Genomic DNA, 144,179 nt, shown 5'->3' on the forward strand with positions numbered 1-144,179 from the left:
TGTGTGCCCATGTTAATAAAAGCTGGAGTGCTTCTTCTGGAGCTTTGCACCTTAGTGCCAGATCTAAGCTTGTGATTCTGTGATGCAATAAAGTGTGTAATTAATTTCTGATACAGGTACCAACTCCCTTGGATCCATCCCGCTCTGACACTCCAATAATATCATCACTAAACATCAACCCTTAAAGGAATATTCCAGGCTCAGTTCAAGTTAAGGAAAATCAACAGCATTTGTTGAACTAATTGTAAATTAATTTAGACTCCCTTCTTTTTTAAAAAAAAAAAAAAAAGAGAGAGAAGCGAATATCGAATATCACTTACAATGAAAGTGAATGGGGCCATTTTTTTAAGGATTTAAAAGCAGAAATGTGACACCTAAATTATAAAAGCACTTACATTAATTATTTTCTTAAAAATGGTGTACTATCTAAGCTGTTAAATCATAATTTGTATAATAATTTAGGGTTTATGGAGTTGCATTGTCATGACAACGAAGGAACTTCACACAGGACAGGTTTGTAAGTGATTTTTTTTTTATGTAAAAAAATCATGCATATCGTGATCTTGTGGCTATTCTACTGAAACAGAGTTTTTTACATTTACAAATTAGCCTCAACACTGCATTTTAAATCTAAAAGGGACCATTTGAAAAAAGTTTTTATGGTAATCAACATTATATTAAAAATGTTGTTGATTGTGCTTACACTGAACCCAAATAATTGTTTTAATAAATGATCTCTAGAGGGATGCTAAAGGTGATTGAACATCATGTCATTGTGTGCTGGAAGGAAGAAAGGGGAATGACATAAAAACCAATTCAATATTTTGGGAATTTTGAGTGGGATTCAAAATACATAATGTACCAGAGTAACATTTAAGCAGAGAAGTTAGATTTAAAGGGGGTGACATAAAAGATCTTTGTACCATAAAAACATACGTTTCATGGCTTAAAATGTCGTCCTCATTATAAACAAAACATTTATTTAATCAAGCTTAAAGGGGTTGTTGATTATGATTTCACTTTTTTAACTTTAGTAGTGTTTAATGTTGCTGTTTGAGAGTGGAGAGTTGGCATTGAAACTTTTGTTGAAAGATGAAGCAGTCAGCTCTATTGACAGCAGCTGCATCACAAACCGTAAGTAAATGATTTCATAATGCTTTGTCTTTAAATTACAGTTTTAAGGAAAATGTTTTCAAAAGACTTACTCATGTACAATAGTGATACTGTTTACTATGCAGTGATAACACAGTCTCATCCCAAGAAGTCATATAACTGACGTCTTGGGACATCTTTTGACCATACGTCAACATCCGTCTATTTAGGGTACCCTTAAACGTCGGTTATATGACGATCCCGGGCCGTCATACAACTGACGCTTTACCTTTAATGTCACATGTTAGCCAATCATAACAGAGGCCATTTACTAACAAGCCTTAAAGGGATGGTTCACCCAAAAATTTAAATCCTGCCGTCATTTACTCACCCTCAAGTTGTTCTAAATCTGTACGCAGTTCTTTCTTCTGCTGAGCACAAAATAAGATATTTTGAAGAACGTTGGTTGCCAAACAGTTGATGGGCCCTATTGACTTCCATGTGGGAAACAAAAAATACTTTGGAAGTCAATGGGGCTCATCAACTGCTTACCTATATTCTTATCTACATTTGTGTTCAGCAGAAGAAATTTATAAAGGTTTGAAATAACTTTTGGGTGAACTATCCCTTTAAAGCAGTCGCCCCTTGAAAATTAAATCTTTTCAGACAGAGGGTCCGAATAAGGGTTGAAAATAATAGTTTTTAAGTGAACCTCAAGGAACATACTGTAGTAGCCATACATTTTTTTTAAATCCATGTCATGTTAATGATCCCTTAGTCCAACTCTAAACGTCCTGATGCAGATCTCTAGCACAGCACTGATCAGATTCTCAGTTTTTGCATACAATTTTCTGCATTTCTCACACACTAAAATATGTAACCAAATACTCATGTTATGTGTGACTCGAGTTTGTCAGTTCCATGAAAATCTACTTAGCTTTCTGTGGAGTTCCATTGGGTCTTTTTATTTGATCATTTCCAGTAATTAGATAATTTGTCTATCTATTAATTAATGAATTAATAAATGTATTTAAATTATACATTAATTGGAGGCCTTAACAGGAGACACATTCAAATTTTCGTTTGTACAATGCTGTGCTATAAATTTGCTTGATTTAAGTAGGAAAAGTTAGTTATTTTTTTTCCCTGTTATTTAAAATATGATTGATGTTGTGAATTTGTATGTCTTCCACGATGCAGAACAAATTACCGCTAAGGGGTAGGCTATAAATAGCCTAATAAAAGGTTTGTAAATATGTAAGCTATTACTGAAACTTTCAAATGCCAAAGGCCACAGAACAATGGAGTTGTAAATCTTTGCAACTGCATGACATATTGTTGGGATAGGCCTACACCTTCTTGACTTGCCCCTTCAAGCTCAAACAGATAAAATGTATATAAAAAGGCACAAATGTGCTTTTCCACACTCTTTCTTCTAGGCTATTTGAAACATGTCAAGCACAGGCTACTTTTTGCCTATAGTAGCCTATTATTGTTGGGTATAGGCTACAAACATTTTCAGGACAAAAACAATGAACATTTAAACTAAAGTAGTTTGAGCTATATTCATATACATTTACGTTTCCATTGTATTTTATGTTTACCATTTTGAATACAAAATGAAATTCATGGGGTGCGAGAGGATGGAATACAATTATTTAGTTTACTGGCGGGAGGGTAGGACAACCTGTCAATCACATGAGAAAGCCCCACCCTACTTCTTCAAGAAGCAATTTCCCCGTTTCATATATAAATCACAATAGGGAAGAAAAGACTATCGCATCTTATGTTTCTTGACTTTTAAAATAATAGCGTTAAGTTATACAAAATCGATTAGGCTGCACTCCAGTTTTCACCATATATTCATGGAGGAGGAGTAGGCTTAACACCAGTTAGCCTCACTACCCATTTCTCTTACATTCTGAGAAAAAAAGACTTGAGAGTAAACTCTAGCCAATAGTATTGTACACCAACACGACCAGCAACTTTGCCAAATCTACAGTGACTGTTGTGCTCAGAGTTCGGCTGCTCTCACCTGACTCCTCCCCCCCCAACCCTCTCCCCCCCGAGTTCGATGCGCTCGTCTCTCGGCTCTGCTCAGGCTTGTCAGTGCGGGCGAGAGCACTGCTAAACATGGCGTCGGACGGGATGATTTTAACCAACCACGACCACCAAATCCGAGTTGGAATATTGACAGGTAAATACGAAATGACACTAGCTCCTTTTACACCTCGTCGCTCGTGCTGGTCTGTTCGTTCACGCTGTTGCCCGCTGTTGATAGTCGTGCTGGTGGTGATTTCTATCAGCGAGTTCTGCCCATCTCGCTCGCGTTCCTTGACTCATTTGTAAAAAGCTGTGCGTTTATTTATCTAAATATTCTCGTATTCATTTCTACACACATGCGATAATGTATCCGACTCTGTGAGATCTGCCTTTGGTCTGTCATGCAGCACAGCTCAGTGTCAAGACAACAGTTTGTGTGATGAATAATTCATAGCTTGTACGCAAGACATCCAAATAACATAAAGCAGATAGCTGGAAAACCCTCCTATATCTGTGAATGAACATTCCGATCGATGCCATATGTCTGTTTATGATCGTATTAACGTGTGTTGCTGCTGAATAGTGCTGTTATGTAGATACGAGTTGGTATTTGGAGTTGGTCACGCAGTGTGTTTTTTTCCCCTCCTCATGGATTTCTGCACAGCAGCATCTCAGCTTCTGGTTTGCTGCTTCGAGTCTTTATTTGTACATGCACGGTGATATCTAAATATATAAATATAAATCTAAAATACAGCGTCTCGTGCAATAGATAGATCCACTTCGAAATGCACCTGAAACACGACTTTCAGGGTTAACGATAATGGCTTTTACTATGCGCGCGATCGAGTAGTACCCTATTCTCGTGTATGCAATGCATGTGAATCGTTTGCTTTGATCGCCACCCCAATTTTGGCTAAAATTAGGGGAACGAAGCAGCCGCCTTCCCTGTTAAATATCGCTGCCGTTGCTTCCCCTCGGGAGCAGGAAGGAATAAGTGATGAGTGATGAATACCGATGTCCGATTCGTGAACATGTTTTTTTTTTTTGAGTCAGAGATCTTTATAATGAACTTGTTCACAATCACAATTAGTTCGCGAGTCGGATATACGAGTCGAATTGATCGATTGATTTAGTGACTCTGACTCATTAACTCATTGATTCGAGAACAGTTTTTCCTACTCGTAAATAATGTGCAGTGTTCTGTAAATAAATGAAAACTTTATTAGCCTATATAAACGTTTTATTCAACATGCATGATTATGCAATCCCATTAGCGACATTTCAGCGAAATTTTGCATGTGTGATATTGCCAATATATAATGTAACAATCACTTTTAAACCAAGCAGCTCTCTATTAGTCCACACTGCAAACTTGTGTGACCAACTTGAACACATTGTGAATTCTGTGTGAGGAAATCTTTGGCCCTCATCATGTGAAATTCCTGTTTGCACTGATTCCAATAAAATAATTGGATATAGTCCTGAAAATTCGGCGAACAACAATAAATGTGACAGCATCAATTTAGTGTTATTAAAATCACCCTTATTAATAATACTAACTTATGGCAACAATTTTATCAAACTATGTGGCTGCATGGTTTTATTGGAACATTTTCGAGCATTTAATACCACACAATGATGTCACGGATCACATATCACATGATGTAAAATAATCACTGAATCATTTTTAAACTGGTTCTTTGTAACAGACGGCTTAAAGCAACCGAATCATGGAAATGAATTGGACTTGGATCACAAGTGATGAAATGCACACACACTGACTGAATGCAAATGTCAATGACTTTGCAGTGTGTCACATGTTCATGACAGTCTTTTCGGCGTGCTTCCGCAAGCCTATTCCGTGAGCACGAGTCTCTGAGCTTGTTGCGAGGGGGAATGGCATAAAAGAGTGTGGGAATCCCCCTCCCCCCTCCACACATGCACCCCTGGTATAAGCATGACTGCTGGCTGAGGGTGCTGTCCACTGTTTTTTTGGTGCTGAAATGCTGTCAGCCTCATATTTGTGCTTTTCGCAATGTTTTTCTCAGCTATATGGAGCTGAAACAGAAATATATTTGAAAAGGTGAGAGGGATTTTCCTCAGGACATTATAAGCAGCACCCCCCTTTTCCACTTTCTCTTATACTAACATCAGCTGATCTAGTCCATCATTAGTCGCAGTCACGGCAAACCCTTCTAGGAGATTGGTTAGCATGCCTGCACTGTGTTGGGGCATTTCGTGGAAGCGCACGCTTATTGATGAGGAGCTCTGTGTGTGTGTGTGTAAAGGAGGTAGGGAGGGAGCAAGAGCGAGTATAGATGCCTTAGAGTGAGACGAAAATGGGACCAAATACAAAGAACGAAACGTGCATACTTAATAGTGAGCGAGTGACACATCGCCATTTCTAGACAGTTGTGCATTGACAGGGCAAAAACCTTTTGACCCCTTGTTTTAGATGTTGTCAATTGGTATAATAGAAACATAACTGGGGCTTTCAAATTAATAGATCTCCAAACTAATGCATAAAATGGCATTAATACATTTTTTTAATTAGAAACCAGAGATTTTGTGCAATTCAAAGTTGGGGTGGCAGTCGAGACATGCTCTGCAGATATCCGAGTGGTTTCCAGAACGTTATCATTGTTCCGAAAGCTGTCTCGTATTATGAATGTTTTACATATAACATTCATAGCCTGCAACATTTTAGGGGAGAAAGGGAAATAATGAATGCATATAAAGGACAAATGCAGAATTCTCATGAGTCTCAAGGTTTTGGTTGAATGCTGAGCTCAAAGGCTTGGATTTTCGGAAGGGTGTTGCTTTTGGTTTTTATAGAATGGTAAAGTATTTGTGTGTCCTACAAACCACCTCCTGAAAGGGATTGTGATTTTGGACCAATTTTGACGTGTTGTAAATGCCATATATTTACTGCATTCATCACGTTTGCTCAACCAAGCGTTTTTCATTCTGATTGCTTGAGCTGTAGTTGTGCATGCTATGGAGGGTTAGATACATCTATCGGTAAGTCGTTGGTTGCTTTTTGATATCGGATACATGAAATAACTCATAGAGAAAAAGCCCAAGCTTTTAGATCATTTCCTCTCCAGCTCTCATCTTTCAATTCAAAGGTGCCAGCATCAGAGTTACATTCACGGCTGTGGATGCTGTCAGGACTTGTCTCTGAGGTGTTCAGAGTGATCCTCCCGTGTGGGCAGGGCTCCTCCTTCTGAACAGCTGTCGTACTTCAGCGAATAAACTGAAGTCAGGTACATGCCTGTCATTGATGGGCTTTATTTCCTCAAACACAGGAAATTATTGAGTTCTGGATTTTTTTTTTAGCATCCAAATGGGTTTTACTATGTATGAATCCCTGTGCAAGACATGCGGGGGAAAAATTATATTGTGGCCACAAATTTTAGAATTCTTAAAATGCCTATAATAATATCCAATTTGTTACAACAATGTAACCACAAGGTGGTACTCTCTAAACCAAAACACCAGCTTAGTCGTTAAAGAAGTAGTTCACTTTTGAAAAAACTTTTGCTGACGAAACGTTTCCAGACGATGAATAAGGGTCTTATCAAGCGAAACGATCGCTTATTTAATAAATAAATAACAAAGTTTTATTTTTATAAGCTCAAATGCTCGCCTTGCTCGGTTCTGTGAGACACGCTTGTGACTCTCCTGTTCGAACTCATTCATCAAAATGAACAAATCTTTTTCCGAGTCATTTGGTTCATTCAACGAATGAAACGAACGAATTGACTCGGAAAAAGATTTGTTCATTTTGATGAACGAGTTCGAACAGGAGAGTCACCAACGTGCATCGCAGTCCAGAGCAAGGTGACCATTTGAGCTTATACAGTAAAACTAAAACTTTGTTATTGTTTTCTTTAAATGAGCGATCGTTTCGCTTGATAAGACCCTTATTCATTGTCTGGAATCGTTTAAAGCCGTTTGGTTCCCACTGAAGTCCATTATATGGAGAAAAATACTGGAATGTTTTCGTCAAAATCAAAAACCTTAATTTCTTTTCGACTGAAGAAAGAAAGACATGGACATCTTGGATGACATGGGGGTGAGTAAATTATCAGCAAATGTTTTTTTGAAAAGTGAACTACTAAATATATGGTCAAGTATGCCGGCCTGACACATGACGGGAAGAAGGAAGAAATAAGATATTATGGCCAAAAATGTAGAATCTGTTACCTTGACTTAATTCATTATCTGACTTTAATTAAGCTAAATCGTAGCCACGATTTGAGTAAAACGAAGGAACGAATTAGTACAATGTGGCCACAATTTACTAAAATGAGAGAATGGATTAATAAGATTTCCCCCCTTGTGTTGTGTGTGGGGCTGCGTAACTTTGGTTTACTTGGCAAGATATTTTACCATTAAACTGAAGTTTCGATTTAGAGAGCGTCACCTTGGCATTATATTAATACAACACATTGGGTATTATAGCGTGCCACAAAAATTAATCCTAAAACCCAGAAATTAGTTAGCATAACTTTTTTGTTTTGAAATAAGATCTGTGGTAAACACAAGCTTAAGATATTGTTCACGTTTTATTGTATGACAATAAAATACATCAGGATTTACCCCCTCGTGATATATTTAAGCTTTTAGATGGCGGTCGACAACAAGTGGCGAAATGGGACTTCAGAGGCCATTGAGGACATTAAACGTCATCATGCCAAACAGATCAACTCATCTCCTCACTAGTCGACTTTTACAGCCTTTGTACTGTTGGAAAACATTCTAACTCATACTTTCTAACTTGTAGATTTTAAATATAGACAAAAATTTGTCAAAAGTGAGGGTGTTGAAGTCGCGACTCGCGATCGTGGAATAGTTCTTTATAGCCTAAATTTGGATTTTGACTTCTGGCGATTGCATTAAGAATTCAAAATTACTGAAAATTGTATTCATTTGTGAAGATCAAGAAGTATCTTAAACTTTTGTTGGCCGCACAGAGCTTATTTTCTGTAGTTGACCAAAAGTCATTGGAAAAAATCCGATTGGCTTTTTGTTAAGGGAACCAGGGTGATGCTAACTTCCGGGTTGGCATACAAAAATGTTTTCCCTGCACTGCAGCTCTCTGTTATAGCCATCATTTAAGTACCGTAATCGTTGTATTGAATTTTTTATTATCAAATTGTTGCATTTTTTACATCCCTAGTCACCAGTAAACTGCTCTCGTCTTGAGATCCACCTTCAGATGTAGTTCCTCAAGGCCATTGTGGTGTCAGAGCATGTTAGCACCCTTGTGAAGGATATCTTTGTGCTAACACTCAAACAGCTCTCCAAAAGTTTACACTTCAAGTCCCTTTAACACCTCCACCAACCCTTCAGTGGTGAGGGAGCAGACACTTGAATGGCAATTGGGAACTCTTGTGCCAGACTTAAATGCAATAGAGGATCTTGTATTTGAAAGACATGGGCCTCTGCCAAGAGCTAATCTCAGTTCTACGTCAACAGTTGCCATTAATAAGCCTTAATGAAAGATAGTTCGGATGTCAGTCCCCAGGTATCGTTTCGAAGCCATCAGTATTGAATTACAGGTGTTAAAAATTCAGACAAGATCAGCCCCGGAGAACACAGATAACAAAGCATTCTGGTCAGTGTTCTCAGAACGGCACGTATGCTAGATATCAAATCAAAGCTAAAGGCAAATGTGCGGCTTTTATGTAGTGGTTTATGCGAATACTCCTTTCCATGGTGACATGGATGACATTTTAGTGGATTTATGCTGCTCGTTTTCTGACTGTAGTTACCCTTTGGGGATGTAGAGGACAAATGGCTTCAGAATGATATATACATTTATGGTATTCTAGGTTTGTCGTCACTAGAGAAGCATATGAATGCGTATTTTTAAAAGATCACTGCCGTTTTTTCAAAGTTAACTAGGATGTTGAAAGACTTTGGACCTACAGTGACTTAATACTATATCATTCCTGAGGTATTTTGCCATAAAAAGCACTAAGCACACATGCTCACGGACAAAGTTTTATGTGTATCTGGTAACAAAGCTGGATAACACTTTGGGTAACATAAGACTAACATGCAATATAATAATATGCAAATATTACATTGTTTGAGATGTCTTTGTTATGACACCTTGACATAAACCAATACATCATAACCTGTCAGTGTCTTTGTCATGACAACTTGACATTATTGGTTCAGATTACACAATGTTACGATAGTCACTGTGTCAGATTACGCGATTTTGACTCCCAAAATCTTGTCGTGTCATGGACAATGTCACATGTCAGACTACACGTTGCTTCCTGACCAGTCATCGTGATGTCATCGAGAAGGCGATACTAGTAGCGAGTGACTTTCGGAAACAAACGTAATCAATGGATGAAGCGTTGAGTGTTGTATTGGCTGTCCTGTGTTTAGAAAAAAGTTAAAAAGATTGCTCGAAGAGGACAGTATGTGCTGTCAATCCTCCAAAGAGAACTTGAGGTAAAATATTGTTTTCTTATATATTTTTACTTTTAGTTTTAACGTTAGCACCATCGTCTCTCTTTCGTTTCACCATTTTTGAAAGTTGTGCACGTAAAAGCTTCTGTGCTCCTATTGGTCAACCTCATACATGTGGCGGAACCGTCGTGGACGACCGTTAAAAAAATGAAACATTCTAGTCTTTTGTCGTGATGATGACGTAGGTTGTCGCCCACTATGACACACTATACGAGATGCTACGATCGAATCTTGCGTCCCGACGCCCGTTGTCATTTACGAATCCCCACGACACCCTACGTCAAACGGATTGTGCCAAAATCGGGCTAAAATCGTGTAATCTGAACCAGGTAAGACAACACAACCTGTCATAAACATGACATAGCAGATTAATATATCAAACGTAAGAAACCACCTAACTTTATTGGTTAACATTACATTAAACTGTCAGGTGGTTGGTTTTGACATTGGCTGTTATGAAGCCATTATAACTTTTTAATGATAAATTCAATTAGTACCACTGTAGTTGAGGATGAAATATTCATGACACAGTTATAATGGCCTCATGATGACAGCCAATGTCAAAACCAACCATATGACAGTTTAACTTAATTTTATGTCAAGTTGTCATGCCAAAGACACTGACAGGTTATGATGTATTGGTTTATGTCAAGATGTCATAACAAAGACATCTTCAACAATGTCATATTTGCATTCAGAATGTCATTATTGAGCGAAAGACATTTAATGACAGTTGTCGTAAACGTGCATAAACCCTACTTCATATTCAAGACATGTCATGTCATGGTTTTGAAGGTGTCATGCCAGTCTTATGCACACCCCTTATGGCGCAACCAGACAGACCCATCGAAAGCAGTTCTCTTTCTGGTAACTGCATTTTGCTGAAGGTATCTTCAGTTTAGCGGATTATTAATCTATTCCATCGAGGGATTTCTGTCCAGATGTGGGCGAGATGAAATTGCATGCTCATGATAAATCCACTGCAGTTGTTATCTGCATATGTTTATAGCTCAGATCTCTCAGCATGGGCACAAGAATTTCTTTTTGAAGCGGATTATCTTTGAAGCATCTCTCTGCCGTTTAGAGAGCCATAGCTTGTACTGAGATATACTTAATGTAAGTCTCGGCTATAGTGTAACCCCCATGGCAATGATGTATTCTTTGAAACGCCTAAGGGGTCCACTTAGTCCAACTAAAACAGACAGAATTGAAATGGAAGGTTCTCTATGCAAGTAGATTTACAGTTTAACGTTAGGACGCTCATTATTGAGATAAATTACACTTTATTGCTTTTATTTTACATTAAGACACTCTTTCATTCAAAGTTATTTTGCTTATTATTTTATATATATGCTTGCTTGGGTATTACAATATGATTACAATTTATTCATTATTGTTTTACATTAAGACATTCTGACATGCAAACATATTTTATTTCCGCTCTTTAAATTTTATTTGTTTTTATTTCTCGTGATTATGCGTACAAGCAAATTTTTGAAAAACAAAAAGCATTATTTAGCATACAAGCATGTCCTTTTTATTTTGCATAAAACATGCTGACATGTCAAATTATTTGGCTCTTATTTTACATAATTTTGCATTTATGTGTGTCAAGTAAGAGCTGAAATAAAGAATAATCTTGCAAGCAAGCATTTCTTTATTAATAATAATTTCAATAATTGTGCATCAACATAGGAAGGCTGATTTATACTATTGTGATTTATACTTTAGCCTCTACGCTACAGACTACGCATTGGTTTTCATTTATACTTCTGCATCGTTGTCTGCGTTGACGCACAATTACAAAATTGTGCAAAACCAGGGGAGCGGTTCTAGCAAACCAATCACTGCGCTTGTGTTTGCAAATAATTGACGCGTTGTTATATTTTTGGAGAGGTGCACGTCAGGGTACGCGAGCTACACACAGCCTGCAGCGTGAGTTCGATGCAGAAGTATAAATTGGGCTTTAAACATAATTATTCTAACATGAAAGTAGTTTATTTTGGCTCATATTTTGATGCTTGCATGCCAAATTATTCTTTATTTAGCTGTTTAATGAGTCAAAATAAGTGTGTGTGAGCATACAAAAAGCAATTATTCTTTTATTTCTTTTTTTTTCTTTTTTTTGCACCTAATTACAGACAAAATGAATAGTGTATAATTTCCAAAATGGCTTTAACGGCTTTAATGGCTGAAGCCTTTTTTTTCTCAAGAAGGTCACCTGTTTGAGATCACCTGCTATTGGTTGACCAATAGTGACTGACAGCTCTCCTGTCCTCTCGCAGTGTGTTCCAGCATGGTTGGCTAACTTGGCTCAGAGGCCTGCCTCTATACCACACCACAAGCTTCATTCATAAATGCGTAATGGCTCATGAACGTGTTGGCTCTGTGTCTGTGTCCTGCTGGGGATTTGGAGCAGTGGGAAATATGATCCAGCAGGACATTTATACCATGCCGTCTAGCCTATGCTTCACTTCCCACTTACACTCAGATTGTGTGAACTCATTGCAGATGGTATATTGTGTGTTTTACACACACAGTGTATATGACCCTTATAGAGCCAGACTGGCCTGTTTGCTGACGTCATAGGCACCCAAGTTGAATTAAGTTTAAGTAAAACCTGATATCTTTTAATTCTCTTTTTTATATTGTTATTTAAAAGATGTCCTTTAGCTGAAGTGCTAATATACCTTGATTTATATCCATGTTCCACAAAGTTTTGTTGTGGCATTTTTTTCAGAGTAAAGATAAACTTATTTGTGTGTGTCTGTGTTTAAATTAAATATAATTCCTTGGGAAGAATGTTGTAATTTTTAAAATTAATTTCTTTACTATTTTTTACTGTATTATTGAATTATATGGGCTTTTCTATTTTAATACTGAAAGTCTGAAATATACACACAATATATGTTTTTTTTTTTTTTTTTGTTGGATAATGCTGAGCCCTGATGGTAATTCATTATTCATATATTTTTTTTTAAGTATTTGCTATAGTGAAATATTGACTGGTCCAATTACACGTTTAAGAAAACACTGTAAAGTTGTTTCAATATGAGCGCATCTGCTAAAAATAGTTTGTCTTCTATAAACATCTATGTAAATGAGAAACGGATTTTGCTTATTCGTAAGATATTTATATGCTCAAATGCTCCAGAGATCCATTTCAGTATGACAATATATCAGCCTAAGTGCCTAACAAGATATAATTCACTTCCGATTATGACTTTTATTTCAGCAAACTCGTGCCTCTTTCAGCTGTTAATGATCAAGAAATGACCTTTGCCCTCCTCTGTCCCATGATGCCCTGAGTGCTGGCCTTGAAATGCTGGATTTTTCACGCTGGCCTCCTGACTGCTGATTAAATGGATCTCTGAAGGAGTTCATGGCTGGTCATATATTTATCATGCTCCACCATTAGAGTTCAGAGACCAGCCCAGATCATGATACACACACACACACACAAAGCAGTGTTCCGCACCAATTAAAAATCAATGATTTAAATGCCACATATAAGAATGTGTATAAAACGAATGCATGCGCGAGGCTATTCTAGCGCAGTGGCTGAAATAGAGCACTGTTTGATAGTTAGCACAGCAGAGGCTGAAAATAAGCATGATAATCCTCATGCAGTTTTAATCGGCCTTTAATCATTACTCTCATTACACCCCTCCACTGTCAACGGCACTCCAAACACACTTCTGTCCAATGCTAGACACATGCAACTCTGAATACATAAGAGAAAGCCTGTGTGTTTGTGGAATGCATTGAGAACATGGCTTTGTGATTGTGTGAGCAAAAGTGGTTTAATTGTGTAGTTTTTATTGTTCTTTAATAATGCTGTGATTTTTTAAAAAATTTTATTTTAAGTTTTTTGTGATATTTTCATGGTTGTGAGCATAGTACTAGTGATGTAAACGTGTACACGTGTTTGTATTCAGGGAGCTATTCTCACCGCACCAGCCCCATGGAGCAAGGCCTGACACGGTTCGTATTGTTTTCGGTTTAATCGCCATAAAAAGCGCATCAAAATTTTTAGCTCCAGCTCTCTAAGCTGTTTATTATGCCTTTCTATTTGCATATCTTATATCACAAGCTATCCGTTTATCAGCTTGTTTAGAACCTGTGGCCGGTTGTATAAACTGCTTAAGGCTTTCACAAACTAAACGATTTTTAAAATCTTATCAAATTTTCAAAATGTGAGAGACGGCAAGCATGTCAATAATAAATCTTAAGATTTAACAGTTTTGTTCCTGTAGCATGTGGAGTGCCACTGCCAAGACGGCACACCACACGCTAACAGATTCACAAACAACAAGATTCCCAACTGTGAACACGGGAAATCTCTAGGGCTGTAAAACGATTAATTGCGATTAATCGCATCCAAAATAAAAGCTTGTATTTACATAATATATGTGAGTGCACTGTGTATAATTATTTTGTATATATAAATACACACACATGCATGTATATTTAAGAAAAAAATATGATTTATATATAAAATATTTATGTTTGTATATAATATAAATCTGTATATACATGAAAATACATGAAAACAAAAGCATGTGTGTGTATTTATATATATATATATACAAAATAATTATACACAGTGCACCCACATATATTATGTAAACACAAGCTTTAATTTTGGATGCGATTAATCGCGATTCATATGTGTGTGCAGTGTGTATAATTAATTTGTATATATAAATACACACACATGAATGTATATATTTAAGAAATATTTGCATGTGTATACTTTATATAAATTTATACATAATTAATATTAATTTTTTCTTAAATATCTACATGCATGTATGGTATTTATATATACAAATTAATGATGCACACCACACACACATATATTATGTAAACACAAACTTTTAATTTGGATGTGATTAATCGCGATTAATCGTTGCCCATCCCTACTCTTAACACACATCACACTACAAGAAAATCTGATAAGATAATCAAAGATCATCAAGATACTTAGGATTTTGAATCGGGTCCAAAATTGTCTGTTATCTCGTAGTGTGTTGGGTCAGGGTGTCTTAAGATCTAATTTGTTTTCTTCAAGACATTCAAGGTCATAACTTTTTTTTATCAGTCAGTTGCATTAGAAAGGTATGGTCTAATTTGAATCCGAAAAAGTACGACTGATTAACCCTAACTTATTTCTTAGACACAATCTTAAGATAGCGGCCATGTTATGCAACTGGCTCCCCTGCCTGGGCTGGGTTATTATAATATTTTTTATTTTTTTTAAAGTTAATATTAAACTCATTTTAAAATAAATTAATACAAATTACGTGTTATTATTATTTATAGGCTGTATTTAAAAAGTGAATTTAAATAATATTGAACTAAAAAAAAGTAAATAATAATAAATGATAAAAAAAAAATATTTATTTACATTTAAATCTAAATTATATTTTTATTTATTTATTTTTGAACGCTTAGTGACAAATTGATTGGTCCAGCAGGAAAAAAAAAAAAAAAAAATCGTCATTGTTGATGCCTGAACAGCTTGGTTATATTCCGGGAACACTTCTCACAGTGAGGTAGAAACTGTATCAGTAACAGTACAAGAGGCCCATATGGTGGAAACAGACTGTGTGAGAGAGAGAATCTGCCAAAGTGTCTCAGTAATGATCTCTTCTCTTAAACATGCCTTCCCATCTGAGTGTGCCTGTGTTCTGTTGGCTCGTGTCTGGATGAATAATTTAACTCGGGCCTTATCTGGACACAGTGTGACTGCGGCGTCTTAGATAATAGAATACAGACATTAATCACAGACCCCCTTCAACTACAGCTAAAGGAACCCCCGGAATGCACCGCTGATCAAATGGACACGCTGCTCTTTACGTTTTTTTTTGTTGGAGTGTTGGAGTGTGTGTTTCAGAGCATGTGTGTGATGTGTGTCATTACTTCAGAGTTCTGTGAGTGAAGTGCCTGTCCTGAGAAAGGCAAGGTGGTACTGTACGTTTCTTTCTGCATTCTTTGATGAGTAGAAAGCTCAGATCTTTCCGAAAACCATTCAGTGTGAATAAAGTGTAGCTAGGTCGTCACACACCTACTTGCGTCTGAAACTGCAAACATTTTGCTACCACCATTATTATTAATTACTGGGGTGTGAATCCCAAGGATTCCGCAATACCGTCATAATCTTCATATTTCTCGGGTCATATTGCAGTACAGTTGCAGCCTCTTTAATATGCAGAAAAACGGAAAGTATTACAGAACATCAAGACTTATTAAACTGCAATAAGGCTTTCATATGGCTTCTCTTAAAAATTGCATTTTTCATATCAGGCTTTTGTTTCTCTTTAATGCTGTTAAAGGTGAAATGAATCCAGGCTCTCGGTGCATATGCAGAATGAGACGTCTTTAGTTTGCGCAACCGTACTACAATAACTTTCGACTGCTCTCAAGTAACCGAAAGCACTGCAATTTGTTTTGATTTAACTACAAATGCTAATTAAAGCATGTTTGATGCTTGGCTTGCTTCAGAGTGGCAATTCTGTATTGTAATGAAAAATTACTGTACGACGATAATGGTAATATATTTTATTGATTTAATTTTTTCTCTTATAATGAAACAAGTCTGACTGGTCTAAAGTGTCAGTTTCTGTATATTGGTTAAAGTGGACCTACTTTTGAAAAAAAAAAACCTAAAACTTGGTAGTATAATATAATGATCTTAGCACTGATGCGTTTTAGTGTGTGGGATTGAGCGGAGATGAGTCCGCAAGTCAACTCTATCTACTTAATTCATGGGATCTCTCCGTCTCTCCGCTTTACTTTATTTTCTGTCTTTCTTGTGATTGTGGACGGGCAGCTTTGGATCATTAGTCATGCTTGAGATCTTCCTGTTCATCATGGGTGATCTCAACTACCTGGACATATCGACGCTATCACACTTTCATTGTTTCACAAAACACACCAATCCACAAAGTGAATGAAAAGAGCACTTTTAAGTCAGCGCGGTGTGCGAGTCATTCTGCAGTTGATTAAGCTTCCGATTCGGATGCAGAGCTGGATTGTGGGATTACAGTTCTCACATTTTGGAGCAGACGGTCTTCATCCGCAGTGTAAGTCTAGTGAAGGACAGTCCTGCTGTCACAGTCCCCAAAAATGATTTTTACAAATTGGTCTGCAACATGATGCCTACAGGAAGTTCTTGTTGTATTGGGCTTGTGTTTGATATGGGCCCCTAAACATTTAATAAGGCACTTTTTGAAGGGACAGCCAGTTTTTGTTAATACAATAAAGTTAGTAAGTTGGCATGAGCCACTACTGAAATTTTAAAATATACAAAATAACACAGTGAAATTAAAGTGGTATTTTGGTGTTTAGGAAACTACAGTAACCAATAGTAAATACATTACACTAACATGAACTGTTAATGAAACATGGAAACTGCTCCTGATGAATTGAATAAATCTAGCCCACATACTTGCATGCATAAGTCTTTCCAGCTTACACATGACATACCATTTACGTAATTTTTTGGTACTTTTTGGTAAATCCATGTCAACATAACATAACTATGAAGTTGCATGCTCGTAATTTCTTTTGCATTTTATTCCAGAATTAATTGATACTATACGGTACACAACAACACATTTGCACATTAACCGTTATGAGAACAATAAAATGTTTGACAGGACAGTTCACTTTTCTGAGGTGAGAGACTTTTTATGTCATAACAAGTTACAAAAAATTATATATATATCTCATATATATCATAGTAAAAGTAATTTAGCAAATCAAGTTATTTCTAAGACGTCTGAAGAGACATGAATGCTTTATATGATAAATTTAATTTAGGCTTTTAGTCAACAAAAAGCACATCAAAACGCTCCTAATATGCATTGCTTTTACAATATCTTTATGAACTTGGTGTCAAATTTTTGTTTGCATGGACTTTCCAATCTCTCCGGACAGAAATTTTATTTTGAAGATGAACAGAAGTATTATGACTTTGAAACGACATGTTGGGTGAGTAAATAACTGATTTTTGGGTGAACCATCCCTTTAATTGAGAAAAGATCGGAGTATGATGTTTTTTTATGAGTGGAAATGAGAAGCTTTGCACCCCGTCACTCTGAGGGTGATTCAAGCCTGGTGCCTTTATGTTTTTGGGATTTTGCCACTTTTATTTTTAGAAGTAGTCGAGAGTGCATAGAAAGCCATGCCATATCCTGAATTAGCACGTCTGGCTAGGCCACGTCTCCAACGCTGTTTTAAAGTTTCCAACTTTCTCTGTTTGAAAGGCCCTTGTTTCCTTTTAAAAAAAGACGTTGTGTTGCAAGATATTAAAGAACTCATGTTTTTCATTCTTTTTTTTTCTGAGTAGCCACTAACTTTTAGTTTTTCAGAGTCTTAAACCATGATTTGCTACTTGCTATAAGGTACAGTAGATGGTAATAGGAGGAGGGACATGTTCATTCTAGAGACCATGTGATTGGAAATGAAGTTTGACATGGCTTTGAGTTAGAGGTGAGAGTTCACCTAAAATATTCTGTCAATTACTCCCCTCATGTGGTTCCGAACCTGTGACTTTCTTTTTTTTGTGGAACACAAAATATGTTTTTTCTTTTTTTGTTGAGAAATGTTATTTGTCCATATAACAGAATGCAGTGGTCACTCAAGCTGTTTGGTAACCAGAGAACAATTTTGTTCCAGAAAAGAAAAACTGTTAATTTTAAAGGTCTATATATATATATATATATATATATATATATATGGGTCATGAACTGGCTTTTTAATTTTTTTTATATTGTTCGCTTTGGTTTTTACATTAAAAAACATCAAAATGAATTAGTAATAGGCTATTTTCTACCCTAGTTTTGAGCCCAGCTCAAAAACACTCTGTTTTTATGGGCGTCTCGCACTGAACACTTGGAAGTAAATGCCCACTGCTGTAAGTGAATAACAGTTTTGCATATTATAATGAGTTTCACTCTCGATCCGGTTTGTCATCACGAGGTAGGCGTCTATGTTGTTCTTTAGCTATGCGTGTAATGCGCAAATTGGTGGGCAGGGCTAAACCAGCAGTGTTGAAGTAGGCGTTGATCTTCTTCTGTGGGGGTGATGTTTTATCCTCTTTGACTTCATAGTTCCCCACTTTGAAAAACGAGTCGTTTGCTGAGCCTGATGTCAATAAAAGCTTTTACTGGACCAACAAGGTCGTTTTCAATTCTAAAACTTACAGGATATTCTTATAATATGATGACCTCGTAGATGTCAAAAGCTCAAGGAAAATTTGATTTCTCAGCTCATCACCCCTTTAAAAGTGTGGTGTTACCTGTGTTAACTTTTTTATGAGTAGCTACATTAGCATTTAGCTTTAAAGCACACATGGCCCATAAAATGTTTTTTGATTTCATTGGGTCATTTATGTTAAGTTTTAATCTTTCTTTGTGCACTTTAATGCAAGTTTCGGTGGTATTGGAGCAAAAAGCAGTCACTTTGAGTAGCCTTTTTTTCTACAAACCAAAAAAGTGAGACCGAAATGCTCTTACAATGGAGTTATATAGGTCAGTTGGTGTATTTATCCCATAGACTTCATTTGCAAGTCTATAACTTTCTGTGCGTTTTATTCTTTGTTTTCACAAAAATTAGGGAAGGGTTGAAATATATATTCTGGGTTTTTTTTTTTCATAATTGATAACAGATGCTGCCCATAGACCTTAACTCATATTAAAGCTATAATATTCCTTTTAGAGGAACTCCAAAATATTGTTTTCATATGTTACAGTGACAGCTCTGCTCTTAATGAAAGTCTTGCAGGAGAGTAAACCGTTTAGTTTCTATGTGTATGTGTGTGCTTGTATGTGCAGAAATGAGGCAAAAGTGCTAATGAAAGCACAGGGGTCATCAGCAGTGGGCTTTAAGATAATTACCAGCGTTCACAAGGGGAATAGCCGTGTGTGTGTGTGTGTGTGTGTGTGTTTTGGATGTAAGGGTTTGCGTCATACCCCTGTAAATCTAAATCTCTCATTCTTTGATGTCTTTTCTCTATCTTTCTTTCTTGCTCTCTCAGGATGTATGCTTCATCTTGTTCATCATTTATCTACTCTGATGCCTTTTCTTCTCATCCACCGTCTCTCGCTCTCCTCCCTAATCCAACTCTTCCTCAGTCGCTCCTTCTACACCTCCCCTATTCTCTTCTTCCGTCTTCAGACCCCTTTATCATTCCCCATTGTTCTTCCTGACTGACCATCTGTCTCTATCCATCTCTGTTTGTCATTCAGTCTCTTGGTTTTTAGTTTTCCCCCCTTGTGTAGCCTGCAATATGAATATGTGTGTCTTTTGATTTTTAAGAAATGTAGGCGAGTGTAAGAACTGAAGATGACAGGAGTGGCTGGATGGAGGGATATAAAGAGACAAGTGCTGAGATTCATCTCTATGTGTGCAGTTGCTTCCTGAATGAGTCTCTCCTCCATATTTATTAGCTTGGAAATGAAATATTAATAATGGTGGACAATCCCATCTCACAGATATAAAAAATGCTATTTTGGAAAAAAAATTGGAATTTTTTTCACTGTAATTAAAATGGAAAAACTAATTCACGGTAAAGACTATTTCATCTCGTTATATGGGCATTTTTCAGAATTTTTATTGTTGTGATTTCCAAGTCTGGAAAAGTCCATCTTGGGTATTTCAATACACTTTTTTTCTTTTAGTAATGCTTGTCTCTAAAATATTTTATCAGCTAAATATTGCCTCTCCGAAATGGTTTTAGAAAATTAAAAAATAAAAATGTGTTAATTTTAGGGCTGTGAAATGATTAATCGCGATTAATCGCATCCGTGTTTACATAATATATGTGTGTGTAGTGTGTATAATTATTTTGTATATATAAATACACACATATGCATGTATATATTTAAGAAAAAATGTGTTATTGTTAATATATAAAATATTTATATTTATGTATAATATTAATTTTGCATTTGTATATATACATGCAAACATTTCTTAAATAGCCTACATGCATGTGTGTGTATTTATATATACAAAATAATTATACACGCTACACACACATATACTATGTAAACACAAACTTTTATTTTGGATGCGATTAATCGTTTCACAGCCCTAGTTAATTTATAAAATGTGTCGTTTTTAAACCTTTCTGTAAGCATTCTATCAGACAAATAATGCATTTACCAAATTGCATTGCTAAGCTGATTAGTTTTAATATACATTGATGAATAATTATGCCTTCAGAAACGGAAGTTTTAGTTTATTTTAACGTTAAACCTCTCAAGGTCATGAAAAATAAAAGGTGCTGCTTATGAAGACAATCTGATGGTTATTCTGTGTATATACCATTTTAAAATCATGGTAATCCCCTACTGACAGTCATATAACAAGATGAATCTTTTTTAATAACAGTTATCTTTAACAAGGAAAAGTTGGTCAACAATGATGAAAGAAAACAACATGAAATGATTTTTGTTTGTTGGTATTTAAACAACTTAATGTTGCCAGCTATTTATAATTAGTCTTTTTTCCATTTTTTCATCTTTATAATATCCCTTTTCGTGGATTCACCCATATCATAATTCACATAATCATTTAAGTTGCGAGTGTGGTCTTGCTGTGAATATTTTTTTGACTTTGATCGTCACTGTGAACTTGAACATTTTTAAAAGACGGACTGAAAGCACTCGCTGCTTCACAGTGTGATTTCTTTTCTTTTTGTGTGTGCTCTCTTTGTTATTGTGTGATCTTGCCGTTGTTTGCATGCGTGTGTGTGTTCAGTGTTGGGAGATGGGCTACATTTTGCTGACTAAGTAAGTTAGCAGTGGAGCTGCTGTGTATGATGTTTTATTAATCTGCTCTGGAAAGAGAGAGACGACGAGGGCAACTTTCTAACTCAAGTTTTTTTTTCTTCTTCACTCAGACTTAGATCAGGGTGGTGTTCCTATAAAGTCTGACTTCGCAGAATGTCATGATTGAATGTTTAAAGCGCTTTCTGTTTGTGCAGAAGTCCAGTGAGGTCAGATGATCTTCTGGTTGAAGTGCTTGATGTTTAAGTAATTTTTTTTAAATCAGTGCGGCTTATCATTTTGTTAAAGCACTTATACACTTTTTTCCACACCAATATTTGTTATTTGAGCTGTCAATTTTTTTTTTTTTTTTTTTTTGCAGCGTGGGACGTACAATAAGGCACTTAAGGCCAATTTATACTTCTGCGTAGGGTGCGCGCAGTAGGTACGGCGTAGCATATTACGCACAGACGCGTCCCATTGCGCGTACCCTTCGCCGTCGCCTGACGCGCACCTCCTCAAAAATGTAACTACACGTCGCGACGACGCGGACCGCAAGATCGGTGATTGGTCGGCTTGGTAGCATCGCATTTCCTCCTACGCATTTCCGCACGTACCTTCTCACGCATTTCAATGATTTCCACACGTACCATCTCCTCCGACGTCTTCTCTCATTTCTGCCTTTCAGTTTTAGTAATTTCACTAAAGTGAACTGTTTTTCCACCTCAATAAGCTCCAACTCCAACATGATCCACTCTCTTTCAATCGCTATTGCTTGTAGTAACCTAGCCGCGAGGAATCTAAACACAGTGGAACATTAAAACTCTCCGCCGCCAACTAGCGTTTCGGAGCAGTACTGCAGAGCAACAAGACCTGAACGCAGAAGTATAAATGCTCATAACGGCATCGCCTACGTGCGTAGCCAACGCCGCACATTACGGCGTACCCTCGACGCAGAAGTATAAATTAGCCTTTACAGTGGAAACACAGAGGTCAAGGCAGTAAACATTACAATACAAAAGTGTTTTACTACTGTTCTTCAAGCCTTGTATTTTCATTATAATGAAGTATATTTATAATGCAATGCTAATCAACATAAACTTTATCACTCTATAGAATACTATACGATAATATGTTGTCTGTCTTATTCTATGATAAGAAGCCACATCAGCTTACAAAAAGAAGTTTTTTCAAACACTCAAGTGACATTATGAAGTGAGTTTGGAGTAAAAACATGTTATTGTCTTTTGTTGAACAACAGGTTTATAAATGCCTTGCATTACAAGTTTAGGAAGATGTTTGACACCTGTTGCTCTTTCAAATGCACGTTATAAGAAACTCAAGCTCGCAGTGCTTTCAGAGTTTGAGCAGCATTTGATCACAGAGCCGGTCTTCACTAACAGGCAACAATATATTTATTTAATAAAAAAAATCACATCCTTTGCAATTTCATTATTGCAGTAAACCAAATTGCGATTTCGGTTTTATTTCGATTAAACGTGCAGCCCTTGCCACATAAAATGACAGCTTTAAAAACAAGCAGAAACACCTGCCAATAGGGTGCAACCAACAGTTAATAGAACAAAGAAATATTCAATAACTTAGTGGTTACCCTAATATGGCCACAGCCACCTGTTTTTCAACAAATCAGTTATCTTCCTGGTTAAATATATATATATATATATATATATATATATATATTTTACACTTACCTAAAGGATTATTAGGAACACCATACCAATACTGTGTTTGACCACCCATTGATTCAACAAGGTGCTGAAAGCATTCTTTAGAAATGTTGGCCCATATTGATAGGATAGCATCTTGCAGTTGATGGAGATTTGTGGGATGCTCATCCAGGGCACGAAGCTCCCGTTCCACCACATCCCAAAGATGCTCTATTGGGTTGATCTATATGATACATTGTGTGTGTATAAAGGTGCTTTGAAATGCAGCTCACAGATTTGAGTTACATTGTGCTTTTCCTTCGTCTCTCCTGAACACACACACCCACAACTTGTCCTGTCCGTCCAGCATGTTTTTAACTGTGCCTGGAGATCTGCGTGTTCCTGTCACTGATCTAATGTAGTTCACCTGAAACCAACACAGACTCTCTATTCTTGAAAGAAGGACTTTTCTTTTCTGCTCTTTTCCAATCTTTTGTCCATATCTTCCATGTTTCCAGAGCAGTTTTGCATAGTCATGAAGGTGGAGGCAGGGGGCAGTAGAGATCATTCATTCATAGTCATTGATTACATCTAGAGCGAGGAGTGAGTAATGTATAACATTGCTCTTGGGGAGTTGGTCTAGGAGGCTTCTCTGATTGGTTAGCAGGATGTTACACATTCTTCAGTCTGATTGGACTGAATGTCATGTTGCTAGTGGTGCTTGAGAAAGCTACTATTGCTCATATTTGAAAAGAGTACTCACTAAACACTAGATATTGAACTCTGGTGTATACCTGGTTCTGGAACATTTTATGCTAAGAACATGAATGATCTTGTATTGTGTGAGGATTTTTTTTTTTTTTTTTGGGAGAGTTGAGCCTCCAAGTTGGCATTGTTAGTGTCATGGCTACAGGAACACTATTAGATTAGAATATCATAAAGACATGACATTTGTATATATTCTTTTTTTTTTTTTTTTTTTTTTTTTTACTTTTTCAAAGATGGCATGAAATGAAAGTTCACCTGATATTTTTTTTTGATATTTTATTTTTTAAATGTTTAATCAGAATATCATTACTTGATTTTCCCAATCATTTAGTTCTTTTAAGCCCCGTCTACCCATTTTACCAATGGATTTCATGCTCGTATTTTGTCAATCTGCCTCCATTTATTTAACAGTTAATGTCTATAACTAGCCTAAGTACGTGTCCTACATGCACACTATATATGTCACAATGCTGAAGAAAAGATCTGTTGCTATTTCCATTTCATCGTGACTTTAAAGGCCAGTTCACATCAATGATTAAAACTGTAACTATAAAGTTTTAATAATCTCTCTAATTCTATGAGAATAGTGAAGTCCACACCACAGATATAAGGAGAAGGCACTGAGAAGCAAAATCAACTGAATCACTTTTTTTCTTCCAGTTGATGGAAAAAAAAACAAAACAAAAAAAAACAGCCAATTATAATCCACCTGAATTCATAAAGCTTGAGCATAAAGCATTTAAAGTTGTTTACAATAGTAATTTCTTCACTATTTTGTTAAGTATATATCTGACTGCGACCATTTTTTGAGAATGTGCGAGTTAAAATTTTATGTGGTCGCCTATGTGCGATTGGACGCTCGCGCAACAGAACAGCGTTGTATCAGCTGCTGCAGTCCGTAACTTATGCTTAAAATGAACGAGTAGGCTACATCATGAATCCATTTTCCAAACTGTGTTTTTGACTATTTTATCCTGGGGTCGACTCCGATATGGAGTTTCCCAGTTCCTGCATGACATTAATGGAGAGAAGTAGCTCCGGCAACAGTGTTCTTCCGCAAGACAAATGCCGTTTTTTTTAATTGACGAAAGTAGACGCCACACGCTTTGCACACTGATGGTGGAACAGTGATTTATTACAACTATACAATTTGATAAAGAAAAATCTGTATTAGTTTATTATAATATCCTAATCTTTTAAAATGTAATGCATACTGTACATTTGAATGTTCAATGATTTTTAAAAGATAGAAAGATGATTCTGATAGAAAGATGATAATGGATAGATGGATAGATGGATGGATGGATAGATAGATAGAATGGTGTGAATGGGGCCTTTACTCAGAACATCTAGCAACCATCCAGGAGACCTTAGCAACTGCGTAGGAACGCCCCGGAAACTACCTACAGCAACTTTGCACCACTCCTATATGCCTCAGAAAATGTAAGAATATTTTAGTTTTGTAAGAGTTTTTAAATGGAAGTTTCAACCTTATTTGCTACTTCGTATCATAATAAACCTTGAAAAGCTACAAGTGGGATGAAACAAGCCAGGAAGTAAATGAACCAACTGGATTAGCTGATCATCCAATCGTAGACAGACTTGTACTCTAAGCTTTAGTATCGGACATTTCTATATGTAGTCTTTTATAGCAGGAGGGTTTTTCAAAGGGAATACTGCTCCACCGAGGTTTGCTGCTCAAAGCTGGGCTTATCTGCTCCCAGGTGTTGGACCTGCACTGTTTGAGGTCCACAGGTCTTCTCTGTATGTAGGCAGGGGTTAACGAGACAGGGTTTTACACCAGCTCAGCTCATGCAAGTCTAACTCCTACGCACAGCCACAGGCAACAGACACACACACACACACACACACACACAGTCTCACGCTGAGAGGGAAAACTCTCACCTCACCAAAGTGTCCATGCAGACAGACTTTTCCGTCTGCAGAGCTGTGAGTCACAGACATGAGGTAGAAAGAAAGAGCAAGTGTGTCTGTGTGTGTGCGCCTTCCTACAAACAGAGCTTGAAAGATGCCGTTTCTGTGTGACTTTTGAGTTGGTGGTGTTCAATAATTTCTTTATATTTACATTATTTGATATAATACTTTATTTTCTTTTTCACTATTAACTACAAAGGAATTCAATGTAACATTAAAGGGGTGGTATAATGCCCCTTTCTGCAAGATTTAAAATAAGTCTTTGATGTCCCCAGAGTGTGTATGTGCAGTTTTAGCTCAAAACACCCCACAGATAATTTTTTATAGCATGTTAAAATGGTCCTCTTTCGAGGGTGAGGAAAAACGTGTCATTTTGTGTGTGTCCCTTTACATGCAAATGAGCTGCTGCCCCCGGCACAGAGGGCGGAGTTTCAACTGCTCATGTGTTAGCAAATCCTTTAACCACTTCTCTAGAAGGACTCAGGGTTTATGTAAATTTCTGGGTTAGTGATATCACTAACCCGATAGGAAGCTTGTGTAGTTCCTTTCAGAACTAAAGTTTTAACTAAAGTAAAAAAAGTGAAATTATCATCAACCATTTTTGTACATGTATTATGGTTTTAGCATGTTTTGTTTAATCACTGCGTACTGTGGAATACAACACATTTCTGTGGTATTAACAATTGTTACATCACTGTACCATAGGATCTGGAATTTCTCTGAAGTACATTTAGAGTACTATGTAAATACCATGGTATGTATATATAGTACATATTGAGTTCATATCTAAAAATTTCATAGTAATACTTTGCTAAATAATTATTTTAAGTAACTTGGAGTACCATGTAAATACCATTGTACTCTATTTGAATAGTGTATAGAACGATGATTTAAGTAGCCTATTATTGCATTACCATATGTTACTCATTATGAAATGATGGTATTGTTTGGTACCTTTGGAAATTCATGTAAATACCATGGTACAACCATCAGTCACTACAGTATTTTTGTAAGGTGTCATTATATAATCATATATAATTTAATGATATATTTTTAATATTTACATAATATATTTTCAGAGATTATTTTTACAGTACAAATAAAAAAAATTGCAGACGCCATTTTAAACCAAGAAGCCTTTGTCAATCGGTTGCAAAGTGACAGTTGATGTAATTATTGAATCAGTGACTGGTTCTCCTATTATGGCCACTTACTTGCTTTTCAGCAAATCAGTTACAGCTTCTTGGCGAATGTTAAGTCAACTAATTATCATTCCTATAATCCTATTCTTCTCCTATATAGAACAGTCATATGTTGTCATATAGTATTTTTTTTATAATTCCTTGGAATACCATGTGATTGTTTAAATCTGTGTAATATATATTATGGTATTACCATTGGTTACTGCTAGATTTTTAAAACATATTTTAAAGGAACAATGACTTTAACAATGAATTGATATGCTTAACAATGCTTTACTTGAGAAGTGTAGCTCTTTAGCAGTTCTGAGAAAATACAACTCTCGTCTTCTCTCATGCTGGGCAGAGCTCTAGTGACATTAACATTCTGATGCCTTAACATCTCTGATAAATGTTCCAACTGCTGCATGTCTCTCTCTCTCTCTCTCACACTCTCACACACACACGCTCACACAAGCAAACGGTCACTTGTATACGATGCATCGGCAGAACAATCCTCCTTCACCCTCATTCATGCTCACACAGACATTGAATTTCCGTGCCTGTGACAAGAAGTTTTTTGCCGCCTTTCTGAGGAGAGCTCACTTCTCCTGCCTCCTGCAGGGAACACCAGCCTATTTATAGATCAAGGGTTAGCAGGGTGGAGAGAGAGAGAGAGCGAACAGAGAGAGCAAGAGATGAGGAGAAAAGAGAGAAGGCTGAGAAAATGCTGCAATTATGAAGCAAGTGTTGCACCGAGCCCTTGTGTGTGATGGAGAATGTGACGGTGAATGGCAGCACTTTATCATTTATTTACACAACACGGGTCATTCTCTTCCCTCGTCACAGATTTTTACATGTTTTGAGCTAGACCCTTTTATATCACAATGCTGTTTAAATTACTATTATTTGCAACCTTCCTAATTCGGTAATGTGCATATTTCTAGGTAAAGCATGATATTCAATGGATTACTTTTTAGAATTGGACTTGATCATAAATAGTCGTTTCTATACGGCTGGTGGTTGAAAAATAAGAACTTGGTGACCCTAAAAAGTCATTTTAGAGGTAGAGCAAGTTTATTAAAGATAAAGATATTTTTCTTTGGCATAACGTGCACAGTAGTTTTAATGGGGTTTCAATGTTGACTTGAACACAGTGCAATCTGTAGTCCTCTAGTCTGGACTTGATCTTGACCATATTTCCATGGTCTTGGTCTTGTCATGGACCCTTGAGCCTTTGGAGCATTCGGTCTTGACTTGTTTTGTCGTCTCTCTGTGCCGACTCCACTGTGGAATTGTGTGACCAGAGCACACTCTGTGTGCAATGCGGAGGTTTGCGTGACTCTGACGTGAAACTTAGGCTCAATGGAAAGCGTATTTACACTGTCTGAATTATTCAGACTCATACTCTACTCTTTCCTGGTCTTGGTCTTGACTCGGACTCAACCTACTCAGGAATCGGCCTGGTCTCTGACTCTAATGAGCTGGTCTTGACTAAAACACTTATGTAGTCTTTACTTTTGTATTGGTTTTTCTTTCCTGAAGTACAATAATAACATTGGTCAAGATATCTTTCACCACAAACAGTGATCGTTTAGTTTTTCATTATCTTTTTCAACACTTTCTCGCTCAAGTTCTCACTTTTGTTCATCAAGGTTTGTCACGTTACTGAATTCTAAATTGGCATTGATATGTAAGCATGGTTGGTCAAATGCAAATAAGCTTACAGTTTAGGTGTCAATACCATGACAATTTCTGAATGTCAGATTTTTTGCAGAAGTGTTTCAGTAAGTGGTTCATGTTGAGAATATGTGTACATAGTTCAGAAAGAACAGGGACGAGCAAGACAAATCCTGTTTTCTATAATACATACCCTTTGTTGTAATTGTAACTACTAGGAGCTTTTTGCGGGTGCTTGAGGATGTGTGCTGAGCTGATGTTATCAGCGGTGCTGATTCTGCTCACCATCATACAGGTTGTAAAATCACAAAGGAAGTTGACAACGCAGAGGAGGACAGTAATGCTAATACTGTCTGGTGTGTAACAGCGTGGCCTCCATTACATAGAATACATGAAGGACTGAGAGTATGATTCTCCATGTTTGTAGTTGCGTGCTTTTTTTGAGTAATGTGTTTTGACATAATTCATATTCTCTCAAACCTCAGGACTAATGTGACGTTTAAGGAATCAGACATTTGTGGTCTGCAAAAGGGCATTATATTATTCCCATGCAATAATGTGCTTTCCCCTCCCCTCTTTTCTCTTCCCTTTTCCTATGTCTCATGTCCTTCCTCCATCTCTCTCCTGTCTACAGTGAGTGACAGCTGCTTCAGAAACCTTGCTGAGGACCGCAGTGGAATCAACCTCAAAGATCTTGTCCATGACCCATCCTTGTAAGTGATTCACACACAAACACATTGGCTTTGTACAATACTACTGCCCATGCATCAAGTCTCGTTCATCGTAGGAAATTTCTGAACATGTTTCCCATTCCTTGTCTTTCTGTGCTGAATGGATGGATGTCCTTCTTAAAGATAAAGGCCTTGTCCCAAATTCTGCACTTGATGTATTTGCGGTCTTATGGACATGTGATTGCTGTCACTTGAGCATGTTTGTGATGTCCACGAGACAATACTGTAACCCTCGTCACAGCCTTCATGTGCCCTTGAATGCTGCCTTATGCTGAGCCCACACTGATGTGGACTACTACCCAATGGTCCAGACCAATGTGTGGAATTGGAGGAAAACTGCAAGTATTTGTGATGTCCACGATACCATAGAAGAATTGTTCTTCAATAGAATTTCTTTTTTGATAATAAAATGTATTTAAATGGCCGACATAGTTTAAAAGAATTAGGGTCTTGAGACCTGAGGCTACTAATACCGCACTTGTCGAAGTTTTGGACCCGAACCTGCTTGGTTCGGACCTCGGATTTTCGAATTCAAGTGAACCTGTGAAGACCTCTACTTTACAGTCCCTTTGTGCCCTTGGATGTGGCCTTATGTCGAGCCCACACTGATAGTGACTACTTTAGACTTACAGTAGAAGACTGCGAGTGTTTACAGTAGGTCAGCATTTGTTGCAAGGCCCAAGAATCCATCCCTGACAAAGGAGGACAGCAGCTGCAATTTCTTATTTAGCCTGTCTGCGTTACCTTTCATGCATTGTTGCAAACTTCATTGATTCTGTAAATTGACCGAAAACCAAAGCTTCTATACATGCAAAGCTTCTAGACAATTTCTAGGAATTGAGGTGCACAGACTTTTATCAGTTTTCCGAGATGGTTCTCACTGCGGAACATGAAATCCACGGGGAGGAGTCGGATCCAGATCCAACTCCTCGCACCTTACATATACCTAAACCTACCCAACTCCGCCCCCTGATCCCTAAACCCAACCCTAATCCTACCCATCTCCACCCCTTGGATCTTGATCCGACTCCTCCCCGTGGATCTCATGTGCTGCATTGAGGTGCTACTGAGTTTTCCAGGAAGCAAGATTTTCTTGACAAGGTATCAAGCTTATATAATAAATGCTTCTGAGTAACAGCTTATTGCTGGGTTTGCCTATGTTAGTTTTATGGCATCAGATCTTTGAAAGATATTTAAGATTTTTGTTTGAGACTAGCAAGTAAGTAAGATTCTAGAGCATCCTTAACCGGTTTGTAAAAAAGCAACTCTATTTGACCCTTGTCTGAATGAAACCGAACGCAGTGGTCTCTAAATAAGCAATAACTTGTCCTTTCTAAATGGCCAAGGAAGGACGTTTTTGGATACAATATGCTTCAATGTGGACCAGACTTTGTCGGTGGTCAAAAATCTGGGTCCATAAGATTAACTTTTTATAAATAGGACTTCTTTTATTTCATGTAATTTGTGTAGACCGTAAGCAGTTAGTGAAAGTGTCTGTTACAGTGTCGATAACATCAAAGGTGTATCTACTTTTGACTGTGCATATGAGATGCTAAAGTAGCACATTTACTTTCTTTAGTCATGCGTCAAAGGTCATGAAAAAATGACCACATGCAGGATTGAAGTTCTGGAGACTGTATTCGTGAGTGCTTAGAGTATGTCTGCATGCACTCTTGCAAATAGGTGTAGTGAGGACTCTTCACTTAATTCGACCTCTCGAATGTCAGCTACTTCTTGTATACTTCAACGTAGACCTCTCGAGCTTTGAGAAACCTTCTCGTTCTTTAACAGACTTTCAACAAGTAGAGGAGATCATTGTCCTTCCACCTCTGTAGACATGCTGCCTCCTCTAGGCATAATTCAAAGGTTGGAAGGCCGCAAGGCAACCTGTCTAAAAAGATGCATCTGTTGATTTCTGGAGTGCCTTTGAAAGAGTTTCCTTGGGAAGTACTTTATTTTAGAAAACACTAACTGTTATGTCATTAAAAGAAGTGTACAATGGCCCATTTTAATAATTGAATATATCTCTGGGTATTGGCACTGTTATGGGTAAAGAGGATTGAGCAGTAGGGTCATCATAGATGGATCAGAAATTAAAGGAACTCCAATTGAACTCCAAGACTACATTGTACCAGAACCTGCAATGCCTGTCCACCTATGTTTCTACTTTAGCATCAAAAACCAAAGCTTTGTAGCGAGCCAATCTTTGTACCCCGACAAGGTCAGTGGAGCGACAGAGACAGCGGGATGTAAGGTCTCTGAAAGGTGTCAGAGAGGAAGAGAAGCATGGGGTGCCGCCAGAAGGTAGAGATACTTCAGTTCAGAGAGTATTGATGGATAATGAATGTGTGTGTTGTCTGTTGACTGGTGAGCTCCATCTCCAGTGCTCTGTCAGCTCAGGTGAATTGATTCATTGAAAGAGCTGTCAGTTTTACTAACGAGCTGTGGTAAAAATAGAGCTGAATTAATCATAGCGGGGGACACGCGTGGCTCATCGTCCTCTGGGTAGAGATGATTCTGACGTCTTCACCTACAGAGAGGTGAACATGCAGACGTTTGAGAGAGGGACTGCTGAGCGCTCACCTGAGAAACAGAAATAGACGTGTCTTCACCTGGGAGCAGAAAAGTGTCATCAAGGTTATAGTTCCTTCTGAAAGCGACTTTTATTTGCAACGGGCCTGCAAACACTTATTTATTAACTCGCCATAGTGTTTTTTGTTAAAGTAATGACAGTAGAGAGGAGACTGGAAATTGGGAGGGATGGGACCATATTTGAACCTGCAAAAGCACCTATGTATTATAGTGTCTGCCTGTTCTTTATTTTCGGTGGGTGCAAGTAGGACATCAAATTCACTACTTGACGTACGGTTTCCAAATGAGGTAAACTGCGCAAACTAGTCTAGAATATATTTGCTTAACACAAGTTGCAGAATTCTTAGTGCTCCATTGTAAAGGCTACTTCACTGGGTCTCATGAACATGACATCTGCCTGAGTCCTGTCGGATTGCTTTCCATCAGCTGTGGAGGTGAAGATGACAACTCCCATGATTCCACGCTCATTCAAGCTATGTCTTTATTGTTTTAAATAAGCAACCACATATAGGGCTGTCGCGATAACTGCAATATTGCAGTACCGCGCTTCTGACAAGTAAACCGCAGAGGATTGCACGTAACCGCAGCAACCGCGATATTCACGTTTTTTTATAAGGCTTGTTTTGAACTTCATGCATTTGTATTGAATGTTAAACAAGTTCATAATGATAACAACAAGACTGTTTATCTTGGTGATGTGTAGCCTACAGAGGCTTCACACAGTGAATGAGAGAGATCTGCAGAGCGCTTGCGATTACCTGCGTCTGTCTTTGAAGTCGTGAAAAGGTTGCCGTGTCAAAGGAAAGCGAAATATTTGTCGTATCATCATTTTAAGCTTCACATCACGGGTATTTTCCACAAATGCGCGTCAGCAGCAGCGCTGGTCAGCATCCCACAGCGCGAGGAAGCCGCAGAAAATAATATCACAGAGTCACGCAGTGAATCAATGCCTCTAATAAGTGAAGCATCAGCTTCCACGTTACCCATGCGACGCATTGCTGATCAGCTGAGCCTTGAAAAGTGGAACTCAAAGTTAAAAATAATTAACATCTTGTTTCATTACATCTCTTTTAACGAATCAGCTTCTTTGAACGTGTTCGTTGAATGAACGGTTCAAAGTCCGTTGTCATAACAATATGCGCGCTGAGTGAAAGCCTTTCAATCATGTTTTCAGTGTGCATAATAGACGCTGTTTAGTTTCGGTTATTGGTTAAATAACCTCGTTTTTGTCCACATTGTAAACTTTATTTATATAGCAACAAATACTTATAAATTAAATAAATAAATAAATAAATGGCGGTAATACCGCATATCGCGCTATTGAGCCACTCAACATTACCGCAAGGGAAATTCCATAACCGCGACAGCCCTAACCACATACTGTGCCTTTAATTCCAGATGATAATTGAATAACGTGGTGTTTTATGCACTGAAATACTGTCTAAAAGAGGTTCAACTGCTTAGTAAATTCATCCCTATATATTCCAAATCCTTGTCTCCTTAGTTGAGCATGGGTGGCTATTCGTGGCATCCATGCACTGCACCACAGAGATTTTAAAGTTGAAAATAGTGTGTGATGGCTTTATTCAGGGTTCATTCAGGTTGAAACCTCAACTAAATCAGCACACAAAGACACGTGTTAATACACTTGGTTGGGTTTGACAGGCTATACTGCCCAACCCGCGTTCACATTCATTAATAAAGGCACAATCAAAGAGTTTCGTCCAGATTCAGAAGACGCTTCAGTTAAATTCGGCATTCTTCGCCTTCCTTTGTTCGCGTATGTGCATGTGTGTACTCACTTACACAAACAAAATACCCAGGTTGAAATCCCAAACTCATCTCCGTCTTAAAGCACCTCTTTCCAAACCCCCAATCTTCACACACCAGCGGTTTCCCTGGCAACCGGATTAAAGAGCTCTGCATCTTTGTGTTCAGCATATTCTTCTTTTAGTCTCTGCTCTCTCTGTCTCTCTTTCCTCTCCCTCTTTCTTTTTCTCCATTTCTTCCTCTTTTAGGGGCATTACACCATAGTAGTTAGATGGACTGATAGAGGTACTTCAAGAGAAAATGTAGATGCAAAACAACAACGTTAGAGAGCCCCAAATATACAAATAAGCTCCAGAAAACCAGTCCTGAGCCAAACTGAAAAGGGAGATTTTGGCAAAATCTTTTCAGTTTGTCCTGGTTTTAGCCTCTTTAGTTGGACACAAAGTTGGATCCAGACATGTCAAGACGTGGTGCTCAAGCAGACGTTACAAGTTTGAGTCCGACTTGCATCATCTCCCGATCCCATTGACCCTGTTTCCTTGATAGCGTCCTGTTTATTATTTAAAGAACTTTAAACTGTTTAATTGGTCATTGTATCCGGCAACTGATTTCCACTTTAGCTGTGATAGTTTGCGTCTTGTATCACCTTTCTTCTCGCCTAATAACATAATTTAAACTTAAATGGACATGAAATATTAATTTGTTTTTGTTTTGCATATAATCATGCACTAAGCTGGATAATGTACAAGTTTGTCGAAATCAAAAATGGTAAGTGTGCTGTTATCTGTCTCTGTATTGCAAGCCGCAGTACTATGAGCAGCCACTAGTGTGTGCTGCACTTCAGTATTTGAACATGGTTTGCTCAAAAGTTTTGAGTGCAAATTTACATTTATATAGGAGGCTTGTACTTGAAACCTAGCTATTGTGGTAATCCACCTGTTTTGTGGCCTAAAACAGCGCTGTCAAAATGTGATCCTTCGTGAGACGTTACCCCTGTGAATGCAGAAGTGAATAAAACAGCAAGAGCCCTGTGAAAGAAAGAAATTTCTTCTTTAACTGTCATTCCGGTTGTGGGTGGAGTGTGTGGGGATGTATTTTGACAGCTTTCTGGTACCTCTGGCATTGTGTTGCTCTTTCTTTTTCCTGCACTCTGTCACATTGTGTTTTTTCCCCTCACTCGCTCCCCGTTTCTCCCCTGCTGTTGGGACTGAACACACACTAACGGTTGTTGTCGTTTGTGTGTTTCACCCACAGGCTCGGAGGCATAATCTCTGCATACAAAATAGTCCCTGATGAGATTGACGAGATCAAGGTAATGCTTCCTCTCACCCCTTCATTGAGGCCATGAGGCAAACATGCACATCCATACACACCTTTGCACACTATTGCCCCCTAGAGGCCAGTATTAGTGCTGCACTCTTATCCATAACATCTGAGCTCAGATATGGAAAAATGTATTTGGACACTCAAGCCACATTTTAAAGTATAAATATTGCATTACTAAACAAGTATTAAATCCACTTTAAGCAAAACATTTCATCAAGGAATTTTTGTGAAGTTTTAAATGATAAAACAATGTGGTGGACTTCACATGTGGCTACTGTGATAGACATCACCATGGAGGACTAGTTGGTTAAAAGTCTATTGCTCCGATGATGCAATGGGTTAAATGTTCAAATACAGAGTCACTGTATGTGATATTTTTTTGCTGGCAACAGCAGAATAAAAATGGATGTTTTATTTATCAGGCCAGACTATATGCCCAAAATAATAGTTTGGGGGATACAAATATATCTTTCTGCACTATATAGAATTATTGCTGAATGTTTTGTGTTGATATTCTGTGTGTGCGTGTGTGCGTGCTTTAAAGGAGACACTGGTGGACTGGTGCGATGAGAAGGAGCTCAACTTGATTCTGACCACCGGTGGAACGGGTTTTGCACCCCGTGATGTCACGCCTGAGGTACATGGGAGCCCACCTGTTTGTGTTTGTGTCCATGTGAGTGTGTGTTTTTGTCCCCACCCCCATGCGTCCTTGTTTTCTGAGTCTGAATGAGAATGAGAGAAATTGTGACTTCTGTATATTTGAGCATTGTGTATTTTTGTGCACAATTTATTTTCACATTCACATGCATGCTGTTTGGTTGATGCATTCTTATGAAAAACAGTTCTTGTGATAGGCTTATTTTTAATGACTTTTTAACAGCTTTACTAGTCTTTTTAGAAGTGGCATAAATGCGATCTTATCATTTCATATATAATTGACAATTATAATCACTGCCATTCAACATTTTGGGGTCTGTAAGTTTAAAAAAAGAAAGAAGAGATTAATACTTTTATTCAGCAAGGGCACATTAATTTAATCAAAAGTTGCAGTAAAGAGATGATACAAAAGATATATTTGTGATAAATGCTGTTTTTAATGTTCTATTCATCCAATAATCCATAAAGTTTCAATATTTCCACAAAATATTAAGCAGCACAACTTTTTTTCAACATTGATGATAAGAAATGTTTTTTGAGCACCAAATCAGCATTTGAGAATGCTTTCTGAAGGATCATGTAAAGACTGTAGTAATAGCTGTAAATACAGATTTTTTTCAGAATAATACAGTTTTGATAAAACAAATCAGTCTTTGTGAGCTTAAGTGACTTTATTCAAAAAAATCTTACCAACACCAATTATATATACATAAGAGTAATTTGTTTGGCAGATGAAACACTGTGGTTGCAGTATTTTTGATTTACTAAAGTGAAGTGACTCATAAAAGTTAGTTGATCCATAAGAAGAAAATATGCGTGTGTAGTGTACAGTACCTGCAGATCTCCACACAAAAGTGCTGTAATTGATGTGTACGAGTGAAACAGTGCATATCCATATGGGAGTCTGTCTGGTGGGGATTGTGCCTGGTGGAACGATGCTGTGTATATTTTTTTTTTTTATGTACCCTGCACTCCTTATCCTTTTTACTAATGTGAGTGTTTGAAGTGTCATTCAATTCCAAGGGCACAGTGCGTCACGTCGGAGAGAAATTATCTCCTTCCTTTAGCCTGAGATCCCTTTCGTTTTCTTGCTGTGCACTTTTCTTCTGACTTTGCTTGTGTTCTTGAATGTGTTTGTTTGAGTAGACTGGGGTGTGTGTGTGTTCCACCGGGATGGGACAGTGGAGATGGAGGGATATGTGTTCCTTGGGTGGCTGAGAAGGGTTCAGTGATTTCAGATGGAAGAGTAGAGACATCAAAGGCCCACTGGAATTGTGTTCGTAGTGAAGATTCTCAACAACGGGGCTGCGCTGTGAAGAACAATTGGCTCTAAATGATGAATTTGCTTAGCCTTTTAGCATGTATGAGCTCAAACTAGAAAAATGTACATGTACTGATCAAAATTGGTGGCACTTATAGTACACAGACAAAACATTACAGTCACGACATGATGATGTTTGACCCGAAGGCCACTATCCAACACAATATTTGTGTATATAACATAAGGGTGTCCGAAATCGACCAAAATTAATTCACAATCTCGAACTTCGAATTAAAAAAAATGAAATCGTCGAAGCCATAATGCCCCCATGTCAGGTCCGTTCGGCGGGCCAAGTGGAAAAAACACGCGTTGTTAACCTCGTCTAACTTAGCTACAGCCATTCAAAAGATATGTTTATTTTACTTTATTTTCTTTTAAACCACTAGATGGCACAAAAATTCAGCGTAACACTTTTCTTAAAGGAATAGTTCAGCTAAAAATGAAAATTATTTTGGTTACTTAGTTACTTACCCTCATGTCGTTCCAAACCCGTACCACTTTCGTTTATCTTCAGAACACAAAAGAAGATCTTGATGAAATCTGAGAGCTTTCTGTCAGAAAACAGGTTGAATTTAGGATTTTATTCAAGAAACCAAGTAATTATTCTGGAACGAATAAAAACAGCAATTTGGTTCTGTAGAAAGACTCGACTCCAAAATACTGGTGCCTTTGACATCGGATTATGAACTTGTTGTTGCTTATATGTGTGTGTTCTGTCGTCCGCAGGCCACCAGAGAGGTGATCGAGCGTGAAGCTCCAGGGATGGCTCTAGCAATGCTCATGGGCTCCCTAAATGTCACGCCACTCGGCATGCTGTCCAGGTGAATGCACATGCACAGACATGTCCTCTCATCTCTCACTCCTCCTCTCTGCCTTTCCCTCTCAAACACACAAGTGTAAAGGATGTGTTTTGAATACTAATTGGATTAAATACTAATCATCTCCTTCCTGTAGACCCGTATGTGGAATAAGAGGCAAAACCCTCATCATTAATTTACCTGGGAGCAAGAAGGGCTCACAGGTAAGCTATTTGTGTGTGTGTGTGTATCTGTCTCTTGGTACATAAGTATTCTGATCACTTCCTTGTCTTCAGTTATTCTGAAATATCTATATAATATATAAGCGCTTGCTTATATTGTTTATAAAAAGGAGTATATCTATATCATATATATATATATGATACATTACATATAAATTAAATAAAAAATCATATATAGAATGAGTATACGCCCCTCCCCTTCCTTACACCTCTCACATATAGGTTCACCCTCGCTTACCATGTTAACATTGTGGCCAATCCTATTAGAGCTACTTCCCGTGCAGCTCTGCTGATAGGGCCGTGGTATTAATCTCCATTACCCATCAGCCCCGGCCACGGAGAACTCTGCTGTCATTGCTGCTTTGAAGTCTAGAAGCCGAGCCGATAAGGGGATTAAACTTTGAAGAACCCCTTTATGCTCAGTCCAGCTCAGCGACTACACACCCCCTCTCCCTTCCTAAATAAAAGCACCCTCCATCCCACGTCCAAGACCCATAAAAGCAGCCTCCTCACATCCCCAGCTCCTCCTCTGTGACAGCGACTCTGCTTCTGGACTGAGTTTGCCCTTCTTGCATTTTAAAATGGAGACAGACCCAGGCCACAACGCTAAAGGTTTAGAGAGAGAGACACCGGTTCACAGAGAAACTCTGCAACGCCTTTAGATCGCTAATGTTCTCAGCAAGAGCTTTGATGCCGGAAAATTGTTACCGTTTAAGTAAACTGAGTGAATTTGAAACGGGGAAGGGCCACGGACCTCAGCACATCTGAGAAAATGGGAATGCGTGTTCCCAGTGTGCACTAGAATGGGAAACACAAACAACCTTCAAAGGGCCATGAAGTGCTAAAATAAACATAATTGGTGTTTCTTCAACCTTGGGCACTTTTTCAAAGTCCTGAATGTTTACACTACATCTCATATAATTTGTTTTGTTTTATTATGTGCTGAATACAGTACATAAATTAATAATATAGCCGACTCCTTGCTATTTAAGATAGCTAGTGTTTTACCTATCCTAAATACACACAATTAAGGTATACATTCATAGATTTTTAACCAGCTTTGCATTGTTACAGTCAGTAGTAATATATGTAAATGAACAGACCTGGACAGAGAAACTTTTGAGAGCTCCAGGGTTTTCATAAAAACTGATTATACTTCAGCATTTTTGTATCCCCGCCCACAGATGGAGTGGTAGGTTTACCACTGAAAACTGTATCTTACTATGTCTTTATGAATTATGGTCAAAATGGAACGCTATGGGAACGGCTTTCTTACCTGCTTCGGGAACTGACAGAACGGCAATTTTCTTTTCTTTATTTTCTCTAGTCGGATAACACCAATTTTAAAACAAATCTGCCTTTTTTACTGTGTAGGCACAGTAAAAAGTTTTATTGTGAAGTACCCCTTTACTGTTGCCTCTTTATTTGTAGTTTTTCAAAATTATATTGCTTGATTGGAAATTATACAATATACTTAGATTTTTTGTTTTCTCTCACACTTAAAAAAACTGTATAGAGTCAACAGTCAGCTGTCAAACAATAGTCGTATCCTTTTAATTCTCTCCGCATTTCATCAATTGATTTTTAAAGATAGCTTATAATTCTTTTAAAGACAGACCTATAGTGCTTTCCCTTATGAAAACCATTAAAGGAGTAGTTCACTTTAAAAAAAAGTGACTTTCTTAAAAAAAGAAAGTCATTCTTTCTTCAGTCGAAAATAAATTAAGGTTTTTGATGAAAACATTCCAGGATTTTTCTCCATATAATGCACTTCAATGGGACCCAAACGGTTCAAGGTCCAAAAGACACTTTCAGTGCAAACTACAAACTGTTCAAAGGGCTTTAAATGATTCCAGACGATGAATAAGGGTCTTATCAAGCGAAACGATCGCTCATTTAAAAAAAAAAAATAACAAAGTTTGTTTTATAAGCTCAAATGGTCGCCTTGCTCTGTTCTGATGCACGTTCGTGACTGTCCTATTCGAACTCGTTCATCAAAATGAACGAATCTTTTCCAAAGTCAACTCGTTCATTTCGTTCGTTGAAAGTTTCGAAAAAAGTTTTGTTCATTTTGATAAACGAGTTTGAACAGGAGAGTCACGAACGCGCATCAGAGAACAGAGCAAGGCGACCATTTGAGCTTATAAAACTTCAACTTTGTTGTTGAAGTTTGTTCTTTATCGTTTTTCTTGGTAAGACCCTTATTCATCGTCTGAAATCGCTTAAAGCACTTTGAACAGTTTGCAGTTTGCACTGAAACTGTCTTTTGGACCTTGAACCGTCTGGTTCCCTTTGAAGTGCATTACATGTATATGGAGAAAAATCCTGGAATGTTTTCATCAAAAAGCTTAATTTCTTTTCGACTGAAGAGAAAATTACATGGATATCTTGGATGACATGGGGGTGAGTAAATTATCAGCAAAAGTTTTTAAGTGAACTACTCCTTTAAGTACACAGTGTACCTTTTGTATTTTGTTAGGGTTTTAAATCCTGTTTTGCTTGATTTTGGTTGATGACTGGTAAGTGACTGGCAAAATGTCTTATAATGCCTTGTTAGGGTCTTGAGGAAACTGGACGTGAAATGTGTCCATCTGCTTTTACAGTGTGAGTGGCTTCACATCACACATCCATATTGGCATGTTCCTGTCTGGTCAGCGTGTCTGAGTTGCCCATCACTCTTTCTTTGAGCTCAGGTGCCATTATTCCTACAGAGCAGCGCACTCTGATCTAGAGTGCCAGCACACACACACACATGTGCCTCACCTTGCACCAGGAAGACAAAAATAGACCATTCCTACATGCTCCAAGAGGACATGAAGTAGCCTATGGACTTCTAATGTCTCCACACATTAATCTTCGTTTTAACTCTGAGTCACCAAAACGGAGAGATGCAACCACATCAGACCTGCGGGGGGAAACACTCCGCATCAACCCTCCCTGGACCGGTCTCCATCCCCGCTGCCGTCCTTTCCTTCATTATTATTAATGTCTCTTGTCAGAAGCACTTAAGAAATGTGGTTTAAGAGCAATCGAGTTTGCCCACCTGTGTTAGGTTCACATGCTGTGTCCTTATCGGACTTCATCCCCTCAAAATGGAGGATGTCCAACTGTATTAGAAATTCCATTAAGTTAGTGTCAATAGGTTGGGCCTGTATGTCATCCTATTAGGGGATTCGGATAGATAGTGGCCCATTACGTTGGAGGAGAACAAGAGGGATTTATGCCGTAAAGACCTCGCATTACTGCTAAACAGTACACTTGACGCTTAGGAGCTGGAGAAAGTTGAACTGAACAGATACAACAGATTCATTTGTTTTTATAATTCCACTGTTCAAATCTTAAAGGAGTAGCTCAGGATCAATATTATTTGAGCTCTTTTAACGTTAAATATTGTATAAGAATAATAAAATGGATATATAAGTAAAATAATACTAATTATCAATCATTAATCTACTGCAGTCAGGCATTTATTTTAGCTTGTGTGTTCGTTAATAACATGTATAATGCTATACCATAGCTGGATCTCTTGTAATATTTTTTTTTATATAAATAATGTTATTTTTCAGCAAACCATAATAATAATAATAATGCCAGCATGTTTTATTTTTAAATTTTATTGTTAAAATCATAATTTCTTATTATTCACCCGAATGTCAGACAATAAGATTTTCCATCACACAATATAATAAGAGAATAAAATAATTTATTTTAACCTTTTTAACCTTGATTCTACTTAAGTTTAATATTCTCTATTTATGTTAATTAATTATTATGTATTGTTTACATCATCATGTATTTTGTTTAATTAAATTAAATTAAATTACACACTCAAATACTGGGCAAGTTATATTACTTATTAAATTTCATTTAGTGTTTAAAGATATTTGTATATTTTTTAGAAGTTCTTTTCAGTATTAAATGAATTAATTATAAGTACATTTATAATTCATATTTCTGTTGCTTGTCCACTATCTTGTCACATTATTGCCTCCTTTTTCTAGACTGTCCCACGGCATCACTGTAGATTTGAGCTGCTCATGAGCTCATTGATATGAAAGGAACATGTTTTGGGGTTATAAGATCTTCTTGCCGTTTCCTTCTTTCACATGTTTCTCCCTTTTCACAGGAGTGCTTCCAATTCATCCTGCCTGCTCTGCCCCACGCCATAGACCTGCTACGGGACGCCATAGTGAAGGTGAAGGAGGTACACGACGCTCTAGAGGACCTGCCGTCCCCTCCGCCGCCCCTCTCCCCTCCACCCACCACCAGCCCACACAAGCAGACAGAAGACAAGGGTGTGCAGTGTGAGGAAGAGGACGAGGAGAAGAAGGACAGTGGCATTGCGTCCACAGAGGACAGCGGCTCCTCTCACATCACAGCAGCTGCTATTGCTGCGAAGGTGAGCACCATTAATGGTTATTTAGTCTCAAGTCTTTTAATATCTAAGACTGGCTTATTTCACTGATGGGTTTTTTTTTTTTTCTCTTCTTTAAATTATTAAAAATGACCAAAAGAAATCATTCAAGATAAACTTGCATTAAATAGGCTAATAAAGTGATTTCATATTGTATTCAAAGGTAAATTGTGTAATGGCTGAGCCATTAGTGGATTGGCAGCAACTGCTTTCAAACAGGTTTTCCTAACAATGGAATAGGAGAAGGAAAACTGAAATTTTGACATTGAAAAAAAAATGATGCTCTGCCCCTTCTTTCATCATATCTTGCCCTTGATGTTCCATTAATTCTTGTTTTGTGTTTTGTTTGTACATGTGTCAAGTCTTTTGTCATGTTTAAATGTCTCATATTCATCATCAGAACATGAAGTCTCATCCCAGCCATGCCGTTTTCATGGCGAAAGGTGGGCAGCCCTTGAGTGGCTTCAACCCGCCCACCTCCATTCCCTCCCATTTCACCTGCTCCTGCAGCGACACGGTAAGACACCCACGTTTCCATCCATATTCACCTCTCCTGATGTTACATTGGCCCTTTTGAACATCCAGTTTCACAACCAATCATAGAAATGAAATGTCATGATTTGTCACTACTATTGGTCAATGAAAAAACAGGAAAAACATTCCATAGTCTTTCCATATTTGTCACTGAGGTCTTTTTTTACTTCTACTTAAATACCACAGTCTTGAATTAATATAAAGTACCCATATTATGCTATTTTAAAGGCTCATGAATTTTATTTGGAGGTCTCCATTGCAGCATCACCTATTTTCTCACCATGTCTAAAGCAGTTCAATTAACAGTTCGTCTCTCTAAACCCCTCCTTTCCAAGAGCCCACTCTGCTCTGATTGGCCTAAGTATTGCAGAAACCAAACGTCCATTACCATATCTGAATTTCACCTCTGAAGGCTTCCTCAGCACTTGAATACACAGTGGTATGAATAGTAACAATGGTGTCAGTTTCTACATCATGAACCAAACTCTTCCAGGCCTCAGCTACAACTATAGTGTTGAAGGATGAGGTCAAAGTATGGGTCTTTTTTTTTTTTTTTTTTTTACAAATCTAGATAGGTTTGAGCGGGAAGTAAGTCTGGAATCTCTGGCAACATGGTTTCAGGCAGTTCTGAATTGATTCTTTCTTTTGGTAGAGAGTAACTTTAATTATCGTACACTTTAAACTTTGAAACTTTGCAGACATTTTACATAATCAAACATCTATATTGGATCTATAACACTACATGGAAGGAAATGGCATAATAGGGGCACTTTAACTTTTATGTAGATTGTGTAATATAAACATGTAATATAAACTCTTTTAATATGATTTAATAATAAAAAAAATCAGCAAACCAGGCATTTAACATTAATTTCGTTCATAATTTAAATGTTATTTTTTATAATGTATTTTTTTTAATTAATTTTCATTCATCTGAATTATTTTGCATCACAATAAAACATGAGAGAATTTAGTTTAGAAACTTAACCTTTTTAATGTTAATTCAGTTCAAGTTTTATATGATTTATGTAAATTATTAATACTGTTATTTATTTGTTTATTTATTTAGACATAAAGCTATATGTATAGAGACCAGAATATCATAGACTTGGCACTTCGAGGTCTCGCTTTTTGAATTTGCCAGTAAGTAACACCCTGGCAGCCACCCACAACACCTTAGTTTTGCTCTGGCAAGCACGTCTCACTGTCTTTCTGTAGTGCCTTGTATCATGTTTATTATCTAGTAAGCAATATTTGTCTTGTTGTTCAGCTTTGCCTGGTCTCTCGTAAAGCTTTTTCCCTGATAGCAGAGGATTGAGTGTATATCCTGTATTAGCTGTCTTTATATAGTAATTATAAATGGGGTCATGCAGGTTGGCATTATTGTGTTCTCCACAGGGAGCGCTCGTAGCACGAGTCTCCCGGGAAGGCAGAGGTTGAGTCGAATGCTATTATTAGCGCAGGGTTAGCTTCTGCGCTGGGTAATTAAAGCGCTCGTGGAGCTGCTCTTTCCTGCGAGGCCTTGATTTAGCCCCAGTGTTAATTAGTGCTCCGTTAAGCCCCAGCGTTCCTGTGGAAGATCCCTGCGCTCTTCGCCCTTCTGCCCATCAGACTCCTGCTTAATCCCACCACGGTTCTCCCAGACAGCATAGCTGCAGTTTGTTACTGCACGTAGTCTCGCCTGCTGGATCAAAGGCAGAGAGTCTCAGTCTGACTACAGTAACAAATATCACTCTGATAGATCATAGCGTTTCAAATATTTGTCTTCGTCGTGGATGTTCATTGATGCTTTCTGCAGACATTTAGTGGGCCATATTATGTGCTTCTGTAGCATTTGAAAATCCATGTTAATCAAGGTTTAATGTTGTGTTACATTATTTACCACCCCTCTCTGATGCTATTGTGCCTTTGAGAGTTCTATATGCAAATAAGCAGTGTTATGATTGACTAATGCTTTGCAACGTGCCAGCCAACACATATGGAGGTCATGTTAACGACTAAAAATTAGATTGTTGTAAAAGATCAGGGGTTTAATTTCTTTAAATAAATAAAAAAAGATGTATATGTGTGTCATTGAAAATTATATACAATATAGAATTTGTTTAATATATATTTTTATATAAATAATAAATATATATATATACTCACAATTATTTAGGTTTTTTATTTACCCTTTTTACTTAAATTTGATTTAGATTTAATGACTTAATTTCAGCTAAAATCCCTTAGATACCTTAAAAATTCTCAACCTTTTTACATCATTATACACTACCATTAAAAAGCTTTGAATAATTATATATATTTCTTTTACGTTTTTGAAAGTCTCTTATGCTCAACAAGGCTGCATTTATTTGATAAAAAAATTCAGTAAAAACAGAAATATTGTGGAAAAATTATAACAATTTTAATGAACCAATTTCTATTTTAATATGTTTTAAAATGCAATTTGTACCTATAATGGCAAAGCTGATTTTTTTCAGCAGCCATTACAGTGGTCTTCAGTCTCACATGATTGTGATATAATGATTTGGTGCTCAAGAAGCATTTCTCATTATTATCAATATTAAAAACAGTTGTGTCACTTAACATTTTTTGTGAAAACCTTGTTTTTGAATGATTCTTTGATAAATTGAAAGTTCAAAAGAAAAGCATTCGAAATAAAAATCTTTTGTAACATTATAAATTGCTTTACTGTCACTTTTGAGGAATTTAATGTGATGACTTCAATGGTAGTGTAAACAATACTAAGTGAAAATGCTTAATTCTGACAATTGTTTACTGAATTTGACTGTCACGGTCTTCAATTTCCAGATCCCAGAGTCCATCATTTCACGAGGCGTGCAGGTGTTGCCGCGGGACACCGCTTCTCTCAGCACCACGCCCTCAGAGTCTCCCTGTGCTCAGCAGTCCCGCCTCTCCACTGCCTCCTGCCCCACCCCTAAAGTAAGACTCCGCCCCTTCTCCTTTATTCACACCATTCCTTCTCCCCTCAGCTTTCTGTTTCGTCATGCACTCAGTATCCTCCATGGCTGGATCCTCATCTGCTGCCACCTCATTGGCTGCTTGACACACTGCTTTGCATTTCTGACAGCAGTGACTTTGCTCATTGGGCCGTGTGAGAGGAGAAGCAGGGCTTCTTCACTGGCTGAATTTTAAGTTTGGCCAATGGGCTATATGCACGCATAAGTTCCGCATTTGACGCAAGGATGCTCGTCAGTTTCCGGTTGGGGAGATTAAAGTACAGGAAAACTGAGGAAAACGGGATTATGGCAGAGTTTTCAAAATTTACTGTCCTCCCGTCTTTGAAATGAAACTCTCCTACGTTTAGATGTATTTTTATATGTCTTATGTTTATTTGATATCATTTAAAAAAGAAGCATAAACACAACGAGGGGTGTCTGTTTAGTCTATTTTTGTGTCTAACGTTTCTTTAGTATAACCATAGAGTATAAAATTCAATATAAATTCTCGGTATTGCATTGGACTCTACGATCGGCGGAAGTTATTAAGCATCCTTAGAACATTAACCGGATATACCGCCGTGCATAGAGCCCATTAAATTTTCCTCCTGTAGCAGTTGACAGTTTGTTGTTTTTGATCCATGGTATGATTAGATGAATTTCTTCAAGGGGCTATTAATTCATAACATTTGTTATTATTTTCTTTAAGATATTCAGGAGCTGTTTTTTTTTTTTTTGCAGCATTAACAGTTATTTGAACGCCCTGTTTACACCTGGTATTAAGATGCGTTTAAGATTGTCGATCGGATCACAAGTGGACGATGCTTGTCTATGGTGTAACAGAGTCTAAAACATTTTAAACCTGTCTACTTTCGACCACTTCCAGAGATAGTGGAAACACATTCAACCGGATTGCTTTAGTTTTCTAAACGCTCATGTTGTCAAATGCATTCAAACAGCCACAAAGGACCACCTGCTCTCCACCTACTGACCTAATGCGAAAACATGACGGGAATCACACTATCCAAACTGGATTTAAGCTTTGTTGGATGAAGACCCAAATTTGGTTGAAGAAAAATGTACCAATCACAATGTTCTCTCCCTGAATTCGGTGTGGTCTTGCTGCTATCAGAGCAGAAACGAAAGCTCCCTGTATGTTTTTCCGTTGTCTCCATACGCGTTCATTTCTAAATTGCGCGAGCTTATTTTGGCCATTAGATCAAAAGATCTGAAAAAGTACACAAATTTACCCACCCAAACACCCTCCCGTTGAAGAAATCAGGACAGAAGTGATTGAAAGTGGACAAAAGAATCAGAATTTGGTCACTTTATACAATATTATAATACTCTCACTCTCAGATCTCAACTTTTGAATGGAAAGTGCTATTGGTGTAGACAATCGAGTTTTTTTCTGAATGTAGTCATTTCTTTGTGTTTATAACAAGTTACATTTTGTTGTGGAGTGTGTGACAATAAGTTACTTTGATTTCAGCTCTTTCTCAATTGTTTTTTCTCAATTGTGTCATAGTATTAGTGTGTGTTTCCTATTTTGTCCCTGACGATGTGGACATCATGGGTCAGGACCACTGTGTGTGTGTCCATTTAGCTCATTAGACTGTGGGTCACAGTCATATGTGTGGGGAAATCTGTCAACATAATAAGAATAAGTAATTAGTGGTGCTGCTGCACTAGTTTCTCTGTCTCCCTCTAGTGAACACAGTGTGTATTACAACTGTGTTTTCTTTTAATAGATAAAAGTATTTGTCTAACAGACTGGAAATATGGTCCTAACTGCAGAATATGAAATCCAGGGGGAGGAGTTGGATCCAGATCCAACTCCTCCCACCTTACACATACCTAAACCTAAACATCTCCGGCCCCTGATCCCTAACACCACCCTTAATCCTACCCATCTCCGCCCTCTGATCCCTAATCCTACCCTTCTCCACCCCTTAGATCTGGATCCAACTCCGCCCCCTGGATCTCATTTACTGCAATGAGGTGCTACTGAGTTGGTCTGCAAAGTGCTTGAAGTATATAATGGAAATGTTTTGGCCTCTTTACATCATATTTTCTTTTAGGATGTATGTGAAAGCCTGTGGTAAGCAGAATTCCAATGAAGTGCTCTAAGCTTCAGTGTTGACCTCAGGCTGGGTATTAATTCTGCTGACTGTTGTTTTTTATGACAAGTGTCTGGCAGTTTGGCTTTAGTTGCTGAACAAGGGTGTCAGGTGGCACTTAACAGTTAGAGGCTACACACAGTAAAGAATGTGCAGAGAAGTGTGTGTGTGTGTGTGTATACACTCTGTTACATGCGCTTTTAGCAGTGTACCTACCAGCTTGAGCATTTGGGGAATTCCCAGACCTGAAAAAATTTATATATTTATATTGCGTGTGTGTATGAGAGAGAGAGAGAGAGAGAGAGAGAGAGAGAGAGAGAGAGAGAGAGAGAGAGAGAGAGAGAGAGAGAGAGAGAGAGAAATAGAGACTGTGGTGGGGCTCACATTCATAGAGGGGCCAAATTAAATTTGTAATCTTATACAAATCTGTTTTCTAAATGCATGGCATTGATCTTATTTTGAGTATTTCATTTAAGTTTGACCTCATAATTCTTAATCAAAATGTCATAACTCAGCCGTTTAGAAAAATCGGAACATGTACAGTGTGGACCCTAGCATTTGTGTAAAAAGTGAATATACTTTGGACCATTACCTAGATTTAAGATACAACATACTTATTATTTTATCAAGTAAATGAATACAAGTTGACAGACTTATGTTTTATGAAAATAGGAAAACAAAAATACATTTAACATGTAATAACCCCATGAACAGACCTTTACAATGATTAAAAGCCTCATTATCATAAATATCATCCTAACACTTTTAGGATAATGAGGCTAATCATTGTAAATCACTTTGGAATATTTACATTTTTAGGCAAAAATGAAAAGATCACAATCTCGATTCAAACACCCACATGATCTTATTCTTAATTGACAACTATTTTCCTGTGTCTATTAAATCTGCATTACGCTGCCGCTGACCCAGAGTTGTTGTGTAGGTATAAAACAGCTTCACAAACAGTCCTTTCAACCACACAGGGTCATTCACCTTTCATAACTTGACGCTTTATATAAAGATTGTATATCACCTCTAAGTGGTGAAATGTGACTGTTAAAAACTCTATTTGTCATTGAATCATTCATTCGAGAAATTTATTCAAAGGTGTAGATTCATCCAGTAATAAAATAAGTGACATTTTTGAGTGAGTCATTGAATCATTCATTCAAACAGATTTGTTTTTGAATAATTAATTTAAATTACTTAAATATTTTTTAAATGGACCACAACATTTTGTCAGAACCTCTAGTAAATTACATGTTGTTTTGTTAAGTTGTCTATTCAGAATCGTGGGAGAATCTTGATCTCTATTTAAAAAAGAGATTTTTTTATAACACAATTTATCCAGAATCATGCAACTCTACTGTTTTATACTGTACTTTTTATATACTGGATTGTTTGACTTCCCCAAACCAAGCTCTTTTTTGTTTGACTCCTTCCTTATATAGTGAACTGTGTGACATTCACTGTGTAGTGAACAAATCAGCAGTTTTTCACACAATATATTCATGAATGCATGAAATTATAGCTTATGTTCTGGTCAGCAGAATGGTGTGGTAGACATCAGCAGAGGCTAAATTCCAGTTTTCCAGTCGTCTCTTTCCAAGCTGACAGCTTGTTGTATGAGAGAGACCTTTAGAACCATGCTGAAGCTAAAATCATTACAACGAGGATTCACTGAAACTTAACATTCTGAACAAACAATTGACCTATGGCTAAGCCACGCCCTCAAACACAATGAGCCAATCACATTGCGCAGCTAACCCAATACACTCAGACATTCTCTGCTTCCACATCCATTGAAATGCATTGCAGTTAGTCAGTTTTCACTCAAATCGTTTTTCTTGTCATTTTAAGTTTAAAATGGTCAAACAGTGTGCATGGGATACATGCAACTCCGACACTAGGTTCCCGAGAGGCTGGGCGAGGGTGTGTATTTTTTTTTTACCCTATTCCAAGCCACATCTCAACCAAGATAAGTGTCTGCTCTGGATAAAGTTATGTGATTTAAGTGATGCGGTAGACCACAACGCCAACTAAACGTGGATAAATTAAACAAGGATGTCTACATCTGTTCTAAGTTAAGTCAACAAGTTATCTTTAAAATATCTAACGTAAGAAAACGTTAACGTTAGCTTCTAGCTGCGTTGTACATCACGTCACTTAGCTTCATTAACGTATCTGTAAATAACCGAGATAACAAATGTTAACAATGTTATGCTGAATGATTCATGTAAATACTGTAGCACCAAACGGTGATGGCAACAATATGCGGTTTATCACGTTTACAATTTGACCTGTACGTTTTTGCCGGGAGCTTTTCATTGACCTTCTCAACAATAAAATTATGAATATAACCCTCCAATGCATAGTTAAGGCCCTTTATGTGACTTTGAGATGATATATAATCCTTCTGTCTCCAAAAATCACCAATTACCTCCTGTGAAATGTCTCCTATTGTGACAGCTGCCATAGCGCAGTCCCCGGATGTTGACTGTTTGTGCGAGTGAGTGGAGGGGGCGTGGCTTAGCCATAGGTCAATTCCCATTTCATCAAAATAACAATCAGGCCTAGGAGATCGGATGTGAAGCCAAATTGTGTTTGTGTACAGTGTGAAAGCAACGTGTGATTAAAAACCTTTTCCGAGCATACATCATCCAGTACGGCCCGAGGCAACACACACACATGCTCACTGCATTGCCTCAGCACATCGTCCAGCTGTTACATAAGACCCTGTTTGGCTGTGAGCTCTCCATTCGCACTAAGCACAGAGGTAATAATGCATAATATGTTTTTACACTCTCTCTCCCTCTCTTAACCCACTCACATGCTTCGTCTGAGCCGATCTGATTTCAGAAAACACTCTCCGTAACCGCGCACACAGCCAACAACCACGTTATGCCGTACATCCCTCAAATCTGTGGTTGCACTTCCTCCAAATTTAGATCCCAGTGTTTTTTTTTTACTCATCCTCCGCTTTTGCATGCTGTCTCACTCCACCTCTTTCTCTCCTCCTACACTCTCTCTTGCTTCATGCGTGTAGTGTGTGTGTGTGTGTGTCAGTGTGTGCACGGGAGACTTGCGGCATTCTTCTGTTTACCAGGATAAAGCATGGTAAGCGCCGTCTTTCTCCTCTCTGATGCGTCACTCTGTTTTGTTATACACGTGTCTGTTTTGGTGTGCGTGTGGGGTGTAAGCGAGTAGGGCTTCAGATAGACGCCGAGGGGGATCGTGGGACAGGGGGATTTCAGGGTGCAGCATGATCTACAGCGTAAGGAGCATCCACTTGGTTTTGTAACAGCTGCAGTGGTCTGTTGTGGACGTACAGGATACATTACTGTGGCTTTCTGAATGCCACATTTTGGAAGTGTAGTTGATGTAGTGTCAGTGCTTCCCAAATTTACAAAAGTACAACAGTTCCAGGTGCTGGTGCTGATATTGTGTTGTTTCCTTTATGACTTGTGCATATTTGTTTCTTTCTGTCACTAACTATGCGTGTTTGCCTGTTGTGCAAGTGTATGTATGCTTGTTTTTTTGTGTGTGCATGTCCACTCATATTCATAGTGTGTGTTTGTTTGTGGAAGGGGGAATATGTTTTTTTTTTTTTTACACACTTTGGATTTTTCGTGTTTATCAAGTTTATGATAGACATTGATAGACATCAAGTTTATATCAGACATTTCATAAATATGTTCCAACACAATGTTATTGTAAATAATATGTAATAATATAATATAATATCAGTATAATATAATGTAATGTATTGTGATGTAATGTAATATTAAGCAAAAACAGGCTGTCTCTCTGACAGAATATTTAGGCTACCTTTTACATGACAATGGTGTACTAAAGAAAAACTAAGAACGTTTTTCCTTTGCGTTTTTCGCATACAGACAAAATGATTCACAGAAATCTGCGAAAACAACTAAAAACGGTGTATGCCAGCCTTGCCAGGCCAGTAGTTGGTGATTGTATTTGTATGCATATTTATATAGTTGTATGTATTTGTATTTGTATTTTTATAGTACTTGGCAATCTTTGTAAAGAAACGCTTAGTGAACACGTAATACACTTGCGCTTGATGTCACGGTTTTCAAAAATCTAGTTTCGGTATTTTACGAGGAGTAATTTTCTACAGTTTTAACATTTTATAAATTAGGTACTATAAAAAATAGCTTATAATATAAAATAATGCAAAACATATTAGCTTTATAATAGTTGGTCTGACAAGTGAACAGAAAAATATTATATTACTACAAAAACTATCATATAACATAATAGAATAAAAATATTAAATATTTAAGATATGACATGTAAACAAATGCTAAAAGATGGCATCTCATATCATGAATTTTAGCACAGCTGGAACTGACCAATCAGAATCCAGGACTGGAGCTTTAAGATTTATAACGGATGCTGCGGATGCAATGTTTCCGTTCCAATAGAGTCATTAAAAAAATTCCAACAACATCGTGCATCAAATTCTGAAAAATATTCAAGTATTTAACATCAAAATTTGGCATTAGAAATGTCAGATTTAAAAAAAGAATGTATGACTAAATTAAATTACAATACTTTAATTGTGCAATATTTGTTTTTGTTTCTTTCATATTCTTTCATTATTCAGTATTTCACAAATATTATTGAATAAATTACCATATTATATGTTATAAAACAAATATACATTATTATAGTATATTATATGCTCAGATGTAGTTTGCAACAATTATTGTAGATTGACCCACTCAATGTGTCATATATATATTTATATATGAACAACAACACTTTATGACATTATACACATGATGGTATCACCTCTGAATCACTGGTGATTCCCATCATGTGTGTGATGTATAATAAGTCAAGATAACAGCAATATGAGATATAGAAGATAAATTCAGACTGAAGCTCACCCTGTGCTTCACTGGATGGTCAGAAGGACAGCGTCTGTGTTCACTGAGGCGAGTGTGTGGTGTGTTCACTGGTGTGTACTTGCAGGATAGGGTTGACTAAGGATACTACCTGGAGGGGCTTTCAGCAAGAGACATAAAAAAGAGACTGTAATTAAGGGTGGGCAATTTTCCCAGAGACTAGCAATAGTGAGCTAGCTTTGAAAGCTTAAGATCCCACCCTCCCTTCAGAGCGTCTCCAAAGCCACGCCTCCTTCAAAACATGAAGCAGCAGGGAGCAAACAAAAGCATCATGAGAGACGGTGTTAAACTAGCGCATATCTCAAAGCACATGAAATTACAATAATAATGATTGTAAAAAAAAAAACTGAAAGAGCATTGACCTGACTGCTGCAGATTCATTTCACCGTTGATTGTGTTGTCATTGAAAGGCATAAATTCGAACCGCTCGGATTAACGATACAAACCACTCCGAGTATAACGTTTACCCTAAACCTGACCATTTCTAAACTTTAAAAAAGCCTCTTGTGTTGTGCTCTAACACATTATGTTCCCCTTCCTCTCCGATCCTACCCTATCTCATGACCAATTCGTACGAATTCGTACGAGTGATTCAAAAGTGGCTAATTCGCACTAATTCATACGACCCCGCTCGTACGAATTTGTACGATTCGTCTAAACCCACGTGACGGTTATATTTAGGGGCGGGGTCAGGGGTAGGTCATTCGTACGAATTCATACGAATTGGCTAATTCGTAAAATATGTACGATTTAGCAAAATCGTACTAATTCGTACGAGTGAGGTCGTACGAATTGTTACGAATTAGCCACCTCGTAAAATTCGTACAAATTCCCATGAGATCGGGTTGTCCGATCCCATCCCTTTGCTTTCTGCTCTGTTTTAAATGAATAAAGACCAAAATGACATTATTGTCGCTACTGTGACTGCACTTTTTCTGGCTGTTAGGTGTTTTAGGTTAAGTGTAGTAGGAGTTGGGTTATACTCTGGCTATATTGGCCTATGTAGCTGTTCAAATTGAAAATCATACCTCAACAAGTCATGATAACAAAATAATATAATTTTCATGAAGACAAAATTCCCATGCCCATTTGCTTAAGTGGAGGTTTGACATGAAAGTTTTTTTTTAGCGAAAGCATTACATTACTGGCTGCATCGCTGGGCATGTTTGCTGTCAGTATAGTGATTGCATTAGTTCTCTTGAAATGGGTTGACTTTTTAAAGGGAGCAAGACTGGAACAACCTCGCCCGTTAGCACGTGGGACAGGTGTTCTGCAATGCCCGTTTCAGATTTAAAATGTATTATCATAGCTCTCAAAAGTGCTGGAGAAACCAATATTCTGTGCTTTTGTGTTACTTATATCATATTAGGTGTAAACAGGGCAGACCTTTATTATGAATAATCAAAGAGAAGAAATTTCTCACAGAAATTGTTAAATATAGGATACTGGGATAACCAAAATAAGAAGCCACATAAACACTAATAACGCGTTTAGGTTGCGTGTGTTAGTTTGAGAGACAGCGTATCTGGCTTAACCTCTCTGGAAGTGTAATAAATGGACATTGACAGGCCAATGACCCTTTGCTCCCGAGCCCACCCCACCCCCACCTCCTCTCCCTCTCGTCCATTGATGAATGGAGAGGAGATTGAAGGTCAGCTGAAGGGGAGAACAGGCCCTTACGCTTGCCGTGGCGATTACACATCCCTGTCATTGAATGTGACAAGAGTTGTGGAAGAGATACATATTGTATCTGGCAGTGCCTCTGCATTTAATTTTTTTAGTAGTGTGTGTGTGTGTGTGCCTATTGGGTTAAAGGGATAGTTCACTTTGAAATTAATTTTTGATGTGTTTTAGCTTACCTCAAGGGCATCCAAAATGTAGGTGTCTTTGTTTCCACAGTATTTTCAATTTTGAAATTTTTCAGTCAAACCGTTGTTGTCTATCAGTCATACACTGGAGGCTAAGGGGGTCCACCAAAAAGGATGCACAGAGAAGTCAAAATTAAACATGATTTAATGACTCATAAATGTAAGTACACATTGATGGCCTAAGACACGAAATGAGCGTTTTTTGTGAGAAAAAGAACAGTATTTATATCGTTTTTACCTCGTGTAATCACAGTGTCGTCCAAGTGATTTGAATCAGTTGTGCAATGTCCAACTGAACCGAATTGAATCAGTTCAATGTTATGCCGGAAGTGATCGCTTGCGTGTGACGTCACTCAATATTTACACGGAGATTTCGGAAGTTTTACCTTTTACTAAACATATTTAGATATACCGAAATCGTCTTCCATTGTGGTTTCCCGTATATCGAAATATGTTTAGTGAAAGGTAAAACTTCCGAAATCTCTGTATAAACAAAGAGTGACGTAGGCGCGCAAGCGATCACTTCCGGCGCATGCACAGAACGAAGCGCCCGTGCCGTCAGATCATTTTGTCATGGCTATGATTACAAGAGGTAAAAACGATATAAATACTGTTCGTTTTCTCACACAAACCGCTCGTTTCGTGTCTTAGGCCATCAGTGTGTACTTACATTTACGAGTCATTAAATCATGTTTAATTTTGACTTCTCTGTGCATGCTTTTTTTTGGTGGACCCCTTAGCCTCCAGTGTATGACTGATAGACAAAGACATGACTGTGGAAACAAAGACACCTACATCTTGGATGCCCTTGAGGTAAGCTAAAACATATCAAAAATTAATTTCAAAGTGAACTATCCCTTTAATGGCTGGTACAAGTTTTCAAGGACACGTATTGGTTCTTAAAGTTCTGTTGTTTGGACACATACATATCTTCTGACACACAGCTACATTGACAGTCTGTTAAAGCGACCCTATTCTGTACCAAAAACAGTGAGATTAAACGGCCTGTTTTTGTTACTGTACCTGCTACTGTAAGAGTTCTGTATTTAATTGACTTGTGTTATGAATGGCTAATTGCATGTGAGAAATACTAGCCTAATTCGCATTTCCGTTCATCAGAGTGGGCTGGGTTGCTGAATATAAATGTAATTGTAAATGTAAATGTAGACATTTACCTAAATGTAAATGTGGACATTTACCTAAATGTAGGTAAATGTAAATGTTGGCGGTCATGTTATGTTGTGATGTTATATCCATGACAATTTCAGAATTACCTTTTTTTAAAAGTGGTTTAGTTTTCTTAAATGGAGAGATGAAGCTTTGTGTTGTGAGTTTTAGAGTATGTTTAAACTATTTTATTTTAAAAGAGCAAGGAGTTGTCCGTCGTTCAAAATATAATTATAAGGGGTTGTTCATCCAAAAAATGAAAATTCTGCCATCATCATTCACTCTCATATCTTTCAACCCACATGACTTTCTTTTTCTGATGCGACACGACAGCAGAGAGAAATACTGGCCATTTGCCATAATAGTAAACGATAGTTAGTAAATTGGCATTCTCTTTTTGTGTTTTAAAAGAAGAAAGTCATTGAGGTTTGAAATGATATGCATTTGAGTAATTGATGACAGAATTTACTTTTTTGTTTGTTTGTTGTTGTTTTTTTTGTCAGCGAGCTATCATTGTAACTAGTTTGTTGCATGTTTCATTTTGTGTTTGAAGATAATTTCTCTCTGGGGGTCTTGGCAAACGTGTGCAGTTGTGTCCAGTCAAACTGGCAGTTGTGTCTTGAATGTGTCCTCTCCCTTTAGAGCACTTGCCTGTAAGCCACTGTAATGATGGGAATGCTGTTTATATGTGTTCCCCCTGCTTGTGGCTGCAGTGTTAACCCTCCTCTTCCCTGTTCCCTCTCTCCCTACACCAGGCCCGGCTCACCTCCTGCTCATCCACTTATAGTGTCACAGAGGTACAGCATGTTTTACACTGCACCGCCTCTCAGAGACTCGGCCAATCATTGCTCACACACCTCACACGTGCACAACTCATTCCTGTGAAGCAAGCCTGTCTTATCGGTTCATTTGTTTACCCCCAAAATGCCTCATAGTTTGTTGGGTGTGTTTGTGTGTGTGCTTCAATTCATCAGTTTCTCAGGAATTGTGAACTTTTCTGTCTTTAAATAAGGATAAAGTGATCAGTAATTAGACAAATGTATAGATAATATGTGGGAAATTTTATGATTGATTAAAAAAACAAACATTTAAAGCTGCTGTAAGGAATTTTGTTATGAAATACCACCAGTCATCAAATTATTATTGCATTATTTGAGTGTTTTTCGTTATTCTCAATGGTGATTCTCATTACTTTAATAGGCAGTTATTTATTTATTTAATATTTTAAAGACGACAAGTGTTGTCATGATACAGCAATACTGTTAATTGTACAACAAATAAAGATAATATAATACATAATTGTTTTTTCACATTACAGTAATTTATCTTCTTTTGATATGATATGATTAAGACATGTTCTTGAAAGATTTGATGAGATTCACCCCTTGGAAGGCGGGTTTTTGTCAAGAGTGTATAAAAGGATGGGAATGGAGTTGATTGTAGTCTTGAGTTTTCTTCCGGGAAAGAACATATCACAATATTTCTCATTTAAATAATTCCCGCCCAAGACGCATTTAAAATAAAGGGGCGAGGCCTGGTTGAGTTAGTAGTGTGTTGAAACCGAGCGGCGTCCTTCCTGTTTCTCTCTTGAAACCAACAAGGAACTGACTTAAACTGCAATTCATCGACTGACCCCTAGAGACAGGCTGCAAAAGAGAGTCAATCCCATAGCAATGGTGGTGGAAGTTAGCATGATTTTCGAATTGCTTACAGCAGCTTTAAAAACTACCAAATGCACGCTTGTCCTTCCAGACTGAAGACTTTTATCTCTCATAATATTGTACTTTTCTGCAACACTTCCAGCTTCACAAAGTTGGAGGAGTTCTAGAAATGAGCTTTAATACAATCATGAGTGCCCATTATCCACGGAAGCCTCCTTTGTTCTTAGAGATCAGACGAAAAATCGACGTAACACACAGAGACACGCTGCAGCTGCTTTGCTCCTCTTTGGTTGCGCAGTTGTAGGATTGTTTTGCTGTTATGACTTTTCGCTTGATTCCCCCTCATATTTTACATCAGTGTTAGATGATCCTTAGAGTGTGTGTTTGTGACTGTATACTGTGAAGTGTGTGTGTGTGTGTGTGTGTGTGTTTGTTGACGGGCAAGGCTGTATCAGGTGAGTTACTGTCCTGTGGCTTCCTCCAGGCCTCACGGAGAGAGTTCAGGGCTCACCTGGATGAGGTCATCACGCTCAAGTCAAGGTACTCTACCTTGGACCAGGTAAACAGATATCCCTTTCTCCCCTAATCTTCACATAAGTCAGCACTCAGTCAATCACACATACAAACATGCACCAGAGTCTTCCCTCAGAGTGTTGCACGTGGCCCACAGCCTTCTGATGTATTGCATCAAGGCACTTTTTGTTATAGCTTTGACTTCTTGTCTTAAGCAATCTCTCTTTCTCTCTAGCTTTGTTCCAAAACCTAGTCAACTACCTTGCTTTACCGATTACAAAGATGGCTATCTTAGCGCTCCTCACATGAAGAGCACAGGATAATCGATTCACTATTTTTTTTGCTATTTAATTAAATATATTTATAATTAACATCTTTCTTGACTTGTATGCAATTTTTGATTGTTTGTTGCAATGCATTTTTGGTATTTCTGCATACTCGCTTCTAACAATTTGGCTACAATTTTAAATTCCCAATTTAATGCAGTTAAATATAGCTAATGGTTTCATTTCTTAAAGAGGACCTGTAATGCGTTTTTACAATTTTTTTAGAGTTTAATGTTGCAGTTTGAGCATGAAAAAAAGGTCTGAAGTTACAAAGCACAACTTAAAAAGGGAGTTATTCTTGATTTTAGTAAGCGCTGTTTCTGAACTCCCTGAAACGCTTTGATTGTAGTCTTGAGTTTTTTTTTCCGGGAAAGAACATTCCTAATTTAAATTATTCCCGCCCAAGACGCATGCAAAATAAAGGGGTGAGGCCTGTTTGAATTAACTAAGCGGCAACATTCCTGTCTCTCTCCTGAAACCAACACGGAACTGACTTAAACTGCAATTCATCGACTGACCGCTAGGGACAGGCTGCAGAAGAGAGTCAATCCCAAAAACGTTTTTACAGTCTGGTGCAAAAAGTGTTTTTTTGTCTACAGCTAATTTTTTCCTTCATGACAACTTTGAGGAGGGTGAATTTTTGTGTAACTCATCCATTTAAATAATATTAAGTCTTAAAGTTCTGCATAATTAAGGGCGTGGCCACTTGAGTGACAGGTGGATTGCCGCTGCTGTAATTTATAGACGTTTGTCTGCTGTCTGTTAGCCCTGCCGTCTATCACCTCAGCTATTGTTTGCCCATTTTCGTTGACTTGGTTGGTAGTGACAAGTTACCAAGATGGCGAAGGCCAGCTCCATCCACTTCGGGCTTTATAAATGTTCTTCAGAAACCTACGGGTGAGGACGGTCCATATTTTTTTTACAGTCTATGGTTGAAACTCAGTTATGTTGAGGGGCGTGAAATTTCCAAAAAATGCTTGAAGTTGTTGATCAATCACAACACACTGGTCCAGCCCACCAATCCGAACACATTGCGTTTTTCGTAAGGAAGGGCTTCATAGAGACAGGAACTAAACAGAGTGTTACTGACAGACTGGGAAGAGAGGTACTGCAACAACGTAAATATATCTGAAAAATAATGTGTTTAATATTCAAGCATGAAAACCTGTTCTAGTAGACCCCCAAAACAAATGAAAGATTTTAGAAAAAGGCAATATAGGTTCTCTTTTAAAAAAAAAAAAAACACTGATACCAAAAAAAATATATATAAAACAAAACAATACAATATACTATAAAATAAAATAAGATGCGGAATTTATGTAAATTCAAAGTTCGAGATTAATCAGATGGACTATTGTTTTTAATCAATTAATTGCCCTATATAATTATTCTGCCTACCTTTTTGGATTAACTTTCATGTCAGGAGTGTGACAATGATGCCTTAAAATACTGTCTAGTTAGGCAGCTCACTAAGTTTTGGAATACAGCATCTCTCTCTCTCTCTCTCACTTTCTTCATCCCTCTTTCCGAGCTAATAAAATGGCTCACCAGCATTACAGCTGTTAGTTTCCATACTGTCTTATCAATCATTTCTGATTGGTTAATCACAGAGCGGAGTTCCTCTTATTGGGCCTGACACTCTCTTGTTAATAATTCATTCCCCATTGCTATTTCCCAATTACTCCATCTTCATTTCACTGGTCAGGGATTAACTCTCATCTTCCCCGTATGCTGACACATCTTTCCCCACCCTATGTGTGTGTGTGAGGACGTGTCTGTTTGTGAGAGTGTGTTTTCAGTCCACTAAGTTCTTTGGTCCCGCTCTGATTTAAAGAGACCTGACATCGCTGCATTGCTTTCATTGCCTCCATCCATTCCTTCAACCGTCCTGTGATCATTGGTTACCCCTCATCTTCACTATGAGCTCATGCTGTCTGTTTTTTTTTTTGATGAAAGGATGTTAGATGTACAAATAGGAGGAGGGGAAGAATAAAAAGGTACCACAGATGTACAGTCTTCCTTGCCTGTACAGGATTTGGTTAAAGATTGCTGGTTAATGGGATGCGACCAGTCTTGGATCTGCAATGTTGTGTTTGGTATACTGTAGTTAAACTGTCCCATTTTTTAAATACAACTAATACTACTGGATTTTTAAGGGAAGACCAGGTTTATTTTATTTGCTTTTTTAATTTATTTTTATTTAAGAAAATAATTGATTGAGCCCTTTTAATGTTATTTTAGTGCATTAACTTTTTAAAAATAATTATTTAATTTAATCATCTTACAATTCATTGAGTTTTGGCCTGATATTTTATTCAGCATTTTACCAGACTCTCTGGTAAATATCTAAAAATAACTAAATAACTTACACCATAACTTGTAATCTAATAAATAATAATCATAATGTACTATTATACCTAAAGTATATGCGGGAAGGCAATTTAATCACAGTTAATTTTATAGTAATTTTTTTAGTTTACTTGATTAACCTCAAACTTTGAACTGCTTTTTTTGTGTGTTTTCCATTCATTCATGTGCAATAACTCTAGTTGTAGGGTTTTCTAGGATCTATGAAATAATGATCATAATGTATTATTACAGTAAGTTTAAACAGGGCTATCAGTAAATTAAATGTATCTTGAATTATGACAAATTATCTTAAACTTGCCCGTATTTTTGTTTTAGTGCATTTAGTACTTCATGAAAAGAAAGAAAACAAATGAAACTAAATCATCCATCCATCCATCCATACAGACATCCAATCATACGAATCTATTACACAAACTCTGAACTGTTCTGGTGGCCATTAGCACACTGATAATCAACACCACTGTCTTTTTCCGGTGTCCTCTGAAATCTCACTGGAACAAAAGTGCCGTATGTGCCATGTGATTTCCCTAACTGTGCGTGCCGAGTGACATTGTGCCTCACCGCACCCCTCTTCCTCGCTAACCTGTGCAACCTTCCTGGCTGGCCGGCATAACGCCCACCTAAACATTAGCAACAGGAGCGAATGACGTCCAGTCAGATCTCTCTTCACCTCTCAGTGCTCATTCGTTGTCATCTCAGCTTGTTGTGTGTAAACTGAGCGAGCGCTGTCTCAGAGAGCCTTTAAAACTCATTCGGTTTTCTTTTTTTGGTCTCCCAAAGCTTCTCCTTTGCTCTGTCTGTTGTAAACCCTTTTGTTTCTGTTCATTGCCAAAGCTCCACTCTAGGCTGGAGGGGCTCAAAGATGATCGCAGGAACCATAGGACCTTCGACTCGCGAGTAACTATTCCCAACCCACGCAAAAAAAAGGAGCTGCTTCCATCCGCAAACTCTGCTTTGCGTCAGGAGTCCAAACTCCTTGCTTTACACTCTTCTTCTCTCTCTCTCTCTCTCTCTCTCTCCCTGTCTTGTTTCTTTCCTCTCTTTCTCATTATCTTGTCTGTAGACGTTGCTCTTTCTAATGCTCTCTTTGTTTTATTAGCCGTTTGGTGTGTTGGAGTCTCTTGTGGACATTGAGTTCTGTTTCTTAGATCTTTTTTCTCCTGTTTTTCTGTTCCTTTTAAGTTTTATCTCCATTTAGATGCAGTGTTTTATTGCTGTTTGCTGTATGTGAGCTGCGCCTCATTGTTTTCTTCCTCTTCCTGTCTTTCTTTAACTCTCTCTCTCTCTCTCTGCTCTGTGTCGATCATTGATTTGTCGTGTTGGTGCTAGTCTGTTGTAACTGGATCGTGAGTAGAAAGGATTTGGGACTTGCTTGTGTGTCTCCCCCTATAGGCCAGGGGCATTGCGTCTCAGCACGAAGGACACATAAAGGGCTGTTTTAACGCTTTCATGCAGTAAATCAAAAACGTAATATCTATAGACTTCAGCCACTATAGCCTCAAGTCAATGTGTATTTTTGCATGGAATTTGATTGCCCTCCCATACCATTACTCTTGGCCTAAGGGAACTCCATACTTTATGATACTTTGTATTGGTAGATTCCACAGTTACAGCTGAATGTATAATCAGATTTGCTATTATTATTATTATCTTAAAACATTCATGGCTAATTTTGAGAGAAATTAAAAGGGGTCAAAATTGAACTGAATGGGAGGGAGTGTTTGAGGTGTTATTTTATGGAGCTTCCTAGCTGTTAAAGTCAACTTGAAATTGAGACTGTTTTTTTTTTTTTAAATAAATGTTTATTTTAATAGATATGTACATAATGAATAATGACTGTTCTTATCTGACATCAAGTAGGCCACATCTAGGCTAATGTTGTAGGAAACTAAACTTTTTAAAAATATTACATGAATGATATCAAATAGCATTGGATTTGAAAAAGAGGAATCATCAATGGGATAAGTCGAAATGCTTTTAAGGCTAAACTTGACCTTTAACCTCAAGTTCCAGTCAAAAAGCAGATAGAAACCCCATTTTGTTTTTTGTACGCCCAATTTTCACGATCAAATCAATTTGTGATGGATAAAAGCAAGTTCTACATTTTTTTTCACGTGGCATTACTTGAGCAGTAAAATGACAAATTAAAAACTATAAAGGTGCCATAAAAGTAGTATTTTATGTCAGAAGCTGTACAATAATGTTTTGTGTGGGTCCAATCAAACATCAATGTTTAGATAGGAAATGCCTACAACTGCATCTCTAAAATGCACAGGACTAAAATGTTTCATGTTGACTTTAATGTCTGTTATATAAAATACGATTCTGGAACCGGGTTGGTTTGGGCACCATAGTGCTAACATGACATAACACTTAAATTTTCAGCCTTGCAGTCCATGCATTAAGCATTTTCAGCATTAAGTCCATGATGATAATGATAATAATGGCAGTAGGACTGAAAATGTTATTTTCAGTTTGTTTGTTTGTTTGTTTTCAAGCTAGTTTATTTTGGTTGTTTTGTCTGAATGTGTAGATGCTCATTCTGATCTTTATGAACCCTGTCAGTGGAATGCTAACTCTCCTGGACGGAGGATGGGGCTCCTTTTGTGCGCTAACTCTCTTCATGTCTTTCTGTCTTTCTTTTCCCAATTCCTTTCTCTCTCTCCTCCTCATTCCCTCTCATTCCGTCTCTCTCTCTATATCTGTAGGTGCAGTCACGATGCAGCAGCAAGGAGAACATCCTGAGAGCAAGTGGGTGACCGATTGTCCATTATCAGTGATGTTTGTGCACGCGCGTTTGAGAGCATGTGTAAATTCTCACTCTTTGTATCAGGTCACAGTGCAGTGGACATCACCAAGGTAGCTCGGAGACACCGCATGTCCCCGTTTCCCCTCACTTCTATGGACAAGGCCTTCATCACTGTGCTAGAGATGACTCCTGTCCTGGGTACCGAAATCATCAACTACAGAGGTAAGCTCTTTGTTTGCGCATACCAACCCTAAACTACGCCAAATGCCTGATCGCACAAAGTTAAACCACTTGTGAGAATATATTCGCAAACTAGGGGTGTCAAAAATATGACAGTATTTTAAAAAGTATTTTATATTTTATTTTGTAAAGTATTTTAAAATGATAAATCTTGGTGAAATGGTAAACGTGATCAAATCAAAATATGAAATTTGTGCATTAGGACTTGCAGTGTAAATTCAGCCTATTAGACACGCAACTGTCATTGATCAATCTTGGTGAGATATTGGTGAGCGTGGACAGGTGGGGCAAAAATGTGATCAAATCAAATATGAAATATGTGGATTAGGACTTGCAGTGTCTGCAACTGTCATTAATAATCAAACAACAATATAAACAAGAAGGAGCCTGCTCTTGGCTAAAGAACTTTAGTAGCTGTTATGAGTCCTCAGAAATCAGACATGAACAGCAAAGTGTGTTTATATATAGTATATATGTTTACCTTAAAACACAATTTTTTTGTATTCTCTAGCATTTTTTATTTTTTATTTTTTCATTGAAATTGGTATTGAGAAACATGATATTTTACTAGTATTATTATTATAATATAATTATAAACTGCTGGCATTTTACAAACTTATCGTAAAAAAAAAAGTCAAAACTATTTCTGTTTACGTCATTTTCTGATTTTTTTTTTTTTTTGTTGATTGCCGTATAATTTGTTCTACAACCAGTAAAAATGAACAGAACAGAATTAAAAAACAACAATGGATCATTGCAGTATGGTGTTTCAGACTCTGCATGGAGTTCACAAGGATGAATTGTTTCATTTAAAAAAAAAATGCTGTCATGCATATTTTAGTATTTATAATTCAGACTCATTCAAAAAAAATGTTGTGATTAAGCCTTAAAGGGATAGTTCACCCAAAAACCAGCATTATTGTCATCATTTATTCACCCTTATGTTGTTACAAATCCATATGACTTTCTTTCTTCTATGGAACACACAGTAAGTTGTTTTGAAGAATGTTCTTGTTACTCTTTTTCATGCTATGTAATTTGAAGACATCTTAAAAGTATTCCATATGACTACTTTCATTATTGTAAAGAGCATTTTGTCATAGAAACATGCTGTCATGAATAAGTTCTTTTGTTCTCCACGGAAGAAGGAAAGTCAAATGGATTTTGAAAGACGCAAGGATGAATGAACGATAAAAGAATTTTCATTGTTTGTGGGCTATCCTTTTAACTTGTAGTACTGTCCCTCTTATGATACCAAACTGTGTTCTCATTGGCTGTTTGACTGTGGTGTATATAGGCCAGTAAGTGCTGAAGGCATATAGTCACCAAGCTTTTTGCTTTGCAGGCTTTCGGCTTTAGCTTTTTCATCTTTCCTGCCTGTAGCTCCTCATCTGTCACACATCTGTTTATTCTTTCTTTCACCCCATCATCTCTCCATCTTTCTAGCTTTAATCTTGTCGCTCGTCCCATCCGCCGTCCTCTGTTGTTTTTTAACTCGCTGACCTTCTCTGGAGCTTTGATGCCATTGTGATCATCTGAAGAGAGATCCTGTGATCAGTTTGCACACAAATCCAACCGTAAAGGCTTTCTTTGTGAATTTTGGAAAAACTATGTTACTCAATTCACATGAACATCCGGAGCGGTCCAGTCCCACTGGTTATATTAAACAAACAAACAAACAAAAAAACTACGGGATGTACTTTATGATCAGTGCACCTAAAGCTGTTTAGTTTAGCCCATGCTATTCTTTTTGATGGCTCCGTTTTTATTTTTCATGGCCATCACTAACACAGAGCAGCCAACCTTGCATGTGGATGTGAATTGTGCCACCAAGTCACAGGTCTGAGCTGGGCGTTAATGTCGTGGGGGATAGTGGGATTGCCCATGTGGTAGTGTAATGTGCCCAATGCGTCTGGCAGGGCCCAATGCAGATGACTTGGCCCCTCCAGCACGAAAAGGCATCTGGCGCCAGACTGGCTCAAGTTGGCGGAAAATTCCTCTCTGCACTGGCGCCGAAGCAGAGGCAGAGACTATAGCCCTGGCCAGTGCCGCACAAGCCCCAAAGTTTGACGCAGGTCAGTGAGCACCTTACCCAGCACCTTCATGTCCGGCGCACACCTTCGAGCATGCCTGATGCTCATCCGGCCCCAGTAATGTGTGGAATAGTCATCCATGCCTCAGTGCCATTTCACCTCCAGACCAGCAGGGGGCGGCTGAGAGTTGTTTGCTGCCACTGACGAGAGGGTGGAAAAAGAATCTCATGTCAAGGACTGAGCTGAGTGTTGCTGAATCACAATTTGCATACTTTTGTATACTTGTATGCAAAGTATAATATGGACATTTTAGACATTGATTGTATACTCGTAAGTATGAAGTAAACCAGTCCAAAATGGTGTCTTGATGTTACATCAGTGAGTCATTGCAAACAAATCCACTTGCATTGCATGGAATGATCCATCCAATCAGAAATAGAATGCCATTTGAGTACCTTTTGACATACTACTTTAATGTGACACTATTACGGATAGTATATCAAATTGGGATTCAGCTCATGAGAAGCAAGTGACTCGCTGGAATCTTTTGTTTTCCTTTAGCTTGTTCCACTGATTTGGACATGGCATGGTTGTCATACATAGTCAACGGAATCATGTTCCATGTTTGACTGTATCTGTTTGTTTTATCCATGAAGAATGGCCTAGTTTTGAAGAGCTTTGTTGTCATTTTGCGAACTAGACCATTTGTCAATGACTGCTGCTATTGAAGCCAGTGAACGGAATGGGTAGATGTTTCAGTGTGCTTGCATACAAATCCAACAGTAAAAATAAAAACAACTTAAAGCAAACATTCAATACGCAAGCTTTTCCGACATCACCTCTTTTCACAAAACCCTCAAACATTGTGCCTTCAATCTATCAGTAACCGTGTGTAGAGCTTCACTGTTTCCTGACAGATAAAAGTGATTGATTTTCAGCTCAGTGCGAGCGCAAGGAGGGCAGGTCCAGATCAGCGTAAATAGAGGAAATATCCTCACCCAGCCAAGTAATGTCACTCATAAATTTTGGAAATGCGTTGTTCATACAACGAGATGGGTGTAAGTTATGAGCGGCTGTCTGTTTTAAAACCTCTTTCTGTCACCTCGGTTAATAAAATGAATTTAAAATGTATAAATGGTCTCAGCCTTGGAGAAGATTGGCTATTTAGAGTATGCTGAGGTGAGAGCCTGTTCTGCTGGATTTTGATGTATAAGAGTTTCTAATGGACCGATATAAATTACCAATAACCAATAGGTTTGCAGATATTGCTGTCTACATATTATACTATGCCGACATACACCACTATTCAAAAGTTTGGTGTTGGTAAGGTTTGAAAACAAAACAAGGGTTCGAATCCACTGTGAGACCCCAATGTGTCCCTGAGCAAGACACTTAACCCCTAGTTGCTCCAGAGGTGTGCGACCTCTGACATATATAGCAATTGTAAGTCGCTTTGGATAAAAGGCGTAAGATAAATGAATAAATGTAAATGTAATTTGACCAAGATTCAGAAAAAATGTGAATTACAATTTACAATGTCAATTTTAGTATATTTTTTAAGTAACTAATTTAATTAGATTAATTTGTAGCAGCCATTACTCCAGTTTTTAAAGATTTGGTGCTCAAGAAGCATTTCTTGTAGTTATCAATTGGAAACAGTTGTGTTCCTTAATATTTTTTGTGGAAACTGTGATGCATATTTTTAGAATTCTTTGATAGTCTCTTTCAAATAAATAAATAAATAAATCTCACTGACCCCAAACTTTTGAACTATAGTGTATGATTGGCTGATATTATGGCTGATTCTTCATGATTTTAAAGAGTAAAAACTATATAATTAGAAAAATCAACTAATCATTCTAGTTTTAAAGGATAGATTAAAATGTATATGTACATGCATGTATAAATATTGTAATATTCTCATATCATATTTTCTATTTATAATATATGGAATTTATGTGTACAATATATTATAAATATCCTCAATACTGCTCTTTAGAGAGCAACCAAGTTTTTCCCCCAAATTTTCTTTTGGTTAGAAGTTACGAGAAGTTTATTAAGTGTCTTTCCCAAGCTTATTAGTATTATATAAAAAATAAATCATAAATGTTATGTTAATTGAGTCAAAGATAACTTTAACTTAAGTTTTGGGAGCACTGTTTTAGTGTTCATTTCAAGACGACAGCATTTGGTATGGACTCCTGGCTTACATGTGGTCTGTTTACGGGCCTGTGCTCGGCTGTGTTGAGTTGATCTGGGCTTGTTGTATTGTAGCTGCAGGGAATCATTGCAGTTTCACGGTGACTGGGTTGTCAGGGCTCTGTGATGCGCGCTTGAGTACTCATCTCTGTGTGTAGATAACACAGACCCCATCTGTTTGATCTCCCAATCCAGACACGCGCTATATTTAGAGCCTCGTCAGATGTGCTGTTTTAGAGAAATAAGTCTTTTCTAATCAGCCTCCAACCGAGGAGAGGCCTCATTAGCATCAGCTCGCTCTCCCTCTCTCATTCTCCTGCTTTATCTCTACAAGAGCACCTTTGCACTCTCTCATTCTTTCTTTTTCTGTCTCTTTTTATTCTCTCTCTCTCTCTCTCTCTCTCTCTCTCTCTCTCTCTCCTTCTGGCTCTCCCTGATTCTTTATTCCTTCCCCTCTTTCTTCCTCTCTGTCTGTCATCTCTCTTTTCTCTTCTTCGTTTCATGTGTGGGAGGGCGCTTGTTGCTCCCCCAAGAGATCTCAGGCTTTGTGTGTGAGTGTAAGTGTGTATGTTTGGTGTTCAGAGGAAATGTCACATCTGTGTTTCAGGGAACACTCGCATCCATCTTTCCTACAACTTAATTTAGGCTATGTGTGAATTTGTGTGCTTTCATGTTAGTTGACCACTGACAAAGTTCTTTATGAAAAGTATTGTACATATTACTACTACTATTATTACACATTGCTTGAAATGGCTGGCTTCCTGATCAGTGCCCTGACTATTGAACTAGGGAACTGATTGAGATGCACCCCTCTTGTAGTGCCCGTTATTAAAAAAAATAATCTTCTAGGTAATGAAAATAACTTTTTCAAATTAAAGATATTCTTTTAAATAATCAAAATATCTTTTTTTGGGTTATGCTAGCTTCAAATCTGCAAGGGTAGCAGTTAGCAGTACGCTAAGCTAGCTAGCTTATTGACTAGCTGAATACAAAGTTAGTAGAGCCAGACCGATATATCGGCAGACCGATATTATCGGCCGATATTAGGCATTTTCCAAACTATCGGTATCGGCAGTTATAATGGCCGATAAATGAATATTTCAAAAATAAAATAAAAACAGACGAAACACGCTTCAACCATGTCATGAGTGTTGGAGTTGTATAGTTTGTCCACCAGAGGGCACTCTACACCGTTCTTGTTGGCAACACTCGTTGAGTTGGGCACGATACATACATTGCTTGAATAACAATTAAAAGAACATCCCCGTCAGTTCTCTTAACTCAAATAAGCATGAAAAAATTTGTGACTATCATGTCCAGTTTAAAAAAATAAATAAATACAATATCGGCCGATATATCGGAATATCGGATTTTAAAACTCAAAAATATTTGTATCGGTATCGGCCTTTAAAAAACTTTATCGGTCGGGCTCTAAAAGTTAGTAGCCTCAACGACTGGCAGTATGCTATGATAGTATACAAACTAGTTAGTTTGATTCACTGAAATGATGGCTGATTTCTCAATTAGAGGAATTTTTCAGTCATTTAAGATGATTTGAAGAGAAAAAAAATCTACTTTATATAAGATTTTCAAGACTTAGGGATGTTATTTCACTATTATGGGTTATCATTTTGTAGCAGTGCTAGCTACAACAAATAATGGTGTATAATTTTTGCGATTGAATGTACAAGGCTAGCAGGTTTGTCAATTAGCTACAAGTTTGTCAATTAGCTGTATGCTAAGCTAATATGCTAACCTGTTAGCTTGCAGGCTACCGGAATAAACATAGAACATGAAATGTTTAACTGGTAGTTAATAAAATACATTCTTTGTATTATTAAAATAGTTAAGAGAGTGTACATCATAATATGCACTGTTCTTGTTTGTACGTCACTCTGTTCATGATGTCTGTTGTCCTGCTGCATGTGTGCATTTGCTTTCTCATGCATTTGCATTCTTTTGCTGGGCTCTGATCTAGGCACATTTTACAAGGAAGTTATCCTTCTTTTTTGATGTTGTATTTATGATTGTATGAGTTCATCAGATTTTTTTTTTTTGTTTGTAGATGGAATGGGTCGAGTTCTGGCTCAGGACGTCTACGCCAAAGACAACCTGCCTCCTTTCCCTGCGTCAGTTAAAGACGGCTATGCTGTTCGAGGTGATTACCAGTTTCTGCCAAATTCACACAATCACAATCAGTCTCGTTTACCCCTTTTCCACCCAAATGTTGCTTTTGCTAGAACTGTGCTCGGTCTGGAGATTTTCCAACCTCTCTCAGTCTGTACCTCATTTATACTGACTTAAGAGCAGAGCGATCACATAACTGATTATGTAATAGAACCTGCCCATAAACATACATTTGCACATTTAGTGTTCAGGGTACTTGACATTGCCCAAACAAACATTTTGAGAAAGTTTTAACATCCAAGGTAATTTTATACCACCATTAAATGTATATGTACGAGGTAGATACATCAACAAATCAAATCTATATACATAATTTAACATATATGATGTTTGTAGTTCAACAACAAGTTGACCAAGTTTAAAGAGCAGATTTTTCACCTTTTGGAACAGGGCCAAATTGGCACCTGCACTGTGCCAATAAAAAATGTGTAATTGACATATTCATTAGAACTTATGATTATTTCCCTTTTACCCATAATACTTTATCATAATAATCTTAATAAGGTATAACAACCTTATTCTTAACCTTATTACCATTAAAAATCTCATTCACCAAACCTTTAAACCTGCTGAAATTAACTCTGTGAGTTATTCCTGTTATTGTTTTTCAGCTGCTGATGGCCCTGGTGATCGCTTCATCATCGGGGAGTCTCAGGCTGGGGAGCAGGTGAGTTAAGCTAACACTCTTCTTGCTCTGTTGTGCCATGAAAACCTAATGTGAAGATGCTGAGTTTCTCTTCCTTACACATACCCTGGAAATGCCTGCTTTTGCACTGGTTCCTTGCATCTGCAGGAGACTTGTGTGCTCAGATGGCAAGAAAACTCAGAATCAGTGAGCATGTTTAATGAGTGCGTTACACAGAGAGAGAGAAGGGGGTGATCCCTGTGGGCTGTGTGCAGAAGAGTGCAGGCCAGCACTCCAGTGCTCACGGCTGACGTCCACACAGTGCGTGTGTGTGTGTTTGCATTTGTGTCTTGGGTCATTCTGTTGTACTGTTGCTTTCTCAGCTGATGCCATACATATAGCAATGTACTATGCAATTGTATTTAACCCAGTATCAGAAGGACAAAACATCAGTGTTTTGCTTCCACACCAAAGCTGTACACATGTATGTTTATTTTTATACAGTGGTGAAGGGTCTTTTTCTGTGTGTAGCCCACTCTCACAGTTATGCCAGGCCAGGTGATGAGGGTGACGACAGGTGCTCCTATCCCATGTGGTGCAGACGCTGTAGTGCAAGTAGAAGACACAGAACTGCTACGAGAGTCTGAAGACGTAAGTATATCACATTCTCAAGCACAATAATGAATATATAATATTTCTAAATAAATGTAAATAAAGAAATAGAAACTTGTAATAAATAACTTTTAACTTACTCATAAAAGTAAGTTTTCATAAACGTAATAGTAAGGGTGGTGATGGCGCAGTGGAGAAGACACATGCCTTTGCTGTGAGAGACCCGGGTTCAAATCCACTGTGAGACACCAATGTGTCCCTGAGCAAGACACTTAACCCCTAGTTGCTCCAGAGGCGTGCGACCTCTGACATATATAGCAATTGTAAGTCGCTTTGGATAAAAGCGTCAGCTAAATGAATAAATGTAAATGTAAAAGTATTATATAACTACAAAAGCTTTTATTTTTAGGGATATGGTTAATTTTGAGTAATTTCTACCTTTTGAGGATGCTGCCCATTTTGTTAGTATTAGCTACTTTCTTTCGACGATTTTCACGTATTTTGACCCGAAAGTGAAACATGCATCAAAGTGTTCAAAGACAATAAGAAGAAGAAAAAAAAACAACCAAATATATTTATAAAAAATAAAATAAAAAAACACAATTAATCTACAACTATATAATTACAGTAAATTATACAGGAGGATTTTTAAAGTAAATATTTAAGGAAAAATGTTTTGTGTAATGGTTTTAATTAGGATGAAACACAACACATACAACCTTCTAAAAAGTGTCTAAAAAGTGCATATAATTGAAAGTCCAGTGTCTTTCATTAGTGTACAGGTGTCTGGTTATGGGTTGGTTATGATTGACAGGGTACAGAGGAGCTGGAAGTGAGGATCCTGGTTCAGGCCCGTCCAGGACAGGATATCAGGTGAGTTGGACTGTAGTTTGCTTCCTCAAGAAAAAGAGATTTTTTTTTAAACCTAATACTTACCATAACATTTTGTTGTAAGAATATTTGAACATGCAATATATCTAAAGAAAGAACAGAGCCTCTGCATTTAAAAAAAAAAACAACAACATGAAAATGTTTGAAAGAGCATAAATACGATCACTAGCAATACAATTTAATGCCTGCTTACCAATAAAATGTTTTGAGTACCTTCCGGGCACAGTCCCGATGACACTTCCTGTGTAAGTATCGATTCGACAATGCATTTATAAAATAGAGCATTTTACGTAAAAATAAAAAATGGTCGGCATGCAAAATAGGTGATATAGGAAAATTGGATATTGTTCGATCTTTTACTCAACTGAATCAGACGTTGATTTTTTGGCAAACCATTCAGAAGTTATAAGCAAAAAATAGCTATTTTTTTAATATCTCTTGACCAGTAGCTAAACGCTGCAGATAGACTCAGTTCATGCTTGTGATGACATGTAGCAAGTCTCTATACGTTCAAGTGTTGCGGAGAGATATATATTCTCACATCCATTTTTATTTTGTTGAATTCATTTATTTATTTATTTATTTATTTATTTATTTATTAGAACTGTTGGGTTTATCAAAAACCTTTTATTGTTAATTTTAACCTTTTAACTAACCTCCTAATAACTGTTTTTTTATTTGGATATATTTTAAAATATATCTCCATTATATCTCCATTAATAAATCGCCATTTATTTAAATAAGATTTTATTAAATAATATTTTATTTTATTCAATTTAATGCACCCATGCTGAATAAAAGTATTAATTTCTTAAACAAAAAAAAAAACGGTAGTGTGTGTGTACATATATCATGTTTGATGCTTGATGTGAATATTCTTAATCAGGCTCATTTGTTTAGAATAATATAAACTGGTATTTTAAAGGCTGATGTTATAGTCTAGTCACTTGCTTGTATCACACACAGGCCTATAGGTCATGATATCAAGCGTGGAGAGTGTGTGTTGGCTAAAGGCACTCACATGGGTCCATCTGAGATCGGCCTCTTGGCCACTGTAGGAGTCACAGAGGTGGAGGTGCAGAAATTCCCAGTTGTAGCAGTCATGTCCACTGGCAATGAGGTAGGGCTTGCTTTGTTGCACTCTTTTGCTCATGGTCATTAAAAATGAGTTTGAACGTGTTTATAAATGCTTGTGTGTGCAGTTGTTGAACCCTGAGGATGACCTCCACCCAGGCAAGATCAGGGACAGTAACCGATCCACACTGTTGGCCACCATTCAGGAGCACGGCTATCCCACCATCAACCTCGGCATCGTCGGAGACAAGTCAGCATCCCTCCTTTACCGCCCACACACACGCACACGCACACACACTCACACAGTCAGCTTTGCACATATCTAAATATTTCCATCCTCAGCACTCCTCTGAAACTCCAGCTCATATTTTAGAATCGATACAGGATCATACAACGTCTCAGCAGAATTTATCGAACGACAGCACTTCCTGCAGTCCTCTGAAGTATTTTTCCACCATTATTTGTGTTCTCATACATATTCTGTATGGATGTTTACAAAAACATGTATAAAGAGCAACTACAAATAGGTTTAAATTGAAAGTTGCTGTGATAAGTGATTAAAAACGAGTTTGACTAAAGTATTTAATGCATTTAGTATAAATATAAAATATAAAAAAAAAGATATTGTGTATTTTGAAATGTATTATGTATTGCTTTATGTAATTCTGCTGACATATCCAATGAAGTCCATCCAAAAAAAAAAAAAAGTAGGGTTTGGTCAGTAAGATTTATGCTCATCAAGGCTGCATTTATTTGATCAAAAATACAGTAAAACTGTAATATTGTGAAATATTATTGCAATTTAAAATAACTTTACTCTTTTGATATAATTTAAAAAGTAATTTATTCCTGTGATGACAAAGCAGCCATTGCTCCTATTTTCAGTGTCACATGATCCTTCAGAAATCATTTTATTATGCTGATTTGTTTTTAAAGACACATTTCTTATCATCAATACTAAAAACAGTTGTGCTGCTTAATATTTTTTTTGTGGAAACTGTAATACATGCTTTTTTTCAGGATTCTTACATGAATACAAATTTCAAAAGAACAACATTTATTTGAATCTTTTGTGACGATGTAAAAAAGATTCAAATAAATCTTTTGCAACAATGTAAACGTCTTTACTGTCACTTTTGATCAATTAAATGTTTCCTTGATGAATAAAACAATATTAAATTCAGGTTATTTCTTGCATTCAATTTGCAGTAGCGACAGTGTAACGCCGGGTTCACACACACTCCGTTTGCAGTACGCAGTGTAGAAGCAGCACGGGTTCATGTGCTTTCACATATGACATGTTTGCAGTGTGCAACTGATCCTATTCTGTATACCACACACACAACATTTATTCGTAATTTTTATTTCTAATCAAGACGTTTGTGATTCTCTTTGTACACATTACAGTTATAAACTGGTTCACGTTTTTAAACAATCTATTATTCGATCCATTACTTCTAGTTTTATATATTAGGTTGCTCAAGAAAGTGGGATAACATTTAAACATACTTTTCTTTTAAAGAAACATTTTAAAGTAAAACTTGCACTTTGACTAATCAGCCGACTCTCATGCCTGTTTTTTGGGATTTAAATCTACATACAAGAAATGCGGGCCATAAAGAGCTTTGTTTTTCCACCTCCACAAAGAGACTTGTTAATCTAAAGATGAGGTAAGGTGTAGTTTCCCTTACTTTACTCTGGGCAAAAAGCCTTGTGTTTATTTTTATGCGAACAATACACTGTCACTTTAATAGACAGTGCGGAAACAATACGCACTACTCCTGGAACACATTGCCGGACCGCATCCGTGTGCGGTGTGAATGCTATAATCTGTTAACAAGGGGACAGGAAATAAAGTATGTGTGAACCTGGCGTAAGCAAACATTTGACACTTTTTACCAATATGCCAGTAATGGATGTGGCAAAGAGAAAATGGAAGTCCTTTGGCATGAACATGTTTTCTAACTCTCCCTTCAGCCCAGACGACCTGCTGAACGCCCTAAACGAGGGCATTAGTCGTGCTGATGTCATCATCACCTCCGGGGGAGTGTCCATGGGTGAGAAGGTCAGTTGATTGGAGTTGTCTGGAAGTGTAGGCAAGGTCACATGCTTGAAATGTCTGAGCTTTTCAATAAAGGAATGAGGCCTCACAGATCAATCTGCTTCATGTCAAGGAGAAGATTCCATTGGCCATGAGATCTCAGATCCAAACACTTTAAAGGGTTAGTTCACCCCAAAATGAAAATTCTGCCAGTAATTACTCACCCTCATGTTGTTCCAACCCCTTAAGACTTTCGTTCATCTTCAGAACACAAATTAAGATATTTTTGATTAAATCTGAGAGCTGTCTCACTCAGAATTTTCATTTTGGGGTGAACTAACCCTTTAAGAGCTCATGCCACAGGTCACCATGTGTTTTACTGCCATCTAGTGTTTCTGCTTGTTTTTTTTTTGTTTGTTTTTTTGCCACAAAGCAACACTTGTTAATCTGACCTTTTATTTTGGGTCTTTGCCCAGGCAGCAGTGCACTGACCGCCTCTTGCTCTTGATTTTCCGCCCTATTAATTAGAGCTCTTTAATTACCCAATGTTTCACTTCACCAGGCGGGGATAGATGTGTTGTTGTACTACATAAGAGGAGAAACGCAAACACGCACACGCCACTAACGTCTGTTTTCTTTTTCTTTTTTTCCTTCTCAGGACTACCTGAAGCAAGTGCTGGATATAGACCTCCATGCCCAGATCCACTTCGGTCGAGTGTTTATGAAGCCAGGGTGAGTGATGGAAGCAGTGGTAGTTAAAGTCTACTGCACTGACGTGAGGGCAGGCATTTGGTTGTGCTCTGGGATAAAACTGCCGAAAAACACATACAAGTGTTTTTTTTATATATATAGTGTTTTTTATTTATATATAAGTTTATATTTATATCTTTTAGTATTATTTATATAGTTCTATAGTTTTTTATTTGTTAATTTGCTTTTATTTTTGCTTGTTTTTTCAGGTTTTGCTTTAGTAATCTGTAAATGTGCTTTTGTCATTGTATTAGTTTTAGAAAATATATATTTTTATTTCAGTTGTATTTGTATTTTAGTAGTACATTCATTTAGCCATTTATTTATAGAAATTTATTTCAGTTAAATAAAATAGTCAACATTTCAAATTTTTCTGTTTTCATCATTTTATTTTTCATTTATATTTTATTTTATTTCAGCTTAAAGGCACAATATGTAAGATGTTTGGATTCAAATATCCAAAAACCACTAGAACAATGTTATATATTTTGTTGACTTGTGTGCTTGTTTTTTTTTATATATATATATATAGTTTTAGTTAACAATAACACCAGTTTTAATTGCATGGCTCTCTAGAATACTTGATTCTGATTGGTCATTTGTGGCATTCATCTCATTTGAGTTTGATTTCACTACAGTTGATGACTGAGATGCTTTGCCAGTGGCGTTAGTATAAAACGAAAGAGCTTGAGTCTATAGTGTGCATCTGATCGACGAATGCCCTGATTGATCGATCAGAATGAAGTGTTTTAGAGAGCCGAGCAATAATTTGTGATAATAATCCTTTTTTTAATGATTTCGTTTTTTCCTGGAATTCCGAATATTAATGCTTTATTCTATTTCTGTTTCAGTTTGCCTACTACGTTTGCCACCTTAGACATTGACGGTACAAGAAAGCTGATCTTCGCCCTTCCAGGTACAATACGCCATCTATTCAACATGCGAACAGAGAAGTATTGACAGGAAAAATGTTCTCATTTAACACAAATGAGAACACGTACACACACAAACCCAGGTGACTGAGTTTCCTATTTTCCGCATGTATGTATTGTACCAATTAGAACAATTTCCCTTTTTCTAAGTACATACATAAACCTACATATCTATATAGTACCATCTCCAAACTAAATGGTCCCTTCTCCATTAAATATAATCAGCCCACTTACAGTATGTACCCTTTTGCAAACCTACATTTCCCTTCTTGCCCACTGGCCCGATCAGCTTCCCCAGGCTTGCCCCCTTCCCGAGCCCACTGTGCTCCCACCTTGTGCCTTCAGAAACCAGGTGGTCGAGGCAGTGGTGACAGTGGCAATTTCTATATTCCCCTTTAAAGGTAATTTCACCTACAGAGACACAGGGGCGACTCTTCTGGAGACTGTGCCCCTGAGTGACAGCGAGGCCAGCAGACTGCCTGTGCCTCCTCCCCCACGAGGAAGTAGGTGCTCTTAATTCAGGAAATAAGCCCTGTCTTCAGCCCGCGCTCAGAAAACGGAAATGGACTTGAAATTTTGACACAAAACCCTAATTAACTGGTTTTCGAAATCAGAACAGGATTTAACACGAAATCTCTTTTTAGTGCACTCGGGCTCATTTGGGACCTGTATGATATAATTATTACGGACACAAGATGTTAACAAAACATGGAAAATCCTTGTCTAATCTAACAACCTCCAAAAACACAATGAAATGAAACATAGGAACTAATATTTTTGTTCTGATTTTCCAATGTGACGCTTTCTGTTCTGTTTTCTGAGAGAAGCTTTGTGTTTTTGCTTTTTCTTTTTTTTTTGCGTCCATGGCACTCCTTGTAGTTATTAGTTCTTTTGCAACCTCTCAAAGCCCTTCCGTTTGTGTACCGTGATGTGGCTTAGTGTCTTGAAATTGCTATTTGTCTGAAATAGTCCTGTCCTCCTTTTGCTTTCAATGCCCCTCTTCCCTTCCTGTTGATGTGGTGCAGCACCTCTGCACTCGACACACTCTTCTTCTTTGACTGAATTTAGTTAGTAGTGTGCTACACATTTGTCTTATCAGAGAGTCTTGGGTTACTTTATTTGATTGGTTTGGTCCGAACCAGAGTTCAATTCCTTTCCCCAGACCCAGTATTACTGGCGTGTGCCCTGAAATCTACATGTACATTTTCATCATCAACATGAGTGAACTGAACTGAACAAACTGAACTCTGACATAAAAAAAGACTCTTTAAATGGGCAGTTGACACAGGAATTAAGATTTTGTTATCATCTGCTCACCCTCGTCTCGTCACAAACTCGTATGACTTTCCTTTTCTCCAAAGAACACAAAAGAAGCTTAGTGAAATCTTTATTATGTTCTTTTAATTTTAATTAAAGTATACAAGAAATATATACTATCATTCAGCAATGATATATTAAGTATTACAAAAGATTTCTATTTCAAAAAAAATTGCTGTTATTTTGACCTTTCTAATAATCAAAGCATCCTGAAAAAGACATGTATTCATATATTATATATATAATATAATTAATATACGGTTGTGGTGAGAATTAATGGCACCCTGGGAAAATATGATAAAAAAATCATTGGCATTGGGGGTTGGCTTCTGACCCCAAGACTCAAGTAATCTCTACAATTCTCCATCTGTGATCCTTGAAGAGTCTTAGGCCACTCAAACTCTCCTCCTCAACGTGGATTAAGACAATATAGGCACACGTCCTCTTCCTGGTAGATTCCTAACATCTTTAGTTGATTGGAACTTCTTAATTATTGCCTTGATGGTCAGAATGGTGATTTTCAAATCTTTAGCTACAGTCACTTTCTGTTTTGTGATGCTCAACAATCTTTTGATGCACATCAGAACTATATTCTTTGGTTTTACTCATTGTGATGGATGATAAAGGGAATTTAGCCTGAGTTTCCTCATATTTAAACTCCTGTGAAACAAGAAGTAATGGCTAGACAATTTCATGTTCCTAGTCACCCTGGTGTACAAAAAAAAAGGTTAATATTAATAGGAATACACTTTTATTTTACGCGTAAAAAAATCTAGGGGTGCCAATAATTGTGGCCAGCTTTGGAGAAAAAAACATTTATTTCATAATGTGATTCCCCATATTTACCAAAGGGTGGCATTAATTCGGACCACAACTGTATTTATATTAATATAGTTTCGAATAAAATATTTCTTAGCACAACCATTTTCGACATAGTTAATGATAAGAAATAAACCATATGATGGCTGCTGAAAATTTAGGTTTTCCATCTCAGGAATACATTACATTTTTTAAAATAGATAATATTACTTTTTTTACTGTGTTTTTTCATCAAATAAATGCAGCCTTGGTGAGCATAACAGACTTGACGTATGAATGCAGTTTACAACAGATTTGAGATGGCAGATATTGGTATATTTTCAGCAAATAATGATTCAAATTGCTGTCAGTTCCTCTTGCAAAGCTATTGCATGACTTTATGCTGTTTTGTTGTTTGTAGAGCTTGACAGCCACTGATCATTGTATACATGAAATAAATGGAAAAGAGCAGCACAATCATTCTGCTAGTTTGGAACGACATGAGGGCAAATAAATGACAGAATTTAAATTTGGGGGGTTTAATTGTTGCTTTATGGACATCAGTGATGCTTTTATCAGGAGACAGAACTGATTTCCTATCTACTACTGATCCACAGTTCAGATTCTGCACAGCCATAGTCTTCACCTCAACAGTCATCTCTCCTTTCTCTCTCAGGTAACCCAGTGTCAGCTGTTGTAACCTGTAACCTCTTTGTCATTCCTGCATTAAGAAAGATGCAGGGGATACTGGACCCACGGCCCACCATCATCAAAGCCAGGGTGAGCACAGCCACAAAAGCTCAAGTCTTTGTGCCTTGCATTGTGTTTCTGTACTTCTGGGATGTCATCAGCGTGTGTCCTTTTCTTTGCAGCTGTCATGTGATGTAAAGTTGGATCCACGTCCAGAATATCATCGCTGTATACTGACATGGCACCACCAGGAACCACTTCCCTGGGCACAGAGCACAGGTATACATAATTAGTTATGTGTATATTCACAGACACATGCTATAAGTAACTTATCTGTACGCTAAATAGCAATTTCCTGCTCTGTTTCTCAGGAAACCAAATGAGTAGTCGGCTAATGAGCATGCGAAGTGCCAACGGCCTTCTGATGTTGCCTCCGAAAACAGAGCAATACGTGGAGTTGCACAAGGGTGAAGTCGTGGACGTCATGGTCATAGGACGGCTATGATGTCATCTTGAGGGGACAGACCAAGTATAGAGCAAGAAAGTGGTGCATGTCCACATATCATTACTATTCTGTAATATGCAACGGCACAGCTAGTTTTTATTGATTTGGGAGAAGTTGATCCAGAATAATCAACATTTCGAACAGACGAATATGTGAAATTTATGAAAATACGACTTCGAAGACATAGTATTTCAAAGACAGAAAATATTATACCTTTTAAAGTGATAAAATATATATATATATGAAATATAAGAGATTTATTCTGTAATATATTGTTATAATTATTATGATTATTAATATAATGATGAATATTATCATATTAAGCAACTCTGTTCTCTTTCATTGCAATTGCTTTGTGTGTTCAATGCTAGAACTTATAGATAGCCGTAGCATTTTAATAGACAGCTGTTGGCGCCTGTCACACTTACATCAGAAAGCTTATTTTCTCATCGGTAGAAAATGTGTCACTGAGGAATGAAAAGCTCTTCAAAATGACAGCGGGGACCCCTTTGGATCCCCAACGGGAGCTGGATCTTTTCATCTCTCCTCAAAGTGCACCAAGGTGACCCAGCTTCTTTCCCTTTAGTATTATATGCTCCATAAAGACTTCATTAAGCTTCATAAAGGGTTTACAAAACCGCTTTGCTTGTCGTTTATCTTGTGAGTCGTGTTTATGTGCGCAGTGCCAAAAGCCAGGGCTGTGGGGGTGGGGGGGGTCTTGTGGTCATGACGCCGAAAAGCAGCGTGTGTCGCTGATGTCACAGACTTTGTACGGATCGTTTTCGGAAAACGATGACGGGTGCGGGTCTGTCTAAAGTCTGTGCTACTTCAGCACACACGGAGGCATGTCCTGTGCTACAGGCTACCTCAGTCTGAAACATACTTCATAATAAACTGACCCTCATAGCTCTGCCCTTATTACTCTCTATTTTACCCACTACCCTTACATTTAAACTCGCCCGGCCCAATCCTAGAGGCTGAGCTCCCTGGAAACTTTTATTTGTTAACTTCGAAGATGAAGACAGCTTATTTAAGTGCTGACAGCCTTTTTAAACAAATTACATAAAATGTACAGTCAAAAAAATGCAAGAGTGATATTGTACAGACAAGTGACCAGCACTCCTAAGGAATATACTATGGTATTGAAAAGATATTGAAAAACTCTGTACTATAATATCATTTTCTGTAATACTGATCTAATGCGAGAATTAAAATTCTTGATCATTATGTAAAGACGTGGTTCAGTTTCTTTTTTTAAATAAACTCTGAAAGATGATTGAGTTCTCCATATCTGTCATTTATTTTCATCCATGTATGATGTATGTTTATTATTTACTAAATATATATTTTTTAATATTTTTTTTTAAATATGTACTTAATAAATATGCAATAATATATTTTTTGAGACTGCCTTGACATATAAGCTATTTACTTTTATCATTATTAAAGATCGACATACTAGGCAATATAGTAGGCAAAAAGTGGTTTGTCAAGTTAGGTGATTACCATAGACTGTTAAAAAAAAATAATGAAAATAATAAAAATGATTTTTTTCAGTGAATACCTGAATGCCAGTGGACAATCTATGCTTTTTTTGTACTTAACGTTTTGGATCTACAATATTATTGTAGATCCAAAACGACAATATTGAAAGTGGTTACAACAATCTAAAACCTGAACAAGCCTTAAAAATTCCAATCCTTTAACTCGGTTCAATTGAAACCGACCGGTTTGTATCGACTCTACGTTCTCAAGGAAAACCACACCTGATTGGACGGTGGAGTTTAAGCATGGTGGATCTGTCCAATCAGAAGCGTCGTCTCATGCAGGTGCCGGAGGCGCTGTTGAGCCGCTCTCCGTCAGTCTCACACTAACACAATACTGAGACTCGAGTCTCTAGCCACAGCGTCAGCGACCCGTCACACAACATGACAACAATCTAATGTGATATTCTGTGAACAAAACCGCTTTTGTTGGAGTATTTTTACATCAATTGGACTAAAAGAACGGCACATCTTACTGAAGAGGTAAGCTACGCGACACTTTCAAGTTGTTTTGGCCGTTAAAACGCGGCGTAAGTTAAGTGTTGTTTGCAACAGGTTGCCTGGGAAAGAAAGCAGCGCTGCACTTCGGGAAGTGGCCAGCTAGCTGTGTTAGCAATGCAAATATTCAGCATAGCCCTAAAACACACTTTCGTTTGTATCAAATAAAGCTCTATAGACATTCAATAGACAGTTTATACGATTGAAAAGTTCTGTGTTTCACTGTTTGATAAGTTTTGAGGGCACGTAAAGCTCATACAACGGCTGTCTCTCAAAACCAAATGAGCTGCCTACCTAGACAGCATTTGTAGGCATCAAGCGCTTTCTACGCCCAAAAGTGGCAGTTCACTTAGCTAGGTCTTGAGAAAGATGTCCTGTTGTTTTGGTTTAAGTAATAGTGATTATGAAGCTGCATGTTTAATATGGTCAAAACTATGGATTTAAACCACCTGTTGAAATTGTCTAGAAGTTTCTTTGATCGATACATGGACTGCCATTGCCCATCTACCCTCATTACAGCCATTAGGGCACAAATGTCGCATTGTTGCCTTCGGGAAGGTTCAGAAATCTGATAGCGCGAACTCGTCATACTCTCTCTGGTGTGATTACTGAGATACCATGGATCAAAGCTGACATGGAAAGGGCGTTATCGTTTTATTTTACGACTGAATTGCCTAAGGGAAGTGAATGGGAATGATGTATTTTACCAGTCATATTACAGACATCTATAGTTTATGTTGAGAATTATTAAGATCCTGTGTCATTGATGAAAATGGTCTCGGACTCTAGACACACTCGGCTGTTTACTAGGCATATTAAAAGTGTTTATGTGCTAATAAAACTGACTGTTAAGTGTTTTGGTTTATTTTATCAACCTCCTTTTTGAATATTCAATGGACTCTGACAGTTTGATGAGCTTGTAAAGGAGATGAAATAAAGAGCAAGTTTTCCATTATTGATCAATTCTTGTGTTCCTAGCTGCAAAAGTTTACACAAAGTGACTATAGTATGTGTAACTTGTAGGCTACACTTAAGATGTTTATATTTTATAACAGACTCAAATCATTTTACCTCACTTGGAGAGCATCATATCACCTTTATTACTTGTTTATGGAGTCAGTTTCAATTAATGTTCTGGATTAAATATACGTATATATGTATGTCTGTTGACTAATGTACATAATGTGAAATATGGGGGTGTGACAGTTGACCCATAGACTTTGTATGTGCTTCACTGTGTCAACACATTTTTGGCTTGGCTTTGTTTGTTGTAGATGTAGCCTACCTTTTTATGTTGCCAAGTCACCTATAGGACAATCCCAGCCAGGGCTGGATGTGTGATCCATGTCTTCATTCCATTATTAGGAGCACAATTGACAATCTTATCATTTCCTCCGATCACAAGCTGCGAGTCAGCTGGCTGCTCTGTGTTGTTTAAAGATAAGTGTTCACTGCATGCTGTGATATAATTCAGCTCAGAGGTGGCCGTATGTAACCTGTATCAGCAGCACAGTCACAGAGATAACCTTCACTGCTCTTGATGCGCGTTCTTAAGTTGAAGATCAATTGTTCCATAAAATTATTCAGTGCTGTTGATGACAATAAATAATAGGTCTTGGTACAGGTGTGGAGTTACTACACAAATAAATGATGTTATAACGGATGATGGAGGATTTTGGCTTTGGGTCAGATGGGCTTTCTTTCAAGGAGACAGTATCTGTTTTCAGAGTAGAGCGAGAGGTGTTAATGCCAGCACGCTCTAGAATCATATTACCTCACTGCCACGTTCCTTCAGTGAGTCTGGCCTGTCAGACTGATGAAATCTGATGGCCTGTTGGATATATAGAATATAGAGAACAGAACAGTGCGACTCTTCAGAGACGGTTTGAGGATTATCAATGGATTTAAATATTTATATCCAGAATAATTCAATTTATATCCAAATTATTCTATTCTTATTATTATAGTGTAAAATAGCTATTTAATTTGTTGTTGTTGCATTTGTTTTACAATAAAAAAAATTAATTATTCTTATATAATTAATTCCTGTAATGGCAATACAACAAACTTTCAGCAGCCAACTCCACTCTTCAGTGTCACAAGATCTAATATAATATACTGATTTGGTGCTTAAAAAAACATTTATAATTATCAATCTTTTTTTCCTAGGATTTTTTTTTTTACCTGTATTGTTTTGTTTTTTTTACCAGGTATTTTTTAATACCTGTGTTGGTCATGCAATAAGTTAATATCCATGCTAGTGACAAACACCCGCATCAAATGTTATCAGCAAATGTTTTACAGTTCTGTGTGGAACTTACTAGCAAGTAGGCTGATAGTCTCAAGTGTTTCAGCCTCATTCTCAGGTTCTGTTTAGGCTACATCTGTGGCCTGGTTACTTAAACTGCTTAGACTAGTCTTAAAAGTTAGTCAAGACTGGTTTAACTTGCATAAAAAGTAGATCAGTTTAATTTGAACTGGAAAAGTAAGACTGATTAACTCTTATTTAACTATTTGTTCTTAAGATACAGTCTTAACATAGTGACCAATTTTATGCAACTGGTCTGGCCCCTGGAATTAAGAATTAAGTGGACAATGCTAAATACAGGTGTAAACGGGGTCTAAAACATTTTGAGCTTGTCCACTTTCAACCAGTTCCAGAGGTAGTCGAAAACACATTTGACCGGATTGCTTTCATAATGTAAACAAAAGACCGAAAAAGACCTTCTGACTGCAAACAAATGACCGCAAAAGACCTTCTGATCTGTGTAAATATGGGAAGTGTGCTAGCCAGACGGAATTTAGCTAAACTTTGTCAGCTGAAGACCTAAGTTTGGTTTAAAGAAAAAAGAAAGAAAAACCAAGCAGCAAGCACAATGTTCTCTCACCATTCCTGATTTCTACTCACTGGTCTCGCGAGTATAGGGATATTTGCAATGAATAATTTCATTAACGTTTAAACAAAAATTTTGCAACCGACTAATCAAATAGACCAAACCTAGTCATAATGCTTCTCCGTTAATCTGATATAAAATATCATACCGTATTGCCCCTCATAACTGGCAGTATAGCCTCTAATGACATAGAAGAAAACGGAAAGGTTTTGTGTAAGCTTTCAAAATACTGCCGGACCTTGCTTATTTTCCGAGTGGACATTTCTCTGAACCCGCCGCCGCGAGTGCCACAGAGAAAATTAACACATTCAAAATCTGAGGTTAAATTAAATGATTTAATTTTCCACTTCAGATAGTAAACTTTTCAAGATAATATTTTAACTTTAAAATGTAACATTAACATGATGGTAATTTAAACGTAGCCTTTGTAAAAAAAATATAAAGCAAAACATTAATTGTGCAAAGGGAAAAAAAGTCGACTAGCAGCAGTATCGTTTATCCCTAATGGATATCAGAGCAGAAACGAAAGCTGCCGCTCTCCGTATGTAGATTGCATGAGCTTATTTCATCCATTAACCAAGATCAAAAGATCTGAAAAAGCCCATACATTTAACTGCACATAGACTCTCCTGTCAAAGAAATCAGGACAGAAGTGGTTGAAAGTGGACAAAAGAGACGGATTAAAACACCAGTTGTAAACAGGTACTTGTCTCCCTCGCCTACTTGTGATCCGATTGATCAAAACGCATCTTAATACCAGGTGTAAAGTTTAACAGGGCCTCAGATATGTGGGATGCATTGATGTGGGAAGAGAGCTATGAAGCTGTAGACAGTAGGGCTGCGCGATTAATCAAAATGAAACCGAGATCACGATTTGGTTTAGTGCGATTATGAAATCTCAACGATATCTATTATACACAGTGTTTTATTGAACAGCGTCTCTGGGATCAGTAGTAAATGCTGCATCTGAAATCACTGTGAGTTTGGATCGCTTTAGACAGGACTTTTTAAATTCAAAATTCTCTGCTGTCCTGATGGACTTCTACGGTTAAAAATAAACAAGCCACAGACTCTCCTAGAGAGCCCACACAAAATGCCTCAGGGCTACTGTTCTGTCTAGACCTGGATTTTCCCACTACTTTACAGGGGGCCTGTGAAGAACAATAACAACACGTTGGTCCCTGAGTGTTTTAACGAATGACCCCTGAAAAGAAAGCACATGGCTCTCAAATAATCGACTTGAAAACTCGTCAGTTGTGTGAGATGTTTGTTTGGACTCTTTGTCACCTGACTAATGCTAGCTGTGAGGAATCTTTATTAATCTCTTGATTCCGTTTGGGGTCTGTTAGATCTCTGTCAGTGCAGGCTGGTCCAGGTGCAGCAACCAGTCAAAAGTGGATGAGCCACAGATCACCAGTACTGTGCCTAATAGGCTTTCAATGCTATAAATTGCAACACATCAGCACACTTTAAAGCATGCAATTATTTTTCGTCTGCTTCTTTGGTGATCATTTTATGTTCTCACTAGGGGTGTAACGGTTCACAAAATTCACGGTTCGGTTCGATACGATACACTTGTTTCACGGTTCGGTTCGGTACGTTTCAGATACAGCAAAAAGAAAGAAATGGCAGAGAAATTTCCTCGATTTAAGTTTTTAAATTATATTTTTATTAAAACTAACATCATAAAGTATGATATTTTTTTAACTTTGAGCAATGATGGAACTATACTTGACTTTTCTTAGGAGCATATAAAACAAAACAGCTCCTTGGACAAAATGAAATGTAATATTGTAGTAGTTATAAACAAAGGGTTATTTTAGTTTAGATTAACATTTGAGGGCAGCAATTAATGTCAAAATACAACTGACGTGATGTTACTTGAAAGCATTATAGTCTACTATTCCTTAGGGACAGGGTTGGGGTAGGTCATATATTTATATATACAGTAATGTAACGTTTAGTCAACAGAGCGATTATGTGTGTTGATAGCACGCCAAAAATGGAAATACGAATTGGCGAGTCATACATATGCCATTTCATGAGATCAGTCTGTGTTGACATTAATAACATTACCAACCACAATACACTTATTACCATAGTGTAGTTTAGGGGCAGGTACTCTGTCACCATCAGCACATCGATGGACTGTCCACTTCTGCTGTAAGCTGAAGATCTGGCTATGTGAAGACCACCTTAAACAGACTTTTTTAATATCTTTTAAAGTTGCAATGCCATGACCCTACAAACAATCAAAAATTATGTTAAATGTTGCGTGAATCTAGTCTTGAGACTAGAAGACTTTAAGACTTTCTTAAGACTTTAAATGGACCAGTGTGAAGGCATTTTTTTGTGTTTTAAATACACAAGGTAACACAATAAGAACAAGAACAAAGAAACAAAGTGCAAACAAACAAATACAATAAATATACAATAAAACAAAAAGCAATAAACAGTGCTTTCATTTCAGGATGTAACAGTGCTTTCTGTTCGGGTAAGTAATATGGCCTTCAAAAGTAATCTAATAAAATGTAAAGTATCATAGTTTTCACTGTATAAATTGATAGATTAATGCTTATTAAAGCTATTCATTCAAGAGCTGTGAGTAATGTTCTCTTTGCCTTTAGTTGTTTGATTCACATTAATGTCGCAGTCGTCAGCATGTTTATAGACTCCTGTCAGAATCTAATCATATATTCTTCCAACTATTTATGGCCCATTTAAGACATACTCTCCAAGCTGTTATTTTTTGTCATATTTTGTGTGTATTTAATAGTTTAGACATGCACACATAGCCTAAAGTATAATTTGCTTGTGTAGTTGTATTCTGTATCGGAGCACACACAGAAATACGTCTTGAAGTTGGAAACAGCCTCTCTCTTGCTTGGATTATTCTACATTTAATAGCTCTTTTTATCAAACACTAGAGACTGCATTTTACACCAATCACGGATTGTGGTGATTCTGATGTTGAGTTTAGGTTTTAGGGAGAAATGACAACGCACCGCTGTGAAGGGAAGGAAGTGGCGCTAGACAGATCTAGTTCTTAATGGATTAACCTCAAATATCTCCTTTTTATAATTCTTGGAAGCCAAAATCTAAAAATAAAATGAATATCACAGGCCTAAAGTGTAACAGATGTTTAGTGTTTAGTTCTCTCTGCCATCGTCACTAATTAAGCAGGAACTTTTGAATTGTGTTTAGATTGCGTAAAAATGCATCACAGACAAATGGTTTAATTTTATCTTATGTAATATAACATCTATAGCAATAATAAATATTATGTGTGTTTTCTTAATTTCTCTACCGACAGCAGAACCTGTAAGGCCGGAGCTTATCAGTACTCTGGTCTTTCATAACTTAGCCCCGAGGCCCATTTACAAAATTGAAAATTGTGTATGTTGTTCATTTTCTCATGATTTGAGAGGTTGAGCCTTGCTGTCTTGTTTTCCACCTGTCTGTCTATTGGGTAATTTATTCTCCAAACGTTTCCATGTACATTCCCTTTTTTGAATGTCTTCTATGGAATTTTTTTGACTGAAGGCAAGTAGAATGGTTTACTTATTAAGATCACATGCAGGTTTTATTTTCTGTTCCTGAACAATGAGACCAAAAGTGATTTATCCCTGCAGGCTGGTGTTGTCCTTTACATACCATGCTGTATCCACATATTTTCCCTCTGTGTGTCTCTTTCCCTCTCTTTTCCACTTTCTCTCCAGCATTGCTCTCCCTCCTGGTACTAAGTGGTACGTACGTGTCCGATTCTTAGGAGCCTGGAATCTGGATTTTTTTTTTTTTTTTGTATGCAAACACTGGGTGTTGGAATGTTGAGCTGGAGCTTTGGAGAAGATAACGATCCTGGTCTGTTTCTCCTCTACTGTGACAGCCATGGAAGTGTCGGCCTGTCCAACTTCCCTATCTCCTGCATGTCTTTGCAGACATCAGCTGAGTTTTCCAGTTCTATGATGAGAAAGATTCATATCTGTGAGGTGTCAATTAGTTTATTATTATTATTTCAGTGTAAAGGTGTGGTGGACCCCAGAGCTTTGTCATATAGTTATAAAACCTATTGAAGGCAAAGGAGCTCCGGTCCCTCCCTGTCGCAGAATTCAGGTACTGTTTTCCATACTTGCCACTCCTCAGGACGAGCCGTTTCATGTCTATCAGAGTAACAGGTTCTGCTAGGCCAAGGAATAAAACATCCTTCATGTGAATAATGCATTTTATTTTGTACATTGAGTGGGACTCTTTGCTGTTTGTTTAAGCTAACAGGCCATAATATAATATATGAATTATATAGTGAGCCTTCATACTCTTACAGACAGGTTGAATTGCCACTCATCATTTTGCAAGCAGGATGTGCATATTATATTTTTTAAAAATTATAGAATAGTCACAATACACTGTAATGAAATTTGATCAAAGGGATACATACAACAGAACAACTTTGGTAACTTTATTAGGGATTCATCTATATTTAATTAATACAGTGTTTTACATTTGATTACTTTATTCAATTTCTGTACCAATCACTCTAATCTTTAATTTTTGTGTTTTATTGCTTGTTGAATGAACTTATTTCATTACAGATTGTTTACTTTAATAATGTTTGAAATTGATAATTAATAGATTTATATAGATTTTTTTAATTTGCATTAATTAATTCCATTACTAGGCAATGGCGACTTGAGTTAAGGAAGCAGCAAGCACATTTGAGCTTCCATTTACCATATTTCTTATGTCATTTGTCTTTAATAGCTATTTTTATGACCGCATTCTGTCATTTTTGTCTGGGTTTTTTGCTTTGAGAAATAGATTAAATCACATATTTTAATCTTTTATTATTAGTAGCTGATTTTCTCAAATGAATGAGAACTAGTGTAATGATAGTCAGAGTTGATCAGTATCATCTGTTTACTTTGACAATACTTGTTTGCGTTCTCTTTTCATTTACATTAGCGAAACTACTTTATCACAAAATCTTGCCAGGAATGTGACCGGTGAGAGGCCGTCATGTGCATTGCGTAGTGTGTTCACACAGCCGCAGTATCTGTGAGGAACGTTTCCCAGGTGGAATGAAAAACAACAGGGTTGTTGACACAGTTCCCACTAATGCTCACGTCTCATTGGCTGCCTTCGGGCCAGCCGTGCTGCACCTGCTCTGGCTAGAAACACCTGCATTCACCACAAACGTGCTCTTCCTAATCTACCTCGCCTCGTCCCTGGTCTTCCACACTGGAAAATATTAGCCTTCCCTTTGGCATTTATCAGAGATCAGCCTGATTATTTAGCCGATAAAAGCTAATGTTTGGATTTGGGTTGGTTTACTACATCAGTGTAAAGGGCAGATTCTTAGTAAGAGCCCAGATGTCCCTATTCCCTGTGTAAGAGGCCAGAGGCTTAGTGTGCTTGGCCGAGCTGTAGTTGAGTCGTGGCCAGCCAGTGGCTGAATGGAACAGGAGGGTTTGAAGTAGGCTACTTAAGCTCTTGAACAGCAGATGGTTTGAAGCTTTATTTATGTTTTTCAGTCTTAATGCTCTCCACTGCGTGTTGTGTCATCAAGTAGGGGGGAAGGGGAAACATCGTCAAGACAGTCTGTATTGGTGTTAGCATGTTTGTGTTTATACATGTGCACGATCTGTAAAACATCATTAAGCCGCCTTGCACAGCCTCAGGGTACAGCATTAACTCATATTGGCTCAGCAAATGCCTGATACAAGTATTGAATTGTTATATCCTGATAATTGTGAAAGCTATTATCTTGGTATTATTAAAACACTGTTTAGCGATAGACAAACATTATTGTTGTTTAATTAGTCTGCAAGTTACTTTTTAAGGCCAATTCACACACAGGTGGTGACCAATGCAGAGTGGACAATCACCAAATTACAGTAATGTCAATTCTCAGACACTCCACGACCCAGCAGTCGTCGAGTTAACATGTTCAGTGGGCGAAAACAAGCGCCGACCACAGATCTGACAAAACTGGCGTCTGTGTCTGTTGCCGTGTTGTCGTTCGTCACCATCTGTTGGTTTAAAAAAATGTTTTTGCCCTTTTAAATAAAAATATTATATGAACCCTGAACATTTAAAGGGTTGATGAACTGAGAAATCAAATTTTCCTTGAGCTTTTGACATCTAAGAGGTCATCATATTATAAGAATATCCTGTAAGTTTCAGAACTGAAAACGTCCTTGTTAGTCCAATAAAAGCTTTTATTGACATCAGGCTCAGCAAACGACTCGTTTTTCAAAGTAGGGAACTATGACGAGAAAGAGGATAAAACACCACCCCCGCAGAAGAAGATCAATGCCTAGCCCCGCCCACCGATTCACGCAGTACACGCATAGCTAAAGAACGTAGATCCCTACCTCTTGATGACAAACCGGATCGAGCTACCGAGCAATACAAAATATTGTGCAGTGCCTAGTTGTGGAAGAAGACAGTTGCTGCAAATGCTTAAAAAATAAATAAATAAATAATCATGTGCTTTTAAGAATAGTGGTTTTCTGCAAAGCTGGGACAATAAGTGCTTCCCTTCTCCTGACAGTGCACATTTACAGTATAAAGAACCTGTTAGGGCTGGGTGGTGTGTTGACATTGTAAGGAAAACCGATACTGTGTGGTGTTTGAGAAAACAGTCAAAATCTGCTAAGGGGTAATAACGAATTTGCAACAGCTGAATGTGAAATATGTAAATGTAAAAAGCCAAATATGTTCAAATATGTAATATATTTAGTAGTTCACTTTAAAAAAAAACTTTTGCTGATAATTTACTCACCCCATGTCATCCAAGATGTCCATGTCTTTCTTTCTTCAGTCGAAAATAAATTAAGGTTTTTGATGAAAACATTCCAGGATTTTTCTCCATATAATGCACTTTACTGGGCACCAAACAGTTCAAGGTCCAAAAGACAGTTTCAGTGCAAACTTCAAACTGTTCAAAGGGCTTTAAACGATTCCAGACGATGAAAAGAAACTGAACCTTCAGCCCACAATAAAATACAGAGATTCTAAAATAATTGTCTAATAGGGTTGTTGGATTGAAAATAATCCAAGACATTTGAAATGAACTTTAATATGTCGTGTTACAAAGACAGAGATGGGCTGATAGTGATCAAGGCCTGTAGGCCAAGATTTGTGTACTTTGGGGGCTCCAAATGGTCCTTGTGGTTGAAAGACAGTAACACAGTAAAGTTCATTTAAAATGTCTTGGATTATTTTCAATCCTACAAGGTATTTGAAATTGTGTGTGTGTAGCCTATACGGTAACATAGCTGTGCATAATGTCTCTGATATGACCAGACCTGATTTGCTCACATCACCGATGCCAGAATAAAACAATGGCAAAGGCCAAACTATCGGTTTTGTATTGTCATTTACAACCTTGTAGCGTTTCCTAAACACAAATTGTGGCCAACTTTTCAGTAACTTACTCCATAAATTTCCTTGCCAAAGGACATTTTTCCTTTCATTTGGCTGGTGTTGAGTGTTCATTTTGAACCATGTACAGCACTATACCTCAGTCGTCCATCTTGAGCCACTCTCATGAAAGGTAGATGTCTGTTGTGTAAATGTATGGGGCTTTTTGGCATTGTCAGGGGGATTGTTTGATATGGCTCAGTATTGCTTATTGTCTCTGGCGCGGTGTAGTAGGCGGCCTTAAGATTGTTCTCATCTGTGGCCAGCAGTGTGGAAAAGACCATAATAACGTCAGCAAGAGTATCTGAATGTAGGGAGTGTGTGGCGCTCACGTGGATGTTGGCTACTTTCAAGCTACATCTGTGTGTAGGTGTAAGGCTACAATCCTCTTATCTTTTTATAGGAAAGATTAATTGGATTTTCTCCTGTCGATATATCTGCACAACTGCATCCAAACAAACAACAGTGGCTCAGAGGTCTTAATGAAATAAATCACTGTTCACAGCAGCCCTGCTTTTCAGCTCTTGTTCTTTTGTGTCTTAATGTAACCTTTACTTTGGTTTACGCTAGTAATCTGGTAATAAGGTTGCATGAGAAAGAGTTTGCGTTTGCATGCAGACATTTGCAAGCTCTTATATTGGTCTGGTCTGAGGAGGAATGTCATTCCCAGGCTGTTTTGCATTCCTTCCGTGTGCATTATGGGATTGTTGCTCCATCACTGCACAACGATGATATCCGAGATGGCTGTGTGAATTATAATGAAGGCACGCAGGATCTATAAACAAAAATATCTATATTGGCAAAGCTTCTTTGCTTTTTCAGCAGTCATTACTCCAGTCTTTAGTGTCACACGATCCTTCAGACATCATTTGAATATGCTGATTGGTGCTCAAGAAACATTTCTTATTATCAACTGTATTTTGTGGGGAAATTTTTCAACTAAATAAGAAATATTTCTTGAGCTTGAAATCAGCATATAAGAATGATTTCTTAAGAACCATGTGACACTGAAGACTGGAGTAATGATGCTGAAAATTCGGCCTTGCAATCAGGGTAACAAATTATATTTTAAAATATATTAATTTAACAATTTGTTAATGTAATATTTCACAGTTCTACTGGGCTTTTGTTGTTGTTTTTTTTACTATTTTTGATTAAATAAATGTAGCCTTGCTGAACTTAAGAGACTTTGACTGGTAGTGTGTGCATATGTTTATATTTATTATTAGCATTTATTGAAGATAATGCAGTCCTTTACTCTTGTCCATGGCAAATCAGGACAGATTAGCATTTACTCTAAAAATGCACTGTAGTCACCTGCATTTAAGAGTTGTGTCATCAGCTTGTGATCGGATCACAGATCCGGATCTCAATGCCTCAATGTCACGGGGGTTGACTAACTTTCGTGAGGCACACTTGCAAGGTCTCTCTCTCTCTCTGCCGTGCACACACAGCAATGTATGTTATGCGTGCAGTACGTTCTATCTCGCTCTAGATTCCGGGAGATTTTAACTCCGTTGCGGGCATCAGGGAGACGATATCAATATGCGGGAGACTCCCGGATCTTCCGGGATGTTTGGGATGTCTGTGCTGTCACCATTATTAATAGTGCACTCACTATTTCTCTCTATTTCAGGAGGGGTCAACTGAAACAGACTTTTAGCATTCAGGGCAAGAGAGGAGGCAGACGTGTCAGAACTGACGAGAAAGGAGACCCTGCTACAATCTGGAGGGCTTATCCTGGGCTGACTGGCAAACACGGGTGAGGACCCCCGTGTAGCTTCTCCCTCTGTGTGTGTGTGTGTGTGTGTGTGTGTCCTCTTTGTGGTTTCCTCCGTTGGTTCTCAGGCCTTGGGACCTCCCGCCCACAGACAAAGCTGTTGTCATGGCAATGTGTTAGGCAGTCGTGCGGCACAGATATCTCAGAGCAGTCTTAACGGGAGGAGGGGAAACTGAGGTGGGGCATGGCAGAAGTGAGGGGAGCAGTCCATTAGTGAGGAGTGAAGCTAGACTAAATGAGGGATAGTGTTAAAGATAACAGAGGTTCTGTATCAGACAGAAGGCTCCGCTGAGGTCAGACTGAGAGGCAGAGTGAATCAAGAGTTTCCCAGAAACTCCAGTGATTTCATCTCAGCCATCACCACTTATTCTGTAACAACTTATGTAATCAGCACTACTTTATTTACTGACTCCAACAAGATGGGAGCTAAGATAATGCGTTTGGTCAGGCTGAACTTTTAAAACTTATTAAATTGCCTTTAGCACTCCCAAAATTAGCTTGCAGCTTTTCAGGCTCCTGTGAGGTGCGTGGGCCTTCAAGAATATTGAAAACTAACCTTCAAGGACACTATTGTAAAAAAATAATAATAATAATAAATAATAATAATCATTTTAGAATAAGTCATGGAAATGCTGGTAAAAACTGTTATTCATTAACAAAATATACAATATTAATCTGGGTCCCATCAGTATTCAGATTTTCTTACCCGTGTAAGACACTTAACTGTCAGGATGTCAGATACATATTATTATATTTATGATTTTTCATCAGCATGGGCTGGTTCTCATTTTGTGTGCCCATAATATGGGAGTAGATAGAGAGGTGAGGAATGAGGAAAGTGGAATGGAGGAGGGGTAGATGAAGGGACAAAGGTTATCCATTATCCTCACTGTGCAGTCCTTTCTTTATCCTATGGGATAGGTTTTTTGAAAGAAGACTCCCATTTTACATGGTATCACTGTCTCATGCATAATTCAACGGTAGAACATTGGTATCTAGTCAATTGCAAACACTTCAGTTCTAAATCCTTGCTTGAATGCCCTCTTCTTCCAGTGTCTCCCTCAAATGCACACCTCGTCACCTGACTCACTGAGTGACAGAGCCATGACTCAGGGCTGTTTGTTACTGAAAACTGTCTGAGAAGATGGAAGGAAAGGCTTGAGGGGTCAAGGGTCAGGGCCGCTCACATCTGCAAGGTCTTGTTGGGGGTTTGAAAAAGGGAGTTGGGGTTTTCTGAAAAGTGTCAGCTGTCTGAAATGGGGATGATAAAGGGGCAGATAACAGTGATCTGGCCTGTCTCAGACAGCTGACACAGCACTCACAACCACAAGGCCACTACGGTGGAGAAGAGGACCGTGTGGCTGTTTATCGCTCTGAGCCTTTAACGTGAGGACAGCTTGTTTGTTTCGTCATCGTATTGTGCCGTTTTTGACACAGCTCTTTAAATAACTGTACACTCATACTGGACTGAAGGCCATAAATAGCATTATTAATCAGCTGTTTTGAATGAGGGTACATTAATAAAGAAAAGATAACTTTCTGTTGTGACCGCATAGAGGTTTTTGTGTTTTGCATGGATAAGTACTCCTAATCATCATTGCTTTGCTCAACATGGCTGTTTTGCTCATGGGACCCGTGTTTGAGTCCAGTCTGAGTCTTGTCCCAAACCCATTCCCCCTTTCTCTTCCTAAAAAAAATTATAATTAAATGACTAGCCTGGGAAAACCCTGACAAACTTCTGGCAAATTTGAGATTTGCTTTGCAAGTCCTTTCTGGCCAAGAGCCCATTCAAGTCCGTTTCCAATTTTTCCAAATCGAGGTACCATTCACAAACATTGAGGCGGGCCTTACACGATGACGATTGCTCTGATTGGTTTTAGGTCTATCCAATTGCACCCCGAGGCATTTGACCAACCGTTGGGGACGCCCCTTTGGAAATGGGCTGTGATTGAACCTTCCCCAGACCCACTCTGTTGCAACTGAGAAGGGTCTGGGTGTCAACCAGGCTATTAAATGACAAAACAACTAGATAGATCTTCACTTTAAAATGCACTGCACATATATTTATTTAATTAAATCACAGATTTGTCACTTGATAATTGCATCCATATTGCCATTTTGATTTTATTTCAATTAATCATTCAGCCACATGTGTCTAATCTCTAGATATCACATCAGTCCCTACTATGCAAGTGTACAGGATTTGTTTTGTTTTGTTTGAAGCTCTCTCCTCAAGCCACATGATTTGATGAATCATTCATATCTGTAGCACAAACAGTTCTGAAAGAAATTATGAATTAGGTTTAATACTTAGTTTGTCCATAAAAATGTTGGGTGGTATTTTAAATTAATACATAATTCATATAAATACATGTGAATAAAAATATTTTTAAATATACATAAAATATCCTTGTTTGTGGAAGACTCCTCTAACCGCAGTTCCCTTTCTTCCAGGTGTGGCTCTCTGTCCGGAGCTACTGACCTCAGCCCTGCTGTCATGGCATCAGCCCTCACACCATGCAGAAAGCACCCCTCCTAACCCTCATACCTCACACACACTCACACCACACTTCACCACACACACACACAGCCATGATGACCACCTCCCACATGAACGGATATGTGACTGAGTCAGATGGCGGGGGAGGCACTGACATGCTGGAGGAGGTCCAGAGGCACAGGGAGATGGCGGTGGACTGTCCCAGTGAGCTGGGTGCTCGTACCCTGCCTGTCAGACGCAGTGCCCAGCTGGAAAGGATTCGCCAGCAACAGGAGGACCGCAGGAGACGAGAGGAAGAGGGCCGCAACCGGCAGGAACTCGACCTTAACTCGTCCATGCGCCTCAAGAAACTTTCCCAAAATCCCAAGGTGGGCATCGATAACCCCACCTTTGAGCAAATGGAAGGTCCCGGTGGTTCCATAGGTGGTCTTCAGAGCCTCACTGCACCACCAACTTTACTAGGTGGGTGTAATAAACTGCTAAGAAGCATTTGTTTCCAAAGATTGCCACTATAAATCCACCCATGATATGCAGAGCAAGCAGCGGTATTGTTTGTGGCCTAGCGTAGTGTGCTAAGCATACATACTGATTTATGGTGTCTATCTGGGTGATACAAGTTCGAATCTGGCTTGCAACATTTCCAGTTTTCAATCCCCTTTGTTCTCCTCCTCGTTTCTGTCATTTGTCCATTAGGCTTGCTGCGATAGTTGGTGTTACCAGTTTTCAGCTGCAACTTGCCCACCACAGCACCACCCCTACCATCGCTTAGATTTTTTTTATTGTAATAAAAATCAATTTGTTCAGATAGAGAACAGACACTACAATTAAAAACTGAACGCGACTGCTCAAAGCAGCGTGACCCGACCAAGAGTCGCAGCAGCAGTGAGTTTTCATTGTACTTTTTTGTTGTTGTGTTTTTTATTATGATGAATAATAAAGAACCCACCATTCAAGTAATTGCCGCCCCCGAATTGCCGCTAATTCGAAAGTGAAAAGTAAAACGCACACAGCCATTCATAATGGTGCATGTCCACTGGCGCAGAGCGAGGATTTTCAGTTCGTTCATATGGAAGTTGAGCTTCACACTGAGTGTGAGGCTCAACTTCTGTAGAAATTAACTGAAACACTCGCTCTGCTCCGCGCACGTGGAAATGCACCATAAGCGTTTTGAAGCAATTGCCAGTGTTGTCACTGGTCAATTAACCAGTGGGAAAATTTCCTCACCATCACATCCCTACTGTCCATTAGTGATAAGACAATATCATTGTTGTTAATGTTAACTAAACCTATTAAAAATCATCAGTCATTTTCATTAAATGAAATAAAACATCAATATTAGATACAACTTTATTGAAAATTAGAAATGCTAAAACAAAAAAAAAGCTAAATAGAAATGAAAAAAATAAAATTAATTGCAAAAACAACCCTGCTAAAATTTCAACTAAAATCAAAATTCAAGGTGTAATAATAAAAGTTCATCCAAAATAATATTAAATACTATAATAGTCTGTAAATAAAATAAATAAATAAAAAAACCCAGCATGAAATGCAATGACATTCAGACTTTTTATAAAACCCAGGAAAGATAAGTCATCCGTTGCCCTCCACAATGTCATCAAAAATAGTGAAAAAAAAAGCAAGTAGCATTTATGGTAATGAGAGGTTGAATCTGAATCTGAGTTACTGAAGGGCTGTTGACTGCTAAAATCAGCATGCATGAGTGAAGTCATTCTCAGAGGAGGCAAAGCGCCGTGTTTCTGATGACTAAGAGTGTTCAAGAGGCAAAGAGCCACTGGACTTGAAACTAAATGAAGACAAAAGTCCATTTATATGCCTCACTATTTTAATATCCTTTTTAGCTGATTTTTCTACATTTGTTTTTCACTTTGCTTTCCTCACAAGACAAGCTCATATTCCTTTTCTTTAGCTTCTCTCTGCATGAAGCCTCTCACTGGAGTTTAATTCTTTAAATTGGATAGACACACATGTTCAGCTCCTCTAGTGAATGCTTGGTTTTGAATAGATCTCCATTAGGGGAAGTCCAGCATGCATGGCAAAGGAAGAACGAAATGAGTTAGTGTGCAAATGAGAGGGGCACTTGGAATTGCTGCTGAAAGTCATGGCCGAGGGATGTGTGAGTGAAATTCCTCAGGGTGGGAGAAGAGGACCCTCAGAGGGGGAGGTTAATTAAAAAGCCTTTTATGAAACATTCTGACCCAGACCGCTCCTGCTGTACTGTTTTTCTTCGGTTTTCCTTTTTGTTTGTATTCCAGTTCATCTCTGCATTGTTTGTCACGCTCTCTCCATGCATTTTTTGGACTATACAAAACTCTTTGTGGCACGAAATTGTCTGTAAAATACATCCCGTCAAGGACAAAGCAAAGGCAACACTTAAAATATTTGATTTGTCCACACTAATACCTCTATTAGCCACCCACTTAGACATTACACACCACACAAAGAAAACACACCCACTTCTCACTCCTATTGTGTCTTGCCATTCTCTCATTATGGCATTTGACGCTATAAAGGAGAATTACAGCATAGCTAAAACTTGGTTCGTCAAGGACAACACTAGAATAGCTGAATTACATCTGTGATTTACTCAAACGCAGTTCAGTGTGGATGTAAAACAGGAACAGTAAAAATGCTCAATGGGGGAGTCTTTGTGAGAGGCCATGTCACCAGTTTTCCGGGTGAATGATTCAGAGGTATGTACTGTTGTCCCTGGGTCAAGTCACTGTTTCTTCTGTTTTTTAATGGCAGGGTGTTTACTGTTTTCAAGTACATGAGTGATCTGTAAGCATAACTGAGACTGAATGTATGGTTGGTGTGTTACTTTCAGAGCTGGAGGACCTGTTGATGTCCCTCAAGCAGGTGCAGCATAGTTTAAATGACTCTCAGAGTCAAGAGGACGTGGAGCTGGTTCTACAGCTGGTCCAGAAGCCTGACTTCCAGAAAGCCTTCAACATTCACAACGCCGTGGCCTACAATATGAACCGGCCCAGCCCTCCCTACCCCCTGACGGATCACGCACTAAGCCTCGCACAAGAGGTGAGCGCCACTTTGTTACATACTGTACATGGAAAGAGGAGTGCCCCTTTCCATGTAGGAGTGTTGCATACATGGAAAGATGAGCAGGAAACATTCATGAATTGTAAATGTGGATGCTGCAATCATAAGAAGTGCTCTGACACTTATGGCTTTAGAATACGTCTGCTACTAATAAAAAACAGCCAGACAAACAAAAAATTTGAGGGTTTTTCCTCTCTGACGGCCAAAAAGGATAGAGCCACATGATTGTGACCACCCTCCAAACCTATAACCAAACCTATAACTCCATGTCTAATGTAGGTCTTGTGTTTTGACTGAGATTAACAATATGTAGATGGAAAATTACGTTACCATTCATAACTGGGGTCAGCAAGATTTTATTTTTTAAAAATAAAGAAAGTAATACTTTTTATATATATGCTTTTAGTAGAACACATTCAACAGAACAGAACAAACTAGGGGTATCACATACAATTTTTTTTTCATAAACTGTTAACGCCATATCAGGGGTTACAGAGAGGAGAAGAGAGGGGGACAAAATGATCAGAAGAATATTTGTAATGGTCCTTTTTAAGTCCGTAAAAGGTTCAAGGTTCCATCATAAAACATACAAATCCAGAACATTTTCAATGGACAAATATTTCACATACAGAAAGTAATAATTTTATTCAGCAAAGATGCATTAAATTAATAATTCCACTCTGCACAAAACCTTTATTCATTTGTTTATGCTTCCATTACATTGATTGAACACAGCCTCGAAATCAATTTGCATCAAAGAACAATTTCGGACTATTTGTTTCCTGTTGTATTGAATGATCATCACAGTCATCAACACGGTCAGATTCAGTTAAGTATTATAATCATAGTCACAAGCTGTCAGTGCATTTCTGTATGTGTGTATGTTGTTGGTATCAACAAATGGTTAGTAAAGCAGATGGAACATTACTAAAATGATTACTTAACACACCTCACCCAACTCTTTTCCCTAAAAAGTGATTACACCATTCTCAGGCTCCTGGTTAACCAAAAAACCTGTTGCCAGTGTACAAAAATAAAACCTGCACATTGGCTACTTTTGTTTTTTCAGTTCAATGGTATAATAAAGGTATAATCAAGTTGTGTCAATGGCATTTGATTAATCATAAGAAAATTACGTAATGAAAATGTGATTGCCTGATGGCACCACGCATAATTCATAACCCTGATTAAAGGACTGTTCAGTCGATCTGACATTAATAGTTACCCAAATGATTGAGTATGTGCACAAATGAAGCTGATGTTTGGTAAAAAGGCTCTTTAGTTGGAATCACTGTTGTGGAAAGTGCTAATGAGAGCCTGATAAACTCATTGTTGTTGTTTTTGGTTCTCTCAGGACAATAACAGACAGAGAGCTGCTCTGTCCTTCACAGTCATTAAGACCCTGATCCACTGACCTATGCTCTTCTCTCACAGTAATGCTTCCATGGGACAGAGGCAGTGTGGACTGTCTATTCAAATGTGGGCACATCTAATCCTGAGCTTATCAAGATCTTAAATATAATCTCATAAATACTGTATTTCTCAAAGTTTTCCAAAAATGTCCCTTTATACTTATATGTTCTACATCCAATAATTTAAACATGGTAGACTACAATGACTCATTTCAAAAACCTCTTAGAGGTCCCAGTTTCTCTGAACCCATGATACAAAGCTGTACTGTGTTTACAAAAACCTAAAGAAAACCTGCTGAAATCAGGAGCCCTAATTACTGGTACTTTGGTAACAACATCACTGTAAAAAGTACTTTAAAGCATGATTAATGTAGAAGTTGTATTTATTTGATGATCTGATTTTTTTTTTTTTATAAATCGGTCCTCACAGGTCGAGGTCATGATGCACAACAGCTCACAGAAGGATGGACTTGAGTTAAGCAGCCTGCTCAGGACATCTCACATGCAGGTCTGTCTCCATCACATGTACTAAACACATCCCTCACATTCCCCCATGTGTCCTCTATGCCAATGGTTCTCAAACCTGTCCTGGAGTACCACCAGCCCTGCACATTTTGTATGTCTTCCTATATCTAACACACATTTCAGGTCGTGCAGTCTCTACTAATGTGCTCATGAGTTGAATCGGGTGTGATGGTGGTACTCCAGGACAGGTTTGAGAACCACTGCTCTATGCTGCTTTGCAGATGCTTACAGCTGCAATCACAATCCCTGTCCGAGAGCCTGGGCTCTTTGAACTCTATAGCATGACATTAAGGTCAGGCTCATGTCTACTCTGCAGAACTCAGTGGCTTTCATCCTGAATATAACCCATCATCTCTGGCTCTCTATATCCTCCAGGCACTTATGATGGCCCATGACAGTGTGGCTGAACAAGAGATGCAGCTGGAGCCTCTTGTTCCTTCTGTCAATGCAAGTGAGACTCTCACCCAGTGGGGCGGGGAGACTGTCAAAATCGTGCGGATTGAGAAAGCCAAGGACGTCCCATTGGTGAGGACGTTCTTTCACTGCATCTTCTGACCATATTATGCATTTCTTGACTTTTGACACATTTTGACTTAATGTGCACGTGTGTATTTATGCAGGGGGCAACTGTTAGAAACGATATGGACAGCGTGGTCATCAGCCGCATTGTGAAAGGAGGGGCGGCAGAACGCAGCGGCCTCCTGCACGAAGGAGACGAGGTCCTGGAGATCAACGGTGTGGAAATCCGTGGCAAAGATGTCAACGAGGTCTTCGATATCCTGGTAATTCATCTTAAAGAAAGATGGCAGGAAGAACAAAGATACATAAAAGTCTGTTCTAAAACAGTTCTAAAATATTTTTTTAATATTACTTATGCATCCAAATACCTTTTTTTTTGGCCACGGAACATTTTTGTTATACCCTTGCTTACAAAATAAAGGTTTGCTGTGTTCACAGGCGGACATGCATGGCGTACTCAGTTTCGTTCTCATCCCCAGCGCGCAGATCAAACCACCTCCTATTAAAGAGACTGTGGTGAGGCCTTCAGTCAGAACTAAATAAATTGCTGTTTAAATGAAGCAGTGCACAAACTAATTAATGATTAAACCCACATCTCCATATTCACCCAGACGCATGTGAAGGCGCATTTTGACTACGACCCCTCAGATGACCCCTACGTGCCGTGCCGAGAGCTCGGCCTGTGCTTTCAGAAGGGAGACATCCTCCACATAATCAGCCAAGACGACCCCAACTGGTGGCAGGCCTACAGAGATGGGGACGAAGACAACCAGCCTCTTGCTGGCCTGGTCCCTGGTAACCTATATCACATGTTATTCTGTGGATCCAGATCTGTGTTTAAATAATTCGATCTAGGTTTTTTTGTTTGTTTTTTTACATTAACTTTAATCCTTGCATGTCTTGGGTTCTCCCAAGGTTTTTTTTTCTCCATTGGGTCATCTGATGGAGTTTTAGGACACCATTAGGTCACTTGATGGAGTTTCTCGGTTCCTTCCCACTGTTGCCTTTGGCTTGCTCAGTTGGGGACATTCAAATTAAATGACCCATCATACAATTGATCTGCTCTACCAAACTTGGATGTCTTTTTTTCAGTAATAAACAAACACTGTTAAGTTGTTTTGATTGATACTGTGAAGCAGCTTTGATACATTCTGTATTGTGAAAAGCGCTATATAAATATATTTGACTTGACTTGACTTGTCTTCTCATTTGATCGTCCAGGCAAAAGTTTCCAGCAGCAGAGAGAGGCAATGAAGCAAACCATAGAGGAGGATAAAGAGCCTGAGAAATCAGGTTAGGGTTGTAACACTCCTAAACTCATACGTGCACAGCTCTTGATTCTCATTAACGCTCATCTTCTGGTTTCAGGAAAACTTTGGTGTGCTAAAAAGAACAAGAAGAAGCGAAAGAAGATGCAATACAATGCTAACAAAAATGATGGTGAGTCTTTTCAGAAAAATATTGGAATGAAAGTGTACGTACTGAGGGGTATCTAGACCCCTATAAAGCATGAAAAGGTTTTTTTTATTAGGTGCTCCTACATAATTCAGTATGTTGTTGGTACCCTCTCCAGTAGTTTGTTGTTGCTGTTCTGTCGCATCCTTTTCTTTTTCAACTGTGTAACAACTATCCATGTTAGCAAAAACGCAATGTGCATGTGCAGTATGTGTCTATTGTGCTGATTATGAAATTTATGTTGCACACTACATGCAAAACCAAAGTATACTTTGGGCTTAATGTGTTTCCTCATGCTTTGCAGATTTTGATAATGAGGAGATTCTCACATATGAAGAGATGGCACTATACCACCAGCCAGCCAATCGCAAACGGCCCATTGCTCTAATCGGCCCACCAAACTGTGGGCAAAATGAGCTCAGACAAAGACTCCTCTCCAGTGAGCCGGACAGGTTTGCTGGCGCTGTTCCTCGTAAGTGTCTGAAAACATTTAATGTTGTTTTTGTTATTATTGTTTATCAGTCTATTTTATGGTTAAGTCCTGAACATGAAACTCTCTTTGCCACAGACACTACACGAAGCCGTCGTGATGTTGAGGTGAATGGCCGCGACTACCACTTTGTGTCCCGTCAGGTTTTTGAGATGGACTCTGCAGCAGGGAAGTTTATAGAGTCTGGAGAGTTTGAAAAGAACCTCTACGGTACCAGCACAGACTCGGTCCGACAAGTCATCAACACGGGCAAAATCTGCCTACTGTGTGTACACACTCAGGTGAGATGGACCACTCAGAACACTTTCGAAACAGTGCAACAATGCCTGGGGATCTCCTAAAACATCCAATCCTGCAGAGTTTAGCTACAACCCAACTGCCTGGATGTTTCTAGTGATCTTGAAGACCTTGATTAGCTGGCTTAGGTTGTGTTTAATTAAGATTGAAGCTAAACTCTGCTGGGAGATGGTCCTCCAGAAGCATCCTTTCCAAACATTTTGCCATTGCAAAGCAAGTGCCACATTCATTTCCTTTAGAAATCTTGTCACTCACTATTTTCTTCTCTCTTTTTAGTCTTTAAAAGTGTTGCGCAGCTCGGACCTCAAGCCCTACATCATCTTCATTGCTCCTCCATCCCAGGAGCGATTGAGAGCCCTCTTAGCTAAAGACAACAAAAACCCAAAGGTAAACATCGAGCCTGAAGGATCAACTCCATTCACACAGTATGTGTTATAGCATTCCACCGTGGTTGTTCTATGTAAACAAGTGCTAGTCAGATGCTTTTGACCATTGTGCTTGCATCATCTTGAGACCTTGGCTGCATTTAAAGCTCAAAAATGCTGCATACAAAGGTAGAGGGGCAACAAGGCATGTCTGAATCCAATGATCACGTCACATTGTGTCAACTGAGATGCCTTCATCTGATCAATTCGTCCATTTGATGACAGTTGAGCTTGAAAAATAAAGAAATTAGTAATGTAGTGATTAAATATTTGCTCCAAAGCTCCCTCTATTTAGTTGTACATAATTAAACTGTCATGCTTGTGTGGTACCTTTGTGTGCAAACACAACCTTCAAAGTCATTGCCTGATACGGCATCGAGGGAATAAGTCAGCTGCCTAAGCTTTCGGATGCGGCCCTTGTGCTTTTTTTCCATTCTCCTGCCCGTTGTCTCACGTTTTTAAACACAGAAACATGTTCTATGTGAACCCAGCTTTAGACTACAAATCCACTCCCATACTCTTGGTTTCACACTTTTGTTGTTGTTGTTCTCTCTTGTTTTAGCCTGAGGAGCTGAGAGACATTATCGAGAAGGCCCGGGAGATGGAGCAGAACTACGGCCACCTGTTTGACGCCGCCATTGTTAACACTGACCTGGACAAGGCCTACCAGGAGCTGCTGCGTCTCATCAATAAACTAGACACTGAACCTCAGTGGGTCCCCTCATCCTGGCTGCGCTGAGGTGACCCCCACTCACAGCGACCCCTCCACAGACAGATGTAAATGAAGAGCAGATAGAATCACACACTCTCGGGTGTCATAGAGTTGAATGAATACCGCTGTTTTTATACCCCAGCATTGGACACTAGATAAGGACACCACGCCCCCTCATACCTGGACAGAAGTGTCTGTCTGCACTGCACTGTCGGCAGGCTTAGGGAAGGAGTTTTTATGTCATAATTTGTTTGATCATGGTGTGTTTTTGAGTCCGTTTAGCCACATTCCAGTGAGAGAGAGTGACCAGCACTTGGTGCAGCAGTAGAATTAGGGCTTCTATACTGCTTTTGATAACTATTTATGATTGTAAATATTCTATATGTATTTTTAAAGAAGTTTTTGGACAAATGTGGAGATGGGTTTGCATTGCGGAAAAGCAACTGTACTAAAAGTCACCGTTTTAAAAAGTCCGGTGAGATATTCAGACTCCAGAACACGTTTGGCTCCCTGACATTATTAGTGGACAATGACATTTGTGCACTCTGTTTCCTCCTCTTTTCACCCTTAACCTTTGATGTTCGATGTGACCAGAACTTCCAGCAGTGAGTTCAGTGCCCATTGTGTCTGAACAACTCTTTTAACCTTACAAGACACTAAAAGGGATAACTCTTGAAGCGACTGATGCCTTCTATCCCTGTGGCGCTGCCTGAATGTTCCTATGGCAAGCAACACTGTGATTAGGACAGAGTTTAATAGTAAACTTGATGTTTTTTGAGAGTTTGTCTGGCCACATCTGAACATAGCTGCAATATGTAAGCGGCTAAATTTAAGTCTATGCTCTCTGTCTCAGTATTCACACGCACTTCCAGCACTCAGAAGTGTAACCAGTATTGTAAACAGTATTTGACAGCAATACAATGAGGTTCACCATCTGAGCGTCAGCACGGCTTAGTCTTAGTCAATGCTTCTGCACAATTTAAATTTGTTTCCTTTGTGATTTGTTTTTGATTGGATTCGAAGGTTCTGTGTTGTGTTTTACCCATTTCAACATGAGCAAAGGGCTTGTGGTGATGCTCTACATTATTAGGGTCTCATGAAACTTGTGAAGAACATGTCCTGGTTATATTTCACCCTAAATCAGAAAGAAAAACAGGCTTCATTACCTTTAAGAAAAGCATTAAGCATTATAATCTTTTTAGGTTCTGATATTATCAATTGAGCATTTTCCTCCAAATTCTCATGAGATATTTCTTGTACCCTTAATTTGCGCTCATAAAATCATATGGTGTGTATTGTTATTGTCAAAATACTGTTCAATCTCTGAATTGCTTTTGAAAATTATTAATAAAATAATTCGACTTTTTTACGGTAAAATAAAACAGCTTAATTGTGTGACAATAATATGGTTAAAAACAGGCTCCATTTACTTTATACAATATGTTTTTTTTTTGTTTTTTTTTTTTGGGGGGGGGGGGGGGGGTGTAATCTCACCTGGACGAGTTTCATGAGATTCTTCCATTAGACTTTGGATTATCAAAAGTATGAATGAAACATCAGCTCTGTGTTGAGGTGAGGGGTGTGTGTGTGTGTGTGGATGGTATGCTTGTGAATGCAGGATTTTGGGGTGTGTGAGTGCAAATGGAAGTAGAGAACTCTTGATCTTGATGCACAGAAAGGTGTGTGTGTGTGTGTGTATGATTGATAACAACACTTTTAAAGGAAGGACTGTCAGTTATTGCAGGCAAGTATTATCTCCATAGCTGATTCAAGCACACACTGCAACCAGCTTTAATGAGATTTGTTCTGCAGAACTGTTTTTACTGTTGTTGTTTTTTTTTTTCTTTTCTTGAGATAATCAGTGTGTATTTAGAAAACAACCTAAATATTTTTTTAATGTACAGAATAGCTCAGACACTAGGAAAACACACCGTTGAGGTTTTTACTCTTGTGCACTACAGTTTGGTTTGTGTTCTGAGTGTGGACGAAGCCGGTAACCCGCTGTGTCTCATGTGATCTAGTTACATGCCAGTCAACTGGAAGTAGAATTAATGAATGTAAAAGAAGAATCACCTTTCCTTCTCAACTGTTTTTGTATGAATTATACAAGTGAATTAAAGCCCAGATTAATAGTGTTTGTCTTTGTTGTTTATGGATGTGTGATGGTAGCTGTATTAGTGCATGAAGATTCAGTGCAAACATTTTATTTAAATTCAGAACATCAGCTTTCCAGTAATAAAATAATAAAAACTCGAAAGTGTTATGCCTCAACTGTTCATTCCTAGAGTAGAACAGTTTCGCAAAACAAACTGAATTAAAATACCATGTAAAATTGTGAAGTAGTTTTTCACAGTTCTATACTGTATTTGACGTACTTTTCTGCCAAGGTTATTTTCATTGGGCTATGCTTATGAGGCTATAGGAATGAGAATTACAAACTCAAAAATATCCACATGCATTATAGGTAATGAGACTGGTGAGGAAATTAACCGTCTTAATTGTCATGAAAATAAAAGACAGAATTTAGTAAGTCTGAGTTATTAATAAATATTACACAGCAGGTGTACACTTACACTGTAAAAAGGACATCTTAAAATAAAGTGTTTTTAATAGAAATGAATAAATTTGTTCAGAAATTCTACATTAAATGAATCAAAAGTCACAAAAAGATTTCTAAATATTTACATATATATATATATATATATATATATATATATATATTAGACCAATGCTGTTCTTTTGAAATGTCTATGCACCAAAGAATCCTGAATAGGCTGTCACAGTTTCCACAAAAACTGTTTTCGACATTGATAATCAGGAATGTTTCTTGAGCACCAAATCAGCATATTAGAATAATTTATGAATGATCATGTGACACTAAAGACATGCTGAAAATGCAGCTTTGTCATAAAATAAAGTAGCCTCTATATTACTGATATTATAAATTGTGTAATAATATTTCGAAACTGTTTTGCTATTTATTTATTTATTTTTTTTAATCTGGCTTTGATAAGTAACCTATAAGAAAATTCCAAATTCAAACAATGTGACCTGGATTATATCAGCTATAAACCACTATCAATAAGTACCAAGACATTAATATTAAGTGCAAGTACGATTGTGGGATGTCATGAATAGTTTCGTTATGAATAACATGTGTTTACATAATGTAAATATTTACTGTGGGGAAAAAAAAATCTAATATTTCCTAACGCGTTAAAAGAAAAAAAAATTGCGCCTCCGAATCACTGTATGGCGGTACAGAGCAACCTAGCAAGCCGCGAACAAAAGTTAGGATTGCTCTTCCGCCTGCTTTTCAACGTGCTGATGAAATAGCGAACAGAGACGCCGCTTTTCCGTTCCTCTTTCTTCTTATTCTGTATAATATATGCATTTAGATTGTCATCATCAAATAAAGGACGTTGACTAAATTCCTGTACACATTTCTCCTGTAAATCGGTAAGTGGTTGTTGTGGCAGAAAGTTGTGTGGTCTGTGTTTTGTGTTCTCACATCAGTTAACGCATATTTTATAGTTTACCGAATGTTTAAAGTAATGGTTAAAGCCTCCAGTATTTAATTTTTAGCCTCCAGTCTTCACACTTTTAAGTTTTCCATATAAAAGGCCGTTTAACTAAGAAGCTTTTCTCATTCTAACGTTAAATCCTCTGGCTGTGTTTTAAAACCTAGTGAGCGTTCTACATAGACAGCATTCTCACGTGAGACCTTTTCGCTCCTCCAGGTTCAAGATGCCAGGACTCAGCTGTAGATTTTACCAGCACAGGTTTCCAGAGGTGGAAGATGTGGTGATGGTCAATGTCAGGTCAATAGCCGAGATGGGCGCCTATGTGAGTCTGCTGGAGTACAACAACATCGAGGGAATGATCCTCCTCAGCGAGCTCTCCAGGAGACGAATCAGATCCATCAACAAACTCATCCGGATAGGACGCAATGAATGTGTGGTTGTCATTCGTGTGGATAAGGAGAAAGGTGGGACTGTGTTTGAAATGGAAGTTTCTTGCTTTTTTTCCATCCATCTTCTTTTTTAACCTGTGATGTCCACATTTCCACAGGCTACATTGATTTATCCAAAAGAAGAGTGTCACCTGAAGAGGCCATTAAATGCGAAGACAAGTTCACTAAATCTAAAACTGTGAGTATGCCTTACCTGTTTAATGGTGAATATGCTTTGATCACTTTGACATTTTTTTTTTTTACCTACCTTTACATACCTTCAGAACAACCGAATCAAGCCCAGTTTTGTGTGTGTGTGTGTGTGTGTATAGATATTTAATGTATGAAAAGTCACAAAATCTTATTCCACTGAGATGAAGTTAACCTTTTATTTTGTTAAAGGGCACCTATTATGGAAAATTCACTTTTACATGGTGTTTGAACATAAATATGTGTTGGCAGTGTATGAGCAAAACCAACCTAGAATGATAAATCCACCCAGTGTTTTTTTTTTATACATTCTCAATAAATCATATGCACTGTCTCAGAACAAGCTATTCTAAGATTCAGCGCTTTGTGACGTAGAATTGAGCAAGGGGTTTGATTGACAGTGTGGTTGTTGCATAGACCCCGCCCTCGGTGATCTGTTCTCCATCCTCCATTGTTTCAAAGATAGCCGGTAATGTCTCTTGGAAACATAAATGTTCTGTCGTGGGTTAATTCTGTTGTGGCTTAAAAGTTAATCCTCAAGTGTGGATCGTCGTCTACTGTTTGCGATCCACCGACACCTCCAGTAAGTGTATTTTATGATTTTTGAGCAAATAGTCATTTCAGTCGATGTCAGACAGCCAATTCAACAACAAATGCGTCTAAAGTTGTTGTCGTCGTAGGATGTCTGTGTATATAATTTAAACCTTGTTTGTATAGTGTGTAATCACACGTTTATAAATATATATATATATATATATATATTTAAAGATGCTGTATTAAAAGCTGCATATATGTTGCAGGTCCCTCGCATAAATGTAATTTCGCTTGTACGTAGCAAACTTTATCACAGTATGTGTATGCAGTTTCAAAAAATTGCGCCAGCGTTAGTGTTTGTTTGTGTCTGTGTGTTGCACATCCATAATTGTAAAGGGGACCCAATTACAACTCTATAAGTACATAAATGTATCAAATAACCATACCGAGATGTACTGGTCCATTTTCATGTGTTTATTCTTCCGGAGTCTCTTCGTACTTTTTATATATTCCGATTCAAACGTACGCTGAATGACATTCAAAACAGCGCGTCTCTCACTCTCTCAGCCCTTCTGCTTAGACCGACTGCCATAGGTATCAATTGACGCCCTCATCCAAAGGCAGGACGGGGATATGCAGCTCATTTGCATTTAAGGTCGTATACACCAAAACAGTTAATTTTTAAACAGGCCCCAAAAATGATATTTTCAAATGGTTATAATAAATTAACTGTGGGGTATTTTGAGCTGAAACTTCACAAATAAATTCTGGGGACACCCGAGACCAATATTACATCTTGTAAAAAGGGGCATAATAGGTGCCCTTTAAGTAAAAGTCGATTGGGTTCGTATAGACCCCATGACCCGATTGAGGGCTACCTACTCAATACACATTGTTTCGTTTTTGTATAGGGCATTTCAGAATATTGGTAAACATAGGCACCGCGATACTTCCGGGTGGCAGAACGCAAGCGGCTTCTACTGACCAACTGAAGAGATCCAGCCGGCAACTGAACAGTTACATAGTTAAAATCATTGTTGTTGATTAAAATTGAAACGATGGCGAAAATGTGTTGTGTTTGTGCTGCCAGATATACAGCAAAATGTGTAGGGTTTTTATCGATTTCCTTCAGAAAAAAGTAAATCTATCCAGCGGAACCTGTGGGTGAGGAGGTTAATGTGAGTGGACGTCAAAAGTAGTGCATGTCGTCTTCTAATTATGAGCCTGAGCCCGATTTAAACCCAACCATTTTTAATACGTGGGTTGTTATAAAGTAAGTTAGTTGAGAACGTCAGTTATATATGTTACTTTCTCCCGCCCGCAACATTTATGTTTTGTCCCGCTGCCGCACGCAAACAGACTTTTTTCTGTACCTCCAAATAGTTTTTCCAAGTTGGCCTACGTGTTGCCATCATACACATCAGCAGCATAAATGCTCCTGATAAACTATTTGTTATTAAAGCATTAACACACAAACCACTGTTATGACATAAAAGCAAGCAGGCTGCGTGCATGGTTTGGCATGACTGATTGCGCGCAACGTGCGCTCCTAAAAAGCTGACATCAGTTCATCGCGATCACACATCTGTTATTATCAATGAAGCTGACTGCACAATAAATCTTTAATAATACAGTTGTTTGTTATAATTAGAGGATTATGCCAGCATACAGAATTCAGCACTGACAAAAAGTCCGTTTTGAGCGGTGAGGAGAGTCTATCGTAAATCCTTCTGATTGGCCATTGTGTTCAATAAATCCACACATATGTCTGTGATTGGCTACATCGCTCATCGCTGCAGTCATGTTTTAAAAAGAAGCTCTGCCATGTAAATCATTTCTATTTTATTTTAGTTGTTCTTATTGCTTTTCTGCAACAGATGAATAAAAATGTATTAGTTTTTATTTGTTTTATTCATAGATATTTCTAGTTTGCGGGAGTCCCGTGAATTGTTTAATTCTCCCGCAATCCGCACACACAGAGTGAATGCATTACTGCCCGTGCTCGCACTCGGCCATGCGCTGCGTTGGGAGTGCACGTCTCTAGATCAAAGAATCTAAGCTCTAATGATCATGTTAAAGTATGTCTGAATTTCCCAGACTGATCTCATGAAGTAGCGTGTGTATGACACGCCAATTCGTATTTCCATTTTTGGCGTGCTATCAAGACGCATAATCGCTTTTCAGCGTGTTTATGAACGCCGTTGACTTAACGTTATATAAATATATGACTTACCTCAACCCCGTCCCTAAACCTAACCGTCACTGGGGTTAATGGCATTTATGACTGTTCCCTTACCATCCTAGGAAAAAAAAAGATATGACTTACCTCAACCCCATCCCTAAACTTAACCGTCACTGGGGTTAATGGCATTTATGACTGGACATTTGACTGACGAATGACGCGAACGTTAATGGCGTAGACATACACGCGGATAGCTCAAAATGCGTAGAGATAACACGCCACTTGACTCGAAAGTGGCGTGTATGTTTACGCAAAAGTCATGATGTCATGTTGGAATTTCCACCACGTCTGTTTTTGAATCAACTGTTGAATTGTAGATTCAGACCCTGTCGATGGTGTGTCTCCCTCCAAGCAATTTACTAGTGTTGCCATAGGGACGCTTCAGCTTTTGCCACCCGGAAGAACGTCTATTATTGTTTTTTTACGTCATGGTGAATCGTTGTATTGTGTTATATTGTCATTGTGACATGATATTGTTACACCCATAATAATGTTTGACTGCTGACACAGCTGACTGTTTGAGCTGTTTTCTGCTGAGCTGCATTATAACTGATTTAACTTTGTTTCATAACGGACTAATTTTGCAACATTGGCAATGTTATTAAACTGAATTGAATCAACACTGAATTGACTTGAGCTGTATAATGACTCTATTGCCTTCTGTAGAGCTGCTTATATCTGAACTGAACCAGTTTCATTATTGATTAACACAAAAATTGAACTGAATTGAATCAACACTGGCTTGAACTGAATAATGACACCATTGTCTTCTGTAATTCTGTCTTGCAGCAGTTTTATATTTGTCTTCAATTTGAAATTTGAAATTATTATCCTGTTTATTATTGTGAAGCTGTTTTGAAACAGTCTATATTGTGTAAAGCGCTACATAATCAAAGGCGGCTTACCTTGACCAGCTGCTCACTTGTGAAAGTGGTTTCATAGATGCTGTATGTATGTTTGTTATAGGTTTACAGCATTTTGAGGCATGTAGCTGAAGTCCTAGAGTACACCAAAGATGAGCAGCTCGAGAGTCTGTACCAGCGAACGGCTTGGGTGTTCGATGAGAAGTACAAGCGGCCAGGATACGGAGCCTATGACATCTTTAAGCAGGCTGTGTCGTAAGTATGCATGCATCTCTCAACCATTGGCTATTAGTGTAGTTTTTAAATGTCACGGTACCAAGTACCCAGTCAAACCCGTTTCTGGATGCGCATGCTTGCACGAAGGGCTTGAGGTTGCGTCCTCTTCATGAAAGCCCTGAGACATGGTGACCGACGGCGCTGCTGATGTGGCGTCTGTGTATATTAAACCGCAAAACGACTATTTAAATATGAACCCTGCATGTTCTGAAGACGCACGGTTTCCTTAAACGTTACCTCACACACACACTGAACGTTCACACTCGTAATGTTCACGCTGTTTTCAGTCTCTACTGCCTCACGTTATGATGACATGATCCATGATTCCGTTCATTTCCAAGAGTCACTTCATGAGCATTTTACTTAACCGTTTCATTTGAGAAAAACTATCGTCATAAACACGCACAGAAACTTAAGGTCTTCACGGCAACCCGTCAAAATAAAAGTTTGTTTTAACTTAAATAAATTGACAGAAATAATTATATTAGGCTACTGTACAATAGATTTAACTACGTCTCCATTAATTAAAAATATTATTACTAATAATGTGTGCATAGAGGTTGCTTATTTTTCACTTTTTTTTCCAATGCAAAATTTCTCAATATCATCAATATTTTCATTTAAACATGTAGGCTTCAATCCTATTATAAATTTAGGATTTAGGATAATTTTTTTAATTTAGGATAGGTAGTGTATATTAAATAATTTTTTCTAATAGTTAAATACATTGGAAAAATAGTTCAAACTGATTTTTCTGTGGTACCGAAATCCATAACATTTTAATGGTATCGGTAGCGACTACTGGAATTTTGGTACCGTGAGATCCCTATTGGCTATGAAAAGACTTGTTTTTGTAAAGATGGTTTTAACTTCAAAATGTCTGTATAAAGATGTGGTTTCTTTTTCTGTGTAGGGACCCATCCATTTTAGATTGTCTGGATTTGACGGAGGAGGAAAGGGCCGTCCTGATTGACAACATCAACAGACGACTCACTCCGCAGGCTGTCAAAATAAGAGCAGACATTGAGGTGGCTTGCTATGGCTATGAGGGCATCGATGCAGTGAAAGAAGCTTTGAAAGCTGGACTTACGTGTTCAACAGACTGCATGCCAATCAAGGTATAAATTGGTATATTCATTTAATCAAAGATGCTTTCAAAATGCAATTCATACACACAGAGACTTGAATACACCTTGTTATTGATGAACATGTTTTTGTTTTTGTTATTGATGAACATGTTTCTTACTTTATTTGGATTTTTCTGGGTGGGGTGTAAAAATGTAAAATATATTTTATTAAAATAAAATAAAAATCTGAAGTAGTTTGGCATAATATTTTAGATATAGGTCTTTAAAACTCAAGTAAAAAGAGTATTTCAGAGTTTTCAAATGCAAATTTAAAAAAAAAATCAAAAACAAATGAAACCTTCCAGTAGACCCCCCTAGTGATCCAGGTTTGCTCACTATTTGCATTGCTTTTGTTGCAGATCAACTTGATTGCCCCTCCACGTTATGTTATGACCACAACCACACTGGAGCGCACAGAGGGCCTTTCTGTGCTCAATCAAGCCATGGCTGTCATTAAAGAGAAGATCGAAGAGAAGAGAGGCGTCTTCAACATTCAGATGGAGGTGAGAAATTATCTGGCTCACGATTTCCCAACTGAAGGTATAGTTCAGTGTGCTGCTGTAAATCTTGCTATCTTGAATGTAGCATTTGACCTGTTTCAATATCCCCACAGCCAAAAGTTGTAACAGACACGGATGAGACCGAACTGGCTCGGCAGTTAGAGCGGCTGGAGAGAGAGAATGCTGAGGTGGACGGAGACGATGATGCAGAGGAGATGGAGGCTAAGACCGATGACTAGCTTGAAGCTAGACGATAAACGTAGCATTTCCATAATCATTCAGGAGATGTGAGAATTACGGTGAATTGTTTATCACATCAAAAGGACTGAAAAGGCATTGATGGAAAGCACAGCTTCCATGATCACAAGCAGATTAAGGGTGAATTGTATGTTCCACTTGTAGCAGGCAGTAAAAGTGGATTATGTTCATGGACATTTGCTTATCTTATGAGTTGTTGCAGGAATTCCTTCCATGAACACTAGAGTCTTGCTTTGGATGTATTAAAATATACTATTTCAACATTGTGGTAGTTTTAACTCTTAAGTCTTTCAAAAAAACCTAAAAAAGAAAAAAACTCAAAATGAAAAAACGTTAAGAAAAAACCTCGAAACCCACATTAAAGGATCACATTCAGTAACAAAAGACCATTACACAAAAAAGGACTACATTTTAAACTACTTTATTTTTTCCAGTATTTTGTTTTTTTTTACTTTATTTTTTACAAAGATATTCTTTTCAAATTTGGTGTTGAAAAACACTAACACATCAACAGTAAGAGAGGCACAGCCCATGGCATTCATCTGGTAGGAGAACAAAGATAGACAATTAAGTCAAGCACAGGCATAAGGGAAACCCTCAGCAGTAAGGCAAGAGTCACACGTCTGGTCAAATTATGAAGCAGAATGTATGGAAATGGATCACGTCACACTTCCACTAAGGCTTGACCAGGTACAGGTTGGCCATGTGTATATCTGGGAAACAAAAGAACAAGATAAAGAACTGACCAATCACAAGACAAGAAAATAAAGCATCACTCACTTGGCACAAGACTCAACTTTCAGTCACGTCAAACTTGGGCAAAACTAAACCAGAAACAAACCGCATTAGGTTAAGGCCTCAGATCTGTCATTGAACTGCCCTTACACAACAACTTGCCTTTTTTTTTCACCTCAAAAACTTGGGAGACTTCTTGGTCAGCAATAAAAGCCAGCAATAGTGCAGGGGTTCTCAACTCCAGTCATCGCGACCCACTGCTCTGCATATTATGCGTGTCTCCCTTATTTAACACACCTGATTCAGCTCCTCAGCTCGTTAGGATAGACATAGAGTCTATCCTAACGAGCTGAGGATCTGAAAGCTGCAATATCAGCCCCGTTGAGGAAACATTTGTCCACTGAACAAAAAGCTGCATTGGCTCCAGTCAAAGTCTTACACCGAAGCAAACTCACCTCCACCACGACCAGATTGTACTGCAAGAAAGACAGAAATAATAAACATTTAAAAGCAGTCGTTGACGTTGAAATTTCTGCATCTTAAAAGAACCTGCATTTAATTTGCTTTTCATTTTAAGGTCTTACCATTTGATCAAAGGGCAAAAATTCGGGATTCATGGACACAACTGATAGCTTCAACCAAGGGTCATTCACAGCTCACCTGTTTGTCCTGGATTGTAAATAGGTTTGTCTGTTTGGATGAAGGTCAAAGGTAAGTAACGTCTGAACATGATTCAGCTCTCTTCCCTTGATCCATTCTTGAAACTCTGGATTCTGATAGAGGGCCATGGGACTTAGACCTGAGTGCAAAAATGAAGGCTCTAGACCCTTCCAGAGCTGAGATATTGAGATACCACGTAGCATTTATGCCATTATAAATATCTCAATATCTCATCTCTGGAAGGGTCTAGAGCCTGCATTGTTGCACTCAGGTCTAAGTCCCATGGCCCTCTATCAGAATCCAGAGTTTCAAGAAGATTGGAGAAACTTATTTTTTCGCACAAAAAAAAAAAAAAAAACGTAAGGTGTAACACTGGTTTTTTTTTCTGGTCGAAATTTTGAGTTTCGATATCTCAGCTCTGGAAGGGTCTAAAGCCTTAATTTTTGCACTCAGGTCTAAGTCTCATGGACATCTATCAGAATCCAGATTTTGGAAAAGATTGGGGAAACTTAATTTTTCGCCCAAAAAAAAAAATGTAAGGGGTAACACTGTCGGGTTTTTTTTCAGGTCGAAATTTTGAGTTTCGATATCTCAGCTCTGGAAGGGTCTAGAGCCTCTATTGTTGCACTCAGGTCTAAGTCTCGTGGCCGTCTATCAGAATCCAGAGTTTTGAGAAGATTGGGGATATTTAATTTTTCGCCCCAAAAAAAAAACGTAAGGGTAACACTGTCGTTTTTTTTTTCTGGTCGAAATTTTGAGTTTCGATATCTGAGCTCTGGAAGGGTCTAGAACCTCCATTTTTGCACTCAGGTCTAAGTTTCATGGCCCTCTATCAGAATCCAGAGTTTTGAGACGATTGGAGAAACTTAATTTTTCGCCCCCAAAAAAAACCGTAAGGGGTAACACTGTCGTTTTTTTTTCTGGTCGAAATTTTGAGTTTTGATATCTCAGATCTGGAAGGGTCTAGAGCCTCCATTGTTGCGCTCAGGTCTAAGTCTCATGGCCCTCTATCAGAATCCAGAGTTTTGAGAAGATTGGGGATATTTAATTTTTCGCCCCCCAAAAAAACGTAAGGGGTAACACTGTCGTTTTTTTTTTCTGGTCGAAATTTTGAGATTCGATATCTGAGCTCTGGAAGGGTCTAAAGCCTCCATTTTTGCACTCAGGTCTAAGTCTCATGGCCCTCTATCAGAATCCAGAGTTTTGAGAACATTGGGGAAACTTAATTTTTCGCCCAAAAAAAGAAAAAAAAAAACGTAAGGGGTAACACTGTCGTTTTTTTTTTTTCTGGACGAAATTTTGAGTTTCGATATCTCAGCTCTGGAAGGGTCTAGAGCCTCTATTGTTGCACTCAGGTCTAAGTCTCGTGTCCGTCTATCAGAATCCAGAGTTTTGAGAAGATTGGGGATATTTAATTTTTCGCCCAAAAAAAAAACGTAAGGGGTAACACTGTCGGGTTTTTTTTTTTCGGGTCGAAATTTTGAGTTTCGATATCTCAGCTCTGGAAGGGTCTAGAGCCTCCATTGTTGCACTCAGGTCTAAGTCTCATGGCCCTCTATCAGAATCCAGAGTTTTGAGACGATTGGGGAAACTTAATTTTTCGCCCCCCAAAAAAAACGTAAGGGGTAACACTGTTGTTTTTTTCTGGTCGAAATTTTGAGTTTCGATTTCTCAGCTCTGGAAGGGTCTAGAGCCTCCATTGTTGCACTCAGGTCCAAGTCTCATGGCCCTCTATCAGAATCCAGAGTTTTGAGAAGATTGGGGATATTTAATTTTTCGCCCCAAAAAAAGAACGTAAGGGGTAACACTGTCGTTTTTTTTTTCTGGTCGAAATTTTGATATTTGATATCTCACCTCTGGAAGGGTCTAGAGCCTCCATTGTTGCACTCAGGTCTAAGTCTCATGGCCCTCTATCTGAATCCAGAGTTTTGAGAACATTGGGGAAACTTAATTTTTCGCCCCCAAAAAAAACGTAAGGGGTAACACTGTAGTTTTTTTTTTTCTGGTCGAAATTTTGAGTTTCGATATCTCAGCTCTGGAATGGTCTAGAGCCTCCATTGTTGCACTCTGGTCTAAGTCTCATGGCCCTCTATCAGAATCCAGAGTTTTGAGAAGATTGGGGATATTTAATTTTTCGCACAAAAAAAACAAACGTAAGGGGTAACACTGTTGTTTTTTTTTCTGGTCGAAATTTTGAGTTTCGATATCTCAGCTGTGGAAGGGTCTAGAGCCTCCATTGTTGCACTCAGGTCCAAGTCTCATGGCCCTCTATCAGAATCCAGAGTTTTGAGAAGATTTGTAAAACTTAATTTTTCACCCCCCAAAAAAAAACGTAAGGGGTAACACTGTCGTTTTTTTTCCGGCCAAAATTTTGAGATTCGATATCTCAGCTCTGGAAGGGTCTAAAGCCTCCATTTTTGCACTCAGGTCTAAGTCTCCTGGCCCTCTATCAGAATCCAGAGTTTTGAGACAATTGGGGAAACTTAATTTTTCGCCCCCCCCCCCCCAAAAAAAAAAAAAACGTAAGGGGTAACACTGTTGTTGTTTTTTTTTCTGGTCGAAATTTTGAGTTTCGATATCTCAGCTCTGGAAGGGTCTAGAGCCTCCATTTTTGCACTCAGGTCAAAGTCTCACAGCCCTCTATAAGAATCCAGAGTTTTGAGAAGATTGGAGAAACTTAATTTTTCGCCCGAAATGAAAAAAAACAAAAGGGGTAACACTGTCGTTTTTTTTTCGGGTCGAAATTTTGAATTTCGATATCTCAGCTCTGGAAGGGTCTAGAGCCTCCATTTTTGCACTCAGGTCAAAGTCTCACAGCCCTCTATCAGAATCCAGAGTTTTGTGAAGATTGGAGAAACTTAATTTTTCGCCCAAAAATGAAAAAAAACGAAAGGGGTAACACTGTCGTTTTTTTTTTCGGGTCGAAATTTTGAATTTCGATATCTCAGCTCTGGAAGGGTCTAGAGCCTCCATTTTTGCACTCAGGTCCAAGTCTCATGGCCCTCTATCAGAATCCAGAGTTTTGAGAAGATTGGGGATATTTAATTTTTCGCCCCAAAAAAAGAACGTAAGGGGTAACACTGTCGTTTTTTTTTTCTGGTCGAAATTTTGATATTTGATATCTCACCTCTGGAAGGGTCTAGAGCCTCCATTGTTGCACTCAGGTCTAAGTCTCATGGCCCTCTATCTGAATCCAGAGTTTTGAGAACATTGGGGAAACTTAATTTTTCGCCCCAAAAAAAAACGTAAGGGGTAACACTGTAGTTTTTTTTTTCTGGTCGAAATTTTGAGTTTCGATATCTCAGCTCTGGAATGGTCTAGAGCCTCCATTGTTGCACTCTGGTCTAAGTCTCATGGCCCTCTATCAGAATCCAGAGTTTTGAGAAGATTGGGGATATTTAATTTTTCGCACAAAAAAAACAAACGTAAGGGGTAACACTGTTGTTTTTTTTTCTGGTCGAAATTTTGAGTTTCGATATCTCAGCTGTGGAAGGGTCTAGAGCCTCCATTGTTGCACTCAGGTCCAAGTCTCATGGCCCTCTATCAGAATCCAGAGTTTTGAGAAGATTTGTAAAACTTAATTTTTCACCCCCAAAAAAAAAACGTAAGGGGTAACACTGTCGTTTTTTTTCCGGCCAAAATTTTGAGATTCGATATCTCAGCTCTGGAAGGGTCTAAAGCCTCCATTTTTGCACTCAGGTCTAAGTCTCCTGGCCCTCTATCAGAATCCAGAGTTTTGAGACAATTGGGGAAACTTAATTTTTCGCCCCCCCCCCCCAAAAAAAAAAAACCGTAAGGGGTAACACTGTTGTTGTTTTTTTTTCTGGTCGAAATTTTGAGTTTCGATATCTCAGCTCTGGAAGGGTCTAGAGCCTCCATTTTTGCACTCAGGTCAAAGTCTCACAGCCCTCTATAAGAATCCAGAGTTTTGAGAAGATTGGAGAAACTTAATTTTTCGCCCGAAATGAAAAAAAAACAAAAGGGGTAACACTGTCGTTTTTTTTTCGGGTCGAAATTTTGAATTTCGATATCTCAGCTCTGGAAGGGTCTAGAGCCTCCATTTTTGCACTCAGGTCAAAGTCTCACAGCCCTCTATCAGAATCCAGAGTTTTGTGAAGATTGGAGAAACTTAATTTTTCGCCCAAAAATGAAAAAAAAACGAAAGGGGTGACACTGTCGTTTTTTTTTTCGGGTCGAAATTTTGAATTTCGATATCTCAGCTCTGGAAGGGTCTAGAGCCTCCATTTTTGCACTCAGGTCAAAGTCTTACAGCCCTCTATCATAGACCAGAGTTTTGAGAAGATTGGAGAAACTAAATTTTTCGCCCGAAAATGAAAAAAAACGAAAGGGGTAACACTGTCGTTTTTTTTTTTCGGGTCGAAATTTTGAATTTCGATATCTCAGCTCTGGAAGGGTCTAGAGCCTCCATTTGTGCACTCAGGTCAAAGTCTTACAGCCCTCTGTCATAATCCAGAGTTTTGTGAAGATTGGAGAAACTCAATTTTTCGCCCGAAAATGAAAAAAAAACGAAAGGGGTAACACTGTCGTTTTTTTTTTCGGGTCGAAATTTTGAATTTCGATATCTCAGCTCTGGAAGGGTCTAGAGCCTCCATTTTTGCACTCAGGTCAAAGTCTCACAGCCCTCTATCAGAATCCAGAGTTTTGAGAAGATTGGAGAAACTCAATTTTTCGCCCGAAAATGAAAAAAAACGAAAGGGGTAACACTGTCGTTTTTTTTTCGGGTCGAAATTTTGAATTTCGATATCTCAGCTCTGGAAGGGTCTAGAGCCTCCATTTTTGCACTCAGGTCAAAGTCTCACAGCCCTCTATCAGAATCCAGAGTTTTGTGAAGATTGGAGAAACTTAATTTTTCGCCCGAAAATGAAAAAAAACGAAAGGGGTAACACTGTCGTTTTTTTTTCGGGTCGAAATTTTGAATTTCGATATCTCAGCTCTGGAAGGGTCTAGAGCCTCCATTTTTGCACTCAGGTCAAAGTCTCACAGCCCTCTATCAGAATCCAGAGTTTTGAGAAGATTGGGGATATTTAATTTTTCACCCGAAAATGAAAAAAAACGAAAGGGGTAACACTGTCGTTTTTTTTTTCTGGTCGAAATTTTGATATTTGATATCTCACCTCTGGAAGGGTCTAGAGCCTCCATTGTTGCACTCAGGTCTAAGTCTCATGGCCCTCTATCTGAATCCAGAGTTTTGAGAACATTGGGGAAACTTAATTTTTCACCCCAAAAAAAACGTAAGGGGTAACACTGTAGTTTTTTTTTTCTGGTCGAAATTTTGATATTTGATATCTCACCTCTGGAAGGGTCTAGAGCCTCCATTGTTGCACTCAGGTCTAAGTCTCATGGCCCTCTATCTGAATCCAGAGTTTTGAGAACATTGGGGAAACTTAATTTTTCACCCCAAAAAAAACGTAAGGGGTAACACTGTAGTTTTTTTTTTCTGGTCGAAATTTTGAGTTTCGATATCTCAGCTCTGGAATGGTCTAGAGCCTCCATTGTTGCACTCTGGTCTAAGTCTCATGGCCCTCTATCAGAATCCAGAGTTTTGAGAAGATTGGGGATATTTAATTTTTCGCCCAAAAAAAACAAACGTAAGGGGTAACACTGTTGTTTTTTTTTCTGGTCGAAATTTTGAGTTTCGATATCTCAGCTGTGGAAGGGTCTAGAGCCTCCATTGTTGCACTCAGGTCCAAGTCTCATGGCCCTCTATCAGAATCCAGAGTTTTGAGAAGATTTGTAAAACTTAATTTTTCACCCCAAAAAAAAAAACGTAAGGGGTAACACTGTTGTTGTTTTTTTTCTGGTCGAAATTTTGAGTTTTGATATCTCAGCTCTGGAAGGGTCTAGAGCCTCCATTTTTGCACTCAGGTCAAAGTCTCACAGCCCTCTATCATAATCCAGAGTTTTGAGAAGATTGGAGAAACTCAATTTTTCGCCCGAAAATAAAAAAAAAAGAAAGGGGTAACACTGTCGTTTTTTTTTTCGGGTCGAAATTTTGAATTTCGATATCTCAGCTCTGGAAGGGTCTAGAGCCTCCATTTTTGCACTCAGGTCAAAGTCTTACAGCCCTCTATCAGAATCCAGAGTTTTGTGAAGATTGGAGAAACTTAATTTTTCGCCCGAAAATGAAAAAAAAACAAAAGGGGTAACACTGTCGTTTTTTTTCCGGGTCGAAATTTTGAATTTCGATATCTCAGCTCTGGAAGGGTCTAGAGCCTCCATTTTTGCACTCAGGTCAAAGTCTCACAGCCCTCTATCAGAATCCAGAGTTTTGTGAAGATTGGAGAAACTTAATTTTTCGCCCGAAAATGAAAAAAAACGAAAGGGGTAACACTGTCGTTTTTTTTTTCGGGTCGAAATTTTGAATTTCGATATCTCAGCTCTGGAAGGGTCTAGAGCCTCCATTTTTGCACTCAGGTCAAAGTCTTACAGCCCTCTATCAGAATCCAGAGTTTTGAGAAGATTGGAGAAACTCAATTTATCGCCCGAAAATGAAAAAAAACGAAAGGGGTAACACTGTCGTTTTTTTTTCGGGTCGAAATTTTGAATTTCGATATCTCAGCTCTGGAAGGGTCTAGAGCCTCCATTTTTGCACTCAGGTCAAAGTCTTACAGCCCTCTATCATAATCCAGAGTTTTGAGAAGATTGGAGAAACTCAATTTTTGCGCCCAAAAATAAAAAAAAATGAAAGGGATAACACTGTCGTTTTTTTTTCGGGTCGAAATTTTGAATTTCGATATCTCAGCTCTGGAAGGGTCTAGAGCCTCCATTTTTGCACTCAGGTCAAAGTCTCACAGCCCTCTATCATAATCCAGAGTTTTGAGAAGATTGGAGAAACTCAATTTTTCGCCCGAAAATGAAAAAAAACAAAAGGGGTAACACTGTCGTTTTTTTTTTCGGGTCGAAATTTTGAATTTCGATATCTCAGCTCTGGAAGGGTCTAGAGCCTCCATTTTTGCATTCAGGTCAAAGTCTCACAGCCCTCTATCAGAATCCAGAGTTTTGTGAAGATTGGAGAAACTTAATTTTTCGCCCGAAAATGAAAAAAAACGAAAGGGGTAACACTGTCGGTTTTTTTTCGGGTCGAAATTTTGAATTTCGATATCTCAGCTCTGGAAGGGTCTAGAGCCTCCATTTTTGCACTCAGGTCAAAGTCTCGGAGCCCTCTATCAGAATCCAGAGTTTTGAGAAGATTGGAGAAACTCAATTTTTCGCCCGAAAATGAAAAAAAAACAAAAGGGGTAACACTGTCGTTTTTTTTTTCGGGTCGAAATTTTGAACTTCGATATCTCAGCTCTGGAAGGGTCTAGAGCCTCCATTTTTGCACTCAGGTCAAAGTCTCACAGCCCTCTATCAGAATCCAGAGTTTTGTGAAGATTGGAGAAACTTAATTTTTCGCCCGAAAATGAAAAAAAACGAAAGGGGTAACACTGTCGTTTTTTTTTCGGGTCGAAATTTTGAATTTCGATATCTCAGCTCTGGAAGGGTCTAGAGCCTCCATTTTTGCACTCAGGTCAAAGTCTCACAGCCCTCTATCAGAATCCAGAGTTTTGTGAAGATTGGAGAAACTTAATTTTTCGCCCGAAAATGAAAAAAAACAAAAGGGGTAACACTGTCGTTTTTTTTTCGGGTCGAAATTTTGAATTTCGATATCTCAGCTCTGGAAGGGTCTAGAGCCTCCATTTTTGCATTCAGGTCAAAGTCTCACAGCCCTCTATCAGAATCCAGAGTTTTGTGAAGATTGGAGAAACTCAATTTTTCGCCCGAAAATGAAAAAAAACGAAAGGGGTAACACTGTCGTTTTTTTTTCGGGTCGAAATTTTGAATTTCGATATCTCTGCTCTGGAAGGGTCTAGAGCCTCCATTTTTGCACTCAGGTCAAAGTCTCACAGCCCTCTATCAGAATCCAGAGTTTTGTGAAGATTGGAGAAACTCAATTTTTCGCCCGAAAATGAAAAAAAACAAAAGGGGTAACACTGTCGTTTTTTTTTTCGGGTCGAAATTTTGAATTTCGATATCTCAGCTCTGGAAGGGTCTAGAGCCTCCATTTTTGCACTCAGGTCAAAGTCTCACAGCCCTCTATCATAATCCAGAGTTTTGAGAAGATTGGAGAAACTCAATTTTTCGCCCGAAAATGAAAAAAAACAAAAGGGGTAACACTGTCGTTTTTTTTTCGGGTCGAAATTTTGAATTTCGATATCTCAGCTCTGGAAGGGTCTAGAGCCTCCATTTTTGCACTCAGGTCAAAGTCTCACAGCCCTCTATCAGAATCCAGAGTTTTGTGAAGATTGGAGAAACTTAATTTTTCGCCCGAAAATGAAAAAAAACGAAAGGGGTAACACTGTCGTTTTTTTTTCGGGTCGAAATTTTGAATTTCGATATCTCAGCTCTGGAAGGGTCTAGAGCCTCCATTTTTGCACTCAGGTCAAAGTCTCACAGCCCTCTATCAGAATCCAGAGTTTTGAGAAGATTGGAGAAACTCAATTTTTCGCCCGAAAATGAAAAAAAACGAAAGGGGTAACACTGTCGTTTTTTTTTCGGGTCGAAATTTTGAATTTCGATATCTCAGCTCTGGAAGGGTCTAGAGCCTCCATTTTTGCACTCAGGTCAAAGTCTCACAGCCCTCTATCATAATCCAGAGTTTTGAGAAGATTGGAGAAACTCAATTTTTCGCCCGAAAATGAAAAAAAACAAAAGGGGTAACACTGTCGTTTTTTTTTCGGGTCGAAATTTTGAATTTCGATATCTCAGCTCTGGAAGGGTCTAGAGCCTCCATTTTTGCACTCAGGTCAAAGTCTCACAGCCCTCTATCATAATCCAGAGTTTTGAGAAGATTGGAGAAACTCAATTTTTCGCCCAAAAATGAAAAAAAACAAAAGGGGTAACACTGTCGTTTTTTTTTCGGGTCGAAATTTTGAATTTCGATATCTCAGCTCTGGAAGGGTCTAGAGCCTCCATTTTTGCACTCAGGTCAAAGTCTCACAGCCCTCTATCATAATCCAGAGTTTTGAGAAGATTGGAGAAACTCAATTTTTCGCCCGAAAATGAAAAAAAACAAAAGGGGTAACACTGTCGTTTTTTTTTCGGGTCGAAATTTTGAATTTCGATATCTCAGCTCTGGAAGGGTCTAGAGCCTCCATTTTTGCACTCAGGTCAAAGTCTTACAGCCCTCTATCATAATCCAGAGTTTTGAGAAGATTGGAGAAACTCAATTTTTCGCCCGAAAATGAAAAAAAAACAAAAGGGGTAACACTGTCGTTTTTTTTTCGGGTCGAAATTTTGAATTTCGATATCTCAGCTCTGGAAGGGTCTAGAGCCTCCATTTTTGCACTCAGGTCAAAGTCTCACAGCCCTCTATCATAATCCAGAGTTTTGAGAAGATTGGAGAAACTCAATTTTTCGCCCAAAAATGAAAAAAAAACGAAAGGGGTAACACTGTCGTTTTTTTTTCGGGTCGAAATTTTGAATTTCGATATCTCAGCTCTGGAAGGGTCTAGAGCCTCCATTTTTGCACTCAGGTCAAAGTCTCACAGCCCTCTATCATAATACAGAGTTTTGAGAAGATTGGAGAAAGTAAATTTTTCGCCCGAAAATGAAAAAAAACAAAAGGGGTAACACTGTCGTTTTTTTTTCGGGTCGAAATTTTGAATTTCGATATCTCAGCTCTGGAAGGGTCTAGAGCCTCCATTTTTGCACTCAGGTCAAAGTCTCACAGCCCTCTATCATAATCCAGAGTTTTGAGAAGATTGGAGAAACTCAATTTTTCGCCCAAAAATGAAAAAAAACAAAAGGGGTAACACTGTCGTTTTTTTTTCGGGTCGAAATTTTGAATTTCGATATCTCAGCTCTGGAAGGGTCTAGAGCCTCCATTTTTGCACTCAGGTCAAAGTCTTACAGCCCTCTATCATAATCCAGAGTTTTGTGAAGATTGGAGAAACTCAATTTTTCGCCCGAAAATGAAAAAAAACGAAAGGGGTAACACTGTCGTTTTTTTTTCGGGTCGAAATTTTGAATTTCGATATCTCAGCTCTGGAAGGGTCTAGAGCCTCCATTTTTGCACTCAGGTCAAAGTCTCACAGCCCTCTATCAGAATCCAGAGTTTTGTGAAGATTGGAGAAACTTAATTTTTCGCCCGAAAATGAAAAAAAACGAAAGGGGTAACACTGTCGTTTTTTTTTCGGGTCGAAATTTTGAATTTCGATATCTCAGCTCTGGAAGGGTCTAGAGCCTCCATTTTTGCACTCAGGTCAAAGTCTCACAGCCCTCTATCAGAATCCAGAGTTTTGTGAAGATTGGAGAAACTTAATTTTTCGCCCGAAAATGAAAAAAAACAAAAGGGGTAACACTGTCGTTTTTTTTTCGGGTCGAAATTTTGAATTTCGATATCTCAGCTCTGGAAGGGTCTAGAGCCTCCATTTTTGCACTCAGGTCAAAGTCTTACAGCCCTCTATCATAATCCAGAGTTTTGAGAAGATTGGAGAAACTCAATTTTTCGCCCAAAAATGAAAAAAAACGAAAGGGGTAACACTGTCGTTTTTTTTTCGGGTCGAAATTTTGAATTTCGATATCTCAGCTCTGGAAGGGTCTAGAGCCTCCATTTTTGCACTCAGGTCAAAGTCTCACAGCCCTCTATCAGAATCCAGAGTTTTGTGAAGATTGGAGAAACTTAATTTTTCGCCCAAAAATGAAAAAAAACGAAAGGGGTAACACTGTCGTTTTTTTTTCGGGTCGAAATTTTGAATTTCGATATCTCAGCTCTGGAAGGGTCTAGAGCCTCCATTTTTGCACTCAGGTCAAAGTCTCACAGCCCTCTATCATAATCCAGAGTTTTGAGAAGATTGGAGAAACTCAATTTTTCGCCCGAAAATGAAAAAAAACAAAAGGGGTAACACTGTCGTTTTTTTTTCGGGTCGAAATTTTGAATTTCGATATCTCAGCTCTGGAAGGGTCTAGAGCCTCCATTTTTGCACTCAGGTCAAAGTCTTACAGCCCTCTATCATAATGCAGAGTTTTGAGAAGATTGGAGAAACTCAATTTTTCGCCCGAAAATGAAAAAAAACAAAAGGGGTAACACTGTCGTTTTTTTTTCGGGTCGAAATTTTGAATTTCGATATCTCAGCTCTGGAAGGGTCTAGAGCCTCCATTTTTGCATTCAGGTCAAAGTCTCACAGCCCTCTATCAGAATCCAGCGTTTTGTGAAGATTGGAGAAACTTAATTTTTCGCCCGAAAATGAAAAAAAACGAAAGGGGTAACACTGTCGTTTTTTTTTCGGGTCGAAATTTTGAATTTCGATATCTCAGCTCTGGAAGGGTCTAGAGCCTCCATTTTTGCACTCAGGTCAAAGTCTCACAGCCCTCTATCAGAATCCAGAGTTTTGTGAAGATTGGAGAAACTCAATTTTTCGCCCGAAAATGAAAAAAAACAAAAGGGGTAAGTAACACTGTCGTTTTTTTTTCGGGTCGAAATTTTGAATTTCGATATCTCAGCTCTGGAAGGGTCTAGAGCCTCCATTTTTGCACTCAGGTCAAAGTCTTACAGCCCTCTATCATAATCCAGAGTTTTGAGAAGATTGGAGAAACTCAATTTTTCGCCCGAAAATGAAAAAAAACAAAAGGGGTAACACTGTCGTTTTTTTTTCGGGTCGAAATTTTGAATTTCGATATCTCAGCTCTGGAAGGGTCTAGAGCCTCCATTTTTGCACTCAGGTCAAAGTCTCACAGCCCTCTATCAGAATCCAGAGTTTTGTGAAGATTGGAGAAACTTAATTTTTCGCCCGAAAATGAAAAAAAACGAAAGGGGTAACACTGTCGTTTTTTTTTCGGGTCGAAATTTTGAATTTCGATATCTCAGCTCTGGAAGGGTCTAGAGCCTCCATTTTTGCACTCAGGTCAAAGTCTCACAGCCCTCTATCATAATCCAGAGTTTTGAGAAGATTGGAGAAACTCAATTTTTCGCCCGAAAATGAAAAAAAACGAAAGGGGTAACACTGTCGTTTTTTTTTCGGGTCGAAATTTTGAATTTCGATATCTCAGCTCTGGAAGGGTCTAGAGCCTCCATTTTTGCACTCAGGTCAAAGTCTCACAGCCCTCTATCAGAATCCAGAGTTTTGAGAAGATTGGAGAAACTTAATTTTTCGCCCGAAAATGAAAAAAAACGAAAGGGGTAACACTGTCGTTTTTTTTTCGGGTCGAAATTTTGAATTTCGATATCTCAGCTCTGGAAGGGTCTAGAGCCTCCATTTTTGCACTCAGGTCAAAGTCTTACAGCCCTCTATCATAATCCAGAGTTTTGAGAAGATTGGAGAAACTCAATTTTTCGCCCGAAAATGAAAAAAAACAAAAGGGGTAACACTGTCGTTTTTTTTCGGGTCGAAATTTTGAATTTCGATATCTCAGCTCTGGAAGGGTCTAGAGCCTCCATTTTTGCACTCAGGTCAAAGTCTCACAGCCCTCTATCATAATCCAGAGTTTTGAGAAGATTGGAGAAACTCAATTTTTCGCCCAAAAATGAAAAAAAACGAAAGGGGTAACACTGTCGTTTTTTTTTCGGGTCGAAATTTTGAATTTCGATATCTCAGCTCTGGAAGGGTCTAGAGCCTCCATTTTTGCACTCAGGTCAAAGTCTCACAGCCCTCTATCAGAATCCAGAGTTTTGTGAAGATTGGAGAAACTTAATTTTTCGCCCAAAAATGAAAAAAAAACGAAAGGGGTAACACTGTCGTTTTTTTTTCGGGTCGAAATTTTGAATTTCGATATCTCAGCTCTGGAAGGGTCTAGAGCCTCCATTTTTGCACTCAGGTCAAAGTCTCACAGCCCTCTATCATAATCCAGAGTTTTGAGAAGATTGGAGAAACTCAATTTTTCGCCCGAAAATGAAAAAAAACAAAAGGGATAACACTGTCGTTTTTTTTTCGGGTCGAAATTTTGAATTTCGATATCTCAGCTCTAGAAGGGTCTAGAGCCTCCATTTTTGCACTCAGGTCAAAGTCTCACAGCCCTCTATCATAATCCAGAGTTTTGAGAAGATTGGAGAAACTCAATTTTTCGCCCGAAAATGAAAAAAAACAAAAGGGGTAACACTGTCGTTTTTTTTTCGGGTCGAAATTTTGAATTTCGATATCTCAGCTCTGGAAGGGTCTAGAGCCTCCATTTTTGCACTCAGGTCAAAGTCTCACAGCCCTCTATCATAATCCAGAGTTTTGAGAAGATTGGAGAAACTCAATTTTTCGCCCGAAAATGAAAAAAAACAAAAGGGGTAACACTGTCGTTTTTTTTTCGGGTCGAAATTTTGAATTTCGATATCTCAGCTCTGGAAGGGTCTAGAGCCTCCATTTTTGCACTCAGGTCAAAGTCTCACAGCCCTCTATCATAATCCAGAGTTTTGAGAAGATTGGAGAAACTCAATTTTTCGCCCAAAAATGAAAAAAAAACGAAAGGGGTAACACTGTCGTTTTTTTTTCGGGTCGAAATTTTGAATTTCGATATCTCAGCTCTGGAAGGGTCTAGAGCCTCCATTTTTGCACTCAGGTCAAAGTCTCACAGCCCTCTATCATAATCCAGAGTTTTGAGAAGATTGGAGAAACTCAATTTTTCGCCCGAAAATGAAAAAAAACAAAAGGGGTAACACTGTCGTTTTTTTTTCGGGTCGAAATTTTGAATTTCGATGTCTCAGCTCTGGAAGGGTCTAGAGCCTCCATTTTTGCACTCAGGTCAAAGTCTTACAGCCCTCTATCATAATCCAGAGTTTTGTGAAGATTGGAGAAACTTAATTTTTCGCCCGAAAATGAAAAAAAACGAAAGGGGTAACACTGTCGTTTTTTTTTCGGGTCGAAATTTTGAATTTCGATATCTCAGCTCTGGAAGGGTCTAGAGCCTCCATTTTTGCACTCAGGTCAAAGTCTCACAGCCCTCTATCATAATCCAGAGTTTTGAGAAGATTGGAGAAACTCAATTTTTCGCCCGAAAATGAAAAAAAACAAAAGGGGTAACACTGTCGGTTTTTTTTCGGGTCGAAATTTTGAATTTCGATATCTCAGCTCTGGAAGGGTCTAGAGCCTCCATTTTTGCACTCAGGTCAAAGTCTTACAGCCCTCTATCATAATCCAGAGTTTTGAGAAGATTGGAGAAACTCAATTTTTCGCCCAAAAATGAAAAAAAACAAAAGGGGTAACACTGTCGTTTTTTTTTCGGGTCGAAATTTTGAATTTCGATATCTCAGCTCTGGAAGGGTCTAGAGCCTCCATTTTTGCACTCAGGTCAAAGTCTTACAGCCCTCTATCATAATCCAGAGTTTTGAGAAGATTGGAGAAACTAAATTTTTCGCCCAAAAATGAAAAAAAACAAAAGGGGTAACACTGTCGTTTTTTTTTCGGGTCGAAATTTTGAATTTCGATATCTCAGCTCTGGAAGGGTCTAGAGCCTCCATTTTTGCACTCAGGTCAAAGTCTCACAGCCCTCTATCATAATCCAGAGTTTTGAGAAGATTGGAGAAACTCAATTTTTCGCCCGAAAATGAAAAAAAACAAAAGGGGTAACACTGTCGTTTTTTTTTCGGGTCGAAATTTTGAATTTCGATATCTCAGCTCTGGAAGGGTCTAGAGCCTCCATTTTTGCACTCAGGTCAAAGTCTCACAGCCCTCTCTTAGAATCCAGAGTTTTGAGAAGATTGGAGAAACTTAATTTTTCGCCCGAAAATGAAAAAAAACGAAAGGGGTAACACTGTCGTTTTTTTTTCGGGTCGAAATTTTGAATTTCGATATCTCAGCTCTGGAAGGGTCTAGAGCCTCCATTTTTGCACTCAGGTCAAAGTCTCACAGCCCTCTATCAGAATCCAGAGTTTTGAGAAGATTGGAGAAACTTAATTTTTCGCCCGAAAATGAAAAAAAACGAAAGGGGTAACACTGTCGTTTTTTTTTCGGGTTGAAATTTTGAATTTCGATATCTCAGCTTTGGAAGGGTCTAGAGCCTCCATTTTTGCACTCAGGTCAAAGTCTTACAGCCCTCTATCATAATCCAGAGTTTTGAGAAGATTGGAGAAACTCAATTTTTCGCCCGAAAATGAAAAAAAACAAAAGGGGTAACACTGTCGTTTTTTTTTCGGGTCGAAATTTTGAATTTCGATATCTCAGCTCTGGAAGGGTCTAGAGCCTCCATTTTTGCACTCAGGTCAAAGTCTCACAGCCCTCTATCAGAATCCAGAGTTTTGAGAAGATTGGAGAAACTCAATTTTTCGCCCTAAAATGAAAAAAAACGAAAGGGGTAACACTGTCGTTTTTTTTTCGGGTCGAAATTTTGAATTTCGATATCTCAGCTCTGGAAGGGTCTAGAGCCTCCATTTTTGCACTCAGGTCAAAGTCTCACAGCCCTCTATCAGAATCCAGAGTTTTGTGAAGATTGGAGAAACTCAATTTTTCGCCTGAAAATGAAAAAAAACAAAAGGGGTAACACTGTCGTTTTTTTTTTCGGGTCGAAATTTAGAATTTCGATATCTCAGCTCTGGAAGGGTCTAGAGCCTCCATCTTTGCACTCAGGTCAAAGTCTTACAGCCCTCTATCATAATCCAGAGTTTTGAGAAGATTGGAGAAACTCAATTTTTCGCCCGAAAATGAAAAAAAACAAAAGGGGTAACACTGTCGTTTTTTTTTCGGGTCGAAATTTAGAATTTCGATATCTCAGCTCTGGAAGGGTCTAGAGCCTCCATTTTTGCACTCAGGTCAAAGTCTTACAGCCCTCTATCATAATCCAGAGTTTTGAGAAGATTGGAGAAACTCAATTTTTCACCCAAAAATGAAAAAAAAAACAAAAGGGGTAACACTGTCGTTTTTTTTTCGGGTCGAAATTTTGAATTTCGATATCTCAGCTCTGGAAGGGTCTAGAGCCTCCATTTTTGCACTCAGGTCAAAGTCTTACAGCCCTCTATCATAATCCAGAGTTTTGAGAAGATTGGAGAAACTCAATTTTTCGCCCAAAAATGAAAAAAAAACAAAAGGGGTAACACTGTCGTTTTTTTTTCGGGTCGAAATTTTGAATTTCGATATCTCAGCTCTGGAAGGGTCTAGAGCCTCCATTTTTGCACTCAGGTCAAAGTCTTACAGCCCTCTATCATAATCCAGAGTTTTGAGAAGATTGGAGAAACTCAATTTTTCGCCCAAAAATGAAAAAAAACAAAAGGGGTAACACTGTCGTTTTTTTTTCGGGTCGAAATTTTGAATTTCGATATCTCAGCTCTGGAAGGGTCTAGAGCCTCCATTTTTGCACTCAGGTCAAAGTCTCACAGCCCTCTATCATAATCCAGAGTTTTGAGAAGATTGGAGAAACTCAATTTTTCGCCCGAAAATGAAAAAAAACAAAAGGGGTAACACTGTCGTTTTTTTTTCGGGTCGAAATTTTGAATTTCGATATCTCAGCTCTGGAAGGGTCTAGAGCCTCCATTTTTGCACTCAGGTCAAAGTCTTACAGCCCTCTATCAGAATCCAGAGTTTTGAGAAGATTGGAGAAACTCAATTTTTCCTCCGAAAATGAAAAAAAACAAAAGGGGTAACACTGTCGTTTTTTTTTCGGGTCGAAATTTTGAATTTCGATATCTCAGCTCTGGAAGGGTCTAGAGCCTCCATTTTTGCACTCAGGTCAAAGTCTTACAGCCCTCTATCATAATCCAGAGTTGTGAGAAGATTGGAGAAACTCAATTTTTCGCCCGAAAATGAAAAAAAACAAAAGGGGTAACACTGTCGTTTTTTTTTCGGGTCGAAATTTTGAATTTCGATATCTCAGCTCTGGAAGGGTCTAGAGCCTCCATTTTTGCACTCAGGTCAAAGTCTCACAGCCCTCTATCATAATCCAGAGTTTTGTGAAGATTGGAGAAACTTAATTTTTCGCCCGAAAATGAAAAAAAACGAAAGGGGTAACACTGTCGTTTTTTTTTCGGGTCGAAATTTTGAATTTCGATATCTCAGCTCTGGAAGGGTCTAGAGCCTCCATTTTTGCACTCAGGTCAAAGTCTCACAGCCCTCTATCAGAATCCAGAGTTTTGTGAAGATTGGAGAAACTTAATTTTTCGCCCGAAAATGAAAAAAAACAAAAGGGGTAACACTGTCGTTTTTTTTTCGGGTCGAAATTTTGAATTTCGATATCTCAGCTCTGGAAGGGTCTAGAGCCTCCATTTTTGCACTCAGGTCAAAGTCTCACAGCCCTCTATCAGAATCCAGAGTTTTGTGAAGATTGGAGAAACTTAATTTTTCGCCCGAAAATGAAAAAAAACGAAAGGGGTAACACTGTCGTTTTTTTTTCGGGTCGAAATTTTGAATTTCGATATCTCAGCTCTGGAAGGGTCTAGAGCCTCCATTTTTGCACTCAGGTCAAAGTCTCACAGCCCTCTATCAGAATCCAGAGTTTTGTGAAGATTGGAGAAACTTAATTTTTCACCCAAAAATGAAAAAAAAACGAAAGGGGTAACACTGTCGTTTTTTTTTCGGGTCGAAATTTTGAATTTCGATATCTCAGCTCTGGAAGGGTCTAGAGCCTCCATTTTTGCACTCAGGTCAAAGTCTCACAGCCCTCTATCATAATCCAGAGTTTTGAGAAGATTGGAGAAACTCAATTTTTCGCCCGAAAATGAAAAAAAACAAAAGGGGTAACACTGTCGTTTTTTTTTCGGGTCGAAATTTTTAATTTCGATATCTCAGCTCTGGAAGGGTCTAGAGCCTCCATTTTTGCATTCAGGTCAAAGTCTCACAGCCCTCTATCAGAATCCAGAGTTTTGTGAAGATTGGAGAAACTTAATTTTTCGCCTGAAAATGAAAAAAAACAAAAGGGGTAACACTGTCGTTTTTTTTTTCGGGTCGAAATTTTGAATTTCGATATCTCAGCTCTGGAAGGGTCTAGAGCCTCCATTTTTGCACTCAGGTCAAAGTCTTACAGCCCTCTATCATAATCCAGAGTTTTGAGAAGATTGGAGAAACTCAATTTTTCGCCCGAAAATGAAAAAAAACAAAAGGGGTAACACTGTCGGTTTTTTTTCGGGTCGAAATTTTGAATTTCGATATCTCAGCTCTGGAAGGGTCTAGAGCCTCCATTTTTGCACTCAGGTCAAAGTCTTACAGCCCTCTATCATAATCCAGAGTTTTGAGAAGATTGGAGAAACTCAATTTTTCGCCCAAAAATGAAAAAAAACAAAAGGGGTAACACTGTCGTTTTTTTTTCGGGTCGAAATTTTGAATTTCGATATCTCAGCTCTGGAAGGGTCTAGAGCCTCCATTTTTGCACTCAGGTCAAAGTCTTACAGCCCTCTATCATAATCCAGAGTTTTGAGAAGATTGGAGAAACTCAATTTTTCGCCCAAAAATGAAAAAAAACAAAAGGGGTAACACTGTCGTTTTTTTTTCGGGTCGAAATTTTGAATTTCGATATCTCAGCTCTGGAAGGGTCTAGAGCCTCCATTTTTGCACTCAGGTCAAAGTCTCACAGCCCTCTATCATAATCCAGAGTTTTGAGAAGATTGGAGAAACTCAATTTTTCGCCCGAAAATGAAAAAAAACAAAAGGGGTAACACTGTCGTTTTTTTTTTCGGGTCGAAATTTTGAATTTCGATATCTCAGCTCTGGAAGGGTCTAGAGCCTCCATTTTTGCACTCAGGTCAAAGTCTCACAGCCCTCTCTTAGAATCCAGAGTTTTGAGAAGATTGGAGAAACTTAATTTTTCGCCCGAAAATGAAAAAAAACGAAAGGGGTAACACTGTCGTTTTTTTTTTCGGGTCGAAATTTTGAATTTCGATATCTCAGCTCTGGAAGGGTCTAGAGCCTCCATTTTTGCACTCAGGTCAAAGTCTCACAGCCCTCTATCAGAATCCAGAGTTTTGAGAAGATTGGAGAAACTTAATTTTTCGCCCGAAAATGAAAAAAAACGAAAGGGGTAACACTGTCGTTTTTTTTTCGGGTTGAAATTTTGAATTTCGATATCTCAGCTTTGGAAGGGTCTAGAGCCTCCATTTTTGCACTCAGGTCAAAGTCTTACAGCCCTCTATCATAATCCAGAGTTTTGAGAAGATTGGAGAAACTCAATTTTTCGCCCGAAAATGAAAAAAAACAAAAGGGGTAACACTGTCGTTTTTTTTTCGGGTCGAAATTTTGAATTTCGATATCTCAGCTCTGGAAGGGTCTAGAGCCTCCATTTTTGCACTCAGGTCAAAGTCTCACAGCCCTCTATCAGAATCCAGAGTTTTGAGAAGATTGGAGAAACTCAATTTTTCGCCCTAAAATGAAAAAAAACGAAAGGGGTAACACTGTCGTTTTTTTTTCGGGTCGAAATTTTGAATTTCGATATCTCAGCTCTGGAAGGGTCTAGAGCCTCCATTTTTGCACTCAGGTCAAAGTCTCACAGCCCTCTATCAGAATCCAGAGTTTTGTGAAGATTGGAGAAACTCAATTTTTCGCCTGAAAATGAAAAAAAACAAAAGGGGTAACACTGTCGTTTTTTTTTTCGGGTCGAAATTTTGAATTTCGATATCTCAGCTCTGGAAGGGTCTAGAGCCTCCATCTTTGCACTCAGGTCAAAGTCTTACAGCCCTCTATCATAATCCAGAGTTTTGAGAAGATTGGAGAAACTCAATTTTTCGCCCAAAAATGAAAAAAAAAACAAAAGGGGTAACACTGTCGTTTTTTTTTCGGGTCGAAATTTTGAATTTCGATATCTCAGCTCTGGAAGGGTCTAGAGCCTCCATTTTTGCACTCAGGTCAAAGTCTTACAGCCCTCTATCATAATCCAGAGTTTTGAGAAGATTGGAGAAACTCAATTTTTCGCCCAAAAATGAAAAAAAACAAAAGGGGTAACACTGTCGTTTTTTTTTCGGGTCGAAATTTTGAATTTCGATATCTCAGCTCTGGAAGGGTCTAGAGCCTCCATTTTTGCACTCAGGTCAAAGTCTTACAGCCCTCTATCATAATCCAGAGTTTTGAGAAGATTGGAGAAACTCAATTTTTCGCCCAAAAATGAAAAAAAACAAAAGGGGTAACACTGTCGTTTTTTTTTCGGGTCGAAATTTTGAATTTCGATATCTCAGCTCTGGAAGGGTCTAGAGCCTCCATTTTTGCACTCAGGTCAAAGTCTCACAGCCCTCTATCATAATCCAGAGTTTTGAGAAGATTGGAGAAACTCAATTTTTCGCCCGAAAATGAAAAAAAACAAAAGGGGTAACACTGTCGTTTTTTTTTCGGGTCGAAATTTTGAATTTCGATATCTCAGCTCTGGAAGGGTCTAGAGCCTCCATTTTTGCACTCAGGTCAAAGTCTTACAGCCCTCTATCAGAATCCAGAGTTTTGAGAAGATTGGAGAAACTCAATTTTTCCTCCGAAAATGAAAAAAAAACAAAAGGGGTAACACTGTCGTTTTTTTTTCGGGTCGAAATTTTGAATTTCGATATCTCAGCTCTGGAAGGGTCTAGAGCCTCCATTTTTGCACTCAGGTCAAAGTCTTACAGCCCTCTATCATAATCCAGAGTTGTGAGAAGATTGGAGAAACTCAATTTTTCGCCCGAAAATGAAAAAAAACAAAAGGGGGTAACACTGTCGTTTTTTTTTCGGGTCGAAATTTTGAATTTCGATATCTCAGCTCTGGAAGGGTCTAGAGCCTCCATTTTTGCACTCAGGTCAAAGTCTCACAGCCCTCTATCAGAATCCAGAGTTTTGTGAAGATTGGAGAAACTTAATTTTTCGCCCGAAAATGAAAAAAAACGAAAGGGGTAACACTGTCGTTTTTTTTTCGGGTCGAAATTTTGAATTTCGATATCTCAGCTCTGGAAGGGTCTAGAGCCTCCATTTTTGCACTCAGGTCAAAGTCTCACAGCCCTCTATCAGAATCCAGAGTTTTGTGAAGATTGGAGAAACTTAATTTTTCGCCCAAAAATGAAAAAAAACGAAAGGGGTAACACTGTCGTTTTTTTTTCGGGTCGAAATTTTGAATTTCGTTATCTCAGCTCTGGAAGGGTCTAGAGCCTCCATTTTTGCACTCAGGTCAAAGTCTCACAGCCCTCTATCATAATCCAGAGTTTTGAGAAGATTGGAGAAACTCAATTTTTCGCCCGAAAATGAAAAAAAACAAAAGGGGTAACACTGTCGTTTTTTTTTCGGGTCGAAATTTTTAATTTCGATATCTCAGCTCTGGAAGGGTCTAGAGCCTCCATTTTTGCATTCAGGTCAAAGTCTCACAGCCCTCTATCAGAATCCAGAGTTTTGTGAAGATTGGAGAAACTTAATTTTTCGCCTGAAAATGAAAAAAAACAAAAGGGGTAACACTGTCGTTTTTTTTTTCGGGTCGAAATTTTGAATTTCGATATCTCAGCTCTGGAAGGGTCTAGAGCCTCCATTTTTGCACTCAGGTCAAAGTCTTACAGCCCTCTATCATAATCCAGAGTTTTGAGAAGATTGGAGAAACTCAATTTTTCGCCCGAAAATGAAAAAAAACAAAAGGGGTAACACTGTCGGTTTTTTTTCGGGTCGAAATTTTGAATTTCGATATCTCAGCTCTGGAAGGGTCTAGAGCCTCCATTTTTGCACTCAGGTCAAAGTCTTACAGCCCTCTATCATAATCCAGAGTTTTGAGAAGATTGGAGAAACTCAATTTTTCGCCCAAAAATGAAAAAAAACAAAAGGGGTAACACTGTCGTTTTTTTTCGGGTCGAAATTTTGAATTTCGATATCTCAGCTCTGGAAGGGTCTAGAGCCTCCATTTTTGCACTCAGGTCAAAGTCTTACAGCCCTCTATCATAATCCAGAGTTTTGAGAAGATTGGAGAAACTCAATTTTTCGCCCAAAAATGAAAAAAAACAAAAGGGGTAACACTGTCGTTTTTTTTTCGGGTCGAAATTTTGAATTTCGATATCTCAGCTCTGGAAGGGTCTAGAGCCTCCATTTTTGCACTCAGGTCAAAGTCTCACAGCCCTCTATCAGAATCCAGAGTTTTGTGAAGATTGGAGAAACTTAATTTTTCGCCCGAAAATGAAAAAAAACGAAAGGGGTAACACTGTCGTTTTTTTTTCGGGTCGAAATTTTGAATTTCGATATCTCAGCTCTGGAAGGGTCTAGAGCCTCCATTTTTGCACTCAGGTCAAAGTCTCACAGCCCTCTATCAGAATCCAGAGTTTTGTGAAGATTGGAGAAACTTAATTTTTCGCCCAAAAATGAAAAAAAACGAAAGGGGTAACACTGTCGTTTTTTTTTCGGGTCGAAATTTTGAATTTCGATATCTCAGCTCTGGAAGGGTCTAGAGCCTCCATTTTTGCACTCAGGTCAAAGTCTCACAGCCCTCTATCATAATCCAGAGTTTTGAGAAGATTGGAGAAACTCAATTTTTCGCCCGAAAATGAAAAAAAAACAAAAGGGGTAACACTGTCGTTTTTTTTTCGGGTCGAAATTTTTAATTTCGATATCTCAGCTCTGGAAGGGTCTAGAGCCTCCATTTTTGCATTCAGGTCAAAGTCTCACAGCCCTCTATCAGAATCCAGAGTTTTGTGAAGATTGGAGAAACTTAATTTTTCGCCTGAAAATGAAAAAAAACAAAAGGGGTAACACTGTCGTTTTTTTTTTCGGGTCGAAATTTTGAATTTCGATATCTCAGCTCTGGAAGGGTCTAGAGCCTCCATTTTTGCACTCAGGTCAAAGTCTTACAGCCCTCTATCATAATCCAGAGTTTTGAGAAGATTGGAGAAACTCAATTTTTCGCCCGAAAATGAAAAAAAACAAAAGGGGTAACACTGTCGGTTTTTTTTCGGGTCGAAATTTTGAATTTCGATATCTCAGCTCTGGAAGGGTCTAGAGCCTCCATTTTTGCACTCAGGTCAAAGTCTTACAGCCCTCTATCATAATCCAGAGTTTTGAGAAGATTGGAGAAACTCAATTTTTCGCCCAAAAATGAAAAAAAACAAAAGGGGTAACACTGTCGTTTTTTTTTCGGGTCGAAATTTTGAATTTCGATATCTCAGCTCTGGAAGGGTCTAGAGCCTCCATTTTTGCACTCAGGTCAAAGTCTTACAGCCCTCTATCATAATCCAGAGTTTTGAGAAGATTGGAGAAACTAAATTTTTCGCCCAAAAATGAAAAAAAACAAAAGGGGTAACACTGTCGTTTTTTTTTCGGGTCGAAATTTTGAATTTCGATATCTCAGCTCTGGAAGGGTCTAGAGCCTCCATTTTTGCACTCAGGTCAAAGTCTCACAGCCCTCTATCATAATCCAGAGTTTTGAGAAGATTGGAGAAACTCAATTTTTCGCCCGAAAATGAAAAAAAACAAAAGGGGTAACACTGTCGTTTTTTTTTCGGGTCGAAATTTTGAATTTCGATATCTCAGCTCTGGAAGGGTCTAGAGCCTCCATTTTTGCACTCAGGTCAAAGTCTCACAGCCCTCTCTTAGAATCCAGAGTTTTGAGAAGATTGGAGAAACTTAATTTTTCGCCCGAAAATGAAAAAAAACGAAAGGGGTAACACTGTCGTTTTTTTTTCGGGTTGAAATTTTGAATTTCGATATCTCAGCTCTGGAAGGGTCTAGAGCCTCCATTTTTGCACTCAGGTCAAAGTCTTACAGCCCTCTATCATAATCCAGAGTTTTGAGAAGATTGGAGAAACTCAATTTTTCGCCCGAAAATGAAAAAAAACAAAAGGGGTAACACTGTCGTTTTTTTTTCGGGTCGAAATTTTGAATTTCGATATCTCAGCTCTGGAAGGGTCTAGAGCCTCCATTTTTGCACTCAGGTCAAAGTCTCACAGCCCTCTATCAGAATCCAGAGTTTTGAGAAGATTGGAGAAACTCAATTTTTCGCCCTAAAATGAAAAAAAACGAAAGGGGTAACACTGTCGTTTTTTTTTCGGGTCGAAATTTTGAATTTCGATATCTCAGCTCTGGAAGGGTCTAGAGCCTCCATTTTTGCACTCAGGTCAAAGTCTCACAGCCCTCTATCAGAATCCAGAGTTTTGTGAAGATTGGAGAAACTCAATTTTTCGCCTGAAAATGAAAAAAAACAAAAGGGGTAACACTGTCGTTTTTTTTTTCGGGTCGAAATTTAGAATTTCGATATCTCAGCTCTGGAAGGGTCTAGAGCCTCCATCTTTGCACTCAGGTCAAAGTCTTACAGCCCTCTATCATAATCCAGAGTTTTGAGAAGATTGGAGAAACTCAATTTTTCGCCCGAAAATGAAAAAAAACAAAAGGGGTAACACTGTCGTTTTTTTTTCGGGTCGAAATTTAGAATTTCGATATCTCAGCTCTGGAAGGGTCTAGAGCCTCCATTTTTGCACTCAGGTCAAAGTCTTACAGCCCTCTATCATAATCCAGAGTTTTGAGAAGATTGGAGAAACTCAATTTTTCACCCAAAAATGAAAAAAAAAACAAAAGGGGTAACACTGTCGTTTTTTTTTCGGGTCGAAATTTTGAATTTCGATATCTCAGCTCTGGAAGGGTCTAGAGCCTCCATTTTTGCACTCAGGTCAAAGTCTTACAGCCCTCTATCATAATCCAGAGTTTTGAGAAGATTGGAGAAACTCAATTTTTCGCCCAAAAATGAAAAAAAACAAAAGGGGTAACACTGTCGTTTTTTTTTCGGGTCGAAATTTTGAATTTCGATATCTCAGCTCTGGAAGGGTCTAGAGCCTCCATTTTTGCACTCAGGTCAAAGTCTTACAGCCCTCTATCATAATCCAGAGTTTTGAGAAGATTGGAGAAACTCAATTTTTCGCCCAAAAATGAAAAAAAAACAAAAGGGGTAACACTGTCGTTTTTTTTTCGGGTCGAAATTTTGAATTTCGATATCTCAGCTCTGGAAGGGTCTAGAGCCTCCATTTTTGCACTCAGGTCAAAGTCTCACAGCCCTCTATCATAATCCAGAGTTTTGAGAAGATTGGAGAAACTCAATTTTTCGCCCGAAAATGAAAAAAAACAAAAGGGGTAACACTGTCGTTTTTTTTTCGGGTCGAAATTTTGAATTTCGATATCTCAGCTCTGGAAGGGTCTAGAGCCTCCATTTTTGCACTCAGGTCAAAGTCTTACAGCCCTCTATCAGAATCCAGAGTTTTGAGAAGATTGGAGAAACTCAATTTTTCCTCCGAAAATGAAAAAAAACAAAAGGGGTAACACTGTCGTTTTTTTTTCGGGTCGAAATTTTGAATTTCGATATCTCAGCTCTGGAAGGGTCTAGAGCCTCCATTTTTGCACTCAGGTCAAAGTCTTACAGCCCTCTATCATAATCCAGAGTTGTGAGAAGATTGGAGAAACTCAATTTTTCGCCCGAAAATGAAAAAAAACAAAAGGGGGTAACACTGTCGTTTTTTTTTCGGGTCGAAATTTTGAATTTCGATATCTCAGCTCTGGAAGGGTCTAGAGCCTCCATTTTTGCACTCAGGTCAAAGTCTCACAGCCCTCTATCAGAATCCAGAGTTTTGTGAAGATTGGAGAAACTTAATTTTTCGCCCGAAAATGAAAAAAAACGAAAGGGGTAACACTGTCGTTTTTTTTTCGGGTCGAAATTTTGAATTTCGATATCTCAGCTCTGGAAGGGTCTAGAGCCTCCATTTTTGCACTCAGGTCAAAGTCTCACAGCCCTCTATCAGAATCCAGAGTTTTGTGAAGATTGGAGAAACTTAATTTTTCGCCCAAAAATGAAAAAAAACGAAAGGGGTAACACTGTCGTTTTTTTTTCGGGTCGAAATTTTGAATTTCGATATCTCAGCTCTGGAAGGGTCTAGAGCCTCCATTTTTGCACTCAGGTCAAAGTCTCACAGCCCTCTATCATAATCCAGAGTTTTGAGAAGATTGGAGAAACTCAATTTTTCGCCCGAAAATGAAAAAAAACAAAAGGGGTAACACTGTCGTTTTTTTTTCGGGTCGAAATTTTTAATTTCGATATCTCAGCTCTGGAAGGGTCTAGAGCCTCCATTTTTGCACTCAGGTCAAAGTCTCACAGCCCTCTATCATAATCCAGAGTTTTGAGAAGATTGGAGAAACTCAATTTTTCGCCCGAAAATGAAAAAAAAACAAAAGGGGTAACACTGTCGTTTTTTTTTCGGGTCGAAATTTTTAATTTCGATATCTCAGCTCTGGAAGGGTCTAGAGCCTCCATTTTTGCATTCAGGTCAAAGTCTCACAGCCCTCTATCAGAATCCAGAGTTTTGTGAAGATTGGAGAAACTTAATTTTTCGCCTGAAAATGAAAAAAAACAAAAGGGGTAACACTGTCGTTTTTTTTTTCGGGTCGAAATTTTGAATTTCGATATCTCAGCTCTGGAAGGGTCTAGAGCCTCCATTTTTGCACTCAGGTCAAAGTCTTACAGCCCTCTATCATAATCCAGAGTTTTGAGAAGATTGGAGAAACTCAATTTTTCGCCCGAAAATGAAAAAAAACAAAAGGGGTAACACTGTCGGTTTTTTTTCGGGTCGAAATTTTGAATTTCGATATCTCAGCTCTGGAAGGGTCTAGAGCCTCCATTTTTGCACTCAGGTCAAAGTCTTACAGCCCTCTATCATAATCCAGAGTTTTGAGAAGATTGGAGAAACTCAATTTTTCGCCCAAAAATGAAAAAAAACAAAAGGGGTAACACTGTCGTTTTTTTTTCGGGTCGAAATTTTGAATTTCGATATCTCAGCTCTGGAAGGGTCTAGAGCCTCCATTTTTGCACTCAGGTCAAAGTCTTACAGCCCT

General features: G+C 38.2%; 3 protein-coding genes across 19 annotated transcripts; all 3 read left to right on the plus strand.

Annotated features, from left to right (window-relative positions):
* Nucleotides 1-3,153: 3,153 nt before the first annotated feature.
* On the plus strand, nucleotides 3,154-81,860 carry gphna (gephyrin a). 16 transcript variants are annotated; one of them, XM_089120465.1, is made up of 28 exons: nucleotides 3,154-3,289; nucleotides 29,273-29,351; nucleotides 34,986-35,043; nucleotides 35,602-35,694; nucleotides 37,762-37,856; nucleotides 37,990-38,056; nucleotides 42,201-42,473; nucleotides 42,889-43,005; nucleotides 45,834-45,965; nucleotides 56,827-56,868; nucleotides 58,217-58,291; nucleotides 61,776-61,838; nucleotides 63,650-63,692; nucleotides 63,775-63,912; nucleotides 65,850-66,005; nucleotides 70,228-70,320; nucleotides 70,961-71,016; nucleotides 71,506-71,625; nucleotides 72,401-72,459; nucleotides 73,444-73,597; nucleotides 73,680-73,801; nucleotides 75,529-75,616; nucleotides 76,251-76,324; nucleotides 77,194-77,258; nucleotides 77,676-77,777; nucleotides 80,066-80,169; nucleotides 80,262-80,358; nucleotides 80,451-81,860. In XM_089120465.1, the coding sequence occupies exons 1-28, from the start codon at nucleotides 3,226-3,228 to the stop codon at nucleotides 80,582-80,584; spliced, it is 2,763 nt and encodes a 920-aa protein (XP_088976591.1). In that variant the 5' UTR covers nucleotides 3,154-3,225; the 3' UTR covers nucleotides 80,585-81,860. The 16 variants fall into 16 exon arrangements, with proteins under 16 accessions (XP_088976591.1, XP_088976595.1, XP_088976599.1 ...); XM_089120469.1 differs by lacking the exon at nucleotides 77,676-77,777; XM_089120473.1 differs by lacking the exon at nucleotides 65,850-66,005.
* Nucleotides 81,861-82,448: 588 nt separating this feature from the next.
* pals1a (protein associated with LIN7 1, MAGUK p55 family member a) lies at nucleotides 82,449-108,267 on the plus strand. Of its 2 annotated transcripts, XM_039691726.2 has the most exons (15): nucleotides 82,452-82,611; nucleotides 94,579-94,704; nucleotides 97,177-97,684; nucleotides 100,068-100,276; nucleotides 102,140-102,217; nucleotides 102,610-102,759; nucleotides 102,855-103,016; nucleotides 103,192-103,269; nucleotides 103,365-103,548; nucleotides 103,975-104,046; nucleotides 104,122-104,193; nucleotides 104,513-104,680; nucleotides 104,777-104,979; nucleotides 105,272-105,382; nucleotides 105,983-108,267. In XM_039691726.2, the coding sequence occupies exons 3-15, from the start codon at nucleotides 97,240-97,242 to the stop codon at nucleotides 106,157-106,159; spliced, it is 2,109 nt and encodes a 702-aa protein (XP_039547660.2). In that variant the 5' UTR covers nucleotides 82,452-82,611; nucleotides 94,579-94,704; nucleotides 97,177-97,239; the 3' UTR covers nucleotides 106,160-108,267. The 2 variants fall into 2 exon arrangements, with proteins under 2 accessions (XP_039547661.2, XP_039547660.2); XM_039691727.2 differs by lacking the exon at nucleotides 94,579-94,704 and having other exon boundaries at nucleotides 82,449-82,611.
* Nucleotides 108,268-109,451: 1,184 nt separating this feature from the next.
* Nucleotides 109,452-116,355, plus strand: eif2s1a (eukaryotic translation initiation factor 2B subunit alpha a). The gene is made up of 7 exons (XM_039691736.2): nucleotides 109,452-109,591; nucleotides 109,873-110,120; nucleotides 110,204-110,283; nucleotides 114,037-114,188; nucleotides 115,123-115,327; nucleotides 115,696-115,839; nucleotides 115,950-116,355. Exons 2-7 carry the CDS (start codon nucleotides 109,880-109,882, stop codon nucleotides 116,073-116,075), a joined length of 948 nt encoding a protein of 315 aa, XP_039547670.1. The 5' UTR covers nucleotides 109,452-109,591; nucleotides 109,873-109,879; the 3' UTR covers nucleotides 116,076-116,355.
* The last annotated feature ends 27,824 nt before the right edge of the window (nucleotides 116,356-144,179 follow it).

Source organism: Pimephales promelas, chromosome 15 (genome assembly GCF_988280905.1).
Source record: "Pimephales promelas chromosome 15, fPimPro1.hap1.1, whole genome shotgun sequence".
NCBI lineage: Eukaryota > Metazoa > Chordata > Actinopteri > Cypriniformes > Leuciscidae > Pimephales > Pimephales promelas.

Coding starts and splice junctions, on each gene's coding strand:
- pals1a (XM_039691727.2), top strand. CDS start 97,240: ATGCAGAAAGCACCCCTCCTAACCCTCATACCTCACACACACTCACAC. Junction 103,270..103,364: donor CTCCTATTAAAGAGACTGTG/GTGAGGCCTTCA, acceptor ATATTCACCCAG/ACGCATGTGAAGGCGCATTT. Junction 104,980..105,271: donor TACTGTGTGTACACACTCAG/GTGAGATGGACC, acceptor CTCTCTTTTTAG/TCTTTAAAAGTGTTGCGCAG.
- gphna (XM_089120465.1), top strand. CDS start 3,226: ATGGCGTCGGACGGGATGATTTTAACCAACCACGACCACCAAATCCGA. Junction 63,693..63,774: donor GGAGAACATCCTGAGAGCAA/GTGGGTGACCGA, acceptor TCTTTGTATCAG/GTCACAGTGCAGTGGACATC. Junction 77,259..77,675: donor GCTGATCTTCGCCCTTCCAG/GTACAATACGCC, acceptor TCCCCTTTAAAG/GTAATTTCACCTACAGAGAC.
- eif2s1a (XM_039691736.2), top strand. CDS start 109,880: ATGCCAGGACTCAGCTGTAGATTTTACCAGCACAGGTTTCCAGAGGTG. Junction 110,121..110,203: donor TCGTGTGGATAAGGAGAAAG/GTGGGACTGTGT, acceptor ACATTTCCACAG/GCTACATTGATTTATCCAAA. Junction 114,189..115,122: donor ATCTTTAAGCAGGCTGTGTC/GTAAGTATGCAT, acceptor TTTTCTGTGTAG/GGACCCATCCATTTTAGATT.